Source organism: Ursus maritimus, unplaced genomic scaffold, assembly GCF_017311325.1.
Source record: "Ursus maritimus isolate PB19 unplaced genomic scaffold, ASM1731132v1 scaffold_30, whole genome shotgun sequence".
Classification (NCBI taxonomy): domain Eukaryota; kingdom Metazoa; phylum Chordata; class Mammalia; order Carnivora; family Ursidae; genus Ursus; species Ursus maritimus.
Genome location: NW_024425564.1, coordinates 19424360 through 19568538, shown reverse-complemented (window position 1 = coordinate 19568538; position 144179 = coordinate 19424360). Strand labels below are relative to the sequence as shown.

At 39.0% G+C, this 144179-nt stretch overlaps 2 protein-coding genes and 1 long non-coding RNA gene across 5 annotated transcripts in view; 2 read left to right on the top strand and 1 right to left on the bottom strand.

The window, feature by feature from the left end:
* The window catches only part of LOC121106074, a 41127-nt gene extending 17743 nt beyond the window's left edge, over nucleotides 1-23384 (bottom strand). The window contains exons 1-2 of the long non-coding RNA XR_005838798.1: nucleotides 23277-23384; nucleotides 7748-7845 (exon numbers count right to left, since the gene is read on the bottom strand). This is a non-coding gene — a long non-coding RNA (uncharacterized LOC121106074). The remainder of the gene's footprint in view (nucleotides 1-7747; nucleotides 7846-23276) is intronic.
* EEF1E1 (eukaryotic translation elongation factor 1 epsilon 1) lies at nucleotides 23367-45248 on the top strand. 2 transcript variants are annotated; one of them, XM_008692831.2, is made up of 4 exons: nucleotides 23367-23518; nucleotides 28009-28209; nucleotides 33667-33762; nucleotides 44997-45248. In XM_008692831.2, the coding sequence occupies exons 1-4, from the start codon at nucleotides 23432-23434 to the stop codon at nucleotides 45105-45107; spliced, it is 495 nt and encodes a 164-aa protein (XP_008691053.1). In that variant the 5' UTR covers nucleotides 23367-23431; the 3' UTR covers nucleotides 45108-45248. The 2 variants fall into 2 exon arrangements, with proteins under 2 accessions (XP_008691053.1, XP_008691052.1); XM_008692830.2 differs by lacking the exon at nucleotides 44997-45248 and adding an exon at nucleotides 42745-43022.
* Nucleotides 45249-54400: 9152 nt separating this feature from the next.
* Nucleotides 54401-131814, top strand: BLOC1S5 (biogenesis of lysosomal organelles complex 1 subunit 5). Of its 2 annotated transcripts, XM_008692832.2 has the most exons (5): nucleotides 54401-54570; nucleotides 60625-60707; nucleotides 76545-76674; nucleotides 83554-83612; nucleotides 97138-98669. In XM_008692832.2, exons 1-5 carry the CDS (start codon nucleotides 54456-54458, stop codon nucleotides 97315-97317), a joined length of 567 nt encoding a protein of 188 aa, XP_008691054.1. In that variant the 5' UTR covers nucleotides 54401-54455; the 3' UTR covers nucleotides 97318-98669. The 2 variants fall into 2 exon arrangements, with proteins under 2 accessions (XP_008691054.1, XP_040500968.1); XM_040645034.1 differs by lacking the exons at nucleotides 76545-76674; nucleotides 97138-98669 and adding an exon at nucleotides 131014-131814.
* The last annotated feature ends 12365 nt before the right edge of the window (nucleotides 131815-144179 follow it).

The following is a 144179-nucleotide window of genomic DNA, read 5'->3' as shown; positions in this document are numbered from 1 at the left end:
ATTCCAGCAAAGAAGGGAGAGCTCCTTCATGTGGCACTTTAGCTCAAATCATTCTAGCCAGAACATGGTCTCCCCTGTATGCATGAAAGACTGGGAAATATGGTGTTTATTCTGCACAGTCATGAGTCCAGGTGAGCATCGAAGGTTCCATAACTGAGGGAGAAGAGAACACTGGAAGATACTAAGAGTCTCTGACACAGCCATGGAGGAATTAAAGTGTGTGGCCCATGGAAGGAGCTGGGAGAAATTCAGCATCTTAAAAACATAGCAAGTGAGAAAGTTAAAAAGGCAGTTGGAAGGTAGGTGGGGGCCATTTGATGATAAGTTCTCGGCTGGGCTCAGGAATTTTAGAATGGCTCTGTAAACGCTAGGGAGTCACATGGAGATGTTTAAGCAGGTAAATGACATGATTAGAGCATCACAAGAGTGAGGTGATGGCTCTCAAAGCGAAAAAGAATATAGGTAATATAGTACATATTATCACATGTGGCCAACTAGCATCTCTGAACAACCACCCTACATTCTGGTAATTTCCCTAATTATGAGTTCCACCTTCTCAAGGTAGAAGCCAGAAACTCTCAACCCCAAACTCTCAACCCCAATCCTAGATTCCTAGGATCTAGGAATACCCATGAGGGTATCCTGGGTAGGTTCCTCAGGAAAGGTATAACTTCTGGGATAGGGACCAGTTCTTGAACTAACAGTCCAGTCAAATTTGGATTCAATTTTAGCCTTCTTCCTTTTGTTATAATTCGCTATAGTTGCCTTGACCCTTCAGTAAAATCAGATGGTGTGAAAGAAAACAAAGGAAGAGAGCAGAAACAGTTGTGGAGCATGCCTACCTTCACCCCTCCACAGGCATGTAGAGAGAAAGCAAAATTTATCAAAAAATTGAATCTAGCAGAGAAATGAGTAGCTGTCCATAGGGAAGATGGGAGCAGAACTGAAAAGGACCAGCAGCCAAGAGAACAGCTCAGGAGGACCACAAATCAAAATCTTCTCATTCAATTTATACCAAGACCCTTCAAGACAGAAAAGCTTAAGTTGCCTGTAAAACTGAATCATGGGACTTGAGATATCACCCAATCCAGCAGTTTCTAAATTCACATTCAGTGGCAGCACCTCTCTTCAAAAGAAATATTATCATCATTGAAACTGAGGGATTGATATAGGGATTCATTATGTTATTCTACTTGGTGTATCTTTGAAATTTTCCATAAAAGTATTTTACATAAATATTTAATTGAAACTTAATCTACAAAACAAACTGAATGCATGCAGCTTAAACACTGTCAACTATGCTTCCAAGACTCAGCACACTTGCTAAGAATCAATTCCAAGGTGGTCTACCATTGCCTACACACTCAGAATGACAAGGAGCACATTGATTTTGAGGCACTCAGAGTTGGATAGCTCTGCTTGTCAGAAAATGCTGATATTGATCCAAAGTATGACCTCTTGTAACTTCAAATGAGAACCAGACAGTTCCCCCATCAAGAAATCATATTTATCCTTTTTGCTTCATTCAGTGCATTTTCAAATAATCCCAAATAATGGACAAAGTTTGGTGTTCTGTATCACACTAATACATGCCACAAAGTCTGCTAGAGAGAGGCTGAGGGCCATGTTTCCATCCTCTGGGCTAAAGAGATGTGAGCAAAATATTTAAGTGAAATTAAGATACCTAAGGGCAAAACTTGACAAAGTGTTTTACATGGTGCTACATAACAGATTGAGATTTTTTTTTTAATATCATGGTACTCTCCATCTTCACCCACCTGTCAGCGCCACATCATTTGTTATTAATTTAACACCAGAGAACCTGCAAAGAGCTGCAAGCTAGTGAGGCCACACAAATCAGGAGCAAAGACAGCAAAGCCTCCCTGGTGATTCTTGTTCACAAACTTGAAGGGAATTTGAAAAATGCCTCTCAATTTGGAAAATGCTTGATATGAAATCAAAGAAAGTCTAGCAACACAAGTTTCAGTTGCTTAACTTAAACACAGCAACTGAGAATAAGGTCCAAGCAGCCGGGTCACCCGTGAAATTCCAAGACCACTGTGGGAACACGTATCTGTCCTGGTTTTCTTTAGCATCTCCTTCCTTAATGACATGGACTTATTTCCAGCCCCAGCTGATTCTAAGCCAGGGATATCTATGTGCACCCCAGCAGGATGAGTTGGAGGAAAAAGCGTGTCTAGTTTGCAGACTGATCTTTACAGCAGTGCTCCCTTGCTAAGAATCACAGTTGGCCTTACACTGAAGAATTACATGAAACCTGCTTGTCTCATGTCAGCCGGAGTCCAGTATCAAGTGAGCGGTGTTCATTCCAATACATGTCTAAATGTTATCCTACTCTCAAAAATGTTTTAAAGCAAAATGACACTTTAGTGTCAAGTATATGGAAAAGACCCTCCTCTACTAAACTTCCTAATAGAATCCCATCTACTTAGGCTGGCATGCATATATGCTAAAAGTCGAGGATAAAGTCTAAAGGTTGGCACTGACCATCATGTGATAGAAACTGACCAAATGCTCAGCAAACCTGTTTCTTCTTCTGCTGTCAGGATTCTTGCAGGAAACAGAACCCAATTCTGATGATTCAAGAAACTTTAATGAAAGAACTATTTACAGAGGTGTGGAAATGATTAAGAAAATCAATAAGGGATGCTGAGGGACCCAGAAGGTAGCAAGAAGAGAAAGCCATTACCACTGCTAAGTTGCCAACTGCTCTCAGATAGCATAGTCTGTCTTCCAGTCATCCCATACACACAGGATGGACTCCTCCTCAAGGCTGGCCATCTTGACTGATGACACTTCTTCAACCACCATGAGAGTTGGAAGGAGGTCTACTACTCACACCCAAGTGACTTCAGGGGAGAGAAGGGTAGGTGCAAGGCTGTCTGGAATAGCAAGAGCAAAGAGCAGAAAGTGGCTTTGGCTTTCATCATGCCTAGGGCATCAGAGTAAAGAAAGGCTCCCATACCCAAACTAGGCCTATGAGGTTCAAACTTCCCATTGATGTCAAGAGCTCAAGGAGGTGTGTGGAATTTCCTTATGTAAAGCTCCAGATGTGTGCTGGTAGGGAAGGGTTAGCTGGAAGCCTAAAAGCTGTCAGCCATCAAACATCAAAAATTGAGTCAAACTCTATCAGACAGCAAATAAATGCAAGAAGGGAGCAAGGCATAGAAGCTCCAAACTCTAGCCCTCCAATCTCCTGCCTGTGCCTCCCACACTGAAACTTTCTGGAAGCCAGAGGGTGAGAAATCTTGGGTCATGTCATCCTAGCAGGATGTCAGTCTTCTGGGGCCCAGAGCAGAGCTAAGGAGAGTGGAGAATGGAACCTGGGGGCAAATACAGAAGAACCAGCAGATACACAGACACCATTACTTAGCCTCTCCTCAGTTAAGTGAAGCTTCATGACAAAGTTCTAGGCCAGTGGCATGTGGACAGAAGGGACGTGTGACATTTTCAGTCCTAGCCCATAGCACTTGACATGGCTCTCAGTGTTCTTCCAGTGTTCCCATCTATAGTTCAGACTGAAAGCGTCCAAAGAAGGATTTTGAGGTCTTCAATGATCATGGAGCCACTAGACCAGCTGAGCCTGAGTTTTTAAATGACCACTGATCAGAGACCCACACTCAACAGTGACATGAGTGAGAAATCAATTTGTATGTGTTAAGCTTCTGAGTCCATGGAATTGTTTTGTAGACAAATGTAACCAATACATACATGAATATTATTGGGAAAGAAAAAGTCTAAAACGAGCTGAAGTTTGCAAAAGAGACTAAAAATAACTTTTTAAAAATCCATTCTAAAAATTATTAGCAATAAAGGACCATGAAATAATAGGTTACCTACTTGGAGCCAAAATGATCAAACCTTTGGTTCATTAGTTTTGCCTCTGTACTTTCTGCCACTATTATAGAAGGTGTGCTCTCTTGTATGGAAGGAAAGGAAGGAAAACAGCTTTAGGGTAGGAATCCAATCATATATGCCATAAATGGGGACAAGTGAGGCCCTTCAACAACAGCATGTAGACTGCTAGTCCCTACATGTGTGTACAGTTTGGACCACTGTAAAGCCCATCCTCTTTCTTCAATGCTATTCTGTCTCCCTAAGATTTCATTCCTAAGATTGCTATTTATTTGATCTTCATTTGCTCAATCTAGATACATTTTTGAACAGCAACTCTGTGCCAGCCACCTTCCCAATGACTTAGTATCTACTCGGAAGAGTCCTAGATGTGAAGCGTAGCAAGTGCTTTGTTGGAAGTACTAATAGGGTTCAGTGGGACCCAAAAGGGGGAGTAACCAGCTCTGCCTTGGTCAGGAGCAGGGGTATGGATGGATTAGGAAACTCTTCAGGGAAAAGGTGACCCAGAGCAGGCTGAAAGGTAATAACTATATGGGCACATGTGCTTCCAATAGCCTGTACTCCTCTTATGAGAAAGCAGTAGCCTGTCCCAAGAGATGGGTCAGTGTATGTTGGTCACAGGCTAACTTTTCACTGTAAAGGTAGCACAGAGGACACACTTCGCCTTTGGGCCTTCCTCCAGAGACGTTGGGCAGATACTGTGCTGTTATAAATCCTGTGATTATCTGCCATCATTGCTCCCAGAGCTGAGGTTGAAGCTGTACCAACAGCACTTCCCTAACACATTCTCAGCTCAGCAACAATGTTGGCACAGCAGCAGCTGCTGGCAGGCGGCAAGCCACCACGGCGCAGCAGTGACCCCTGGATGGCTCTCAGGCCAAGCTCTAGCTGAGTTCCAATGAAGTGCTGTCCCCAAGAAGAGCCTAGACCTTCCCTGAGTTGCCACTGAGTCTGAGAGGTATGAGGCTCCAAGGAACTCAGCAGGGGCGGGCCTCAAAACCTGGGGGAAATTGGAGTCTTTCATTCATCTAAGGTACTTCCCTCTCTGAATGCTCTGAAAATGCATTTTCTTACCCTCATGTGAGCCTCGATGTTCTCATCTGTAAAATGGGGTTCATAATAGTATTTGCTTCAAAGGTTGTTATGAGGATCCACAGTTAATATGAGTAAAGAGCTTAGCGTGGTGTCTGGGCCGCAACAGTGAGTGACAAATGTCTGAGAGTTCAATGACGAGGATGACAGTGAGATGGTGCTGATGAGATGATAAATGGCCACTTCCTGAGCTCAAAGAAGGTGGTTCGGGTGGGGTGCCTGGGTGGCTCCGTCATTAAGCGTCTGCCTTCAGCTCAGGTCCTGATCCCAGGGTCCTGGGATCGAGCCCCACATCGGGCTCCCTGCTCAGCAGGAAGCCTGCTTCTCCGTCTCCCACTCCCCCTGCTGGTGTTTCCTCTCTCTCGCTGTCTCTCTCTGTCAAATGAATAAATAAATTTTTTTTTAAAAAAAGGTGGTTCAGGTGATCAGTAAATCAGTGATTGGAGGTCACTGAAGGAAATGATTTTTCCTTGAGGAAACTGTTTGCAAACTTCCAATTTGTAGTTTTCTGAATCATCTTTATTTTCACTGGCCTACTGATCACATACAGATCTCTTGCTTTTGGGTTTTTAACACTTACTTAAAGGCAGAACTCTACCATATCCTCACAATTTACATGTTAATCATTTTGACCCATCGGCCTAGCTTTCCACATCATTCTGTATCTTTGCACCTCCATTTTTTTTTATTCAACAAATGAATTTATCAGAGTCCCCACTTCTGTCCTGAGCCTTGTGTCAGGTGTTGATGACTCAGCAACAAACAGGACAGTCTATGCCCTTGGAAAGTTTCCTGGTGGCAGACAGAGAGACAAGAAAGTGGTTTCAGTGCAGCGGGGTACTTCTTGTGGAGGGAGCATTCCCAAGGCTGCTGTGAGAGCTCAGAGCCCCAGCCCTACATGAGGGCAAAAGTGGAAGGGTGTGAGCATTCCTGGTGGGGACAACCACAGATGCAAAGGCCCAAAGGCAAGAGGGCACAGGGACAGGCAGTGCTGGGGAAGACAACATCAGGCAGCAAGCGTCAAAAGGTGAGTCTGAAGAAGTCAATGGTGGTCAGGACCTTAGTAGCTGGGCCAAGGAGTCTGGACTAAATTCTCCGTCCTTAGCAGGGGGCTGGCAAAATAGACCGGTAGTTTAGATAGATGTCTAGAGCTGTAGGATGGAGGACAGAAGGGAAGAGGACAAAATGGATAATGGGACCCCAGGCAGGAAAAAAGCTCCCCAGGTAGGTAGGAGCTACTCTAGGTAGCTGAAAAATTTCAAATGGCTGATGACGGTGCTCATGATAAAGCATAAGCAAAGACAATGGGGAACAGCAGACGCAAAGAGCAGGATTCATGGCACCAGAGGCAACCTGGGCCCAAACACATATCCAGTGTAGACCCTCTTAACCAGTGTGCCTGTGCTGGGGAGGCAGGAGAAGAAAGATTGTCTTGGGCCTTGAATCCACCCTCTGTTGCCCACATTGGAACAAGAAGGAGAGGTAAGAGTCAGGGATGGCACCTGGACTTCCGACTTGGACAAATGTTTTCATGTCATTTAGTGAGACAGAGATAGGAGAGAAGGGGTAGCCCTGGGGAAAGGGCAGGAAAAGTACAGTGAGTTCAGTTAAGACATGCTGAGTTTGAGGCACCTAAGAGACTTTAGAGTAAAGACTTCTGGGGTGCCTGGGTTGCTCAGTCAATTAAGTGTCTGCCTTCAGCTCAGGTCATGATCCCAGGGTCTTAGGACTGAGTCCCGCATCAGGCTCCTTGCTCAGTAGGGAGCCTGCCTCTCCCTCCCCCTCTGCCTGCCACTCCCCCTGCTTGTGCACTTTCTCTCTGTCAAATAAATAAATAAAATCTTAAAAAAAAAAAGACTTCTGAACGCAGCTTACAAGGCCCTTCTTTTTTTTTAAGATTTTATTTATTTATTTGACAGAGAGATAACAAGAGAGGGAACACAAGCAAGGGGAGTGGAAGAGGGAGAAGCAGGCTTCCTGCTGAGCAGGGAGCCCAATGCAGGGCTCGATCCCAGGACCCTGGGATCATGACCATAGCTGAAGGCAGACGCTTAACGGCTGAGCCACCCAGGTGCCCCAGTTACAAGGCCCTTCTGATCCAGCATCTCTTACCTATCCAGCCTCCCTTCTCAGTACTCATACTGGGCAGTTCCTACAAAGAATCATGTTCTCCTCACATAATACAGCCTTTGCACATGCAATTACTACCACCCAGAACTCCCCCCAAAACCATGCCACTCTACCTCTCTCCCAACCAACCCGTTCATCCTTCAAATCTTGGTTTGGGTACCAGGACCTCCTGGAAACTTCCCTGACCTCCCCCAGTTCCACGTTAAGTGTCCCTCTGTGTGTTCTTGCCATTCTCTCTACATCCCAATCATTATCTACCATAGGGTTGCAATTATCTGTTTTCCAGTCTCTTCCTTCAAGATGACCTAAGCTTGCGGCGGGGGGGGGGGGGCAGGTGCTCACCAATGTGTCCCTAGTGTTTGGTTCAGTGCCTGGAACATAGTAATGGCTTAACAAACACAGGCGACATCTGTAGATGTGAGAGGTCTCTGTGGCAAAGAGAAACCACCACATGTGGAACATAGATCACCTATTTACCTCACAGTTTATGTCACTTAAACATGGGCTCAAAACTCCAACATGTTCTGAAATAGAACATTACGCTCTTCTAAAACTGAAAATTGTCTGATAGGCACTGCTAAGAGCAATCTGATACAGTAACAGTTTCTGGCACATGCAGCTCATTTTAACAGATGCCAATATGACATACCGTAAGTTGTCAGGTCTGCTCCAAAAAGAAAACTCAGCCAGTTCATGTTCCACTTGCCAAATTAATTTCATTTGACGTTCAATTTGTATCCTAAGGTACTGTGGATTTAAAACAGCAGATTAGAGAAGTGTTCCATATGACAAAATCAAATTCTCAAGTTATTTTTATTGTAAGACTGTCCCGACAGTGATATCTCCAATCAAATATGTTAATTATCTAAAATAAATTCATAGATTTTAAATAAAATACTTTTCTCCTCTTTCTTATCCTAGCATTGAGTGAAGAGCATGCATCAGCTCACCATAATCACAGCGAAAGGAGATAGCAGGAAGTTAGAACTCTGTGGGCTTGAGAACAGAAAGGTGAGTTGAGGGCGCCTGGGTTGCTCAGTCGGTTGAATGTCTGTCTTCTGCTCAAGTCATGATTCCAGGGTCCTGGAATCAAGCCCCACTTCAGGCTCCCTGCTTACACAGAGTCTGCTTCTCCCTCTTCCTCTGTCCCTCCACCATGGCAGTTCTAGTTCTCTCTCTCAAATAAATAAATACAATCTTTTAAATAGAAAAAAAAAAAGAAAGCTGAGTTGAAACCTCAGATCCTCTATTAAAGGGAGTCTCAACCCCCGTTGCACATTAAAATCACCTGGACTTAGGGGCACCTGGATGGCTCGGTTGGTTGTGTCTGACTCTTGACTTCGGTTCAGGTCATGATCTCACCGTTGTGGGGTCGAGCCCCGAGTTGGGCTCTGTGCTCAGTGTGGAGTCTGCTTGAGGTTCTCTCTCTCCCTCTCCCTTTGCCCCTCTCCCTGCTCAAGTGCTCTCTCTCACTCTCTCTCTCTCTCTCCATCTCTCAAAATAAATAAATAAAATCTTTTTAAAAAATCACCTGGGGTTTGTTTTTCATTTTGTTTTCTTTCAATACCAATACCTGGTCCCAACCCAGACAGAACAAATCAGAATCTCCTGAAGTATGGCATGACATTTGCATTTTCTTAAACTCTAGGTGATTCATGCATGTGTTTATTAGCTATGTGAATTTGGGCAAGTAATTTAATATCCCTGGTATACAAAATGGACTGTAGTAGACATCCACCACTGTCATGGCTAACCACCCAACTTTTTCTTTTAATTTAACAGTTTTTTGCTAGAATTAGGCTTAAGAAAATATCCATACATTGCAAGTAAGGAGTTAAGATGGCAGAGTAGTAGAGGGACCCTATGTTTTCCTTGTCACTTGAACACAGCTAGATAAATATCAAATCATTCTGAACACTCAGGAAATCAGTCTGGGGACTAAAAGAACAAACTGCATAACAAGAGGGACAAAAGAGGCCACACCGTGGAAGGTAAGATGTGTGAAGAGGTGAATTGGGGGGGGAAAGAATTGCAGGTGCTGTGGTGGGGAGGGAACCCTGATCACAGACAGAAGAGAAAGAGAGAAAGAAAGCAGCATTTGGGGGGATTGCACAAGAAAAACACTCCCCCAAAATCATCGACTGGGAAAATGAGAGGGGCTGATTATCACAAAATTTTACAAGCAACAGAGCTCAAAGTCTGAAGTTTTAGAAATCCATGCTACTGCCAGGGTAGACCCTGGTGGGAGTAGTGGTGCTTCTGTGGAGGAGGGCAGAGGCCTGCGAGTGGACAGCCTGGTCTGAGGATTCCCTGGCTTGAACTGGGAGAGACATTTCCCCTTCTTGGCATGCATTTGGGAGAGGTGGCACTGCCTCTCACCGGACAAAAGACCCAGCAGGCATAACTGAGCTGCTTCATACACCAGCATAGCAGCAGAGGCACCTGCTGAGGAGAGCTAACCTGGAAGGCAGCTTTTGGCTGCACTTTACCATAAACTCTGAGCCCCTCTACGGTCATGTGACTGCTTTTCTGGGACAAACCAGCACCAGCCATAGCATGGTGAGACCCTCCCCCAGAGGATCAACGCAGATCCACCCTGTGCCAGGTCCCTAAAATATGGAGTTTTGAAACCCAGCTACATGTCTGAGATAAAACACAGGAGCACTGTGCCACCAGGTGGGCAGAGGGCTTGGACACACACAGGTTGAAAACAGGAATCTGACGGAAGCCTGGGATACAAGAGGGGAGACTGTTCACTCTTCTGTGAGGGCTTCCTAAACAGCGGCAGGCACAAACTTCCCTCTCCAGGGAAGAGAGCAGGCCCATGCCATTTTCACCCCTCCCATCACCATGGATGGACTTCAACAAGCGGCACAGCACCCACTGGGGAGGCTTGAGCTGCTTGCACCAAGCCCCACCCCCCTACACTCTGGAGGTGATTTTTACTAGAGCAAGTATGATTGAGAGCCAGAGCTGCAGCAGACCCCTCCCCCAAAAGACTAGCACAACCCTCCCACACACACATACACACACCAGGTCTACTGATCAGAGTGCTGCAAAGCTTCAGCTCTAGAGAAAATAGACCAGGCATAGGCTTTCCTAACACACAAGAGCCAGAGACCTAAGCAAAATGCCAAGACAGAGGAATTCATCCAACCCAAAGGAAAGAACAAGAAGAGGTCATGGCCAGGGAGTGAATCAAAACAGATATAAGCAATATGCCTGTACCAGAATTTAAAACAACAATGGTAAGGACAATATCTGGGCTTGAGAAAAGCATTGAAGAAACCAGAAAGACCCTAACTGCAGAGATTAAAGAACTAAAAACGAGTCATGTCAAAATAAAAAAATGCTATAACTGAGATGTAAAACTGACTAGATGCAATGACTACAAGGATGGAAGAAGCAGAGGCACAAATAAGTGATATAGAAAATAAAATTATGGAAAATAATGAAGCTGAAAAGGAGAGGGAAAGAAAAATATTGGTACACGAATATAGACTTAGGGAACTCAGCAACTGCGTAAAGTGTAATGACGTTCATATCATAGGAGTCCCAGAAAAAGAGAGGAAAATGGGGCAGAAGGTTTATTTGAGCAAATTATAGCTGAAAATTTCCCTAATCTGGGGAAAGAAACAGACATCCAAATCCAGGAGGCACAGATCAAAATCAACAAAAGCCAACCAACACCAAGACATATTATCACAATATTTGCATAATACAGAGATAAGGAAAACATCCTGAGAGCAGCAAGGGAAAATAAATCCCTATCTTACAAGGGAAGACCCATAAGACAGCTGCAGACATATCAACAGAAACTGGGCAGGCCAGAAAGAAGTGGCATGATATATTCAATGTGCAGAATGGGGGGGAAATATGAAGCCAAGAACACTTTATCCAACAAGGCTGTCATTCAGAATAGGAGAGATAAAGAGTTTCCTAGACAAACAAAAACCAAAGGAGTTCATGAACACTAAACCAGCCCTGCAAGAATTATTAAAGGGGACCCTTTGAGTGGGAAAAGAAGACCAAAAGCAACAAAGACTAGAAAGGAACACAGAAAATCTCCAGAAACAGTGACTTTACAGGTAATACAATGGCACTAAATTCTTATCTATCAATAATTACTCTGAATGTAAATGAACTAAATGCTCCCATAAAAAGACACAGGATATCAGAATGGATAAAAAACAAGACCAATATATATGCTGCCTACAAGAAACTCATTTTAGACCTAAGACCACCTTCGGATTGAAAGTGAGGGAATGGAGAACCATCTATCATGCCAGTGGATGTCAAAAGAAAGCTGGAGTAGCCAGCTTATATCAGCCAGCTTATATCAGACAAACTAAATTTTAAACCCAAGACTATAACAAGAGATGAAGTAGGGCACTATATTGTAACAAAGGGGTCTATCCAACAAGAAGATCTAATAATTGTAAATATTTATGCCCCCAACTTGGGAGCACCCAAATATATAAAACAATTAATAACAAACATAAGGGAACTCATTGGCAATAATACAATACTAGTAGAGGACTTTAACACCCTCTTACAGCAATGAACAGATCATCTAAGCATAAAGTCAACAAGGAAACAATGGCTTTGAATGACACACAGGACCAAATGGACTTAACAGATATATTCATAACATTTCATCCTAAAGCAAGAAAATATACATTCTTTTTGAGTGCACATGGGACATTCTCCAGAATAGATTACATACTGGGTTACAAATCAGGTCTCAACCAGTATCAAAAGACTGGGATTATTCCTTGCATATTTTCAGACCACACTGCTTTGAAACTTGAAGTCAACCACAAGAAAAAAATTGGAAAGACCACAAATACATGGAGGTAAAAGAATATCCTACAAAAGAAGGAACGGTTCAAACAGGAAATTAAATTAAATTAAAGAAGAAATTAAAAAATACATGGAAACAAATTACAATGAAACCATGATGATCCAAAACCTTTGGGACGCAGAAGGGCAGTCATAAAAGGGAAGTATATAGCAAGACAGGCCTATCTCAAGAAGCAAGAACAATCTCAAATACACAACCTAACCTTATACCTAAAGGAGCTAGAAAAGGAGCTAATATAGCCTAAAGCCTGCATTAGAGGGGAAATAATAAAGATTAGAGCAGAAATAAATGATAGAGAAACAAACAAACAAACAAAAAAGCCCAGAAGAATAGATCAATGAAACTAAGAGCCAGTTCTCTGAAAGAATTAATGAAATTGATTAACCCCTAGCCAGACTTATCAAAAAGAAAAGAGAAATAACCCAGGTAAATAAAATCATGAATGAAAGAGAAGTGATAACAACCAACACCAGAGAAATACGAACAATTATAAGAGAATATTATGAAAAATTATACGCCAATAAATTGGGCAATCTGGAAGAAATGTATAAATTCCTAGAAATATACAAACTACCAAAACTGAAACAGGGAGAAATAGAAAATTTGAATAGACCCATAACCAGCAAAGAAATAGAAACAGTAATCAAAAATCTCCCAATGAACAGAAGTCCAGGGCCAGACGTCTTCCCAGGCAAATCCTACCAGACATTTAAAGAAGACTCAATACCTTTTCTTCTCAAACTGTTTCAAATAATAGAAATGGAAGAGAAACTTCCCAACTCATTCTACAAGGCCATCATGACCTTGATTCCAAAACCAGACAAAGACCCCACTAGAAAGGAGAATTACAAGTCAATATCCCTGATGAACATGGACGCAAAAATCTCAACAAGATACTACCAAATCAAATCCAACAGTACATTAAAAGAATTATTCACCACCATTAAGTGGGATTTATCCCTGGGCTGCAGGGGTGGTTCAATATTTGCAATTCAATCAATGTGATTCACCACATTAATAAAAGAAAGGATAAGAACTGTAATGCAGAAATGCATTCCTTAATAAACGCAGAAAAAGCATTTGACAGAATACAGCATCCATTCTTGATAAAAACCCTCAACAAGGTAGGGATACTCGGAACATACTTCCATACCATAAAGGCCACGTACAAAAGATCCACAGTTCATATCATCCTCAATGGGGAAAAACTGAGAGCTTTTCCTCTAAAGTCAGGAGCACAACAGCAATGTCCACTCTCACCATTGTTATTTAACATAGTCCTAGAAGTCCTAGCCTCAGCAATCAGACAATGAAAAGAAATAAAATGCATTCAAATTGGCAAGGAAAAAGTCATATTTTCATTATTCACAGGCAACATGATACTCCATGTAGAAAACTGGGGCGCCTGGGTGGCTCAGTCGTTAAGCGTCTGCCTTCGGCTCAGGACGTGATCCCAGCGTTATGGGATCAAGTCCCACATCAGGCTCCTCTGCTGGGAGCCTGCTTCTTCCTCTCCCACTCCCCCTGCTTGTGTTCCCTCTCTCGCTGGCTGTCTCTCCCTGTCAAATAAATAAATAAAATCTTTAAAAAAAAAAAAAGAAAGAAAGAAAATACAAAAGACTCCACCAAAAAAGTGCCAGAACTCATACACGAATTCAGCAAAGTCACAGGATATAAAATCAACATTCAGAAATCTGTTGCATTTCTATATACCAATAATGAAGAGGCAGAGAGAGAAATCAAAGAATCTATTTCATTTACAATTGCACTGAAAACCATAAGATACCTAGGAATAAACCCAACCAAAGAGGTAAAAGATCTGTACTCTGAAAACTATAGAATACTTATGAAAGAAATTGAGGATGACACGAAGAAATGGAAAAACATTCCGTGCTCATAGGTTGGAGGAACAAATATTGTTGAAATGTCTATACTACCCAAAGCAATCTGCACTTTGATGCAATCCCTATCAAAATACCACCAGCATTTTTCACAGAGGTAGAACACACAATCCTAAAATTTGTATGGATCCACAAAAGACCCTGAATAGCCAAAACAATCCTGGAAAAGCAAAGCAAAGCTGGAGGCTTCACAATTTCAAACTTCAAGCTATATCACAAAGCTGTAGTCATCAAGACAGTATGGTACTGGCACAAGAACAGACACATAGATCAATGGAACAGAATAGAGAACCCAGAAATGGACCCACAACTCTGTGGTCAACTAACATTCAATAAAGCAGGAAATAATATCCAGTGGAAAAAAGACAGTCTTCTACAAATGGTGCTGGGAAAACTGGACAGCCACATGCAGAAGAATGAAACTGGACCACTTTCTTACATTGTACACAAAAATAAATTCAATAAGGATGAAAGACCTAAATGTGAGACAGAAAACCATCAAAATCCCTAGGGGAACACAGGCAGCAACGTCTTTGACCTCGGCCATAGCAACTTCTTGCTAGACACATTTCCAGAGGCAAGGGAAGGAAAGCAAAAATGAACTACTGGGACTTCATCAAGATAAAAAGCTTCTGCACAGTGAAGGAAACAATCAACGAAACTTAAAAGGCAGCCTACAGAACGGGAGAAGTTATTTGCAAATCACATAACTAGTAAAGGGTTAGTATCCAAAATCTATAAAGAATTTATCAAACTCAACACCCCATAAAACAAATAATCCATTTAAGAAATGAGAAGACATGAATAGACATTTATTCAAAGAAGATATTCAGATGGCTAATAGACATATGAAAAAATGCCCAACATCACTCAGCATCAGGAAAATACAAATCAAAACCATGATGAGATACCATCTCACACCTGTCAGGATGATTAAGATTAACAACACAAGAAATAGCAGGTATTGGCAAGGATACGGAAAAAGAGGAACCCTCTTACACTGTTGGTGGGAATGCAAACTGGCACAGCCACTATGGAAAACAGTATGAAGTTTCCTCAAAAAGTTAAAAATAGAACTACTCTACAATTCAGCAATTGCACTACTAGGTATTTACCCAAAGGATACAAAAATATTTGTTCAAAGGGGCATACAGACCCCAATGTTTATAGCAGCATTTCAACAATAGCTAAATTGTGGAAAGAGCCCATATGCCCATCAACTGATGAATAGCTAAAGAAGATGTGGTATATATGTGTGTACACACACACACACACACATATACACAGAGGAATACTACTCAGCCTTCAAAAAGAATGAACTCTTGCCATTTGCAATGACATGGATAGAGTTAGAGAGTATAATCCTTCATTAGATGAATGGTAGCATGCTATTAACACTTTCTCCACCTTGCTTTTTTCACTTAACCATATATTCTGGAGATCATTCTGTACCATTATATAAAGATGGTCTTTATTCCTTTTGGGAGCTACATAGTACTCTGTACCCTACTTCTTCAACCTATCCCCTATTTAAGGACATTTGGGTGTTTATAATTTTTGTTATCATAAAGAGGATGGCATTCAATAGCCTTATACACACGTATCTTTTTGTTGCCATGTTTTTGTCAGTATCCTATGGAATCAATCCTAGAGGTGGAATTTCTGGGCCAAAGGCTAAACATATTTGTAATTTTGCTAGACACCACCCAATTCCCCACATGGGGATTATATCATCATGCTGTAACCTGAAATGTATGAGTTCCCATTTCTTCATATAGCCTACCATAGAGTGTGTTCTCACCACTTTGGATTATCGCAAATATGGTAGACAAGAAATGGTATCAATGCGGTTATGATTTTCATTCCCCTTATTATAAGTACATTTTTTGTTATTATGAGAACATAGTGTAAGGACAAATTACCCATGTTTTCTTTTGGTACTCATAACCTTTTATTTTATACATTTAAATCTCTAATATATTTGGAATCCATCTGTGTGTGTGTGGTGGGACCTATTGAACATCATTTATTAAAAAGTCCATCTTTCCCCCACTGATTTGAGATGTTGCTTTTATTGCATATTAACAAATATAACTGGGTCTATATCTGGATTTTCCATTGATCTGTCTCTCCAAATGTCAATACCACCTTGTTTTGATTATAAAGGATTTATAATAAAGTTTTAAAGGGCTCTCCCAGCTCCCACCCTCCATTGCTCTTTTTTCACCCACAGAATTTTTATGTTCTTTCTTGCTTGTCTATTCTTCCTAATGAACTCTTTACTTATCCAGTTCCATATTAAAAAAAAAAAAACACACACACAACTACCTGTTATTTTTTATTAGAATTTAGGAATTTATAAATTAATATGGCATGTCTGTCCATTTGTTCAACTGTACTTTTGCAGCTTTGTGTTTTTATATTGCTAGTCATATGACCTTTTATACCTCCATTTTTTAATATTTAATATAAATGGGATCTTCTCTTTAAGTTCTAACTATTGATTTTTATGTTGCTATTCTAATCTGCTGCTTTGATAAATTCTCTTATTATTTGTAGTTTCTCCATTGATTATCTTGAGTTTTCCAGATATAAAATCAAATTCTCTACAGAGTTTGACCTCTCATTTCCATTTGAATGCCTCTAATTCCTTTTTCTTATCTAAGAGCATTGGCTAAAACTCTCTCATACAAGGTTATGAAAAAGTGGAGATGGTGAGGTCTCTTGCTTTTTTCCTGACTTCAACAAGAAAACTTCTAATGTTTTCCCATCAAATAAAAAGTAAACTCTACCCTTGGGATTTTGGCACACACATGTGCATGCACACACACACTCACATACACGTATATATTAATTCCTATTTTATTGAGTGTTCTTAATGTGAATGAGTATTGAATAATGTCAAATGACTTTTCTGGGGGCGCCTGGGTGGCACAGCGGTTAAGCGTCTGCCTTCGGCTCAGGGCGTGATCCCGGCATTCTGGGATCGAGCCCCACATCAGGCTCCTCTGCTAGGAACCTGCTTCTTCCTCTCCCACTCCCCCTGCTTGTGTTCCCTCTCTCGCTGGCTGTCTCTATCTCTGTCGAATAAATAAATAAAATCTTTAAAAAAAAAAAAAGACTTTTCTGAGTCTATAGTGATGAGTATATGATTTTTCTCCTTAGTCATATTAACATGATGCATTATATTAACAGATTTCCTAATGCTGGGCCACTCTGGCATATTTGGAATGAATTCCACATATTTATGATGTATTTTTTATATGTAATTGGATTCTATTTGCTAATATTTTATTTATGATTTTTACATGAATATTTATAACTGAGATTGTTCTGTAGTTTTCCTGTTTAGAGATATCGTTGACAAGTTTAGGGATCAATGCTTTAGTCTCTTCGTAAAATAAATGTCCAAGTTTTTCTTCTTTGCTCTGGCGTAGTTTAACCAGCAATGAGATGATCTGATCTTTAACTTTGGTAGAATCCCACTGTGAACACATCTGGAACTGATACTTTTTTGCAAGGCAGCTCTTTTACTACTTCCTCTACTCCTTCCATAGTAATTACTATGGAATCTTTAGGATATCTTTCTCACTGGTGTCACTTTTATTACATTGCATTTTTCTAGAAAATAATTCAAATAATTTTCTAGGAAACTTCATCTAAGTTTATATTTATTTGCAGAGACTTATACAAAATAAATCTCTTATGATTTTTAAAATTCTCTGTATGGTTACTGCCCTTGTCACTTTTAATGTTGTATATTTATGCTTTCTTCTTTTTATATTTTTCAATACATACTAGCTATTGGTTTGTTAATTTTGTGAATTTTTCAACTTTTGCAATTTCAATTTATTCATAAGTTTTGTTGTTATTGTTGCTTTCTTTTGTTGTTGTTTTCTTTTGTTGTTATTGTTTCTCTTTTGTTGCTATTGTTGTTTCCTTACACATTTCTTTTATATTTATCACTTCTTTCCTGGTGCTTTCTTCTGGCTTATTTTTAAATTATTTATATTTCAATTTTATTTTAATTTATTTTTCATTTTTATTCATGTAAATATTTCATAGTATAAATTTTCCTCCATAACTGCATTCATAGATCCATAGGATTCTGCTATTTCACCCTGTGTTTTCTCATTGACCCAAGAGTTGCTTATTAAAATGTTTTTACATTTCTAAAAGAAGTCTTTTTAAATTTTTTTTATTAGTTTCTGATTCTACTGCATTGTGGTCAAAAAATCATGTTTTCATTACTTTCATTCTTTAGAATTTATTACTTTTCAAATTTATGTATTTTTTGTGATTTAAGATGCAATCAATTTTCATGAATATTCATGTGCACTCAAAATGAAAGTATAGGAGGCTGACGATGACCTCCAGATATATCAGGTTCTATCCCTAGAACCTGGAAATATATTACTCTGTAAAGGAATATGAAAAAGGGTCTTTGCAGATATGATTAAATTAAGGATTTACAGATGGGGAAATTATCCTGGATTATCCCATTGGGCCCTCTAAGAAACAACAAATGTCTTTATGAGAGAGGGACAGAGGGAGACTTGACAAATACAAGGGAGAAGGGTGTGTGAAGATGGAACAGAAAGAAATCCGAAGATGCTGACCTTGATTGGAATGACGCCGCCTGCCAACACCTTGATTTTGGTGCAATGAAACTAATTTTGGACTTCTAGCATCCAGAATGTGACAAAATGAATTTCTGTTGCTTTAATCCACCAAGATGGTAGGAATTTGTCACAGCAGCCATAGGAAAACTAATATATAAGCTGTTTCCTTTATTTATCAGGTTTCAGAGATTTGCACATATGTATATGTTCTATATTACTGCTTATCTTTCTGGATTTTCTATATTCTTTCTGATTTTTTTTTTTCCCACTTGCTCTGTCTCAGATTGAGAGAGATACACTAAAGGCTCCTATTATTCCTGAGTTTCTACTTCTCCCGCCATCTCCTGTCGTATCTGCTTGGGCGAAAACTTTGTCATGTTTTTGGGCATATAACATTAATCACTATTTTATCTTTATCCCATCTTGTAGCCTTTAGCATTATAAAGTGCCCTTTGTGCTGTTCTGGGTGTGCTCTTATAAACAACATAATGTGAATTTTGCTTTGTTAGCAAATTCTAAAATCCTTTTTGGGGCACCTGGGTGGCTCGGTCAGTTACATGTCTGTCTTTGGCTCAGGTTATGATCTCAGGATCCTGGGATAGAGCCCTGTGTCAGGGGTCAGATTCCTCAGCAGGGAATCTGCTTCTTCCTTTCCCTCTGTCTCCCCTCCTTGCTCATGCACACATTCTCTCCTCTAATAAATAAATGAAATCTTAAAAAAAGTAATTTTCTTTTATAGATGAATTAAACCTACATATTTATTAATATAATCCATACACTTGGCCTCAGTTCTGTCATATGGGTACAGGCAGACATACAGTCATCCACATACATGGTCTGGTTTATTTGCTTGCATTCTCTCTTTCTTTTGGTGTTTAGGAAAGTTTATGTTTTTGCTCTAAGGTTACCTTTAGAATAATACCTTTACATAATAACCAAATCCTCCCTTTGGAATACTGCCTATCGCTTACCTATTATAAACAATATTGGAATTTGCTAGAAATCTTTTCTTTCTCCTTCCCTCCTGCTCCTTCAGCACCTAATGTGAAATAACAGCTTTTTTCTTCTAATCAACACCAAGAGGGCAATCAGCAAGCTAGTTTCATTTCCATATGTTCTTCATCTTATTTCCCCACTTTTGATAGTTATACAAATAGTTCTAGTTTTTGATAATTATACATTTTTACAGTTGTATTGTTCCTACAATGCAGAGCGGATAAGCATTGTATAATGACCACCTCCGTTAATTTGATCATTTAGTCATGGTACTAGAGATAAAGATATAATCAATTCCCCTTGAATATGGAAGTCAAAATTCAATTTCCAGGATTAATTTACAGCCTGGACACAAGCAAGTGACTAAGTTCTGCCAATCAGAAATGCTGCTTCTGGGGGAAAAGCCGGTAGCCCAGGCATCCAGCTTCCACAGGTAATGATGAAAGATAAGTTTCCCAATGATTTGAAGGTCACGTTCCTGAGGCAGAAGTGGCATTGGCACTGGTAGCAGTAGTAGCTGCAGTAACATCTAATTTCTGGTGTTTGTACTTTGTAGCCATGACATAAGTGGTAGAAGTTTGCTAACAGGCCAATTTTCCAACTTGGTTTTGGAACCCTAGGTTTGAGATTATTTCTCTAGCCTCCAGCCTAACATTATTGTGAACTTCCTAAAATCCTTTCCTGTATTCCCTGCCTCTTCTTAAATTAATCAGAGTAGATACTGTTGTTTGCATCCAAATGTCCTGACTCGAATCATACCTGGAGGGTCACATATCTCCTATTATTGTTGTAGAGATTAAATGATATAAATTATGCTAACACACTGAACACACACAATAGTGCTCAGCAAGGATTAGTTTCCCTCTGGGTTCCCCGAGGAAGCAAATAAGGAGGGTACACAGGCAGCCATGCTAGATCATGTTGAAGTTTCTGAAACAGATCTGCATTTATTAAAGATATATTCGAGCACTGGATACGGAATGTCCAAACCTCAAATGCTTCTTGGAATCTTCTTAGTCTATTAAACTCAAAAGCAAAGGTAACAAGCTTTACATGCATGACTGACTATATAAGTCATGGGGCCCACTGCAAAATCAAAATGCTGGGTCCTTTAAAAAAAAGAAAAAACTATACTGGGGGGCGCCTGGGTGGCTCAGTTGGTTAAGTATCTGACTCCTGATTTCTGCTCAGGTCATGATCTCAGGGTCATGAGATCAAATCCTGCATGGAGCTTTGGGCTCATCATGAAGCCTGCTTGGGATTCCCTCTCTCCCTCTCCCTCTGCTCCCACCCCCTGCTTACACAGGCATGCGCACGTGCATGCATGCATGCTCTTTCTCTTAAAAAAAAAAAAAGGGTGTTATTCACAGGGGATTTTTATCGTATAAAATAACACTCCTCCTCTGGGAGCCTGCTTCTTCCTCTCCCACTCCCCCTGCCTGTGTTCCTTCTCTCGCTGGCTGTCTCTCTCTGTCAAATAAATAAATAAAATCTTTAAAAAATAAATAAATAAAATAAAACAAGCAAGTCATGGTATTTATATATCACAATTGGCCACAACAAAAGGCTTTCCAGCCAACCATACAAGATTACTTCAGTGGTGCAGTTACATTTCAAAATTACAATTACAAAATTACATTAGTTGTACAAAAACACATATTCACTTTAAGGCAAAAGTATACAAAAATGCATGTTCACTTTAAGGCAAAAAATGAAATATGTGTGCTCATCTTAAACACTGGAAGATATAATGTCAACACCAAAAGGAACCAGATAGAATCCAAGCCCAGTGGGGTTATATTTGGGAAAACTGAGTCTTAAGGGCTAATTGCCTGCCTACAGTGACACAACCAGTTAGTGCTGAATAGAATATAGAAACTCTGTTTCCTGGACTCCAGTTTAAATTTGTCTCTCTCTTTTTTTTTAAGATTTTATTTTATTTATTTGACACAGAGAGAGAGACAGAGAGGGAACACAAGCAAGAGGAGTGGGAGAGGGAGAAGCAGGCGTCCCGCTGAGCAGGGAGTCCAATGTGGGGCTCGATCAGATCCCAGGACCCTGCCTGGGATCATGACCTGAGTGGAAGGCAGACGCTTAACGACTGAGCCACCCAGGAACCCCATAAATTTGCCTCTTTTATGTGGCACCACTTCCCTTCCCTTTCACTTCAGAAGCACTGCAGTGGCTAACCAATTTTCTCCCCCCTCATTTGTGAACATCCACAACAAAAGTAGGAATACCAGAAAATAAAAAGAAATTCAGTATTAAAAAACTTCAGGGCTTGAAGGGAAGAAGCTTCTATCTACATTAAGACAAATTTTCTTTTTAATTACAAAATCTATCTGCAATAATTTAAACTGCATAAGTTAGAAGGTGATATTCTATCCATTTATCCAATCTTACTCCCCCAAACTATCACTTCTATCATTTAGGGGAACGTCCATCCAGTTATTTTTTTTATCCTGGAACTCAAATCACAGTTCAGGTCAAGTCTTATTTTAAATATACCATCCACTGGAATTACAGAACTATGGAATTTTTAAAAATGTTTTATTATAAGCAGAAACTGAACCTAAACACTGAAAATAGATAGGTGAGTTTTCTCAGAGAACTGGCCTTTTTGAAGGCCAATGAAATAGTGATTCAAGTCTCTGTATATGGAAAATAGAATATCAATGTGCAACAATCCACTTACACTGGAATTTCCTTTGTATTTTGTTTATGTTGATTTGGCCAAATTTCCTTTTCCTTACATTTAATTCTGCGCCAGTGTTAACTCATTATTTGGGAGTAAGGAAGGGACAGTATTTCCCTATGAAACTTCCATATTTCTGAATTAGTGGTCAACTACCTTGTAGTACTTCTTTTCCATTTCTCTAAGACTAATACACATTTTGTTTATTTACTTTTTAATGTGGAAAGCATTTTTTCCAGAAATCTTCTAGAAGTAGTCCAGGCTTCAACACACACTACCCATTTTCTACTTTATTTTTTTTTTTTTTAAGATTTTATTTATTTATTCGACAGAGATAGAGACAGCCAGCGAGAGAGGGAACACAAGCAGGGGGAGTGGGAGAGGAAGAAGCAGGCTCATAGCGGAGGAGCCTGATGTGGGGCTCCATCCCATAACGCCGGGATCACGCCCTGAGCCGAAGGCAGACGCTTAACGACTGCGCCACCCAGGCGCCCCCCATTTTCTACTTTAAAGATGTAAGCATGTAACAGCTCAGAGGGAAAATGTTACGTGCATTGCTTATTTAAATGACAAAAACTACATAATTTACATCACTACTTTATCTTTGTGGTATTGCAAATAAAGATCATTAAAACTATTAATGGCCGATTTTCGTGGGGCACAGGAATTGCTTGATGGTATCTAACCTACCCAGTGCTCTATAAATAATTTTTAAATTTTAATGCTACTGCTACTATTGAGCTGCAGATTGAATGTAGAAAAATTTGTTTTTCCAATACGATAAAAAATTCCCATGAATAACACCCTGTTAGAAACTCCTAATAGATTGTGAATTCTTTGCTATTCAATTTGTTCAAATTCACAGATTCCCAAGCCAAGCTAAGGTAAATCTCAATTCCAATTATGCATAAAGTCTCTTAGCATGTCAAATCAGCTAACCAGTTAATTCTGCCAGCCAGGACAACAGCCTGCTGTCTATAAGTTGGCAGACATCAAAGCCCGTTATGGCAATACGCCCTCAGGAGCTCCAAGAACTCACAGAGCCATTTGCCACCACCTCTCCACCAGTGTCACACCCATCTTTCCGCCTCTCCCCTTACCTTGACCCCGCCTCCTGAGCGCAGGCTCGTTTTCCACGCCCCCTTGCGTTCAGCCAATAGCTGGGGACGTTTGTGGGCGTGGGCCTTCCCTCCCAGCCAATGCAGAAGATCCTTGCTGTCCTGGTCCTTCCCCTGCCAGGATCTCCTGCCGGAAGATGGCGGCGACTGCCGAGTTGACTCTGTTGGAGAAATCCCTGGGGTTGAGTAAAGGGAACAAATACAGCGCTCAGGGCGAGCGCCAGGTGAGAAACGGGGTGGCGTGGATGGGAAGAGGTGGACAGGAGCGGGCCCTGCTGAGCCCAGGTAAGACGGACTGGTCGGCAGTGGCGGAGGTTGCGGCTCTTCTCCGCAAGTGTCTGCGCCGCAGGGCGGGCTGGCTGGCGTCTGTCGGTCTCCTCCTGCGGCCCTGGCTCCTGGAGGATGGACGGGAATCTGCCCGGTTCCGGCTTGGCCTGAAATTTTTCTCCTGGGAAATTGTCATCCTGTTTTGGGAAAGCGAGGAGGGCCTTCAGATAGCCCTTAGACCAATCTGGAGGCCCCGTATTTGCGTTCAGTGACAGCACTTACGGTAACACAACCTTTCATTCAGTGTCATGCAGCTATTCCAGAGAGCTAACGGGGTGCCAAGTAGCACTGTGCAGGGACTGGGGAATGCAGCGGTGGTTGAGAAGACGGACACACTCCTTCCTCCTCAGGAAGCTTTAACCTCGGTGGACAAATATTGCTGCTATTTTAATTACAATAAGTGAAAAGTGCTACTTTGAAGCCGAGATGGCTGAGAGAGCACATAAGTGGTCTTGGTCCAATCTGGAATTCAAGGAAGGTTTTTCTGATTGTTCAAGTTCAGAGACGTGCAGACAATGAAGGGGAAGATTAATACAGTATGAAATTGGTAAGGTATAAGGACTCAGATTTATCAGGGCGATGAAGAACATGTGTGTTTCATTCATAAACATCGTTTGACGTGGATGGAATGCATTAGGAAAGGAGAATGATTGTAGGGAGACTACTTTGAATAGATAAAATATTTTGCCCCCTTGAGATTTTTTTCCATGTGACGTTTATTTTTTGTTCTTTCTTTTTCTGTTCTTCATTTGGTTTATGTTAAAACTAGTCCTAGTGTAGTTTTTACACATAAGTTCAACTGAAGCTTAGAAAGGTCTTCGGGCTTGCCTAAGATGAGCCCACTGATTGGAGCCAAAGCCTCCTGCTTTTGCTTTTTCCTCTGGCCTCATGCTGATTCCTTCCCTTCACCCACTGCTCCCTGGTTTGGTTTCTGTTTTTTAGAGAACATTGCCAAGACACAAGTCTTGCCTTCAGGAAGCTTACGTAGTATGAGAAACAGTCGCTGGCAATTAATTTAAGGCAAGACAATATATCCTAAATGGAGGAGATGTTGAGGAATGTGGAGGAGAAAGTTAATTTTGACTGTGCAAATGGATTTGTAAACTTCACAGAAAAGCTGGTGTTAAAACCTATAAGATCAAAATTATGAAAGATTGGGGGAAGTTTGGGGCAAGAAGTAGGCCAATATGAAAAGTGCTGCAATGCAAAGTAAGCCCAAAATTATAGTTTGAGGGCAGTTGTGACGGCTTTGGAGTTCAGAGTGTGGTTTCTTATTTTAATTAAAACTTTCTTTCTTTTTTTTTTGGTCTTAGCAGAGGGCAGCTATTGAAAGTTTCTATTTATATGTTTGGGGAAAGAGATGGGAATATATGAAAAGATTCGGTCTTTTTTTTGGTGGGGCAGGGAGACAACTGACAGCAGTAAGCCAGCAGTGATGTGAAAATGTTAGTGTTCGGGAGCGAATGGTCAAAAAAGAATTCTTGAAGCATCTTTGGTGCAAAAGGGGTGGTTTTATTAAAGCACAGGGACAGGACCCATAGGCAGAAAGAGCTGCACCGGGGGTTGTGAGGAGTGACTGATTATACACGTTCAAGTTGGGAGAGGGTTAAGGATAGCATAAGTCTCTAAGGAATTTGGAAGCAAGGTTTCCAGGACCTTGAATGGCTAGCTATTGTTAGGAAAAGATCATTTATTACTGTATAATAAAGCCTGAGTCATGAGACCCTTTGGGTGTATTATCAGGGAGCCAAATGCTTGGAGGATGAGTGCTAACATATATCTTGGGGGGGGGGGTAGAGATAAAGGCAGTTTCTAAAGGGATTTTTGTACGTTAAAGAAGATTTATAGGATCCTGGGGGTCGGGTTGCTGTTAAGCTAAGGTTGCCTTTTGCCTTTAGCAAAGTATTAACATCGATGGAGGCAGTTGAGTTCCTAGAGGAATGTCACTCTACCTGTCTCGAGGACTTGTCATTGGGCTGTAAGTTGTAAGAAAATTTAATTTTTTTCTTTTGCCTTTGTTCTCCACATCAAGCAATAAGATATTCTCTGCAGCATTACCAATTATACAGAGTCACCCATCTGTGTACCTCCTCCTCATCTATGGTTTTGGTATCTGCGGTTTCAGTTACTCATGTTTAGCCGCGTCCAGAAACAGATGATCCTCCCTCTGACATAGTGTCAGAAGGTCAGGAGTAGCCTAGCACTATGTCACAACGCCTGCATCGTTCACCTCACTTCATCTGATTATATAGGCATTTTGAAATCTTGCATCATCGCAAGAAGGGTGAGTACAGTAGAATAGGATGGTTGGAAAGAGACCGACACATTCACATAACTTTTATTACAGTATATTGGTATAATTTTTCTACTTTATTATTAGTTATTGCTGTTAATCTCATACTACTGTGCCTAATTTATTTCTTCAACTTTATCATAGGTATTTATGTATAGGAAAAGCATAGCATATATAGGGTTTGGTACTATCCATGGTTTCAGACATCCACTGGGGGTATTGGAACATAGTCCCCACAGATAAGGGGAGATTATGTAATTGAAAACAATCCAGGGTCACCTGACTGGTTCAGTCAGTAGGGGATGCGACTCTTGATCTCTTGGGGTCATGAGTTAAAGCCCCGTGTTGGGTGTAGAGATTATTTAAGGAAATTTTTAAAAAATTGAAAACAATGCAGAGATCCAGCTTTCAGAGAATGGTTCGTTAAATTATGGTACATCAGCATATTATAATATTACTTATTAGCCGTCAACGGTGATTACTTAGAAAACCATGGCATCCTAAGATGAATGTGGAAAAAGTATGTGTCCCATAATTGCAACTACATAAGATTTGTGTGCTTTAGGCTGTCTGAAGGGAAAAGAAAGGACTTTCAAGTCAGTCTTGCTTTATCCAAACCCTGATTTTGCCATGACAAAGCGGGTGACCTTGGTTCTTTGTAAGATGATGATGAAATTACCAACTTAGAAGGTGTAATGAGAAGGTAACTGGGAAGTTTTTGAGTTAGCAATGTAGGATTGTAGGTAATTTATTTTTACAAATAATTCTCTTTAGAATTAAATGCCATTTCCCCCCACATGCTCATTGATTGCAAGTTTTTTCTGTTTTTATTTTGTTTTGTTTTTTAAGTATAATACACCTTCAGAAAAGCGAATAAACCTCAGTGAGTTACCACAAAGTGAACACAGGTAGGTAAGCACACAAGGAACCAACTAACAAGGAATAAAACAATAGAATCAGCACCGCCAGAGGGTTCCTTATTGTTTTCTTTCAGTGCATTTTTTTAAAGGATATTATTGGTGATCTTAGAGGTGTGAAGGCAAAAGTGAAAATTTCAAGGAGCTAAGTAGTGAAGGGGAAGTAGATGAGAAGTGGAAAACCGGAGAGTACCTTTTGTTACTTCCTTTGACTTGTGAGGTAACCTTTGAATCTGTACCTGTAAAACGTTAGTCTCTCTGTATACTTCAGAGAGTCCTGTTGACCTAGATGTGAGCATGAAAGTGTCCTGCAAAGTGTAAATCACTTTACAGGTACAAGATACTATTTAGTGACTGCAAAAAGTAGCCCTCTTTCCAAGAAAATACTCTTTTTTGTTTGTTTGGGTAGTTTAGACTGTATATTGTTATTTGTAATTGATCAGTCTCCCCATCATGTGATACCTTCCATTTTCTTTTAAATTTCTCATAGTGCTTTGCTTGGTTGTGCATCAAGAACATTTAATTAATTCTCAATTTCTTACAGCCTGAACCTTTGTATTGCTGTTTTAATAATGGAAACAGAAACAGGATTATTTTTCAAATGATTACCTGAAGCCCGGAGTATTGTCAGTGGCTCCAATTGTATTTTGGAATGTTTTTTAAATATGAAATATTGGCCAACGTGACTTCACTCTAAATGATTTGAAAATTGTATTAGATCACATATCACTAAAACCAGCCCAAATCCCATTTGGTGGTTCTAACTACATCAACATTAAGTCAGTGTTACTGTAACCATATCCTTTTATTATTACAGAAGTCAGCTTTATTTAAGTATGTTCGTCCTGCTAAAATAGGGTATTGGTAAACTTAAAACTAATGCACTATTAGTAGGATTTCCATTTTTTCCTCTTGGGTATGCACAGTTATGAATTATGTAGAAACATGGACTTCGGCAGTGTTACTACCGGTTTCACTTCAAGCATGTGTTCTCAAATTGTAAATAACATCTTTACTATTTTCCTGGTTTTCATTTGAATATAGTTTAGTATAGAATAGAGTAGAATCCTAGGGTGTTTGAAAAAACAGTGAGGGATTTAGTGATTCCTTGGAACTTAAGGTCATGTTGGTATTTGTTTTTAAAATTTATCAGAAAAACTTTTTTTTTCTTTTTAAGATTCCAGTTCTTCAAACAAACAATGGTCCAAGTCTGACAGGACTAACTACTATAGCAGCTCATCTTGTGAAGCAGGCCAACAAAGAGTATTTGCTTGGGAGCACTGCAGAAGAAAAAGCAATCGTTCAGCAGTGGTTGGAATACAGGGTAACTCGAGTAGATGGGCACTCCAATAAAGACGACATCCGCACTCTGTTGAAGGTATCGTGACTTCTCTTTAGAAGCTAAAAACGCATCAGCTATTAGTAGCAGGAAGCTCTCTCCCCTGAGGTTCACTAGCCAAAGCCATTGGCTTTCTTGTTTCCTTCTGCCTCTGGGTAATTTGTATCTGTTATTACCTGTGCTGGGAACAGACTCTGCCCACCCTTCCCCTTCACATCTCAGCTCAGATGCCCCTTCCCCAGAAATGTTCTTGACCACTTCTCTCTAACACATTTAGGTCTTTGTTCTATATGCTTTTTCTTCCTAACACTCATCAGAGTCAACAATTATTTGTATGGGTTTTTTTTAATGTAATATTTTAATACTTAGTTTCTCCACTTAGCAGTAAAGTACTTTCTTGAAAGCAAGAAGGGAATCAGAATCTTTGGGAATTACTGAAAAAAATGGTTACACTGATCCTTGAGACTTACTGCTTTAAGATTTGTATTTTCTTTCCAAAGAAGCAAAATCAAAATAAAAGAATCTGTCAGTACAAGGAATATGCTGAATATGGCTCCAGAGTCACCAGCAGTGAAAAACATTCCAAATGATATTTTTTATTAATTATTTACATAAAAATAAAGCAGATCAAAAAAATTTTTGTAGAAGCTTAGAATTTGAAGGAACCTTAGAGATCATGTAGGCAACCACATGTCACCGCAAGAATACCTTCTGTTTTCTAATTTTATTCCCATTATCATATAAATTGGTAGTATAAGTTGTGCAAGAAGGTTTCAGAACTGAAAACTTTTCGTTGATCACTCTGGGAGAGATGGTTTAAACTATATTTTTGATAGATATCATCAAGAGAACCGGTAAAGAGTAAATTTCAGTCCTTGTTCCTTTATAGGTTTATTCTGATCAACTGTTCATGCTTAATATCCATACTGACCGCTCCCACTGGCCTCTGTCATGCACAGCACCCTTTCCAGAGGGAAGCAAGCATGTCTTTCCTTTAAGTGAATGTGGGATTTCAGGCAAATAAAATATAAATATAACTATGTCTTATAATTTTCCAGAAGAAAATTATAGTAATAAAATACTTCATTCTGAAAGATATGAACAGGATTTCACTGAATTGGGTTTATAAGTTCAAAGTTATATTTAGAGATTGGGTATTAAGAACATGAAAGTAATTCCACCAAAACGTTGTATCTGGGATATGTAAATATTATTTGAAATTCCAATCAAGAGAATCTGACTGGAGATACTACCATTTTTGAAGTGTACAGGGAACAGGTGATTTAGTTGTCATCCTTGCTCTGCCAGTTTCCTTACCTGTACCTGCACTGATGTGCCTGATGCAGTTCTAAGGGCCAGTGGTACAGTGACCCAGTAGACACAGCCCCTGCCTGTACAAAGCTCAGACCAGTGGGGGAGACAGATGTATGTATAATGGACTACAATGTGATTTTTGGCCATATGAGCATAGATGAGAAAGGGTTGTTTTCTGTTTCGCTTTGCTTTTTACTGTTTTTATCTTAAAGGCAGTAAGTAATTATTATATAAATTTAGGAAATACAAGAAAGGGAAAAAATTTCAAGCATTAGTAGTCCCACCAAGAGAGAAGCGCTAATAACACTTAGGTTTGGTCATCAAATATTTATTGAACTCCCTTCGTGTTCTATCCATGCTTTTCTTTTCTGTATAGACATGTGTGTTTTATTTTAAAAGTGGGCAGCTATTGGCCATTGTAACTTGCATTTTTTTTGTTCACTGACTGTGTCTTGAACATCTGTCACGTCCACAAAATACTCATTTATACTGTCTTCTCGATAACCTGCTAGTATTGCCTCATATAGGTGTACTAGGATTTAAATCATTTTAAAAAATTTCCTTGTATGCAATTTTTGCCCATTTTTAATACTGGACTATTTTCTTACTCTCTTAAGTTCCATTTCAGGCTAAAACCACTATTCTAAGTTTAAATGGCTCGTAATTAAGTTAATATACAATTTCAAAATTGCAAGCATTACAAAACATTTGTTGAATCTAGATAGAGAATATATAGCTGTTTATTATACTGCTTTTTCAATGTTAATAGAAAGTTTAATACTAATTAGAAAAAAAACCTCAGGTAGAACTCTGGGGGGGAAATATTTGATAAACTTTGGCAGTGGCATGGGAAAGACTTGTTTAAAACAAAGGAAATGAACACTGAATATTAGTTCTGTGAATATTCTGAATATGTGAAATTCTGTGATATGGCAGGGAAATTTGTGTTATATCGCTAATCAGAAAAATATTAATTATAAGGACATTTTAAAGATGACAACCTGGACAGTCTATAACAAAAACTTACACATGGATTCTGTTTTAAGAATATATACACTGTACAAAGCAGTGTTAAATTATTATTTCAGGGGCGCCTGGGTGGCACAGCAGTTAAGCGTCTGCCTTAGGCTCAGGGCGTGATCCCGGCGTTCTGGGATCGAGCCCCACATCAGGCTCCTCCACTGGGAGCCCGCTTCTTCCTCTCCCACTCCCCCTGCTTGTGTTCCCTCTCTCGCTGGCTGTCTCTATCTCTGTCGAATAAATAAATAAAATCTTTAAAAAAAAAAAAAATTATTATTTCAGACCTTTTTTAAAAATACTTCTTAAAATTAAATTGAAGTTATATTTATTTTATTCTTAAATTTTATCCGAGTTTTTTCATTTGAAGACACTTGGAGAGAAACTATCTCCATTCACAGATCACTCTAGAATTTAAGTGGTAGCTCATATACCAGCTGTTTCACCCTCCGTACTCAAATTTTATTTTGATTCTTCTGCATTTGTCTCATTTTTGTCCATAGTCCTTTAGGCCCTCATCTGTATCACCCCTAGCAGTTCCATGTTTATATAGCATTTTGAAAATTACTGTCTCTAGGTGAAGACATGGGCATACTCAAAGAGATTAAATTCAATTCAGCAAATGTTTACTACATACGGAACTACCATGTGCCAGGCGTTTGGGATGTGATTTGAGAAAACAAAATGTTCTCTACAGTTTAAGGAATTTTTCTGGAATAAATGCTGTTGACCACTGAGCAGTGTTAGTGTTCTGTAACTAGTCCTTAGAGGAGCCTGTGAGACTATATGATAATAATCTATGTAACTGATGTATGAACTTTTGTCTGTGAATCTTTTGTCTCATTTGATTTGAATGTAATGTAAGGAATGCAGCATGAATTCCTGTGCTGTTAAATTACATGTTAATTTTGAGAGGAACCTAAAGTATTCATATGATCTTGTTTTTTAATCTACATTTTTTTTCTTTTCTCAGGGAGGTAATTGNTTCATTCCTGCTGTTCTGTCAGACTTTTACTTTTAGGATTTCTTAAGATTTTTATTTCATTTTTTAACATGTACTTTAATAATTTTTTTCCTTCAAAAGTGCTTATTCGCCATTGAGGGAACTCAGTGCTTACTAGTATTTTGTTGTTATTGTTGTTAAAGATTTAAATGAATTCTTTTGTGTATATATTTTAACTAACATTGCATTTTGAAAATCGGTGATTGTGGTCTGGAGAGCAAATGGCAAAGAACTTTCTGTAGGTTGAAATGGTGATTAAAACTGGAGTCTTTTAGGGGTGGCTCTGTCAGTTAAGTGCTAGACTCTTGGTTTGGCTCAGGTCATGATCTCATCAGTTGTGAGATGGAGCCCTGTGTTGGGCTGCATGTTCAGCATGGCATCTCCTTGAAGATTCTCTCCCTCTGCCCCTCCCCCCACAACCGTGCCTGCATTCTCCCTCTCTCTCTCTAAAATAAATTAATAAATCTTTTTTAAAAAACTGTGGAGTCTTGCAGGTATTAGAAAAACTAGATCTCCAATTGTAGAAGAATGAAGTTGAAGTTGGAATGTTACCTTACATGATATGTAGAAATTAACTCAAAATTGATTGAAGTCCTGAATGTGAGACCTAAAACTATAAAACTCTTAGAAGAAAACCTAGGGAAAAAAATACAATGTTATTTGATTTGGCAGTGATTTCTTGAATATGACACCAAAAGCACAGGCAACAAAAGTAAAAATGGATAAATTGGACTACATCAAAATTTTAAACTTCTGTGCATCACCAGACACAATCAACAGAGTGAAAAGGCAACCCATGGAATGGGAGAAAATACTTGCAAATTATGTAATTAATAGAGTTTATATTCAAAATATATAAAGAACTCCTATAACTCAGCAAAAAAAAAAAAAAAAAACTAAGAACCCAGTTAAAAATGTAAAATGGTGCAGTTGCTATTAAAAACAATATGCTGATTCCTCAAAAGATCAAAATAGAATTACCATATATCCAATAATTCCACTTATGGATATATGCCCAAAATAATTCACAGTGGGCTTTAAAGAGATGTATGTACACCCACGTCCATAGCAATATTACTGATGATAGCCGAGAGAGGCCCATTGGTGGAGACTAGATAAAATGTGGTATATATAAATAATGGAATATTATTTAGCCCCAAAAGGGAAGAAAATTCTGACTCATGCTAACAATATGGCTAAACCTTGAGGGTGTTTTGCTAAGTATAAGCTAGTCACAAAAAGACGAATGCTGTATGGTTTCATTTACGTGTGGTATCTCAAGTAGTCAGTTCATAGCAATGGAAAGAATGGTGGTTGCCAGGGTCTGGGGTGAGGGGGAAATGGGGAGTTGTTTAATAGGATAGAGTTTCAGTTTTGCAAGGTGAAAAAATTCTGAAGACTGGATACACAACAGTGTGAATACTCCTGATATTTACTGAATTATACGCTTAAAGGTGGCTAAGATGGAAATATGATTGTATTACAATTAAAAATTTTTAAATCTGTATATATAAAAATATAGCAAACCAATAAATTATAATCCTCTTAAGAGAAATTGTTGAAGAGCTTTTTATATTGTAATGGAAAAAGTATATCTAACATGAACATAATTTAAAAAATGATCTCTGCCCTCCCCCCCCAAAATTGGTATCTTTGAAATGGTCATAGATGGCATTTTGAATAGCATTTTTTACTGTTTTCTTATTTCTTTAAAATAAAATAAGACTAATAAGGTTTATCCTATTTTTAAAAATGAGGTGATTGGTATATGATCTGTTCCTTTGAATGAATCTGAATCTATTAATGTCAGATTAAATTTATCAAATTAAAAGTCAGTATTTTGTTTTCTAATAGTCTTCTAAATGTTTGAAGTCCAATGATATGGTAGTTAACTTTATTATTACTGTTTTTTTTTTCAAAGATTTTATTTATTTGATAGAGCGCGCACACGAGTGCACGAGTGGGGGGAGGGACAGAGGAAGAGGGAGAATCTCAAGCAGACTCTGCACTGAGTATGGAGCCTGATATGGGGCTCAGTCTCGCAACCCTGAGATCATTACCTGAGCCGAAATCAAGAGTTGGATGCTTAACTGGCTGAGCCACCCAGAGGCCCCAATTATTACTGTTTTTAAATTAAAATTTTATTATTATTTATTTTTTAGGATCTTAATTCCTATCTTGAAGATAAAGTCTACCTTACAGGATATAACTTTACCTTAGCAGATATCCTATTGTACTACGGACTTCATCGCTTTATAGTGAGTATTTGAATAGTTGTTAGCTTTTTTCTCTGTAACATTCAGAATGATTTTTTTATTTATTTTGAATTTAAATCAAATTTGCATTTTCCCCTTCTCAAATAAAAATTATTTTTATAAAAGGTACCTTATGCACATATTCCTTCCACATTTCCATCAAATATAGTAGCTTCCTGTCCCTTGACCTGTTTGCTGCCTGTTGTTGTTTCTGCTCTTATTCGCACCTGCTTCTCTTGCCACCCTTTGAGCTTGATCGTTGTCATCGCCTGGCCCCCATCATCACCATCCCACTGTCCTTTTAACATCTTAATTGCAGTACCCCATATTCTGTGCATCCTCTAACCCTTAGCTCTTAATCTCTATTCACTAATCCTATCATTATCTGAAGCAACTGGTTTCCTTCCATTTTCCAAACCTACATTCTTTTTCTCCATCCAACCTAGATCCCCTTTTATGTAACTTCCAATACTCTTATTAGTATCTGCAGCTTCTTTACTCCACTGTCCATTGACCACCCTTTGCCTGTAAATCCCCACCTCTTGGTCAGTGCTAATAAATGCCTTCAATCCTATGTCTAGGCTGAACTCTGTTGGAGAAATCCCAGAGCTGCAGATTGGTACCACTATAAATTTATATTATCCAGTTTCATCCAGGCTCTCCTACCGATCAGCTCTTTCATTCCTCCCAGACATACTTCCAGACCTTTAGCACTCTCCTTAACCCCATTTTTTCCCTCCCCCTTTATCTTCAGTCATTATCACAGAGCCGTCCTCTCTCTTTCAGCTAGAAATTGGAGACGTTCATTTGAATGGCTTCATCTTCTAACCCACTCCATGCTCATTCTCATCTGCCTTGTCTCCTTTCTCTACTCTCTTACTTGAACTACCCTCCTGCCCCGTTTCTGGATCTTGTCCCAAATTTTATATCCTTTCTTTCCCATTTGTGCAACTTCTCCCTTTATCTGGCCAGATTCTCTTTTTTTTTTTTTTTTAATTTATTTATATATTTGAGAGAGAAGTATGAGTTGGGGGAGGGGCAGAGGCAGAGAGAGCATCCTCAAGCAGACTCCCCACCGAGTGTGGAGCCCAACTCGGGGCTTGATCCTAAGACCCTGAGATCAAGACCTGAGGTGAAATCAAGAGTTGAACACCCAACCGACCGAGCCACCCGTACGCCCTGATTAGTCTCTTTAAATTGTATCCCATCTTAAATTTATTTACAAACAATTATATGGCACTCACTGTGTTCTTCATGCTTCATAAATGTTAACTCATTTAATCCTTATAATAGCTCTGTAAGGTACGCACTATTATTATCATCCCATTTTACAGATGAAGTAAGAGAGGCACAGAGAGGTCAGATATCTTCTTTGAGATCACTCAGTTAGTGGCAAAGACAGCTCTGGAAACCAGGCAGTTGGCTCCAGAGTTTATGCTTCCTTAAGTCTATCTGCACCTAAAACATCTTCCCAACACCCAGCTTCTCCCCTGTGGAAAAAAATAACCCGTACATTTTTCTGTATTCTGCACCTCATGCATCCAATTAATCAGGTTCTTCTGTTTCCACCACCTGGATGCCTCTCTCACGTGTCTTCCTGTGATCCTGGGTGACATTGCCCTAGTTCCAGAATTCATTATCTTCTGTCAGGGCTATTGAAATGGCCTCCTGCCACCAGTCTCATCTCATGCAGTCCATCTTCATTGCCACGGGAACAATTTTTCTCATGAATGTGCCTGTCTTTCTCAAAATAAGTAGCTCCTCGCTGCCTGGGATGGGAGCCGCTTCTTCATGTCGACCCTGCCTGCCTCCCCTGCCAGCTTCATTGCCCTTGTTCTCCACACACACCTCTCTCTCAGCCATAGCATACTCCCTGGTCTCTCACCCTGTGCACCCTCTGCTCAAGGGCCTCACACTGCTCTTCTCTTCGGCTCCCTGGGCCCAGCCCTTATCTTCCTCTTCACATTTTACCAAGTGTCACTCAACCGCAGCACTTATTTCCTCGTGAAGCCCTCACAGGCTCCTGAAGCATCCTGAAGTGCCCTTTCCTCTGTTTCTGTCCGTGCCTCACAGACTCCCTCAGCTCTGGTTTTCACTTTCTACTGTAATTCTTCTTGGAAAATTTCTCTCTTAAATCGTAAACTGCTTAAGCCAGAAACTGCAGCAACTCATATGTGTAACACTATGGTCTGACGTAATTCCTCCCACATGCATATAGTCTGCACTCCCCTCCCTAAACATTGAATAACATAATTAACAGATTCCTCTAGATTTTTCAGTTTTATGGATATTTTCCCCTTGTACCTCATAACTCAAAAGGAGATGGGGCTAGTGGCATTATCTTCCTATTATAGAGAAGGAAACTAGGGCTTGGAACATCGTGTGCTTTGTGCAAAGACACAGCCTGGGTTTTGGAGGGGCCAAGACTAACTTCGTCTTCTGCCACAAGTGTCACAGTGTATGGGGACGCCCTTCATACACCATCAAATACCATAACGTATGATAATTTTTCTTCATCGCCCCTCAAGCTCTAATTCCTCAGTGGCTTTACTCGATTTATTAAGCATTGTTTCTCTCAAATCCCTAAGGGATTGTGCTCAGTTCTATAACATTATAACTGTAACCATCTAGTATGGTCCTTCAGCCACTCAGTCTCTATTACTACAACTATACATACTGAGTCCATCATATGTGTCCATAATACTATCCTTGAGAGACATAAAAGAAATATAAAACCCTATTTTCAAGCAACTGTTGATCTCTTCAAAGAGATAAGACTCTTTCACCTGAAAAAAATTGAATAAGGCAAAGTGCTAATTTCTGGTGAGACTATTATGGAAAAATTAAAGAGGCAAATAGAATAAAGTAAAATATAGAATCATGAAATTGTTAGCAAAGTAAATGCAGGATTTGGATGCCTTTGGCTATTTAAGGGAATTTATGTTGTTTTCTAGAAAGCTTATGAGAAGTTTGAATATAAATCTTGCATATGAATAGGATGACCATCTGATTTCTCATCCAAAACAATACTTTTGACAGTGAAAGGAGGGTTATTAATAATTATTGATACAAGAGGAATAAAGTAGGACACTCCGAACAGATAAGACTCAGTTTTAAGCAAAATAAGGGGACTGAGGAGGATCGTGTCCTGTTTCTCTCTGTACCCCTCCAGGCTCTTAGCACAGTGCATCATACAGCTAGATGCTTATTGACATCAGCAATAGTTAGCAATCTCTTCCTCTTTGTATTTCCTGTTTTAGGTTGTATAGCTTTATAGTGCGGTCTTTAGTTTTATGCTTCAATATGATTAACTCTAAAACCTTATTTGAATGTGAAGAGAGTTTAAGTAGAGCTGAAATAATTTGATCACAGCAGCCTCCTTTTATTCCATTCTAGATTCAAAATATTTTAGTAACTTTTTGAACGTAGAATGGTGACATGGCACAATTTACCTCATTTCAAAATACAAAAGCCTCTAGCTAAAGAGAGTTTGCTGGTATGGTATCTACTGATCTTTATCCCGGTGACAAATCTACAGTCTTTGAATTAGGAGGGTGTCCATAACCTGACTTGAGGGCGAATCCACTATTAAGAACATGGCTACTTTCTAGAAGAGCATAAGAATGACTTATGTCTAACAACAACAGCACCCTTGTAGACATTTTAAAACATTTAAATGTGGCATTACTAAATTTTAAAGCTTAAAATTAGGAGAAATGTCATCTCTAATCCTGTGTGTGATGCTGTCAGCAGGCTAGTGAAGGCCTGGCTTCTTATGGCATCAAGCTCTCATGAAGAAGGACAGCATTTCTCCCATGTAATAAAGTGTAACTCTTGCAAACCAAGTGTGTATTTACGTTTTTCTCTCTTCTGGCTTATGCAGGTCATGCAGTAGGGAAAGGAAATACTCAGGAGGAGGGAGCTTGTCTGGAATTTCTTGGCCAGCAGAGTGAACAAGGTCATAATTCTATAAATTGAAATAGTCATAGCACGAACTGCAAAGTTATTTAATTATGAATCCAGGTGCCCTGGCCTGTGTTTGATTTTCAGGCAGGTTCGAAGTGTGTTGTTCAATGCAGCATGTTAAAGCTTGGGTTACATTAACAATATTTAATGGTATGTGCCCATTTATATTTCCTGTTTTGGAATGTATGTCCTCTTTACATGTAGTGACTAGGATATTATGATGAAGGATACCACGCTTATCTTTTTCAAAACAAAAGTGAGTAGAATGATATGTAAATCATTCAGCTCACCATCCTTTTGGGTGTATGAAATGAGTCCATAACCAAAGCATCTCTCCCACCCTGGTCCGTGTGCAGGCAAAGTACATCAGAGAAATAAACACCTTCTCAAGGAACTCCTCGCAGACTCAAACCTCTACTGTGGTAGAATTGCGCGGTGGTGTTAAATGACATCCCTCTTGAGTTAGGCGTAAATCTATCCAGATGAGAAAAAGGTGATTATTCAGTATTAAATTCAGGCAGAGTCGACGTGAAGCTCAGATTGGCTACCTGCCCATGTTCATCAGTTTCTTGTGCTTTGTTTGCTTTGGCAATATATTTATTTTTGCCCTCATGCATTCTTTCATTTATTTGTTCCCATTATTAAATACTTAATATGTAATCAGCACAGTGTACAAAACAGCAGTCAGGGAACCTTCAAGTCATCAGATAATCCCACAGTATTTTGTTTCATTGTGAGCCCAATTTTAGTTGTGGCTAAGTTACTCTAATTATAAGATCTGGTCTGTCTTAATTCCCTTTGAGGAATATTACGTTGTTCTTCCTTTGTGAAACTGCCAGTTAGCGTGGCTGTTTATTATCATACCAGTGACTCACTGCTTTCTTAAAGTGATTTCACTTGTAGATAGCAGTCCCTCTGAACAGACTGTTACTCAAGATTATTGAAATCCTTTGTAGTGTTCTGTGCTGCTTGACTATGAGATTGTTATCAACTAAAATACATTTGTTTTGAAGTTAGGAACACCAGTGGAGGTATGTCATTCTTTTAGAAAGAAAGGAAAAGTACAAGAAACAGCTGCAGTGCAGTCCAGGAGCACCAGCCGTAAAGAATGTCCCGAAGGTAGCAAACCAGCCTCTCACCCCGATCTGGAATGGGTCACTTCAAGTGGTGCTCACATGTCTCCATGGGAAATTAGTGACTAATATTATCTCTTTGGCTTTGAAGGTTCAGACTAGGTATAGAGAGCCAATATAAATAAAAAGGGATGATTAGGTAAAGCCAAGCATCATCGCTGTAGACACAGTGGCATGTGGGCCAGTAAGAAACAGGAAGTGGTGACTGGAAAGTCACATTGTGTTTCCTGTTGTAAGAAAGGAAAAGAAACTAGCCGACTAGAGAGGGATGCTGGAAGATCAACGATGTACATGAAAGGGCCCAGGGGATCCCATCTAAAAAGTTCTAAAAAATTGTAAGGTTTTTAAAAATGTCTGCCAAAAATGTAGCAGAGATAGCACATTGAGATCAGTCATAATTTTCTCAGATTCATGGGACAAGCTCCAAAGTGTAAACTAAAAGGAGGGTAAGTGGTAACCTGAACCTTTTGGAAAAGTTCTTGTGTAGTTCTGGCAAAATTTTCTGATGGAAAATGAACTGATTTACATTCTCTGAAGTGGATCATCTAGTTAAAAATTATTGGAATAAATAGGAAATGTTAGAAGAAGCTTTGGAAGCTCTTGGAATAAAAATTATTTTGTACCCGGGGTTCCTGGTTGGCTCAGTCAGTTAAGTGTCCAACTCTTGCTTTTGGCTCAGGTCATGATCTCAGGGTCCTGGGAGTGAGCTCTGTATTGGGCTCCGTGCTCAGTGGGGAGTCCGCTGGAGAGTCTCTCTCTTTCCCTCTCTCCCCACTCACTTGCGCTCTCTCCAAAATAAATAAACCTTAAAAAAAAAATTATTTTGTACCCCCCCAAAACAAACAAACAAACAAATAAATTCCTTTGTGCCGTGGGTCTACTCATAATCATTACAATAGAGACTCAGATGTGAAATTTTTAAGTTGGAGAATATCGATTTTGCTCTATGTTGTATCTTGTTCTTGCCTAGGCTGAGCAGCAGCATTAACAAGCCTTCTGCAGTAGCAAATACTGCTCTGAAATGTGAATAGTAAACAGACACTGCCCTTTGTGTTTCAGTCTGAGTGAACAACTTGCGCGTAGATCAAACAAGCATCAGTACTGTATTGTTTGGAAATGCTTTCTTCTCAGTGTATTTTAATTCATTCAGAAAAATAACATCTCACAAAGTGGCTGAGTGGAGACTTTTAAATGGAAGAGTTTTGAAAAGAATAAATTGTAGAAAGTTGTCAGATTTGAATCCTGTATTTGGGCAAGTGACATGAAATCAAGTTGGAGTAAAATTTGTTGTTTGCTTTAACTATCAGGAAAGAGGTTTGGTGAAGTTGATTTGAATGTATGTATGTATGTACATATATATATGTATATGTATGTATGAATGAAGAAAACTCACCCCCCATTTCCTGTTAGATTTGTAGCTGTGTTTACTAGTGATTGAGCTTTTTAAAAATCTTATGTCTTCTTTTGAAGTCAGTGGTGAAGTTCACATATGGAAAAGATTTAGAAAAAAAATGAAGTGTCAGCTCTTCTACAAAATGTGTTTACCTTTTGAAATATAAACTGATACTCAGTTTATTCTGTGTGGTTGTTTATTTGCCTCTGTGTACAGACCAGATAGGAATAAGATAATTCCCCACATGTGAAGCCTTGAATTCTCTTTTTAATAAAAAGTACCTTTTTTATTAAAAAAGACATTCTTGGCCAATTTTCTTGACTAATATGTTAATTTTCTATCTCCATGCCATAGATTAGCGATATTGTAGGTGAAATAGTTATAGTAACATATTCCTGATAACTAGATGCAGACTTACACCTCCTTAAACAAGACGAGTATATTTTTATAATTTGTGTAGCAGCTTATAAGTAAGGACCTAAACCTGAAACTTACATTTTTTTTTAATGTAGCAGAAATAAGAGACTCTCACTGCTAATTAAGTAAACTGAGCCAACAGAGTTGGACATCTGAGGCCTCCAAAGACAATGTTGAAAGATCAGATACTGATACAATAGTATCCTCATATCTAAGGTAAAAAGGAAAGCAGGATGAGTTGTATCAGTTTTTCTTTTTAAATTGCCTTATAGTAAATATGAAAACGAAATGAGTTCAGTGAAACATTTATTGAGAAAATACTACGTGTACCTTTTAATTTTATTAATACTGTTTTGTATTCTGCAATACATTTTGCAAACTGGAGTGATTTTGACCTTCAGTGTTGTTGACTCAGTAACATGGCAGAGTATTTGCCTGTACACATGAGTATATGCTAAATTCTGAACAGCCACAGGACATCTGTCTCACTAGACGTGCCTTCCGACAAGCAGACTGCTAATGGGTTTGAACTACAGGAGGGGTTTTTTTTCCCTTGCGTAAATATTCCAGTCAGTTTTACAGAGATTTGTAGTATCTGTTGAATAAATGTTGCTGTAACAACAGGAAAGGAGCTGGCTACAAACATAGGTCAGAGCTGTTAGTTACTGCTGCGCTGGCTCTCTCTTTACCTGACAACTCTTCATGATTCCAGTCCAAGATTTGTCTCAGAGAAAAGTCTCTGAGTCACCTACTCTGAAATTGGAGCCCAGTGAAATGATGGGCACCAGCTGTTTTTATTGCGTCTTTCTCTAACCAAATCTCTGGACATTCTTGTAGCTTGACAGGAAATTGTGTGACCTACTACGTCCACTGGAGATAGAGTTCAGCTTTGTAGCAAACCGAATTGAGAAGGTCTGTTGTTCATCTGAGGCATATGCCACTGGAAATAGCCTTCCTTCTTGTATTAGGCACTTGCCCAAAGTTTAATAGAAAGGAAGTAATATATATATGGAAGGGAAGTGTGTGTGTGTGTGTGTGTGTGTGTGTGTGTATTCGAGTTCGAAGTGTGTGTGTGTGTGTGTGTGTGTATTTATATTCAAGTTTACATGATATTCCCTTGTTAAGCATATTAGATCCTAATAAACCTTGCTTTTAGATTTGCTAAAGACTATTGTAGAAAGAATCAACTTCTTAGCCTTTTGGAAGCTATTCTCTTCCTTCTCCTATCTTCCTTTCCAAAAAGTAAAAAACAAGCTCTTTCTGTTAGGAGTTAGATGGTCAGAGCCAGGGTCCCCAACCAGAAAATACGGAGTCAGAACAGCTAAGATAAAACAGCACTAACATCCTGTTTTGCATCTTAGACAGGACTGCACTGACATTCTGCTTTGCGGCCTTTGCAGAAATGACTTCTGCAAAACGTCCTGAAATAAGACAACCACAAAAGCATTTGTCAATATCACAGGCAAGAGGCAGTTAAGACCTAAGCCCCTAGATCTCAGCAAAAAAAAGGACCATGAGCACGTGGACATTAACCTAATAGACAGATACGTGACCAAAGCCCCGATTGGCATGACTCAGCACACCTTGATTTCTTAAGAAAGTTCTGCAAAAGAGCTCATAAAAACCCCTAAACATAGAAACTCTGAGGGCAATGCACTTGGGCCCCCGCTTCCTCTCCAGGGACTTTATACTCTTGCTCAATGAACTTTGCTTTGCTGCCCACCATTCTTCGTCCGGTCCACCTCTTCATTCTTCGAAGTGGCGTGACCAATGACAGGGGCCCTAAGGGGACAGAAGTCCTGTAACATTTGGATCTCTGGATGCTGGGTTAATGTAATTTTTGCATTTGTTGAAAATTGGAGACTTCCCTAAAAAGCATATCTGGTGTTAAACTGAACATAAAAGCATGAAACAAATGGCTCTTTTAAGTGGCTGAAACTTTTTACTCCTATCTAAATGTATCGGCTTTTGAGAACTGGAGTTTTTCTCCCCGAGTTTTTTATCTTCTACACAACTGATATTGATAACTGTTCTTATGTAATGTCTGTGTTGTGTGTGTTTTTAATCTCTATTTAGGTTGACCTGACAGTTCAAGAAAAGGAGAAATATCTTAATGTGTCTCGCTGGTTTTGTCACATTCAGCATTATCCAGGGATCAGGCAACATCTGTCCGTTGTTGTCTTCATCAAGAACAGACTATATACTAATTCCCACTAGAAGCTAACCATGACATACAGAAGCGTGATCACAAATATTTTAAATGGAATTGTATTCTGGACCAGAGAACTAACGTAAATGGATACTCAGTCATTCTTTATTTGCTAAAGTTGGAATAAAGTTATGTCTGAATGTTTTATTTGTTCTTTAGTTGGAATTTTGCAACTTTTATGTAAAAATTCAACTGTCAAAACTTGAGATGAAGTAATGAAATTTATTTTAGTAAAACTTGCAAGTCAGTGGCTTAATCTTAAAGAAAAAATAATCCTTTCAGTGTCTGACATATTTAGCTATTTATCGACCTCCCTCTCATAGTTTACAATTCATTTTCCCCTTTTGGATATTTACAGTAATTTGTTTAATAAGCACTATAATTAATTGTGCCAAGGGTACAGAAAGGGAAGACAGATGGATTCTTTTTCAAATATTTATGTGAGCCAGTAAATGTGGTTGACAAAAATCTTTTTTGTTTGTTTCTTTCTTTCCTGTAGTCAGTATTCATTGAGGTGAAACTAACTACTGAACTGCCCTGGAGGGAGCTGGAATAAGATACATTCCGTGGAGTTAATGGTTCTTTTGTTGTTGGGTTTATTGGAATATGCAAGTGACTAAAAACAAGATGGCAGTTCCTGCTATCCCACTAACTTTAGACTTGATAACTACTAGATTTTTCTAAACTGAAAGCCAACTCAAGGCTGCTGCTGAAGCACTGTAAAAAACAGAGAAGTGTTATTAACAAATCTATACCTTTTATAACTTGCTGGCTGAGCAAATAATCCATTATTGCGAGCTAAAGAACTTATATTTCCAAATAATAAGAAAAATAGAGCCTTTGAGGGGCTTCTGGGTGGTTCAGTGTTCAGCATCTGCTTTCAGCTCAGGTCATGGTCCTGGGGTCCTGGGATGGAGCCCTGTGTCCAGCTCCCTGCTCAGTGGGGGGTCTGCTTCTCTCTCTCTCTCCCTTTGCCCCTCCCCCCAGCTCATGCTTGCTGGCTCCCTTGCTCCCTCTCTCTTTCTCCCACACTCTCTCTCTCAAATAAATACATTTTTTTAAAAAAATAGAGCCTTTGAGCACTTTACTCTTTCATACTACCATTTTGATGCTGATGCTGAATCTAAGTATATACTTCAAAGGTCAAATGAAAACAGAGATTTGGGAAGTATACAGCCCTTTGATTCTGCTTTTATCCCTTACTAGCTGTATGACCTTGAGCAAATCAGTTAACCATATTTCCTTAATCTATAAAAATAAAGATAACTCTAAGTTATGAGGATTAAATGAGATAATATATATGGAAAGAAGACAGACGGTCCACAATTGGTACTAGGCATCCAGCTTCCATCTTTCTGCTTCTCCGTACTGAACGAGTGGTTTCCTTTCTCAAGTTCAATTTAAAAGCCAAATCGTCCCCAGATATCAGGTGCAGTGATCAAGACCCAGAGGAGGAGGAAGAGAGGAAGGGCAAAAAGACTTCTCCCAACTGAGTCAACCAAAGGGCCTTTCCTGGAAGCCCTATTCAGCAATATCTTTACATCTCTGGCCATCGGAGCTGGGAGGAAGGCCAGAAACATAGTCCTTCTGCCCACACATTGTCATCCAGAATAAAATCGGTGCTCTGTCAATGATGAAGAAGGAAAAACGGGATACTAGGTAGGCAGCTAGGTATCTCTGTCATAAGAAGTAGTCTTTAAATGGGAAAATACATTCTGAATGCCAAATTATTTGTAAAAAATTTTTATTAGTAAATTGTTGACACCATGGATCATCAATTTGCAAAGAATTAGAGTACAGTAAATATTTTTCACTTTCCACAATTTCCATGATTCAGAAGCTATTTTAGAATTCTGCAATACTCATGAGCTACCAGGAAGATTGATTGTGCTTTTTATAACAATAATAGCTATAATTATTGTTATTTAGTATAGTAATAATAGTATAGTAAATAGTATAATAAATTTACTGTAGTATATAGTAAATAAATATATAGTAAATAAATTTACTATATAAAATATAGTAAATAATATAATTATTTAGTATGTATCAGGCAGCATTCTAAGGACTGTGAGTGAATTCACTCCTTTAATTATTACCCTTTTTTTTTTTTTTGCAGTTTATGAAACTGAGGCACAGATGGGTTAAAGAATTCGTGCAAGATCACACAATCATTATCAAGGAGATGGGATTCAGACAAAAGTTTGACTCAAACTTACTTAACCTGTAAGCTACCCGTGTGCCAGTAAGGTTCTGCTTAAGTCACTTTGAGAAATTAGTTTTTACCAACCTTAGGAAAAAAGCTGCTCTAAGCATTGGATAAAACAAATGAGTGCGTAACTTCAAGAATAAATGAGATACTTACACCCTCTGAGTATGCTAAGACCCACTGACTTGTACAATTTAAATGGCTAAACTGTGATATGAGAATTACAGCTAGGTAAAGCTTTTTTTTTTTTTTAAGAACTGGAATCCTAAATCAGCTTTACCATATATTATACCTTGAAGAAGTCAGTGCACATGAAATCCCTCTTGTGAAATAGAGATAAAAATTTCTGATCTTATTTAATTTGCAATGAGAACGTGTAAAAATTACCCAGTACAATGCCTAGCACACAGAAAGTGATCAGTACAGACAAACTGCCGTGGAAGATCGTAAAATCATGACCTATAATTTTATAAACTCAAATCCTTAAACTAATAGTGAAGTCTTTCCCCTTCTGCTGTCCCGAGGCCCTGTGCAGTGTGAGCCCATCTGAGATAAGACAGTTGGGCAGAGCATCTTATGATTTTGGTAAAACACGAATTTGTCTTATGACTTAAAAATCTCTGGTCCTCACATCTTTCAAGCTGTTCAAAAAAGGGACCATACTATTCTTTGTTTTGTTTTCTAAAAGAACAGTGAGACGACTGTAAAAGAAAGCGGCACGATGTTTGTGCATGCTCTTTCTTCCAAAAAGTGAATATGTCTTTATAACCGTTTTCTTTCTGTGATTCTCAGAAGCCTGCATCACTGATATTCAATAATCCCTCAAATATTTATTTAGTACCTACTATGTATCAGACACTGCTTGTCCCTGAGGATGACAATGACATTATTGCTCCCTTTACAATCCCGTGGTCTGTGACCACGTTTCTGAAACAGCACTGTGAAGTTTCTTTGGGAGGCTGCTGTCACTCAACATTGCTTGAAAGTAAATAAAAACAAGCAGATGCCATTTACTGTATATCAGCTGTGTTGCAGGCTCCATACCAAACACTACACATTCAAATTATCTCACTTTAATGGAGGAGTTAGGATGGGTGCATAGACCAACCCACATGCTAACCAACACCTCAGGCCATGGCCAGAGTGAATGGGAAGTGTACAATTTCAGAGTCGGAGGACATAATCTCTCACCATGTTATACACAGGGGTTGATTTGACTGCCCTGAGTACATTCGTGGCCCTGTCTCACTTCATATGCAACTTTCAAGAACAGATAACAAATTTCTAGTAGCGAAGGAACATTCTTCAGTCCAGAATCCATGAATTTGTCATTCGTTAAAATGAACACTGGTTTTAAAACAAATAGAAAACAAATAGGGCTGGAGGCAATATCAAAAGGTCGTTTGCCTTTAGGCACGGTTATACCCAAAGCATCCAAGATGTCATGAAGTAGTTTCTGAAGTTGTGTGGTTGTAAATCTCAGGTAGCTGCCGTCGCAATATGGTAGAAAAAGTAGCATAGCTTCCCGAGTGACATAATCACCCATCCATGACCTGGCTTTCTGGTTAAAACTCCACTCCCTCCCCATCCAGATTTGGCAATAAGGTTATTGGACTGGGGTTTTTAACAGATATGTGGGCATTCTCCTTTTTACTCCATGCTAAACGCAGGTCCTGCATTGGCTCCACCCAACTAAATCTGAAGCCTAGTTCAATAAGCAGTCAGTGATAATGCACGTGAGGTCTCCTGTAAGGACGAAGGCCGGAAGGTAGGAGCAGCATGAGTGGGAAGATGACCTACTGCCAGTGCATCACATGAGAGCCCTGCTGAAAGTCCTTCCAGAAAAGCCTCAGGATGTGTTGATAAAAATTTAAGCAGATCTTTCGTCGGGAAAGAATAGAACTCTATTATAATCAGGTACAGACAGGTAGATCACACTAAAAGATCAAATACACGACTACTTGACAAGAAGTCAAATTAGAATTATTGTGAGGTATAGCTTTCTCGTTTATATATATTTTTTTCATTTGACTTCATTCCTGAAAAAAAGTCAGATGTTACATGAACTTTAATATTAATCTAGCTTTGGCAGAGATGTGGTGGTTTAATGGATTAAAGCATTTAGCTTTTTACCCCAGAGAGCAATATTTCTTCTTTTCTCTCCATAATTAGATAATCTGCTCCTACCCATTACCAGGGCACTAAATTTCAAATTCTCCATACACCTGAGCAGGCTGCTACATATCTGGCCATCTTAATTTTAGTCTTGATTTATTGAAGCTGAATTACATTCCCAACTTCCTGGAGCTCTGGGTGAATTTTATTGCAAAAGCAATGGGGAGAAAGTTACCATCATATATCTCTCTTGCTGGGCAGAGCTTTTAGATACACGAGGGGCTGTATATCCCACTGCTCCATGCCTAGTATGCTGAATTTATAACACTCTGAAGCCCAGCTCTAGGGTTACATACAGGCATATCAGAGATGAGATGGGGAATTTGATTTTGCAATAATGATTACTTGTTGCTGGAGCCCACATTCCTGCAGGCTCTGCCTTTATTCCCAATACTGCTGGTGAATAAAACTAATTCCGACTGCTACCTAATCTAGCAAAACTCATCTTTCACTTACAAGAGAGGCCCAAAGAAGGTAGACAGGAAGTCAGGAGAATTTGAGATCTTGGCTGTTTTTGCTATTATGTCTCAAGGATTTCTGCTTCCATTACCGTGATTCCTTTAGGAATATTTTAATCTTTTAAACTTTCATTTCTTTTTGGTGGAGGATGAAAGCTTTGCATCTTTCCCAGCCTGGTGAGTTGATGTGATGGCTCGCACGTGCTGTCTCTTCCACTTCAAAGAGACTGGGTCCCTAGGGCTAGCCAATTGTATTATGGATCCTGCAGATTCGGCTTGCCATTCCTGCTGAGTGTCATCTGTCCTAACGGTCTCGCGGTGGATAATTTTCGTCCTCCCTAACATCATCTGCTTGAGAAATTTGTGCCTGGCAGGCCTGTCTGTCCAAGTTAAGCTTGAAATACAGTGGCCACACAATTAATTCGACAAGGCATAGCTCTGAACAACAAGGCCAGAGGCTTTCTTTGACCAAGACCCCAAACTTCCAGCCATCGGATTACCAATGCCAGAGTTTTCTTGGTGCAGTCCATGAACCAGTCTGTTCGTGGAACGTAGCCCATCCTTCCTCTACCGTCTCATTGTTCCTGACCTTCTGCAACACACATACGCCCTTACCTTAAGGTCACTTAGAGATGTTTAACCCTCTGGTTGGCCTCATGAGCTTTGTAGTTTCTGACTGCTTTCAGCATTTGACCTGAGCCCTGTTCACTTGGATGAAAGAACTCTAGAGCTGACTATCATTGTCGGAAGGTTGGGAAACGAGTAACAGACATCACACTAAAGGAGGGGTTCTCAGACTTCAGCGTGTGTGGTTTATCACCTAGCCCTTCTCAAAACACAAGCTGCTGGGCTCTGATTTGAGTTGGTGTGATTCAAGAGGCCTGGTGGGGCAACCGCACCACAAGGACCATTGTATTATACCTGTGCAAAGCTGGGGTGACAGGCATAGAGAAGCTGTAGCACTCAACAGTTGTTCCTTTTGTCACATTTCCTGGGAAGGTGTGACCAGTGGGGGGATGGAGCTGTCTGCGTGCTGACTGGTCAGCCCCATCACAGGAGCACGGATCCTCTTTGTGTGGCTCTGCAGTTGGGCGCCGCACGTTCTCCAAGTGGTGTAGCTACACCAGAAGCATCCGTAGGGGCAACGATCAGGATTGAGGACAGGACTGTCGAGTGGCTGCCACCTGGAAGTTGGCTGATCTCAGAGCACAGCATGCTACTTCTGCCACATGGCCTCTCAAATCTCGTGGGCCCGGTGCATTCCCGGAACTTCATGAGATTAACATGCAGTGATATTTACCATCTTACCCCCAAAGACCCTCTAATCTTTTTATCTCCTTTGCTTTCGTTAGTTTCTTCCATTTTTAACTTTTTTCATCTGCTTCAAAAATAGGTTAGACAAAAGGGGATAAACAGTAATGTCAACAGAAAATGTGCCAGAGGAAATCTCAGGAAGTGGATATGATAAAAAGCAAAATAAATTTAGGAAGTCCCTTCCCCCAGTTATGTTTATCCTTGATAGGCTTATACCAAGGAATGAATTTCAGTTTTGTTCTCGGTATGTATATAATTAAGTGCTCATTTTATTTCTGTTTTCTAATTTTCATTAGCTTCAATATGGATGTAGCAACTATTACCCTGAAGTCAGAACTTTACTCCTACAAAATTAACATTATTTCCATGATTTAGATGTCTTAACTCTCAAAAAGCACAACAATAAGAAAAGTCCTGTTACAATTCCATGGTTTAAAAGCATCTGATATTGAGTCTCTAGAAAATGATCTTGTATGGTGTAATAATGGTGAAAACAGCTATTCTTAAAAACACAGAGGAAGTTAGTGTATGATTCCACACATGTAGGTTGCATGGGTTGGGATGGGGACAGACAAGAAAGTAGTTGTGATTACAAAAGGCACCTGGGGGGAATTGTTATGGCTTTGAAACTATTCAGTATGTTGGCTGTGAGGATGGCTACATGAGCCTAACATGTGATAAACAATGTACAGTGCCAGGGGCGTCAAGGTAGCTCAGTCCATTGAACATCTGACTCTTGGTTTCAGCTCAGATCATGGTCTCAGGGTGGTGAGATTGAGTCCCACATGGGTCTCTGCACTCAGTTGGGAGTCTGCTTGGGATTCTCTCCCTCTCCCTCTGCCCCCCCAATAAATAAATAAATAAATCTTTAAAAAATTGTCTAGAGCCAAACACACACACACACACACACACACACACACACACACAGCATGAATACAAGTAAAATGGGAAAGGCCAATAGGATCTGTGCATTCTATGTATGTCAATATCCTGGTTGTGATATTAATATTTGCAAAATGTTACCATTAGAGGAAAGCAAGGTGAAGTGTACAAAGAATCTGTTATTTCTTGCAACTGTGTGAGGATCCATAATTATCTCAAAGTTTCATTTAAGAATACAGAAAAATTTCATCGACCCAGACAACAAGAGATAACACGAGACCTTCGGCAGGATGACAGAGTCCAAGAATACGCTCACAGCAGCCCTAATTCTCGCTAAAGTGCACAGGCAACAGCACTGCTCACACGGTTCTTCTCTGACTCCTTACTATGGACCTAACCATCCCAGAAAACCACATAACTCAGTGACATGCAGAACAGAACAATCAAACAGCTAGAACATGTGTCTGCAGACTGTCAGCAACAGAACTGCACAAGAGTAATTGTATAGTGATTTAATATTGTTCCCTCTGGCAGACTGTACCCTCATTGAAAGAAGGAAAAGGCCAAGCAGTCTTGCTCACCACTGTATCTCAGCTCCTAGCACTGCTCTTGGCCTAGAAAGTGCTCACTACATGCTTGTTAAATGTGTTTGAATGAAAACTATTTACAGCCCATATAGCCTTTTAGAGGTAGAATGTCTTCTCTCTTCCCTCCTTCCCAATCTCCCTTCCCCACTCTCTCCTCTCCCACCATCTACACATAAACACATACACAGGGACCAAGATTGTTTCTGCCCCATGCATGTTGGAATATCGTTTCACCTCTCTGTGCCTCAGCCCCCTTATCTGTAAAATGAGGATAATAATAACAATAATAGCCGCTTCAAAGGACCAACTTGAGGGTTAAATGAATGAAAATGCGTAGAACACTTATGACATTACCTGGCATATCATGGGTGCCAGGTAGGTGTTTGCTCAATTGCAACACAATTCTGACGCTGATTACAGGAGTTAGCTTAGACCCCACAGGTAACGGACACCATCCTCTGCAAGACTGCCTTCACTTCAGACACCAGGCGTAAGCTCCAGGTTCCTAAGCCACCCACATTTCTGACCAGCTGCCTACAAATTTTGGAGGTTCCCACTCTACCCCCTCAGGTTCAGTAATTCATTAGAATGGTTCATTGAGCCCAGGAAAGTACGGTACTTATGATTATAGTTCTATTGTAAGGGATACAAATCAGGACCAGCCAAAGGAGTACATGCATGGGGTGCGATCTGGGAAGGTCCCAAGCATAAAGCTTATGTATCCTCAGTATGCCCCACCCTGTAGATACATCAGTGGGAGCTTACCAACTGGGAAGCTCACTGGAACTTCTGCCTCCAGGAGGTTTTATTGGGGTTTCATTACTTAGGCATGGATGCTTGAATTGTTGGCCGTGTGACTGAACTCAGTCCCCAGCCCCCCGCCCCCCTTGCTCCCCAGAGGTCAGACTGTTATGTTATTACAGGGCTATAGCCCCAACCCTCTAATCACAGGTTGGTCTTCAAGCACCACCAGCTCCCATCCCGAAATCACCTAAGGGCCCTTGAGAGTCACCTCATTAGCATACTCAGGCCACCATGAATAACAAAGACACTGCTATCACTTGAGATATTCCAAAGGTTTAGAAGTTATCTCCAAGGAACCAGGAACAAAGATCAGCGCAATTCTTTATTATACAACACAAATAAAGCTATTGAATTGAATAGGCAGATGGGGCAAGGAAAGCATTCCAGGAAGGGAGTGCCTAAAGAGAAGCAGCAGAAATATGCCTGGCACAGTCATGGAACAGTGGAAAGCCCCCCTAGCTGATTGGGCTTTGTTACATTGAAATGCACCAGCTTTGTAGCCTAAAGACCGGAGCTCTGACTATGGTTCTGCTATTTCATAGCTACGATGCTGTCTTATGGGAGTATATGGATCATTGTAACTCGCCGTAAATCCTGTCTAGGAGAAGTGGGCATAATTGAAACACACGCCAATTAGTGAATTTATTTATTATTTCTCAAAATTTTACTATTTCTCACCAATGTATTATTTCCCCACACAAAATTTATTATTTCTCACAATACTGTGGTTTCATTGGGCGGTTTTCTGGCTTTGTGTGCTGGTATCAGTTCCGCTGCAGTTCGTGCAACTGCATTCAAAAAGGCTGATGGCTGGGATGAAAAGAGCCAAGAATGGCTCCCTCACACATCAGGGGCCTCACGCTGACTGCTTGGTGGCTCAGTTCTCACTCACACAGCCTCTCTCTACACGTGATGTCTCATCTTCCAGTGCTTCTCCACCTGATGGCCTTCCTACAGCCAGACAGTCTGGACTTCCTGACAAGACAGTAAAAGTCGAAACTACCAGGTGTCTCAAGGCCCAACACCAGCACAACATTTTTTTCACCATGTTCTCTTTTGTCCAAGCAAATCACAAAGCCAGTCCAGTTTCAAGTGGAGGGGAAACAAACTCCATCTCTTGATGGGAAGAGCAGCATGTTGCATGTGTACACAGGGAGGGAAGGAGTCACTGCAGTCATCTTTGGATACTCTACCATGTCCTCTGACCCTCAGCGTACTCATCAAGGTGGGTATTTTAACAGCTACCTCAACTAAATTCATGAGAAGATTAAGAGACATGCATATGATACATGATAGCATTTTATAAATTGTAAAGTGCTAAAAAGAAGTACAAGATGTTTTAGTGGTGGGTGATAAAGGTGGATTGGAAGAATGAGAACAGATTATACAGGGCTTTAAAAGGAGATAGAGGAGGTTACTGTAGTCATAATAACATTCATTGATTATTTGCTATGTGCCAAGCATTGTACTAAGTGCATTATAGGTATTATCTTCTTTAATCATCACAACCTTATAAATGGATATTTTATTGCCATTTTACATCGAAGGAACTGCAGGCAAGTGGCAGAGCCAGAACTTCAACCCAGTTCCGTCCGGTTCCAAAGTCTTAACTATTACTGCACCTAGAATTCTTCTATCATTTATAATCAATCAGCAGTTGGATAATAGGGGGTAGCTGCTACCCCAGAACTAACGAAACAGAATTTTTTAATGTGGAACCCAGAATCAGCATACTTAACAGCCACATTAATGTGGAAGAAGGATTCACCTCACTGTACTATAGTGAGACTTTTAGGATTTTCCAGTATTTCAAAGACACCAAGAAGACAAGCTGAAAGGAAACTTAGGCTTGCAGGTGCAGAAGAAAACTTGAAAAAGAAAAGTACTTAGAAGTGGGGAGAATAATGAAGGGCTTTAAAAATGATTACATTTTCAAGAGGTTGATGCTAACACTAAGGAAATGAAATTGAGACCATAAAGGTTACAAACCAGATTCGGCAACTTGCAATTAACCAAGTGTACATATCATGCATTAAGTCACCTATTTTATGCCTCTCTGCCTTTGGGCTTGTTATTTCCTCTGCTAGAAAACCCCAAATTCCATCTTCTTCTCACCCAACCTGACCAACATCTCTTTCGGTTCTGAGGACAAATATGTGCCTCCTCTGGGAAGTCTTTCCTGCCCACCTCCCACCCCCAGGTGTCCCACGTGTGTACTGTACCTTCCTCCATTCTATCATTTATAGGCTTCATATTGTAAATGTTGGCTTATGTTCCTTCTTCAGCACTAGACTGCAAGACCCTGGAGGGTAAGGGCTGCTCAGAAAGACAGGGACAAGGGAAGGCTAGATGATTCTTAGAAAGAACCACTGGATGAACACACGAAGTGAAGGAGCCACTGGAAAGCTGCACGTCGTCCATACGTTGAACAAACATGAAGACTTGTTGCTATTACAAGATGAACTTTCTGGAGTTTAACAAACAGCAGCAATTAGATACATGCAGCTCCAAAGTTGACACTTCACGACCACAATTCAAAGCAGCCGAGCAAACCGGTCCCTTCCATAATTACATGTATTTTATCTTCGACCACGTAACAACTGGTTGAAATTTTCTACATACAAATACCAAGAACGAATTTGTTTTTTCTTCACATGGGCACGAATAAGCCTAAGTAATTTGGGCAAGTTACTTAACCTGTAACCCCGTTTCTTCATTTGTTAGGAAGAAATGATAAAACTGTTTCCCCGAATTGCTATGATGACCAAAAGTGGCAAAGCACTTCAAAATGCTTTATAAAATTTTGGTGGCAGGTAATAATAGAGATACTATACTTCTATTACTATTAATATTATTCTGCGACTGTATCCCCTCTCTCCCAGCCTCTCTAAAGCACAATAAATTCCAGCAAGTTTAATGAGAAATAACAGAATTTCACGCTTTCAAATTCCAGCAGCATCTGCCCTAACCCAGCATGGCGGCATCTGCTTCTTGACGTTCCCACCTGTGCCTACGCTAACACAACTGCCCGCTGCGTAGACTCAGCTTTCCCCACGCCCTTTGATGACGTCCCGAACCCGCGCCCGGAAGGCGGGCAGCGCAGGTCTGCGCAGGCGCAACGCGGAGGCGGGTGGGCGGAGCAGGTCGCAATGAGTGGCGGAGGGACGGAGACCCCTGTGGGTTGTGAGGCCACCCCGGGCGGCGGCGACAAGAAGAAGGATTCGCTGGGGACCGCGGGCTCGCCAGCGCATTTCATTATCAAGGGTACGGAGTGGTAGGGCTATCGCTGTGGTGGAGCCCGGCGCTACTCCACTTCCCTAGCGGCGCCCTCTGACCCGGGGCCGTTCCCCAGGGCGCCCCCCCAGCTCCCGGGCGACCTCGCGTTCGTGGGAGGTGCGGGAGTCGCGGCCAGAGCCGGCTCGGTTTCCTACGCCAGGTGCCTCCCAGTAACAACCAACCAACCCAATCCTTCTTACTTTTTCAAAAAGGCCGCGGACGTGAGTCGTGGGCCCCGCCCCTTCTCCCCTTTCCCTAGCCGGGGACCTTGGAGCGTGGAGCTGCTTTGGACGCTGCCTCAAGACCGTCCTATAATGCTTACGGAGGAATCGAGCTTGGGAGTCAGGAAGGGCCTACGCCCCCCTACAGATCGCTTAGGAGTTGGGTGACTGGGTGGTCCGCTTTACCTACTCTGCCTCTGTCTGCTCCTGGTCCATGCAAGGAGTAAATGAGATAACATATATGAAAGCATCTTAAAACATTAAAGCGCTATACAAGTGTACGGATGTCCATTTGTCTTGTCTGCTTTGCGCTGGGAGGTTACATACCGGATTCTCACAGAACCTGAATACCTGGTTCCCAAAGCTCACAACAGCCCTGTTTTCCTGTAGCAGGATCTTTGCCAGTTAGATGCTGCACTTTCTGATCCTCATCCTTTTTTTTTTTTTTTAATTTTTTATCCTTATCCTTTCTTAACCCTATGCTGATCCCATCTGTTCCAATATCTTGCAGCGTTGAAGCCCTTGTAGGATGCCAGAGTCCTTCGGTTGCTGGCCTATTTCATTTTACCCTTATTTGTCAAGATTGTAGACAGCTCCAGCACAGCTGGCTGTGGCTATTTTTAGACTTCGGGTTGTCTCTTAAATCTGGTTAGGAGTGTGGGAGTGGTGCCTGAGTGTAAGGACTAAATTATAAATGTTTGTATGTGCTATCGTAAGTGAACTGCTACTTAAAAATGTTTTTAATTGCAGTGAAATAGATGTGACATGGAATTTATCTTCACCATTTTTAAGTGTACAGTTCAGTGGCATTAATACATGCACATTGTTGTGCATCTATTATCGCCACTCATCTCCATAACTTCATCCTCCCATATTGAAACTCATGGTACCAGTGAATCACTAACTCAACATCCCCCCTTCCCTCTTGTCTCTGGCGACCACCATTCTGCTTTCTGTTTCTGTATGTGACTACTCTAGGTAATTCATATACATGAAATCATACAGTATTTGCCCTTTTGTGACTGGCTTATTTCACTATGCATAATGTCCTGAAGGTTTATCCATGTTGTGGCATGTGTCAGAATTTCTTTCCCTTTAAAAGCTAAATAATATTCCACTGTATGTATAAACCACATTTTATGTATCCATTCATCTCTGGATGGACCCTTGGGTTACTTGCACCTTTTGGTTATTGTGAATAATGCTGCTGTGACCACAGGTATGCAGTTATCTGTTTGAGTCCTTGCTTTCAGTTCTTTCCAGCGTATGTATACCCAGAGCTGGAATCTCTGGATCAAATGATAATTCTTTTTTTAATCTTTAATTGTCTTCAGTAATCGCTGCACTGTTTTACAGTCTCACTCACAATGCACAAGGGCTCCAGTTCTCTATATCCTCACCAGCACTTGCTATTTTGTGTCTTTGGCAGTGGCCCTCCTAATGGGTATGAAGTTCTGTCTTGTAGTTTTAATTTGCATTTTCCTAATGATCAGTGATGTTGAGCATCTTTTTATGTGCTTATTGGCCATTTGTATATCTTCTTTGGAGAAATGTCTATTCAAGTCCTTTGCCCGTTTTTCAATCAGGTAGTTTTTTGTGTTGAGTTGTAGGGCTTCTCTATATAGTCTGGATATTAACCCTCTTGCTCATGGCGATTTGCATATATTCTCTCCCATCCCGTGGGTTGCCTTTTCACCCTGTTGATTGTAGCCCTTGATGCATAGTTCTATTTTCATGTATTTTTTTTTTTTGAAAAAGATAATTCAAGGAAGGTTTTTCAAGTTAATTGAAAATTGAGTTTTAATTAAAAATATGTCTAGAATTTCCTTGGCTTTTTTTATGGAACCATTCAGTCTTTTCATTCTGAAAAGCTGTTTTTAATTCATCCTTATTTAGAGACCATCGGCTGTGAACAGATCATTGTTGAATTTTATTGCCAGAGTCTCGTGAAAGGGAAACATAAATAAATGATTTCAGTACTTGTGCCCTGGGTTTTTAAGGGTTTCTGGCCCATGGTTTGGGTGTTAGGAGGTAAGGACTGGGAAACAGGAAGGGCTTCTTGGACACCGGAGTCTCTGATCTGAGTCTTGAAGAATCAGGTGTTAACAGTTAAGAAAAGAGGGCAAGGCTCTTTTGAACTGAGTTTGGAACAGCATGAGCAAAGGTGTGGAGGCCTCAAACAGCATGGCATGTTCGGGAAACTACATACATTGCTACAGTATGACTCTGAGAGAGGTGGAGTTTGGTGAAAATCAGACCATAGAAGACTTCTTACTTTTTCAAGGGGATTAGACTTTTTTTTGAATGGCAGGAAACCATCCAGCAGTAAGTATGAGAATCATGTGGTTTGATGTGTATTTTAAATAAAGCACTCAGGCAGATAACCGTGTTTGTGAATTTGCCTAATTGCTAAAATGAATTTGTAACTCCAAAGTCAATACTGATGGTGCTTTCATGGTCATTCCCACATGCATAGACTAGAGAAAAATTTGAGTCTCCCTACATGCACATTTGTAGTTGAGACTGAACAAGGCAATGCCCTGCTTTTTGTTTTAGCTCTTATACTATAAGTAAGTGTCCTTTTTGCTTTTTATTTAGTGCCATATTTTTCGCATTTTTGTGCTTTTTGATGGTGATTTTGCTTTTTAAAATGATCCCCAAAGTGTATAGTGCCGAGTTTTCCCTCAGCACAAGAAAGCTGTGGTGTGCCTTACAGAGAAAATAACTGTGTTAGAGTTAGAGTGCTGTTTGGTGCGAGGTAAATGTTGATCAGTCAACAATCCAGAAAAAAGAAGGACATTCACCAATTTGTGTGTTAGGCCGTTCTGGAATGTGCCAAAGTAGCATTTATAGTGTGCGATGAAGTGATGGGAAAGCAGCTAACTTTGTGGATTCCTGAGATGATTAAGAGAGTGTAGTGGACAGCATTTTTGTGAGGCTGAAAGCCAAAGAAATTCATGGTCAGCTGGGTAAGGACAGGAAAATGTTAAACCCTTCTGGCCTGGGGCTGGCTGTACTTTCAGAGGTGGTACAGTATGAAAAATGTTCGACCTAACACTCAGGTGAAGTAGGTTATGCGGGTACAAATAACCGGTAAGTGTTACACAGGAGAAATTGTTACACTGGAAGAGCAGATTTTGGAATGCTGAGACTGGCATGTCTTACAAGGATGTTGGTAAACAAACCTGTGCGATACAAATGGCATTTTGATTTGGCAGAAATGTGCCGAGAGGCCTGCAGGAACCTAAGCCTGTATTTCCTCTAGAAGCAGTAGCTCAGTACTTGCTAGTTCAGTGTTCGAGGCAACTTTATAAACATTATTGCAAATGACAAGAACCCTGTGGAGTGGGTGACAGAGAGGAGTGACTGTGTTCGAATAGTGCCAGTGAGACAAGCAGGGATGGAAGAGAGGGAATGGATCTAGAAGTAGTGAGGAAGAGTAACATCTGTTTGGTGATGCAAGGGATGTTATCAGAAGAAATTGCAGTAAATTGTTCCGTATATTACATTAAAAGGCCTGGAAATTCAGGGCCAGAGGAGAAAATTCTTTTATTAGATAATGAGAGATCTACACTTGACCGTCCCTTCTTGTTCCATAGCCACACAGCATATTGATCTTCCGGTTAAAGTGCTTATCTCTGTCTTTTGTGTGAAAGGATATTTGTCCAGCTCCCACATTAGAGTATGAACTGTTGGAGGACAAAAGATTATATCAAACAACAAAAGAATGCTTTGCAGGTAGTAAGGTTAGGGTCGAACTCAAGTGAGTATTTGTAGCTTACATTTACGCTCTCAGACTTGGAGAATTTGTAGTCCTTGGGACTTCTGCATTTTAATGTGCTTGCTTTGTTGTTATAATGTTATAACAAGACTAGTTGCTTAATTTCTGTGGTCATGTGTATTTTCTCCCCAGATCTTTACTCTCTTAAATTTGGGGGCACAGTCAGGGTTTTAGAAGTAATCATTATCCACTTCTAAACAGAACTGAATTCTCTCCCCAAAGGCCTAGTAAGTTCTCATTATATCAGGCTGCAGAAGACCTCCCCAAATAACAAAGCTTAATGGCTTCTCCATCACATAGAGAAATACATGTTCACTCATATGTCTTCTGTGGATTAAATAATTTGGTCTCTGAGATACTCACTGGAAGAGAGATACAGTTTCAGGACAATATAGTTAGTAGTATGCTAGAAGTAATTGCTCCAGGTGCTTTGGGAACAGAAAGTAGGGGCATTCCTTGAAAACTAGGAGGAAGCTGAATAGAAGGAATGAAAATCTCAAGGAAGTGTGATGTCTGAGCAGTTTTGAAGGAAGAGCAGAGGTTGGGGAAGGGTTCCAGAGCATGGACTATGGCAAGGACTCATGAGGAGCATGATGTGTTTGGAAAACTGCAAGTAGTTCAGAATTGCGAATGTGGGGGACAGGAGGCTGGAGGCAGACATGGAGGACCGTATATGGCCACTAGGAGGCTTGAACCTCAGCCTGTCAGCCAGTCGTGTTTCAGACACTGGTGTTTATTGAAATGTGAACAGATACTCTTTGCCACATAGGTTCTCTTATCAAAAAAGGTCCATAAATTTCTGCATACTGTAGCCCTCACTTGGGTGTTAGTAATTCATATAAGTAAACTATAGGCTCCCAGATAAGGTATTTACCCAGATGAGGTAAAGGAACGTGTCTAACTTGATTTTATCTCATGTTTCCCAAACCTAACTAAGCGTAGAACTTTTTTTTTTTTTTAATGAGCTCCTATTATTTTCTTACAGAAGTGTTCTGGGTAATGAATGAATCATTGAAGGACTTAAATAGAAGTAATACTTTTCTTTATATTTTTTTACTTAACATTTCCCAATATGTAGCCTATTAAAACTCCTTAAATAAAGAATTGAAACGTTGCCCCATTGCATGTCCACAAAAATAAAAAATTAGAGGAACAGGTTATGTCAGTAAATGAACATGAATGTTACATGTTCTTATTTGGAGATTTAATTTCCTCCAGGAGTTTTGAGGTTTACTTCTTAAACTATATAGTTGTTACAAAGTAGGATGAATAGGATGGCTTACCAAAAACAGTTTAAAATTCACAACTTTTTCCCTTAATGTTAGCTTTTTCAGACTTAACAAAAAGTACAGAGACCTGTAATGCATACTCACCACCCATCTTAATAAATAAACATTCAAAGCCCACTGGGTACTTTGCTCTAATTGCATTGCTCTCCCTCCTCCCTAAAGGTAACCACTGTCTTGGTTTTGCTGTTTATTGTTCTCATGCATTTCTTTCTAGTTTTGTTGCTGCTGTATGTGTCCCAACAGGAAGTGTCTTTTTGCATATTTTTTAAGTTTATATAAAATGGCTTTATCCTTCTAAAACTTGCTTTTTTGTTGAGCATTATCTTTGTGGGATTTATCCATGCTAGTAAATGTAACCCTTGTGTATTCATTTCTACCTGCTGATTTATAGTATTCCATTGTATGAGTATGTTTAGATTGTTTCCTTTTTTTCTTCTTTTGACATTACACTCTTGCTGTAGTAAACATTTATAAATGTCTTTCATTTGTGTAAGAGTTTTTCTGGAGCAACACATAGGCATGAAATTGCTGGGTATACATGTCTGGAGCTTTTTCAGATATTGCCAAATTGCTCTCAGAAGTACTTATATCAATTTACTGGCCGTGGATGAGATTTCCTCTCAATCCAAGTCTAAACTAGATTTTGACCTACATCTATTCATGGGAATTGGCAAGAGTAAAACAAACTAAAGATACTAGAGACTGTGCCACCCAGCGTGGATTAACTCTGAATTTCATTTTGTCTTTATAGACCTTGGAGAAATTCATTCAAGGCTTTTAGATCACAGACCAGTTGTTCAAGGAGAAACCCGTTATTTTGTGAAAGAATTTGAAGTGAGTATTTAAAACTTGTTTTGTAAAGATACTGCCCTAATTGTTAGTATGTTAATGTGCAGAAGGGGACTTCTCTAGTTTTAAAATCTCTGATTTCCATTCGTGTGTTCATAAAATAGGCAAAGTAAAACTCATTCAGAGGCATTAGCATTCATGGAAGGAGCATAAGACTAGGCAGCAGGAGACTTGCACTCAAGTGCTGGGGCCTACTCTGGAGTATTCACTACCTGTTGGTCTCAGTTTTCCTCATCTGTAAAATGAGATATAGTGAAAAAAAGATTTTAAAGACTGGTGTGTATAGGTCTTCCAGATCCATTTGCTGTATTTTTTTCTCAGTTGGAGCATGAGCACCCACCCAAAGTCCTCAGGTTAAAACATGAGACTCATCCTTGGCTGTTCTTACCCAGTTAGGGCCCACTTTCAGTGACCATTTCTTTTGGCTGTTACTCATAAATCTCCATCCCTTCTGATTTGTGTGCCTGCTTCATCAGTGCAGTCAAATCCAGTCCTTACTGTGCTGCCAGAGTGCTCTTACGTTATTTCACTTTTTAAAACCCTTTAATAATATTGCTGTCTACAGGATGAAGTCCAGGCATCATCCTTCTATAGGCCCCTCTACCTTGCTGGCTTTACTGTCCGCCACTGAGCGTTTCATGCTGTCCTCCAGCAATACTGATGCACCAGCCTGGCATCCTGTTTCATATTACTGGTGTTTTACACATGTATAATTGGTTCATTGTGCATTCAACAGTAACGTCCTGAGCTACTGTCAGATAGATGGTAAATGGTGTTGCACAAGAAAATTTCATGATTCTCTGTAAGTTGGGGTGCTATTTTCAGATAAGACTCCAACCAAACAGGAAGTCTAAACCTGCCAAAAGGAAAGAACCTTTTCATAAATCCTTTAAAACTACAGAAAGCCTGTAGCCCAGGGCACTCAAGATGAGGGACAGAGCTGCAGCATCAGATACATTTCTGAGTTCAACAGACTCTTACTTAAAATCTACGTAATACCTAGTTCACAGCATGAGTGTAAAGATTAAAGGTTACATGTGCACACAATGCATGTGTCTGTATGTGTATATCTTAGAATATTACCTGGTATCTAAGAATAAATGTTAGCTGTCTTCATCATCATTACTGTTTGGTGGGATACAGATAATCTGGGACACACAGAATATTATCCAGAGATGATTCCCTTATCATGCTATGTGAAGATTACCAGTTCCTTAGTGAGAATAAAGTCTGGGGGTGGCATGGTTGGGTTCTGTGCTTAAGAGTCTTTCAAGGCTAAAATCAAGGTGTTGGTCAGACATTGTTCTTATTTGAAACTCAAGAGTCCAGTTCTTTTCCCTGGTACAATGAAGTTCCCATTTCCTTATTTGCTATCAGCCAAGGGCCCCTCTGAACTCCTAGAGGCCACTCACATTCCTTGGCAGGTGGCCCCTGCCGTCTTCAAAGCCATAAATTGTGGGCACCTGGTTGGCTCAGTTGGTAGAGCATGTGACTCTTGATCTCAGGGTTGTAAATTCTACCCCCACAGATGTACTTAAAAGAAACCAGAAAAACAAAAACAAAACTGTAAGTCAGTCTCACTGACGTGGAGTCCCTCCCTCTTACGCTTGCTAGGAAGAGTCTGGACTCTGTAAAGGACTCCCCTGATTAAGTCAGGGCCACTGAAGATCATCTCCCTTTCTTAAAGTTAGCTGATTTGGGACCTTAATAAATCTGTGGAATATATATACAGTAACACCTAGGTTAGGGTTTGACTGAATAACTGAGAGAAGGTGTGTATACACCAGGGGTGGGAGTCTTAAGGGCCATCTTAGATTTTTCCTACCATAAGCTCTTGTAAATACATGATACTTTCTTGTTATTTGTTTATTGCTTGTCTTCATTAGAATAGAGGTGCTGTAAGAGTCAGGACTCCTCATTGTATAAAAATGCCTTATTCTCCATTGTATTAAAAATGCCTAAACCAGGGGTGCCTGGGTGGCTCAGTCAATTAAATGTCTGACTCTTGATTTTGGCTCAGGTCATGATCAGGTTGTGAGATCAAGCCTTGTGTCGTTCTCCGTATTCAGTGGGGAGTCTTCTTGGGATTCTCTCTCTCCCCCTTCACATGCATACACACTCTCATAAATAAACAAATCTTTTTTAAAAATGCCTAAACCAATGTCTGATGCATTACAGGTGCCTAATATGATTCAAAAGAACAAGCAGCAGCGCCTTGACTAAAACTGAGTTTTCTGATGTCTGCTAATGTCATAAGTCATCTTTTTCATAAGAGTGAAAAGTTACACATTGCTAATTAGTGGCTGAGTTATCCCTAGAATATGTGTCATTGTACTTACATCAGTGTTCTTTAAATAATGTAGATGGTTTCTGTGAAAGGGCCATCTATACAAGTGAAGCTGAGTGTTGAGTGGCATATGAAAGAAGTGTTACATTTATGCAGTTGATTATCTTATGTTCAAGAGCTCACTTCCTGTAGAAGTCAACACCTCTTTTAACTGGGATAGAAGATAGTTGCCAAGAGAAGATGGGCTTGTGTCTGAGAGGAAAGGAATTACCTGCATTCCACATCCTGAAGCCTTCCAAGGTCTTTTTGGAAAGGAAGCTATGTTGAGTGGAAAAAAAACATGGGTCTTGGAGCTTGACGTCTCTGAGTTCAAATCCTGCTCCCCCCTTACCAGCTATGATTACCTGCTTTACTAAGGCTTAAGGTGCCTACTTAATAATGGAGCGATAGTATATACTGTGCATTATTTGTGAGGATTGAATGGTATGTTATTTTTAAAAATTCCTGACATATAGGTGTTAGATGAATATTGTTAACTGTTACTATTAATAATGAGAAAGATGGTAGCAAGTATAGTCAAATAAAAATGTTTTCATTCAGAATTTGCAATAATTTGAACGAGATTGGGTTCCATTTTAGGGAAGGTAGAGATTTGCTAAGCAAATGACATGATCATTATATTAGAAAAATGTTTACTAGAGAGTAAAATGATCACACCAGGTGTGATAGAAACAAGCTTATTTTGTAAGTGTCTTGAGCAGTTGTTTTGTGTGAGGCATGATGTCAGGAACCAGTGCTGTACTGGTGAAGAAGACAGGCACAGACCCACCCTTCATGAAGCATTCTCATATTGTCATTAAAGACTGGCCTCTGAAGGACTCAAAAATATCTTGTCAGCTAAGTTGAAGTGGTTATCTTCAACTAAGTGTAACATAACTCCTTTAAATTTTTAAAAAAATTTATTTGAGAGAGAGAACACAAGTGAGCAGGGGGTGGGGGGAGCAACAGAGGGAGGGGGACAAGCAGACTCTGTGCTGAGCACAGTGCCCCATGCGGGGCCTGACCTCAGGACGTGGAGATCATGACCTGAGCTGAAACTAAGAATGGCTTGCACAACTGTCTGAGCCACTCAGGCGGCCCAACTTCTTTTCTTGTCGCATACCTGATCCAGGCTTTTCACATGATAACCTCCTTAGTTGGTCTTCCTGAGGGTTTAGAGTAGCATGGAAACTCTCCTGTATCAGGGTCAACTACCTTGTCTGTGTATTGTGTTCTGACATTTCCCCTCAAATTAGAAGAAAAAAGCTGAAAGCATTTTAGATGCTTTTGATTTGAATATATATCTGCATTATTTACAGCTCTTTTGTATCTTGGTCCAAACAATAACATCCTCTGATTCGTCCCCAGATGGTATGGTTGGGCAGAGAGGAATGGTGAAACAGAGTTAGTAGGACTTTCTAGAACTTTAAATCTCTCTTGCATTTAAATGTAGTTCACTTAAGAAAGCCTGACTAGTATTTCATACTAAAGTTGTTTGTAGTTTCTATATTTCAAAAAGTTAATGCACAGGGGAACAATCATCTTTTTCTTTATAAAATTTTATTTCTAGAAGAGGGGAGTAAATGCCACATGGTGGCAGCATTACTTAAATTATTGAAGTTCTATTATATTTAAGCTCTCTTTTTGTGTTTGTTAGTATTTCTAGACAGTTGACTTTCTTCCGACTTTAGTGTAAATCTTTTATATCATTGATTCCAGTGCACGGAGATCTCAGTGGGGCCCTTTCAGTTGCCACAGAGATGTCATGGCCTCTCCATGTGGAACAGTTAGCATTTCTGGAATGCTTTTGGGGTATATGGTATTGTACAGGTTTCTTCTTTCTTTCTTTCTTTTTTTTTAGTTTCATAAGTCTTTTAATGGAAAAACTTTTGTTATTGAATCCTAGTTGACCCACAATGTTACATTCATTTCAGGTGTACAACATAGTAATTCAGCAAATCTATATACATTATGCTGTGGTCCCACAAGAGTAGCTACCGTCTGTCACCATACATGCTATTACAATATCATTAATTATATTCCCTGGGCTGTACTTTTTATCCCCATGACCTGTTTATTCATTTCGTTAACTGGAAGCTTATGTCTCCCACTGCCCTTCACCCATTTTTCCCATCTCCCCCACCTCTTTCCCTCTCGTTGCTTATTTCATTTTTAGCAAATTTTATTCTTTGAACCCTTTATTGAATAGTCACTGATTACCTAGGTATATCAGTAAGGAATGTGTTTAGTTACTAGTAACAGATACCTGAAAAACAGTGACTTTTTAACAATTATTTATTTTTCTCTCAATACCCAGAGCCTAGGGCTGGAGTCAGCTTTTTCTTCTAACTTTGCCTTTGCCTCCCTGGAATGTTGCTCCTATCCTTATGCTTATAAGGTAGCTTTAGGAGCTCTAACCATGACATCTGCATTTCATGTGACAAAAAAGAAGGCAGATGAGAAACAGCAAGCAGTCTCTGTACAGGCACATTTACTGCTCCAAATAACATTTGGGGATTGATAGGAAGAAAGGAGAATGGATCCAGAACTAATGCAAGGAGATATATAAAAATAAATAAGAAACAATCTACCTCCAGGAGGTTTACAGTCTAGGGGAAAAAAAGACATATAAACAATAAATTTTTACGGTGGAATTTTTAATGATAAAATAAGCACAAAGCACTTGAGATCTCAAGAGGAAACAACTCCAGAAGCAACTCCCAACAGAGCCGGGAGGAAAATTTTCATGGGGGGGGGGGAGTGGTATTTGCACTAAGAAATAAAAATGGATGTCAGCCGTAGGAAAAAAAAAAAGTGGAGAAAATGATTAAAATTAGAGTCCAAAAAAAAAAAAGTATTCAAATAAGTACAGTAATTACAGAGTCGGGAGAGATTGTATCCATGAGTTTGAATGTGGGTTGAATTGATGAAGAGAAAAATCCCTTAAAAGGCAGAACAAAACTAGAATTTTACTTGACATCCTGATCTCTCCTTTTTGGTTAGATTATTAGAGTAACCGTCAGATTATTAAATATCAGGATAAAGTCTGTCCCATATAGCATGTAATAGACACACACACAATATACAGTTTTAAATCTTTTGGGACTGACTGGTGTAGTGATTGAAAGAAAATTTTTAAATTATTGTATTGGTCTTTCATTTCCTTTCTAATGTTGTCAAATTATATCTTAAGTATAAATATTTTAGTAACTGTACTAATAATAATTGGTAGCATTTTGTTTAGAGGGAGGAGTGAGTACAAGTAGGGGGGAAGGGATGGGGGAATCTCAAGCAGGCTCTACGCTCAGTGCAGAGCCCGACAGGGGGCTCAGTCTCAAGACCCTGAGCTGAAATCAAGAGTTGGATGCTTAACCAACTGAGCCACCCGGGTGTCCCCATTGGTAGCATATTTAAGCACATAGTGGCAGGTACTGTTTTAAGTACATTACATGAGCGACTTGTTATTAATTTTAACTTAAAAATTAACTGTATATGTAATTTCATGGGGTGTTACACATCAGAAACCAAACTTCATTAGTGCTAAGAGTTGTTCTGAGAATTTATGCCCCAGAAGCCCCAGAATATATGTGTGTGTGTATATATATATACACACACACACAATTAAATGGAGGGGCTCCTGGGTGGCTCATTTGGTTAAGCAGCCAACTCTTGGTTTCAGCTGAGGTCATGATCTCAGGGTCCTGGAATCAAGTCCGGTGTCGGGCTTCCCACTCAGTGGGGAGTTGTCTTCTCTCCTCCTCCCTCTCCCTCTGTTCCTCCTGCATGCTGTCTCTGTCTCTCAAATAAATAAGTCTTTTAAAAAAATAAATAAATGGATGTTAATTTACAGTCTTCCTTTTGTAATAAGTGTCAACAGTACACCGTGGTCAAAAATATCAGCATAAAAACAAGCATATACCAGAAGGTAAGTTTAAGGGCAGAGACTGTTTCTAACATCCTGTCTTATATAACTCCATCATTGGGCCTATTCGTTGCTTAAATGAATGAAGCTACAAACTCCCTTTCTACAATGTGAGACAACCAGTTTGCCTGCTAGAAGAAATAACCCTCTAAATAAGTGGTTCTTTCTTAATTTTGTTTTATTGAAGTATAATTGACACATGTTACATTAGTTTCAAGTCTACACATAGTAATTCAACAAATCTATATGTTATGCTATGCTCACCACAGGTATAGCTACCATTCGTCACCATGCAGTGCTTTACAATACCATTGACTATATTCCCTGTGCTGTGCTCTTTATCCTTGAGACTTATTCATTCCATAAGTGGAAGCCTGTACTTGTTACCCCCTTCACTCATTTTGCCCATTCCCCCTTCACCCTCCCCTCTGGCAACTCTCTCTTTGTTTTCTGTACTCATGGGTTTATTTCTGCTTTTTGTTTGTTTTGTTTTTTTGTTTTTAGATTCTACATATAAGTGAAATCATATGGTATTTGTCCTTTTTTTTTTTTTTTTTTTGAATGATTGATTTGGTGGCAGGGAGGGACAGAGGGAGAAGAAGAGAATCCTCAACTAGTCTCCCCAGCGAGCATGGAGCCCCATGGGGGGCTCAGTGTCACGACCCTGAGATCATGACCTGAACCAAAATCAAGAGTCTGATGCTAAACCAACTGAGCCACCCAGGTGCCCCCGTTCTTTTCTGTCTGACTTATTTCACTTAGCATAGTACCTGCTAGGCTCATCCATGTTGTTGCAGATGGCAAGATCTCATCCTTTTTTATGGCCGAGTAATATTCCTCTGTGTGTGTGTGTGTGTGTGTGTGTGTGTGTGTGTGTGTGTGTACACACACATCTCATGTCTTCTGTATCCATTCATCTATTAATGGACACTTTGGTTGCTTCCATATCTTAGCTATTGTAAATAATGCTGCAGTAAACATAGGGGTGCGTGTATTTTTTCAAAAACAGTGTTTTCATTTTTTTGGGGGGTAAATACCCAGTAGTGGAATTACTGAATTGTATGTTATTTCTATTTTTAACTTTTTGAAGAACCTCCGTACTGTTTTCCACAGTGGTTGTACCAATTTGCATTCCCACCAACATATAAGCTTTCCTTTTTTCCATGTCCTTGCCAACACTTGGTGTTTCTTGTCTTCTTGATTGTAGCCATTCTGACAGGTGTGAGGTGATACCTCATTGTGGTTTTGATTTGCATTTTCCTGTTGATGAGTGATGTTGAGCATTTTTTCATGTGTCTATTGGCTGTCTGTATGCCTCCAAAAAAAAAAAAAAGGCTATTTGGGCCTTCTGCCCATGTTTTAATTGGATTATTTGTTTTTTGGTGTTGAATTGTGTAAGTTCTTTATATATTTTGGATATTAACGCCTTATCAGGTATATCATTTGCAAATATCTTCTCCCATTCCGTAGGTTATCTTTTCATTTTGTTAATAGTTTCCTTTGCTGTGCAGAAGCTTTTTTTTTTTTTTTAAGATTTTATTTATTTATTCGACAGAGATAGAGACAGCCAGCGAGAGAGGGAACACAAGCAGGGGGAGTGGGAGAGGAAGAAGCAGGCTCATAGTGGAGGAGCCTGATGTGGGGCTCGATCCCATAACGCCGGGATCACGCCCTGAGCTGAAGGCAGACGCCCAACCGCTGTGCCACCCAGGCGCCCCCTGTGCAGAAGCTTTTTACTTTGGTGTAGTCCCATAGCTTATTTTTGCTTTTGTTGCTTTTGCCTAAGGCCAATATTAAAGAGATCACTGCCTGTGTTTTCTGCTAGGTTTTTTAGGTTTCAGGTCTCACATTTAGGTCTTCAATCCATTTTGAGGTTTTTTTTGTGTACAGTGTCAGAAAGTGGTCCAGTTTTATTCTTTTGCACGTGGCTGTCCAGTTTCCCCAGCACCATTTATTGAAGAGACTATCTTTTTGTCATTGCATATTCTTGCCTCCTTTGTGAAAGCTTAATTGAACATATAAGCATGGTTTTATTTCTGGGCTCTCTATTCTGTTCCATTGATCTATGTGTGTATTTTTGTACCAGTACCATACTGTTTTGATTACTACAGCTTTGTAGTATATCTTGAAATCTGCAATTATGATACCTACAGCTTAGTTTTTCTTTCTCAAGACTGTTTTGGCTATTCGGGGTCTTTTGTGGTTCCGTGTAAATTTCAGTATTATTTGTTCTATTTCTGAAAAATGCTATTGGTGTTTTGATAGGGATTCTTAACTTTATATTTTATTTTAACTTTGATAGTGTTTCTTAACTTTAGTAGGTCATCGTCTCCTTGGAGAATTTTTTTCTCCCAGAAAAATATGTAGAGGACATATATATTCAATTTGAGTACAATTTCAGGGGCATTCTGGAATCCCAATGCCCATCCATGGACCCTAGAGTAAGACCTATACTCTGAATAGAACTGCAGAACTCCCCTCTCTGTTCTTAGTTGTCTTTATATTTGAATCGAGAGACCACTTGTTTGCATCTTGATAAAGAAAAAATGTACCATAAGGAATGCAATAATCTCTCTGGTCTTGATTCATTCAGATTCCAGTGCTGTGGGGGGAAGGTGGCAGCAGCTATGACATAGTTGGTTTTTTCGCTTCAGTCTGTTTACAGAGATGGAGCAACTAGGGTAGCAAAACCAAGCAACATCTGTAATAAAACCAGAGGACAAGGTATCCCCCAAATACCAAATGACCAAATGACCAACAGCTAAAAAGCTTCTGCGGAATCAGAAACTAGAGGAAGATGTGGAAGAACGGCCAAGGGTCTTGTGAAGCCTTGAATGCTAGAAAACCTCAAAATTACCATCAGGAATGCTTGAAGGGCCATTCTGAGGGGAAAGCAGAAGAGGGGACTTCACAGGCTCTAATTTCTGAGTGAGCAGTAGCAGACCATAGGAAAGTCTAATGGCCTCCTGTGAGTTTGAAACTCACAAAGCAAAACACCCTTCTAGAACAAGGCCCTGTACCTTAGAGAAACTAAAGGAGATTGAGTACTTTGTTGAACAGCAGAAAAAGTGAGTTCTAGAACTTTGAAGTTAGAAAGGCTGTCCTGACCACACCTCCCTTCTAAAAATAGAGGAAAACTAATTTCACTTAAAAGTAAGCAGGAGTCAAATCCCATAACAATAATGTCCTTTAAGTCAATGAGTGTAAGTGTGACCACAAAAAAAGATAAAAACTGTATGTAACCTAATATTTTAAAATGAGCTTGGGAAACATAAGAAAATTATTAGAAGTGAGGAAAGAATGGTATAAATCAGGATCAGAAAAGCTCAAAATTGATCGGCTAAAACAGAAATGGAAAAAATGGAAGGTGAAAAATTCAGGAAAAGTTTTAAAAATTATTTCAGGAATGAAAACTGAAAGGAACTCAAGAGTGAATAAACACAATGAATAGTCCTTATGTAAAATTTAAAGGACATAGCAAAAGAGATGAAAAGAATTCAAGAGAAAGGAGTAGTTATTGATAGTAAATACAGAAGATGTAATACTATATATGCCTGATAAGCAGCCTCTAGAGAAGAAAGCCAAAGCAATATAATAGAACAAATGTGAAAACTAAAATTTAAGAAAACTTTCTTGAAATAAAATACTAGTGAAATTTTATGGAATGACACACTGCTGTCAGGGAAAATTAGCCCAGAACAGCCTACACTGAGAAATTTTTTAATCTATTGGATTTTATAGGAAAACAAAAATTCTTTGGGCATTTAGCCAAAATGGCTAAGTCTTTTATTAGGGGAAGAAAATCTGATTGTTAACAGATTTATCTGTCTTATGCCAGAAGACAATGGATTTGAACAGCCAGGGATTTTATGTCTAGCCTAACTGACCCCCAGCTATAGGGACCACAAATCCACTGTTGCTGGGTCATGCAGGACTCTGCAGATATTGTTCAAATGAGCCTTTCCTGAGGAACCTATTATGTAGTCAACAGAGTGAGTTTCAGATGACCAAAATAATTGGCAAGACTTCTACCTAACAATAGTTGATAAACATTAAATATATATTTACTTACAGAACTAAGACTGAATGGCAGTTGTAAGGGAGAGAGTGTAACATGCAGCGGCTACTTTCTGACAGTGCAGACTCGGTCTATCAGAAAGTGGAGGCGGTGGGAAGGGTATATGAAAAGTAGAATATCATCTCCTGTTGCCTTATAAATACTAACTGGGAGTAAAAGGATACTGTTTCACATTGGATCCTGAAGGAACCCAGAGAAGGAGATGATCCTAATAGTAATATTGCTTATCATAGGGAACCAGTAGATAGTAACCAAACAGTGGAGACCAAGGGTATTATATAAAGTATTAATATAAACATAACCATGAGAACACAAATGCCAGATTCTTCTCAGTACTGAAAGAGATAGCAAAAGAGAGAGAACAAATAGACCACATGACTACACGGAAAAAGATTATATGCAGTTGTGTGTGTGCATTTATGAGATTCCCTCATAAAGAGAAATAAGAATAGTCTGTATATCATGTTTCCATTTAAGAAGGGAGGAATTGGAGATATACTTACACATACATAAGAATAAATATGATGGGAGAACAAAGGCAAAGAGAAAAAATTAAATTTCCTTACAACCTATAGCCCATTGACAAATCTTTGGGACAGGCAGAGTGACCTTCTCGGAACTCAGCTGCCTCCATGTTAATACTTTGCTCAGGGCAAAAGGTAGCCTTAGCTTTATATTAGCCTGACCTTCAGGATCCTGTAAGTCTCCTTTAACGTATAAAAATTCCTTTGGAAACTTCCTTTTCTCTACCCCTATATCTCTTTATACATTAGCAATCATCCTCCAAGCATGTGGCCCTCTGATAAATGTCTGAAGGGTCTCATGACTAAGGGTTTACGAGACAGTAGTAAGTGACCTTTTCCTCATAACAGCTAGCCCCTGAAGGTCCTGGAAACCTTGCTTCCAAATTCCTTAGAGGAACATGTCTGTGGTCATACCACCCTGAACACACCTGATCTCAAATTCCTTAGGGGCTTACGCTATCCCTAACCTCCTCCCAACTTAAAAGTATATAATCAATCAATCCTTACAACCCCAGTGCAGCTCTTTCTGCCCACGGGTTCTTTTTTTTTTTTTTTAAAGATTTTATTTATTTATTCGACAGAGATAGAGACAGCCAGCGAGAGAGGGAACACAAGCAGGGGGGGTGGGAGAGGAAGAAGCAGGCTCATAGCGGAGGAGCCTGATGCGGGGCTCGATCCCATAACGCCGGGATCACGCCCTGAGCCGAAGGCAGATGCTTAACCGCTGTGCCACCCAGGCGCCCCGACTGCCCACGGGTTCTATCCCCATGATTTAATAAAACCACCTTTTGCACTGAAGACACTTAAACAATTCTTTCTTGACCATTCACTCCGAATCCCAACATTTTTGCATTGAGTACATCCACATACACGTTTATATATGCTTGTGTATATATAGAGATCTATGTATATATGCACACACATGTATGTATGTGGGTGTATATCCTTATACTTAAGACAGCGGTAGGATAAAGTTTTAAAATAATTACCAAAAGAGAGAGTTAGGAAGGAATACAATGCAAAGGACATGGATAGAAGCTAGACTTTTTTACATGTATATATATATTTTATAGATGTAATTTTGGAGACATGTAAATATTTTACATAAAAGAAAATTAAGTTTTAAGGAACAATCCCTAAAAATCAAGTAAAATGTAAAAAAGCAAACCTGTGTTTCTGGATGGTGGCATTGCCATGCAGAAAGAAACTGTTCCAAGTAACTTTAAAACACAGCAGTTTGTACATTTCTGGTGGAATATCCCTTCAGAACAGCAGCAGCAACAGCACACAAACCCTTAAGCTGTTTTCAGCAATCATTTTGTTGAAGCTAGTGTCGTCATTGTCATTTGAGTGAAGTGGAGATAAAGCAGATGAGTAGTTCTGTTGGTGTTTTTTTTATTATTAATTAAATTTAATTAATTAAAATGTATCTTTTAAAAAACACATAACCTATTTTGTAGCCTTGTCCACTGAAAGGCCTAGAAATAATGACTGACCCAGTAGCAGTGAATACCCCTAGTGATCATTCTCTAAATACCATTTCTAAATATTAGTGGTGTTTAGAGACCTGTTGATTCCAAGTCTGAGTCCAGAAATGTATGAGGTGAGCCTGGAGCACGCAGTTCTACCAGAAAGCAAAGCGGCTACTAAAGACATAGAATTTTGTCTGAAGCATTGTAGAGCCAACTTGACTGGGCTCCCACCGGACAAAGATAGGACAGTTTGAACACCAGTAAGGAAAAATGCTGTAATGGCTTGAAAACTTCAAATATGTTAATTCTCTGAGTCATAGGAATGCGTAGAAACAAACAGAAACCTTTAGAGAATACTAGGGAACCAAATCATTATTTTTAAAACTGTTAAATAAGAGGAAATAATCAAGTGTTTTATTTTGCCTTTCACATGTAAGCATTCCTCAGAGTAACCCAGTAGTTGAGGGGAAATTTCTCTTTACAGAGTATTCCTGCTGATAAACAAAGACGGAATGCTACCAACATCCTGCTGAAAGTACAGAGCCCACCTCTGAAATATCCTTGCAAACAAAAAAACAAAACCCTGAATCTGATGAAGCCTCTAGTTCTAACTACTAATTTACAGGAAAGAGAACAGACAAAGGGATATGTTAAATTACACCACGGGGATTTATTCAGCCAAATAACAGTCTGTGGGAAACTACAGAACAGATGACTCACTTTTTTTCAACAAATTGCAAAGAAAAAAGTGATGGAGGGGAAATCTATAGATTAAAAAAGATTTATGAAACATATTAACCATTTTCAGTATATAAGTTTTACTTCAATTTTGGTTTAAACAGGGATTAAAAAGAACATTAATGGGACCTTTGAGGAATGGGAATACTACCTTGATATTTAATAGTGTTAAAAAATTATTGAGTGTGTGTGTGTGTGTGTGTGTGTTGAGAAGGGGACAGAGAGGTGGTCTTACTGTATTTTTTTTTTTTATAAGAGGAGTCTTTGTTTTTTAAAGATGTTGAAATATTTACAGTTGAAATGATGTGTTGTTTGGGATTTGCTTTAAAAGAATCTAGGATTGTGGGCAGGAGAATGTATGCAGTATTACAGAGGGAACAAAATAAGCCAGGAGAGTTCAGAATTGTTGATTGGTGATAAGTACAGGATTCACTTTTGATTCTTTCTCAACCTTTGTATAACTTTTTCATTTTTACTACGGAAAGAATTACAGTAAAAATCTGGCCATAGTGATGTAGGAAAGACATTAGGGTTCGAAGCCAACGGCGAAGAAAGAATTCTTGAGATGTCTTTGGTGCAAAAAGGTGATTTTATTGAAAGCACAGGGACAGGACCTGTGGGCAGAAAGAGCTGCACCGGGGTCATGAGGAGTGGCCCATTATATACTTTCAAGTTGGGAGGGGGTTAAGAACAGCGTAAGTCTCTAAGGAATTTTGGAAGCAAAATTTCCAGGACCCTGAGAGGGCTAGCTATTGTTAGGAAAAAGTCATTTATTACCATCTAATAAAACCTTAGTCATGAGACCCTTCAGATGTATATTGGTGGGCCATGTGGTTGGGGGATGATTGCCAACATCTATCTTGGGGTTTTAGAGATAAAGGAAATTTCTGAAGGAATTTTTATGCTTTAAAGTAGACTTACAGGATCCTGGTGGGGTTGGGGGAGTGTCAGGCTAGGATTGCCTTTTGCCCTTAGCAAAGTATTCACATTGAGGCAGTTGAGTCCCTAGAGGAATGTCACTCTGCCTGTTTCAAGGACTTGTCCGTGGGCTCTAGTTAGTAAGGAAATTTAATAATTTTTATTCTGCCTTTGTTTCCCACATCAATAGCTGCTCCATAAGAATGTCTCAGAACAAAATAAAAACCTCAGTAATACAGCTAACTTATTATTACCCTACAACCAAGTTTATCACCCTTCTTTTTTAAATAAACTTTTTATTTTGTATCAATTTCAGACTGATAGTAAAGTTGTTAAGGTAGTATAAATAGTTCTCGTGTACCCCTCACTCAATTTCTCTCCCTATTAATGTCTTATATAATGGGTAAAAACTAAGAAACTAACATTGATACGTTACTATTGATGAATACCAGACTTTATTTGGGTTTCACCAGTTTTTCCATTGTAGTCCTCTTTTTGTTCTGGGACCTAATCCAGGGTACCACACTGCATTTACTTGACTGTCTTTCTGGTCGTCTTTGGCATGTGACAGTTCTCTTTCTTTGTTTTTCATGACCTTCACGGTCTTGAATACTGGCCAGTAGCCTGTAGAATGTCCCCCAATCTGGGTTTGTCTGATGTTTTTCTTAAGATTAGACTGGGGTTATGGGTTTTGGGGAAGTGCCCTTGTCACATTACATCAGAGGGTACATGTTATCACCATGACATCACTGATGATGTCAACCTTCATTGTCTTCACTGTGAAGTCAATGTTTTTTGCTTTCCCTACTCTGTTCTTTGGAAGCAAGTCACTAAATCTGGCCTACCCTCAAGTAGTGTGTGGGGGCGGGGTAGTGTTAAAGTCTGCTTTCTGAAGGGGGAGTGTGTGTCAGGGGTCCTCAAGACCACATCCAGGGTCAGTGATTGACTAATAGATATTAGCATATGGTCATACTGATTGGTAGGCTTTATTACAGCAGAAGGATACGGAGCAAAATCAGCAAAGGGAACAGGTGCACGACGAAGATTTTGGAGGAAACCAGGCCGAAGCTTCCAAGAATCTTTAGTGGAGTCACACAGGATGTACAACATTTCCCTAGCAATGAGCTGTTAAAACACAGGTGAAATGCCTGCTGGAGAAGCTCACTTGAGTCTAGGAGTTCAGGGATTTTATTGGCAGTTGGTCAGGTAGGCAGTCTGTGCCTGGTGTGTATCAAAATTCCAGACTCCCAGAAGAAAAGATGTGTCTTATCATTTATAGAAAGTTTTATACCAGTGTAGGGAACTATTTACTGGGCAAGTTCCCAGCCCCTGGCCAAAGGCCAACCTTGCAAGCAGGCCTTTCTCAGGAGAGTAGTCAGTGTAAACTCTTGTCTGTATAGGGAAGTATCTACATGTTGTTACCTTTACTGCACATTTTTGAGAAAATGGAATTAGATTTAAAAACAGCATAATAATGGGAGTTACTATTATGTGTTTGATGTAACAACAACAAAATTAAAATTAGATCAAGGGTGTCTAATTTCCTTGCTGTCCAGAATGAAATATGTGGCAATCTAGGCCTCTTTTTGTTCGTTTAGTGTTTCTCATGCACACTTAAACATTGCTATAAAAATATTACTCATATTGCAACTTTTGAAGCATTTCATAATAAAAAAAATGCCTCCAGGTTGTGACCTCATTTATTGCCAAATAATTGGAAGAAAGCTGTGTAAATTTCATTAATAAGTAATAACATAACAACCGAAACCTGGCTGGAAATCCCAGAAAGTAATTACTGAGATTTAAGACACAGTATGTATTAGTAATTCACTTTCTTTTAATAGGAAAAACGTGGTCTTCGAGAAATGCGAGTTCTTGAAAATTTGAAGAATATGATCCACGAAACAAATGAACATACTCTTCCCAAATGTAGAGAAATCGTGCAGGACAACTTAAACCAAGTTCTCCAGAGATGTAAGCCAGCGTTGGTTTTTATATATACGTATCTGTATATATATATATATATATATAGTTTTATTTCAGACGAGATCAGGCGCGTTCAGGGTGGTATGGCCATAGACTTGTTTTATTTCAAATGAATGCTATTCCAAAATGTATTTCCTTTGGTATTTTGCTAGTAGGTGGAGAGAGAATTCTTAACTGAAACATATAAATTGGAAGCCCCGCTACAGAGAACATTGACTGTTTCGTGATTAATGTACATCGCCGTTGATGGTGAGAGCATTAATCTCCAAAGTGAGCTGTGTGCATCTGGGGAGCACAAGACAATCAGTCCTTTTAGGATGTGAGAAAATTGCAGCAGTTTTTACCTTTTTTGTTTTTTTAATTATCCATAAGAAGAAGTTTGTTAACTAGGAGTTAGGATACGAAATGAAGCTTCTTTTTCAAACAGGATACTAGAGTTTTTAAGTGTTTTAAAAAATAATCCTGTCATAAATGTTTGTATCTTATAACTTTTTTCATTAAGCAAAATATTGTAATGTGGAGAGATAGTCAAAAAGAATCCTTATTAAACATATCAAATAATAATATAAAATAAAAGGAGTTTTATTAATAACTGGTTTTACTCAAGGCTTTTCCTTAGATCTATATTGACAGTTTTCAGCTTATCCAAAGATAGATAATGCTGGTAACTGAAAAAATATCTTTCGGGGGAAAAAAAAGAAAACAAAACTAGCCGGTAATATAATGATCTGTGAAGGAAAGCAGCCTGGAGATTTGGTTAATAACTGAATTAAGCAAGTCTTTGTATTCAAGTCCAAGTTAGTCTTGTGTCCTCTAATACCTTTAGGAGCTTGGAGAGAATGCATGCCCCAAGATTATGTTTGTTTCTTTGAGTGGAATAGTTTTAGAAAGTCTAAAATTGACTGTAGGCTTTTGCATTTTAGTACAGATGTCCCTTGTTTGTTTGTACCATCACTTCCTTAACCCTGACAAACATTCTAGATGTCATACGAAAAGTGAAACTTGAATTATTATTAATGAGAATACTTATGAATGCATTTGAGATGTACCTATAACTTTCCTTTTCTACACTTTGAGTATATAAAAATAAATTGGTAAAACTTGGTTATTTTGACTGACTTCATTCTTGGGCTAATGTTACTTCTCATTTGAGGACTGGCCTCTTAAAAGTGGAGTCTTCACAATGAAATAGAAAAGTATTACTGCTAAAATGGGATTCAGACTATACATGTATCCTGAAAGGAAGAATGGAAACACAGAAAAATACAAAATTGATAGTTAAGGTTTAAGATGTCTGGACTGCCCTGCATGTAATTAGCTCCATGAACCTAAGAAACAGCTTTTGGAAGTGTTTTCCTGCCAGAAGCAGGAAAGGCTTCTTCAGTAGGCTTCTGCCCAGGTATTTTCTGCTAAGTATTATGAGCATGGGTAGAATGGAGATGATTATCTGCTTTAGTTTTAAAGATTTGCCTGGGCCCAACTGTCGTTCCTGGGGAATTTCACATTTAAAAATCTGCCATTTTAAGTCAGAGTGCTGGCTTGTTTATTTTCAATGCTAATTGATCAGGAAGTTGTACAAAATCATGCAAGCAAGTTTATAGGGAAGATACTGGAATATATTCTGACCCAAGCATTTTACAAGCCTAGGGATGAGTTGGGTTTTGTTTTGTGCCTCTTAGCACCATGGCCACATTTATCTCTTCCTGTGCACGGTGGAGAGCTGTGTGCTCAGAACTCTGCAGGTGTGGCCTTAAGCTGGTGGTCCCACATGTTGCACAGAACTAAGTAACTGTGGAGCAGTAAGGTGCAGACATCTTGAATTACTGGAATGTAGAACTATGACGGAATCCTCAGCTTGGAACTATTTCCTCTTTGGGCTGGGTAGCCACCCACCTTGCAGAGTGTCTCCGGATTTGGTGACCAGAAGCTTTAGAACAAAATCTGACCGGGGGCTTCTTAAAAATCTCAAAAGTAAATGAGAGCTCTAGGAGGATATGGAAAAAACAGCCCATAAACTCATCAAGATTCAGCCTTTATTTACTTTCATCCTGAAAACAATAATAGTGTCTGTGCCCTGCTTATGAATTATTTCACAGACTCATGGGCTTCACCAACTTTGTTGTCTGGAGATCTTGCTGTAATATTGAGGACCACGACCTTGATTTGCGAGTAAGAGGGGCAGAGCCTCTCTGGGTTATTCCTTACTTGCATTAACTAGCATGTTCATAGGAAAATAGTTTTTTCTCCTTTCCTGCCTCACTCACTTTTTTTGAGAACATAACTTTTTTTTTTTTTAATTACTTAAACAGAAGGATATATGTTTAAGTAATAAGAAAGAAAAGAAAGCAATACATCACCTTAGTAACCACCTGAAGATAACCATTGCTTTTTAACTTCGGGGAACATCATTTCAGACATCTCTGTGTATCTCCAAATAGAAGAATGGACAGAGAAATGATGGCTGAATGAATAACTGGGAAGGTATGAGGGGGACAGAGAGTGTTTGATAAGAATGGGGTCATACACTTTTTAAGCTTAGGTATTGCTTTTAAATTTTATTTGAATTTAACAGAACAAACACTTAAAACTGAAGGGAATACCTTAAAATAAATGCTTCTTTACTATAAAAGATAATAGGAACTGAAAGATCATTCAAAGAAAAATAGAAAAACAAAACAAATTATAAAAATTCAGAAGTTGAAGTCATGTTGTTATCATTTCTGCATTAATTAATACCTTCAGAGTTGGATGCAACTCTCCCCTCCTGCATCTCTTCCCCAACCTCTCACTTGAAAATTTTACTTTATCAAGGTTTGCAGTATTTGCTTTCTGTCCTGCAGTTCTAATGCTGCCAATTGTTTATTTAGTCTTAGACTATTCAGTTCCGTCTGATTTATTTATTAGATCTATAATGATATTGTCATAGTTCTCAGTTTGTTTCCTTAGTGCTGCAGTTTCATTTTTCATTTCATGCAATGTGTTTGCTCTCTTTTAATAAGTTCATATTGTTATTTTGTATGACAAAATACCTATGGAAAATTGTATTAGGTTTTCTTTCAGAATAGGCGCTTTGTCTGTCTTATCTGTCTCTCACATGTTATGTGCTTTCTCCACCCCCCAAATCTGTTTCTGTACAAATTTAAACATATTAGAGTTCTAAGAATTTTGTCAACTCGTTTTCTTTTTCTAACTTTTGGGGGATGAAATAATTACAGTGGGGTTAGGAGTCTCGGTTCTTGGCTACCAGATTTCAACGTTCATAATACACAACTGTAATTCGTCCTTGTTCAGTAAATAATGGAATTTATTACCTTTTGTTTTTCTTAACTTTTTATTTTGTGAGTTATTAGGGGACTAAGTTTACCTGGTTTTGCTTCCCTCTGTCTCTAGAAATCTTTAGGAATTCAACAATTTAAAATACTAACCAACTTTTTATGGCACTTTACAGTTAGAATTTTCACCAGTATTTTCTTCTTCACTACTGCCTCTTCCTCTCCCCCCTCCTCCCTTTTCCATGCTCCCCCTGCTCCTTCCCTCACATGGATCTTATTAACAGATTTTCTTGACTCCACTTTGAGACTGTGACCAGAGTCTGACCACCTTCACCACGCCCCTAACTGCCACCACCCTGGTCTAAGCCACAATGACCTCTCACCTAAATTGTTCTAGTAGCCCTAACATAACTCATATCTTTCCTCCCTGTAGTTTGTTCTCCACAAAGAAGCCTGAATGAGCTTTTTTGAAATGTGACTTGGCTCTTGTCATTACCATATTGGGATCTCCTCGTCTTGCTTAGAGAAAAGCCAAAATCCTCACAGTGGCCTGGACATTCCTACATGATGGCCCCCACTCTGACTTTTATTTTCTTTTCCCGCATTTCATTCTAGCTACTCTGTCCTTCTTATTCTTATTCTAGTATGTGCCAAACGTGCACTTCAGGGTTCCCTCTGGAACACTCTTTTGTCAGGTTTTTGTACATTCTCATTTCCTATAGATCTCTGCTCAAGTGTCCACAGGGAGACCCTCTCCTAGCTACTCTGTAATAATCACCGCCCCTCACTCTGGCATTCTCTGGCCTCTTTACCTTGCTTTGTTTTTTTCCGGAATATCTACCACCATCTGACATGCTCAGTATTTATCTATATGCTGTCTGTCTCCCCAGCTAAAACATTAAGTTCCATGAGCTCGGGGACTCTGATTGTTCTCTGCAGTACCCCTGACACCTAAAACAGTGAAACCTCGTAGTCACAAAGTAATTATGCGTTCGTTGAAATGAATGAATGAGAATTCAGCCAACGTCTTCTGCTACCGAACCAATATTATTTGCTTATGTGTGTATTTGAGGTTTACATATACACACCATGATAGAATGTATTGCTTCTCGTTTGTGAAGACAGTCAGGATGTTGTCAGCTGTTGTCTGTGGCACAATTTCTGTATGTGGTGCTAATTTCAAAAAATGAGAAAATATTTTGACAGATTCTTGATGCTTTAAAATCAGTGCAGTCTCCTAAAACACTGAGACAACAGGGGAATTGGCTTCGTACTAAATTAGGTGTAACCAGTGTAAGTGATGTGGAAGTGGTGGGAAGGTTTGCATAATGGGCCTTTTCCCCTTGGGGTCTCTAATCATGAAGAAGGAATGTTTGGTATAGTCACATGATTTTCCTTGTATTTTAGAAAAGCAGATTTCATGAAATTTAGAAAGTAAGCCTTTATTCTTGTGTGGCTAAAGAATTAAAAAATCGGTTACTTCTAAGGGACTGAAATTTCTAAAAATGGTCATTCTGTCTGAGCACAAAGACAGTCCCTACAAGGAACAAAAGTTTGCCCCTGTCAGATGTGTTCTAATTAAAATTTTAAAGGACATAACAAATGACAAAATAATGTCATAGTCTATAACTCTTCTTTTAGATTAAGCCCAGAATGATTTGAAAATGAAGAAGCACCCAAAGACCACAAAATGGATTTTTTAAAAGTTAGGTTTGGAGTCAGGGGGAAAAAATCCAATCAGGAAATGATAGAACCACTGCTTGGGAAAAATGATGTAATATTAATATGCCACAGAAAGAAGGCAGATCTAATCAGCTCCCATTTTGTTTTGTTTTCATCTTTTCTGTTAGAACAAACAATGATTGGGAACATAATTTTCAGTCCTAAAATATTATCTTTGATACAACTAAAATAAATGGTTACTGATAAAAACATTACTTTTGAAAAGCAGAATCCTACTCTTTTACCATATTCTCACAGGGAGGGACCTAACATTTTTCTGAAAGGGAAATCACAGTCCCTGCCCTGTTATGGAACTTGTGAGCTATTTGGGGCTGGGTTTGGGTAGGATAGGAAAGCAGAACTGTGAAACACTAGGCAAACCTCTGTTTAAGCAGTTGCAAGATAAAGTGGTGAGATACACACCTACCTGATAAAGGAATTTTAAATAAGAGAAAATCCTTATAGAGAAAGGATTAATCTGGGAGGGCTTCATTATGAAGGCAGTCAACCTTGAACTGTTCTTCGAAGACAAGTAAAACATTTTCATTAGAAGAAAGGAAATAAGGAAAGCACTTTCAGTAGGGATAGTACAGTAAGAAGAATAATAGTAATAATAACACTCCTTGACTGCTTACACTGTGTGAAGAATTGTTCTCAGTGGCATTAATATTGCATTTATTTGTAAGCGTAGTAGCTACTGTCGTATCTTATTTGATGTCAATTCTGAAGTCCTCTTATTAGTTGTTCAGGTCATTTTACAGGTGGGGAACTAAGGTGCTAAGGCATTAGGAACAGCAGCAGCACAGTGCCTGGCACCTAGTAAATGCTCATTCAGTATTAGACAAGTGAATGAATGAGTAAGCAAACATGCCAAGTTACGCAACTAAGTGCTCAACTCTGGACTTGACTATGGCTCACTGTTAACCTTCATGCGAAACAACGAAATAAATGAAAACATTTGTGTACAGAAATACAATGGATCCAGTAAATGAAGAGCTCTGGAACACTGAAGGATGAAGACCAGTTTCATTGATGAGATCAGAAGAGGAGTCAAGTGTTGAGGGTGTGAGCCAAGTCCTTGGAGGCAGGGGTCTGATTTTAAATCCTGCTTTCTGTACTTACTAGTCGTATTATCTCCTCTTTGTATCCCAGTTTTTTATAGATGCCAAAAATCTATAAAATGGGACAGTGATCCTCTAATAGGAAAGTGGGATTAAGAGGAATAATACATGGGAAGTACTTTGCACGGGTCTGGGCACATAGTAATAATAAATAACTCTAGTAATTATTACTAGTAGTTGTGGTTCATTAGAAAGGGAAATCACTCAATGAAAAACAGTCCAGAGAAATTTGAATCTGGCAGTGGCAGCCAGGATGAATTAGCAGATAAGAGAGAAGAAGCAAGAATAGAAAGTTGTGGAAGCATTGTAGGTATCAAGTACTGCCTGCAAGAGAGAAGTTCGTATGAATGAGAAAAGGAGGGGAGGAGGGGCGAACGAATCAAAGAGGCGCTGTAAAGACATAATCAGAATGTAATGATAAATTTATCAGGCATTTTATATCTTTTTAGGAATTCTGAAGTAATTGTTGACAACTTGTCCTTGGAATTAGTACTTACAATGCCCTTGGCTTGTACCTCAAGGCTCAAGAATGATGGTGGTTCTCATTACGGCATCCTGAGTATACTGGCAAAACTTCTTTTTTCCCTTCTAGCCACCTCACCATGACCAAAATAGTAACAGTTCTTTTGCATAGTTTCTTGAGATCTAAAACAATCCACATTTTGATTTTTTTGTTTTGTTTTGTTCGTTTTTTTTCAGGTAAGTCTTGAACAAGGGCTGAGGACTGAAACCCATTGTCTGTTTTCTTTCAGTGCAAGCAGCTTCTGACTCAGTCTGTAGACTCCAGCAGAGGGAGCAGGAACGAAAGAAGGTAAAAAGATCATTTGGCTAATGGGGCCTATAACTCTTATTATTATCATCATATTGTTAGCAGTTGCTTTTGATTAAAAAAAAATCTCTGAACTTGTTTTCTTTATGCAGTGATTTAAAAAGATTTAAAAATGGCTGATTCATTGACGATATGTTAAGGAAGTATGAGCACATGATTACCCCATCTGTATTTTTATAATTCAAATTGCAGACCTTTTTTTTTTCTTTTTCAACATTTCCATCTTTTCCCTGAAAGTGGTATTTGTCTGATTCAGAACAGAGAATAAGACTTTTACAGGCAACAAAAAATACCCACCACATTGGAAATATAAATCTTTTCTTTGAGCTTGAAGCATTGATGAGTATGTTATGTATATTTCTTCTAGAAAAGGAAGCATTTATTCCTGTGGGTGAGTTATTTAATGAATAGCCCTACGAGTATGTGAATCACTTGCTGGATAGTGGTTTGCTTATTGAAAGTATATCTTAAGTAAATTCAGAGGTGGAAAAAAAGCATAAGAATTTAAGTTCCTGTGATAATTTGTGGTTTTCACTTATAATTTCCATAATGTATTTTTATAACTTAATCGTTGTTCTAAACTAATAAAGGTACACTTTTTAAGAAATGTTGAAAATACTAAGTCACTCTGAATATAATGGCTTTTAGGTGTCAACAAGTGTTACTATCTGTGTTTCTCTGGAATGTGTTGTGGTTAATCCACAGTGATAGTTCAGATCTGCACCGTATAAAAATATAGTGGGATAAACCTTGCCAGGGTTTAAGTTTCTACACCCTCTGTTCAACTCTAAATACTGATACAAAGTTTAAAAATTCAGTAATTTGGTGAATTGGGCCTTAGTGAAAGGACTTGACGTTTCAGGTAGAAGTAGGGTCCTAGCAGGCTGGGTCAGGAAGCAGGGCCCCTGCGCGTGTTGATAAGATGGCAAAACAAAGCCATGGCTGGGAAGTCTGTCAGGCTGTAGTGCTTGCACAGTGTCCAGAAAGCTTTGTAAATAGTCAGGCACAGGAGCTCACATGGGCCACGCCAGGCTGGACAGCAGATATTTTTTAGTTCTCTACTTAGCAGGGTGCCACTGGGGATGAGATTTTAGTTTAAGTTTAAGACATTTCATACACTCAAGAACTAACAGTCCAGTAGAGGAGTCCCAAACCATTAACACTGATATCATGTAGGATAAAGAGCTGTGGTCAAGTTATAAAGACCTTTGTAGGATCTTGGCAAAAGGAGTAATGTGTTAGGAAGATGGTGGCATTCAAGCCCAGCCTTGATCAGTGAGTAGGGATGGTAAGAGATATTGTAGGGTGAGGGATAGGGTGTAAGCAAAGACAAAAGACGTGAGAAGTCAGTAGTCTCATGCAGCTGCTACGTAGAGTATCTGAAAGGCTATTTCTGGAGATGATTGTGGAGAATCTTGAATGCTATATTAAACAATTTGTGGTTGGGGGCACCAGGAGCATTTCTGGGTTTGAGAAACAGAAACGCTATTTGATAGAACACTGGCTGTACTGGCTGTTACTGTAAATAAGCAATTCTCTTGGTTTTCAGAATAAAAATTAAAAAAGTGTTCTGTGTAGCATGTTACTATGTGATTTAAGCAGATTCACATGAATATGCACTCACACGTGATTGGTCTTTCTTCCTAAGACATTGTCAGAACAGTTAGGGTTGTGATAAAATGTCAATTCTTGTCACTCTTGGAGCAGAACTAACAACCTAAAATTAAATTGTAATTGGAATGGTTCCTCTTGTCACTTAGAACTTTTTCACATTTGGTGTATTAACTGCATATAAGTAGGAAAATGACCGGCTTAGGTGAAAAAATACCTGGAGCCTTCTACTTCTGGTAGTTCCCTTTGTTGGCTTGCTGTACGCCTTACACGAGCCCTTGAGCGTCAAGCTCCTCATCTGCAAAATAAATACCAGTTATACTTAGCTGGTAGATTGATTTTTCTACTTACCAGGTAAATTGTATTCTATCATCTATGTGAAACAGCTTTGCAAATTGTATCCCACTCCAAGTGGAAAGCCCCATTTTCCCCTGCCAGCTTGATTATTGTTTAAGCTGCAGGCAGTCACTGTGTGGGGTAAGAGCCATGCTGTGGTCTCCTAGAGTTGCTGAAGCACTTGAGAATCCCACCCATTCACGATTTCCTAAATTAAAAGATACTAAGATACTCTACCATGGTTTGAATAAAAGTGGCCTCAAGAAATAATAAAGTCCTTGGATTATGTTAGTCTTAAATATATTTCTTATAGGTATTATGTCAGAGAATGTTACTGAACTATTTTTTAATGTGGAACACACATAAAATTAGTATTTTAGAATGTACTGAAATGTGTTTCACTAAGAATTAGTATGGCATTTTTGAAGCCTACATGTATAGGAATCCACTCTGATTATTTTCTTTTCTCAAGATAGTTTAATAAAATTCACCAGCTGAATGTTATACAAAGATACATTTCTCAGACAGTACTCAGAAAAAAGTAAAAATTCTTTATATTCTGCAGGTCAATAAACCGTTAGCCTTTGTTTCTTTTTTAGTGCTTGTCTAGTTAACAGAACATTTGAAATATGCATCTTTAAGGGCCTTTTTTATACTGCTGTATCAGGTTTTTGCCGAAACTGACATGGCAGAGGTTCCAGATTACATATATATAAAAGGTATAGACATAAAGTTTAGATTTTCATCTAGCAAATGTGTATAAAGCAAAATCGACCTCTCGCTGGGTTTTATAGTCTCATGTTAATTGTTCCCCTTGGCTATACTGTTGGCTACATTTTATAATTTGAATGGCTCTCAGAACAAAGAAAGATGGGAGTAGTAAATGGAGTAAAATAGACTATTGCCATTAATCTTTAATTCTTTTATGTCAAGACAATATGTGGAATTCTGTGGGAAGTAAATTATGATAAACGTCATTCATCTAAATTACACTTCCCACAATTGATACCTAAAAGTACATTCAGAAGAACAATAAATGCACATTCCCCAGTTATTTGACATATGTCTTGAAAACTACCCTCTAGTACAAAGTGGCAGTTTTGGAAGCTAGCATTAAGTGAAATGAAAATACAACTAGTTTAGAAAATTCACTGACTTAAAAATATACCATCAAGGGAAACGAGCTCTTAATACCTGTCAGTAGTTTAAACTTAGGCTCATGTACACGTATCAGCTTTTGAAGCCATATTCTGGCCAGCTAGAGATAATAATCAATACGAATCCTTTGATTCATGTTGTCTGCAGATATTTACTAGATTTAGTTACACCCCTGCGTGATTTTTTTCATGAAAGCAGTGAAATAGCATATACATTGTTATAGAGTTTGAAAATACAAAGGAAGAGATCAGTGTAGTAGTCTGTTTAAGATCATTACTGATGGCTGTTATTCTGACACTTGCTACTGAAGTAAATTCTTTTTTATTTTTTGATATAAGGCCCAGGTAAAATTAATGACAGTGTATTACTGACAGATGTTTGATGTTTAGGCCTTAGTTGGCTTATTCAGAGTTTTCCCGGAGGCCAGGGTGTCTCAGCCTCTGCGCTGTGGACATTTTGGAACAGATAATTCTTTGTCATGGCAGCTTGGCCTGTGCTTGTAGGATGTTTATTTTTTAATTTTTTTTTAAAGATTTTTTAAATTTATTTATTCGACAGAGATAGAGACAGCCAGTGAGAGGGGGAACACAAGCAGGGGGAGTGGGAGAGGAAGAAGCAGGCTCATAGCGGAGGAGCCTGATATGGGGCTCGATCCCATAACGCCGGGATCACGCCCTGAGCCGAAGGCAGACGCTCAACCGCTATGCCACCCAGGCGCCCCTTGTAGGATGTTTAGAAGCATCTTTGGCTTTTACCCACTAGATGCCAGTACCTCTTCCCCCAACCTGTGATAACCACAAATTTGAGCGGCAAGAGGGTGTTAAAATCCACCCCCCCCTAGTTAAGAATCACTGGCTTAGACTGCAATATATGCAAAATTTTGGTTTTATAATGTATCCCAGAGTTCATTTATAGCCCTGTTCCTAGACATAGTTTGACCTCAGGATTGGCTTCTCTTTAAGTTTATCTCTAATGAGATATATGTAAGCCAGTGTTTTATTACTATTTCTCTCTTGTAGAAAGAGACAAAGTCATCACAGCTAAATACTGTGCGCACAGTTGTAGTTCATTTATAAACTTTCTCTTCATTTTCTTTTAAAGTTGGCATTTTCTAATTTTATCTTAAGAAAAACAAATTTATCCACTCATTTAAGAATGCCACTGATTTCATTTAGAAAGAACCCTCTGAAACCTGATGTGAGAATTTTTTTGCTGTGATAAAATACGTATAACATAAAACTTACCATTCTAGCTCTTTTTAAGTGTGCAGTTCTGTGGCATTAAGCACATTCATGTTGCTCTACAACCATCACTACCATCCATTTCCAGAACTTTTCGTCTTCCCCAGCTGACACTCTGTACCTGTTAAACACTAACTCCCCACTCCCCCTTCCTTTATTCCTGGCAACCACCACTCCACTTTCTGTCTCTAGAATTTGACTAGTCTAGGTACCTGTGCTAAGTGGAACCATACAACATTTCTCTTTCTGTCACTGGCTTATTTCTTTAATATAGTGTTCATCTTTGTTGTAGCCAGTATCAGAATTTCATTCCTTTTTAAGGATGACTGGTATTCCATTATATGTATATTCTGTATTTTGTGTATTCATTCGTCTGTGGATACTTGGGTTGCTTCCACATTTTCACTGTTGTGAATAATACTGCTATTAACGAGCGTACACCTGTTTGTTCAAAACTCTGCCTTCAGTTCTTTTGGGTATATACTCAGAAGTGGAATTACTGGATGAAATGGCAATTAATTTTTAATTTTCTGAGGAACCACCATCCTGTTTTCCGCAGTCGCACCATTCTGTAGTCCCATCCACAGTGCATAAGTGTTCCATTTTCTCTACATCCTTGTCAACACTTGTTATTTTCTGTTTCTTTGGTAGCAGCAGCTCTAATGGGTGTGAGATGGTATCTTATTGTGGTTTTGATTTGCATTTCTTTAATGATTAGTGATGGTGAGTATCTTTTCCTTTGCTTATTGGCTATTTGTATATCTTTGTAGAAATGTTCATTCAAGCCCTTTGCCCATTTTTTAATCAGGTTATTTGGTTTTGTTGTTGTTGAGTTACAGGAGTTCTTTTTGTGTTTTGGATATTAATCCCTTATCATATATATGATTTGGAAATACTTTCTCCTATTCTGTGGATTGACTCTCACTCTGTTGATAGTGTCCTTTGATGCATAAAAGTTTTTAATTTTGATGAAGTTCAGTTTATCTACTTTTACTTTTGTTGCCTATGCTTTTGGTGTGATAGCCAAGAAATTATTGCCAAATCCAATGTCATAAAGCTTTCCCCCTGTTGTCTTGTAAGAATTTTATAGTTTTAGATCTTACATTTAGATCTTTGACCTATTTTGAGTTAATTTTTGTATGATGCAAGGTGTAAAGGCCCATTTTCATTTTATATTTGCATGTGAATATCCAGTTTCCCAGCACCATTTGTTGAAAGGATTGCCCTTTCCCTATTGAATGATTTTGACCCCCTTATCAAAAATCCCTTGACCATATATGCAAGGGTTTATTTCTGAGTTCTTCTGTTGCGGTGGTCTCTGTGTTCTTCTGTATGCCAGTACCGCACTGTTTTGACATCAACCCAGCAGCTTTGTGGTAGGTTTTGAAATCAAGAAATGTATTTTATCAAATGTAGGTTTTATTATTAGATATGGTAAGACCAATAAGGGGATACCTGCCATGGAAAGATTGTCTGTTAGTCATAGTTCTCAGGAGGAGGATGCATGCTGTGCCACACAGGACCACATGAGGACACACCAAGGTTAGTCAGGAGGCAGAGAGAGGGGGGAAAACAGGTTATTATGGTTTCAGCAGGAAGGAATGTGTGAGACAGTGTTAGCAGATTTAGGATTGGCTAATTTCAGCAGGCTCTGAGGGATAGGGGCTGTCCCTAGCTGTCTGGCCTTGTGTGATTAGGGCAGGTCGGTAGTGGCCCAGAGTGAGAGCCCAGTAAAGGTAGTTGGGGTGTGGGCTTTCGTTTGGTTGGCTTGCATATAAAAGGTACACTCACAGGGGAGTCATGAGTCCTATCTCTAGGAATAGGCTAGCCCTGGAAGGGACAGTCTTTCCAGGGTTAGTAAGGTCCCAGTTGTCAAAGCCTTATGAACACATGGTTAATACGGTGCTAGACCCCCAATTTCATTTTTTTTTTCAAGGATTGTTTTGGCTACTTGGTGTCACTTAAGATTTCATATGACTTTTAGGATGTATTCTTCTGTTTCTGTGAAAAACATCATTGGGATTTTGATACGGATTCCATTGACCCTGCAGATCACTTTGGGTAGTACTGACATCTTAACTATACTAAGTCTTCCAATCCATGAACAGGAGGTGACTTTCCATTGACTTATGTCTTTAATTTCTTTTTTAGGAATGTTTTCTAGTTATTGGTGTACAAGTCTTTTTCCTTCTTGGTTAAATTCATTCCCAAATATTCTTCTCAATGCTATTGTAAATGGAATTTTCTTAATATCCTTTTTGGATTGTTCAATGTTAGTATGTAGAAAACCAACTGATTTTTTTTTTTTAAGATTTTATTTATTTATTCAACAGAGATAGAGACAACCAGTGAGAGAGGAAACACAAGCAGGGGAGAGGAAGAAGCAGGCTCATAGCGGAAGAGCCCGATGAGGGGCTCGATCCCACAACGCCGGGATCACGCCCTGAGCTGAAGGCAGACGCCCACCTGCTATGCCACCCAGGCGCCTCGAAAACCAACTGATTTTTGAGTTTTGCTTATGTATCTGGCAAATTGGCTGAGTTTATTCATTCTAGTAGGTTTTTTTTGTGGAACGTTACGGTTTTCTACATGTAAGACCATGGGTCTTATCTGTAGGGACAGATACTTCTACTTCTTTTCCAATTTGGATACCTTCTTTTTTTCTCTCCTAACTAACTGCCTTGGCTAGGACTTCTAATACTGTGTTGAGTAGAAGTGGCAAAAGGAAAATTTCTGATATTAGAGGGAGAGCTTTCAGTTTTTTGCTGTCGAATACGATGCTAGCTGCAAGTTTTTCACATACTGGCCTTTATTGTGTTGAGATAGTTTCCTTCTATTACTAGCTTGTGGTTTTTTTTACCATATAAGGGTCTTGAACTTTGACAAATACATTTTCTGCATTAGATTAAGATGATCGATGTGGTTTTTTCCCCTTCATTCTGTTGATGTATATTTTATTCATTGATTCTCATGTGTTTCGAACCATCCTTACATTCCAAGAACAAAGTAGCGTATGACCCTTTTAATATGCTGTTGAACTCAGTTGCTAGTAATTTATTGAGGATTTTATATCAGTATTCATCAAGAATATTAATCTGCACTTCTTTTTTCTTATAGTATCTTCATCTGGCTTTGGTGTTGGGACATTGCTGGCCTCATAGAATGAGTTGGGAAGTCTTCCCTCCTCTTCAAATTTTTTGAAGAGTTTGAGGAGGATTAGTATTAATTCTTCTTTAAATGTTTAGCAGAATTCACCAGTAAACTCATCTGGTTCTGGTGTGCCTTGATTTTTAATATCACCTGCTCTCATAAACTCTTGCTAGAAAAAGAAAAACTATTTCAAAGTTAGTTGCACTTTTGTTTTGAAAATTAGCAGGAGCCCCACATGTAAATCCCTGAGTGGTTCACAGTGTGTGCCTATAGATTTTTTCCTGCCCTTTCAGTCATATTCAGTCAGTTTTATTTAAAGCTCTTAATTACTTTTGAAATTGGAATGTGAAATACTTGTTAGTTTCTGTCATTTTTTAAAACATTGCCAATCCTGAGACTAGTAGTTTAATATATTTGGTTTAAACAACATTATATAGCAAAAAGAGTAGAAAACTGGATTTTTTACTCTTGATTCTACCTTGTTCTCAGTGTGTGGCCTTGAAAATATGTCTACGTAGGAGCAGCATACATACCATATTTGACCCCTAGAATAGACCGTTTTTTAACACTCCTCCCAACAAAATTATGTTTAATAATAAACCTGATGTTAAAGAATAATGTCAAGAACAAAAATGCAGGTGGTATTGTTTTTAACTTCATGTATGTAGTCATACCAGTAAAAAAATAAAAAACTTAAAAAGTAATGTAACACCAAAGAAAAAAATTAAGAGATTAATAAATTTAAGTACATTAATTTTTTTTTGGGGAAACAAGAAAAAAACTGTTACCTACATATTGGTCTGTTATGGTAATGAATAATAATATTATAGTAAGCAGATTTGTTAATAACCTCATTGAATTTGATCTTTGACTATTCAAATTAAATAGTATAGACAGATTTATTAATCTATTTGGATTCACAATTGATTAAAAATGCTTTTTTACTATAATTTTGAAAAATTTCTTTCACATGAAGCAATAGATATATAGTTCAGAAAAGTTTTAAACATAAAAGTAAGTCTGGAAGAGCTTCATAAAAGTCACATGCATGTCACAGTAAATTCTAGAAATTGCAATACTGTCCTTTTTCTTTGGCAATCATTCTAATGGCTCCCAATGTCCCCACAGTATAAAAATTTTAGATATAAATGAAAACATACACAAATTTAAGTACAAAAAAATGGTAATATAGAATAATGGATTTGAACTGATTCAGATTTTATCTGCATTTGCTCTACTCTCATTGTTTAAGTGGAATAATATTTAATTACCCAGGGGTTGGAGGGTCTAAGTGTCTAAAGAAAGCTGAAGTGATTCTGGACTATTTGGAATTCACTTTGGAAATAAACATGTATAGCCGACTTCATCTTTGTCTGGGACTGGTTATGTAACTGGAAGTCCTCTGAATTAACTTCAGTGTAAAATGCAAAATTTATTAAAGGATAAACAATAAAAATCTGTTAATTTGAAACATATTATTAAAATTCAACAATAACCTCAGTAATTGTTTAGAGCTTTAGACCAAAAAAAGATTTTTGGTTTAAGAGTATTATCACTGACATTTTTCAGTATTGTCAGTGCCTGGTGATGATGAAAAGCAGTCTTTCATTTGTTTGTGTCATTGATGTAAATTCTCTCCAGACAATACACCGTCTTATTGCTTGCACCCAGGGCAGAGCCCTCCCACCCTCCTGCTGTTGCTGTGCCCCGGTACATATTATATCATTACTGAAAAGGGAAAGCTGCAGACCATCATATGTAATGTGACTTCATTTTGTTGTTACTAAAGAAATATGTTTGTACGAACATCAGGAAATAATCTTTAGTATTCATTGTACTATTAATAATACTGGGAAAAAGGATACTAGAGAAAAGATCTAGTATGTATGTAGGGGAACTATCATTTCCTATCAGACTTGTATGAAGCTGTTTGACTGTAACTACAGTGAGATAGGATCATTGTTTTTCAAATGTGTTTTAATTAAAGGAACACTTATTTCAGACTAAATCTCAGTAGAACCCCATTTCTTGAACATAAAAGCAGAATTGGCTGTTTCTGAAAGTGATGTGCAGGGGTGATGATGGTCTGCAGTTTTAGCTTATTAGTGTTTATAAAAGATTTTTCCTTATTTCTGAACGTTCTTTGTAGTTGTGAACAGATTCGTTGGCAGGTCGGGCTAAGTCCTTGGCTTCTGTAACTTCCTCATGTATGAACTGGGGCGCGCGCTGACGTTAGAACGGCTTCAGTGGAGTTGAGGAAGTATTGTGGCGGTTGTCGGACGGGGCTTATGTGCTGCTTTCGATTAAGCAGCTGGCCAGCTTGCATTTCCTTACATTTTGAATAGCTATACCCTAGGACAGCCTTCACTCTTGTTGTAGAATACTTTTTAACTTTTTGCCCAAGTGATATATGTAAGATACAGTTAATTAGGAATTTTGCTGCTGTTACATACAATAAAACTTTATCTAAGAATCTTAGAAAATGAAACATTCCATCTAACCAAGTTTACCACAAAGCAGAGGTTTCATCTCCTTAAGCGCACACTTTTATAACTTTATTTTTGGGAGAAATCTTTGAAAATATATTTCATACTTTTGTGGTTTTCATTAAAAATTATTACATGTTATGGGCCAAATTTCTTTATGAATTAGGAATTATTAAGAATAGGCAGTTTTACATTATGGTGCTTGTGGGGGTGTCCTCAGGGAATTAAGGAGAGTTCCTCTATACCAAATGCCCTCAAATATTGTGTGTTCTAAGTTTCTGTATCTCTGTTTTCCTTCCCCATAAGGCTGATGCCTATCATTTCTTCCTATCTTATTTACCAGCATTTTTTCCCTAATTTGTGACCTTTAATATGGTGTACTTTTGGAAGCCAGTTAATTAACATGGCTAGAATTGTGTATAAAGTAAGGTATGTTGATTCAGAATCAAAAGAGCTTTTTATGAATACCGCAGTATTTGTAATTGGACTTTTTGGTATCTTTTTTTGGGTATCTTTTTTTTCTTTGGTGGATTAAAAGTTTTACCATATTGTTCTCAACTAAATTTCAGATAGATGTTATTTCCAGGTAGTCAAATTTTATTTATGTATGTAAAGAATATGGTATTGTCAGGACATGAATGTATGAACTGCCCTTTCCTTTTCTTTACTGATTGTTAAGAAGAATGCAAGATTACATAGCACTTACTTTTCGTAAAAGTGGGAGGCCAAAATAAAATAAGAGTGATTTCAAGAACTTCTTGATAAGAAAGCAAGACTAGATTTTCAACTGGATTAGAGAGTAGTCAGCATTCAGCTTCTTTTCACCCTGAACTGTGAGGCCAAGAAGTGACCTATCTTATGTGAAAAAGCTAATTGGATATTTTTAGTCATAATATTCTGAAATTACAAAATAGACATACTGATATTTAGTGACATCTTAGAGTCTTTTCTTAGAGCCAGATGGTAAATAGTAGAATCCTCAAGGAGGAATGGGAAGGGGAAACGCACTTTTATTTGAGTTGCCTGCATTGTTCAAATTATTATAAGAATCTATTGCTGAAATTAAATTATTAAAACTGGGAGTGCCTGGGTAGCTCAGTCGGTTAAGCAGACGGCTCAGGTCATCTCAGGGTCCTGAGATCTAGCCCTGGGTTGGGCTCCCGGCCCAGTGGGGAGCCTGCTTCTCCCTCTCCCTCTACCCCTCCCCCCACTCACGCACACATGCGTGCGTGTGCTCGCTCTCAAATAAAGTCTTAAAAAAATAAATTATTAAAATTAAAGGACAAAAAATGGGGAGGATAAAAAGTGATTTGATCTTCTAGATGTTTTGCTTATAATTTGTATAATAGTGATATTTAATTTTCATTAAGTTCCACAGGCACTGAGCTAGGAACTTCACATGTATTACCTCTGGTCTTCATAAATATTTATTTATGAGTGTAAAGTATTATTTTCCTCATTTTAAAGTTAAAGAAACTTTAACTTGCTCAGGGTCATGCAGCTGGTAGCAAGTGAACCAGAATTTGAAGTGAGGTTTATATGCTCCCAAATCATCATTTTTCCATTGAGTTGCACTGGAAAAAGTGCTCTCTGATGGGAAGTGGAATCAAGGCTGTTGCCTTGTGGTCCAAATCACAGGGTCAGCTGAACCAATTATGGTGCATATCTTAAAAGAATAAAAAGAAAAATCTGTTAAACATCTGAGTGTACATGTTTAGTATTTTCTTTATTTATTAAAAAATAATTTACAGCTAAAGCAGGATCCCATTTTGAGAACGTTTATTTGCATTTTCTTCTCTCTTTAGTCTGACTGTGGCTTTTCTCTTAGAATGTAATAGTTTTTGCCAAAGTTCCATGAAAAGAGTTTAATGACCTCTTCATGTTTTATTCATCTTTTGGAGAATTACGATCCATGAGGCTGAAAAGTTAAAAAGTAAAGTTTTGAATTTTGTTTAACCTGTTTCCCAAATTTATTGCATCAGCAAACCCCTCCCTAACCCTCTCTCCCCACCATTGTAGTGCCCGTGCAGATCCCAGGAGTCCATGGCACGTATTTTGGGGGAATGTTTGACTTTTACACAAACTTCAGACACCTCCAAACTCTTTTCAGTTGAAAAGCCTCCTTGCAAAGGAAAGTCAGATTGGTAGGGAAAAGCTCTTATAATAGTTGTTTTTGTCTTGTAAAAGAGACTCTTCCACTACCTGTGTAAACCTTCCTCTGAAAAGGTCCAATTCACACTTTGGATAAAAAAGGGTGTCACAAAGATCTAAGTTTGAATCTACAGCTTAATAGCTGAGTGACCATGGAGAAATACATTTACTGTCCTTAAACTTTAATTTCTTCATCTGTAAAGTGAAAATAATGTAATTTTATAAGAACAGTTTTTAGGAATAGATAAGATATGCAAAACAGGTAGCAAAAACATGTGTTTCATAGATACTTAGAGAGTGATGGGTTATCCACCTTTTCATCCTGCTTATCATCATCTCAGAAGAGAGAGAATGGAGCAGCAAGGACATGATGACAGCATGAAAACACAGTTCCCATCTTTTTCCTCTTAGCTATCTTTTTGGTGTGACCAAGCATCTGGGCACCAGTATCCAAGTATACCAGGTGTCCTGTTTTCATTAGAGTGCTGGGATTTATCATGACTTTAGGGGCTTTATAAGTTTTTATGGTTTGTGTCTGTCGCAGTTTTTGTTTGTTACTTAGTCTGTATCCAAACTTCTGAAGACATGTATGTAGAACATTTAAGACAGGAATATAAAGGTATTTTTCATATTCTCTTTTCCTGTTTAGCTTTTCTTTGTTGTGCATATTCAGAGATAATTGAAATTGTACTAAAGTTATGCCTTTATCACTTATACATTGGTTTAACTTTATTGTTTTGGTAGTCAAAATTTTTTCATCTTCATGTAGAAATATTAAGGAACATCTCAAGAAGAACTTAAGATATTTGCACAGATGCTTTTGGTGTTTATTTACTTTAAGGAATGGAACTGAACCAGAAGAGATGTCTTGAGTTCTCTTCCAGTGATTAATAACCTATGTATCCAAATTTTCTTTAGATTTAAAAGCTTTTTTAAATTTAAAATCTTTTTTAATGCGTCTAAAGTATTTTATGTAAGATATGCACCTTGATTTCTCATAATGATTCTTTTGGCATATATTCTTTACAGTTGATTTAAAAATTATATACAGTTAAGTGGAATTTGAGAAGAAATAGAGGCATGAAAATTTACTTGGATTGTATTTGATTTCGTCATTTAAAGATACTAGATATTATTGAAATTTCAGAAATATGATTACCCGTCCATGTTCAGTCATAGTAGAGAAGCCTTAGATGTTTCTGATTTGTCATGTTCTTGTTGGATATTAAAACTGTAATGCAATTTTAGCATTGTGACTTTCAAGCCGATTGCAGTAGTAGCCAAATGTCAAGAGGTAAAGTTATGTTTGTCTCTACTGCATAGAAGAATAATTGTCTGGAAAATGTCATGTGACTTTCAAATTTCTTTTCTCAGATTCTTAATGACCATTTAATAGCTAGTGAAAAACAGCATATAACCCAGTGGGAAGATTTCATGAAAGAACAACACAGCAGACAGGCTGAAGTGGATGAAGAGCACAGAAAAGCCATGGAAAGGCTTAAAGAACAATATGCCGAGATGGAGAAGGACCTAGCAAAATTTTCAACCTTTTAAGAACTTTAACCACAACCGTGACAATTTAATAAGAGAACATTGACTTCCCCCCAAAAAACTGTTCCCACTAAACCATTTAGCCTCTGCTTCAAGCTTAGCAATATACTCAATGGCACTCATATCAGAAGAAAGAAAGTTCTACTGGAGTCTTAATTAAGTGTTTAATAGAAGAAGAGTGCTACATCTTTCCAGTTTTAAGTGCCTATATATGATTATTTGAATGGGGAGGATAGGAGGAAAAATGGGATAAGTTTGCTTTTTGTTAATCAGAATTAGGTGTCTTTTCCATTGATTATCTCAGAGAACTGTAAGTATAGACTTCTTAGAAAAATTTAATTCATTCTCATACAGGGTGAATATTAGTTATTGTGGCTTAGAAGGCAGATAGAATAGCTATCTCATAACGTCCTTGGCTATTGGAAGAATGTATACAGTATTATTCCATGAGGAATGTGGACAAAACAACTGTCTTTGGAGCGGAGATCATATTTAAGAGAGGTGAGAGGCAAAACCTTTTCTCTCCTGAGGCAAAGATGGCCACGTTGGTCTTTGAACCGCCCACTGGGAAAGGTTACAGATTTTGCAGTACGGCATAATGCCATGTGTTTCACTGAATGACAAAACACACTTGTTAAGTGTTGTGGCCTCCCAGCACTTAATATTTTCAGCTTTTAAAACATACTTAGAAGGAAAAGCTTACCAAAAATACATTTGACGTTTAGCCTTTCCAAGAACCATAATCTTGTCCATAGTATTTACCTCATTTTTGTGTCTCTTTTGCTGTGGGTAAGCTTTGTAAGATAAATAATGTCTATACATGTTTCAACTGTTTAATGAGTAATCAGCAAAATCTGCCAAGGAGTCCCTCTGGAACCATATAAAGATTCTGGCTCTGAGTAAACCAGAAGTGTTTGCCCACATGGCAAATGATCCATGTTAAATGTAAATCCTTTTTTAGTGTTTAACGTCTGTTCTCATAAGCAGGTGTATTATGATGAAACATGTACCAATTCTGTCATCACTGTGATCTTTTAAAAATCTGCATTTAACAGTCTAATTGAGAAACTCTGTTGATTTTTTTATTTGCCATAAACCAAGCAAAATTAAATGCAATAATTTCTTAGATTTATGGCAAATGAATTCGAGGTATGGATAAATCTTTCGAATATTTTTTATTGCTCTTCAGTAAAGAAAGGCACAAGAAAGAAAATACCCAACTCTCTTGTGTTATCTCAGTGTTGCTACTGCAGAAAAGTGACAATGCTTGCTTGTGTAAATTTATGGCTTACTGTCAAAGCTTCATTCTTGGCTGCATGTTGAAAATGTGATTAAAGTTAATAGAGGAGATGAAATAAGTATTTGAGATTTCTTTCAATAACACTGAACTTCTGCCAACTTTCTCTGTCCGCTACTGTAGGCTTGACAGGTTCATCAATCATTCTCTGGTACCTGGACTAAAAAGAGCACTTGCTGACACTAAGGCATGTTGGAATTTTCTTAATTCTCTTTCAGTGGATGGAAAAAAATAAAACCATACTTCCAAAAATAGCCCACACATGAAAAGGGAGGGGAACCTTAAATGAAAATTCCCTTTGTACTGTAGGCAGTTTTCGGAATGCTATTAATTGCCAGTGCACCATTTGAACAGATGCTGTGACCAAGAAGTCAGGACTGTGTGAGAGCAAATGTGCTCTTAACTGTGGTTACACCACTTGTGGAGCAAAGGTTTCTGATAGTGTTTGTTCCTCTCATATGAATAATAAATACTGTCTAAGTTTGTATATTTTATGTAAGGATCTAAAGGACTTCTTAAACCAAAATGAATTGGTAAGCTTTTTGAACTGTAAACATTAAGATAGTAAATTCTTTCTTTGTAACTTTGTTAGCGAATCAACATACTGTGTAAAAGAGACAGTTGGTTTGCCTTCCCCTTAATATTTTCACTTACAGTTCCCATTTTCCAAATCACTTTTGATAGATATTTTATTTACATGTAAACATTAACTTCAGTAATTGCATAGTTTACAACATTGCTGTTTATGCTGTTGAGCGGAGATAATATGGGTTCTGTGTAGCTTACAGGATTATTTTGTAGTGATCAGGTGAAGTAACGTTCTACCTTTTTAAAGTATCATAAAAATATTTGTTTTTAAGGTCTAAGTGTTTTCTAGTTTTCATTACGATTTCTTTTTTTGATTTACATATTTGTTGGATGTTTTTTTCATTTTTTAACCTGTAGATTTTTAAATTGTTCTTGTTATTGATTTATGCTTTAGTTGGATTGTGGTTAGAGCATAGTTTGGTATAAGACTGACATGTTGAAATTTGTTATTTGCCTTATGACCTAAAATATTGTTAGTTTTTGGGTTTCATTAGCACTTGAACATATGCTGTTTTCCAGTTGTTGGATATCCATTAGACCAACCATACTGTGTTGTTCAGGTTATCTGTTTTACTGTTGTTTTCTCTCTCCGTAATCCCTCAGATTCTGGATGTGTTCACATTTCGTACTTTAGTGAGTTTTCTAATTCTTCCTATAATGCTATCAATTTTTGTTGTCTATAATTTGAAGCTTTGTTGTTAGGTACATACAACTTCAGAATTTTTTATCTTCCAAGCTTAGAATTGAATCTTGTTGTCATAGCCTCTATTTCTAGTAGTGTTTTTATTTCATTTTTTATTGCTTTTAAGTCTGTTTTTTTTTTTGGTTTTAATTTATATAGGCTACACACATCAGCTGGTTAGTATTTGTAACTTAAAAATTATAACTGGATTTTTTTTCCCTATCTAATCTATTTAAATTTGTTGAAATTATTAATGTATCAGGATTTATTTTTTGTTTTATTTTTTATTTTTATTTTTTAATAATAATTTTTATTATGTTATGTTAGTCACCATACAGTACATCATTAGTTTTTGACGTAGTGTTCCATGATTCATTACTTGCGTATAACACCCAGTGCACCAAGCAATACGTGCCCTCCTTAATACCCATCACTGGCCTATCCCAATCCCCCACCACCCTCCCCTCTGAAGCCCTCAGTTTGTTTCCCAGAGTCCATAGTCTCTCATGGTTCATTCCCCCTCTGTTTACCCCTGTTTCATTCTTCCCTTTCTTCTCCTACCGATCTTCCTACTTCTTATGTTCCATAAATGAGTGAAACCATATGATAATTGTCTTTCTCTGCTTGACTTATTTCACTTAGCATAATCTCCTCCAGTCCCGTCCATGTTGCTGCATCTTTTGTGCCTTTGTCCTACCTTTTTGGTTTCCTCACTGCCCGTTGTTTTGTTTTTTTTTTTTTTTTTTTTCTTTCTTATAATTTTCATTTTGTTTCCTCGTTTGTTCTCCCTCTACTAGTTTAGAAGGTAAAACTCATTTTTTAACTTTCAGTGCTTACCAAGAAATTTAATCTGCATAGTTAACAAAATCCAAAGTTAGTCTTTACTGTCTTCCTAAACAACAGAGACTTTTGAACAAAGTTTGATTCCTTATTTAGTATCTAGAATTTTAATTTATATCAGTTTAACTCCAAAAATAGCTATTTATTTTATAAGCCAGTATTTATTTAGACCTACCCACAGTTTATCATTTTACTGTCCTTGAAAGGTAGCTGGCTCTACAATTCTAGATTGATGGATTGATGGTTATTTTCTCTCAGTATTTAGTGATATTCTTTCATTGTCTTCTTCCTTCCACTGTTAAGTCTGAAATCATAGTTGTAGACTGATCAGTATTCCTTTGAAGCTACCTGTCTCTTCTCTCACATTGTTTACAGTTTCTATCTTCGGTGTTCTATAATTAAAGTCATTGTAATACAATGTGTCTAGCTGTGGGTTTCTTTTTTTAAAATTTTAATTCCAGTATTTTTTATTTTTTAAATTTATTATCCTGTACACATTCATTGAGCTTCCTAAACCTGAAAATTAGTGCTTTTCATAAATTCTGAAAATTTTTCAACCGTTATCTCTTTTAAGTATTGCATATTGCTCATTCTCTCTGTTCTCTCCTTTAGGAAATCATCACACTCTGTTCTTTGTATCTCTTTTATATCTCTTTCATATTTTCCGTCTCTTTTTCTTCAGTGTGTTGAATTCTGGATAAGTCTGTTTTCCGTTTCCCTAATACTTGTATTCTCACCATCTCTAACGTATTTATTATAACCTGTTGAGTTTTTAATTACCGTTGTTTTTTTCAATTCCAAAGTATTGTTTCTTTCTCAAACATTCCTGGTCATTCGGGATAGTTCCATTATTTCCTCTTTTTCTTTTCTTAAAACATATTATATGTACTTATGCTCTATATATGATAATTTCATATTTTTCTCCTTTTCTATGGCTCTAAAGCTACAATTTGTTTTATGTTGTTTTGTCTGAAACAACTATGGTGATTTGTTTTCTAATAAGATCAGTGATTCTGGTTGAGTTGGTATTCTTCTAAACTTTATTTTGGGGAATTTCTATTTAAAATATGTTCCCATAGAGAAGATACTGTTTTTCTTTTTCTTGAACTACCATTTATTTCTTGGGGCATGACCAACCCTGGATCACTTCGGTTTTCATCTTGGGCTTCCTCCCTCTGTCTCCCCTGTCTTTCAGTGTGTACACACACACATGCACACACACTTACTCACAAGTAGTTTGAACTCCATCCTCAAACATATGTGAGTGTTCACATTCCTAGAGGAGACTTTTTTCCCCTTCACAGATCTACTTGGAGTAAAGATGGGCACAGTGAGGTATATTCTAGTCTTCTCATTGTGAGTGATACCCTTTGGGGGTTCATCAGTCCTACTGTTCATCCAGCTCAGTCCCTGTTATGAACTGAATTGTGTCCCACCAAATTAATATGTTGAAGCCCAAACCCCCAATGTGATTGCATTTGGAGATAGCACCTTTAAGGAGGTAATTAAGATTAAATGCAGTGGGGCCCTAATTCCATGACACCATATCCTTATAAAAAGAGGAGACAACAGCACTCTCTCTCCACTTGCACACAGAGAAAAGTTCATATGAGGACATAGCAAGAATTCGCCATCTGCAAGCCTCACCAGAAATTGAATTTTCTGGAATTATGACTGTGGACTCACTGCCTCCAGAACTCTGAGATAACAGATCTCTTTTGTTGAAGCTACACCATCTGTAGTATTTTGTTACGGCAGTCAGAGGAGACTAATACAGTCCCAAACCTTGTAATTCCTGTAGACATAGCTCCTTAAAACTGGGACCCTTGTAGGCTTTCAGGGATGGGGAAATGTCTTTAGGACAGTTACCAATTCCCAGTCTAAATTTTGGTGTGGAATTTCACTATTTGCCTTCAGCTGTTTCCATTTATTTACCATTACTCAGCTATGAATTAAAAAAATAGTTAATTTTTTTCCCAGTGTTTTTGATATTCAGTAACTAATGAGATTTCTCTGTATAGAAATAGCATGTTAGACAATTATGTGTTGATTTTATTATATTAAAATTTACCTCCAAAAGAAATGTCCATATTCTGGTATAAAAAGTGATACCTTTCCTTTTCATTATTGTGCCAAATATTGTCCAGTTGATTATTTATTACCTCTGAACTAATTTGATTATTTCTATTACTTCCATTGGATTCTTTCTTTTTACTGCTTGTGAGCTACTGAAGACAAAAAGAATATAGTAGTCTTATTCTGAACCTGTATCACTTTTATCTGAATACTTCATTTTGAATTCTTTTCTTTTTAGGACCTTAACTGTGGTGTTTGAATATGTAAATAAATATTATGGATATGTAGATAGGGGTACTAGATCTGTGGTATTAAACCAGAAGTGCCATAAAAACCTGGAGGAGTCACAAATGCCTCCCAGATACAGTGTAGATTCTCTTCTTTGCTCCTGGAGCACATAGGCTTTCCATCTGAACACTTCCATTCACTTTCTGAACTGTTTCTTTATGTGTATTTTGATGTATTAGGTTCTGGTTGCCATTGCAAATTAAAAGTAGAGGGTTTTGGGGCGCCTGGGTGGCACAGCGGTTAAGCGTCTGCCTTCGGCTCAGGGCGTGATCCTGGCGTTATGGGATCGAGCCCCACGTCAGGCTCCTCCGCTATGAGCCTGCTTCTTCCTCTCCCACTCCCCCTGCTTGTGTTCCCTCTCTCGCTGGCTGTCTCTATCTCTGTCAAATAAATAAATAAAAATCTTTTAAAAAATAAAATAAAAGTAGAGGGTTTTATTGCTTTGGAATTTAGCATAATGACTGCCTCTCCTGAAACTCTACCCTAGAGACTCTTTTTTTGCCATTTGGTGCTGTAAGTGTATCTCAGGATGAAAAATACCAGAAAAATATTTTAAACATTCATTCAGTTAAAATATTTGAAGCTACCATTATAAAAAATGTATTTTCTAATAGTTTATTCTTAGTCCTTCAGAAGAGTTTTATAATCATTTCATTAATTTTCAACTCCAATAAATACAGATATTAGTATTTTATTGACTTAATGTGCAACTCAAGGTCACAGAATGAATGGAGGGTCAAAATCGATCCTGTCACTACCTGCTCTTCCTTCTTCTCATTTTTAAAATTTAACTGCTAAAAACAGTGCTTTCTTGTGATTGATCTGGCAAAATGAACACAGCAGTATTTCCTCCGATATTTTCATATTTATGTTCCATAAAAAGAAAAGAAACTGACATTTTCACATGTGACGCACTGCACAGAGCAATAAATTAATAAGTACACTAAGATCTGATCCTCACAAAAATTCAAGATTCAAATGATCTCTGCAGAAATAATCAAAATTTATTTAAGGTAAGTAGCCAATTCATTTGTATAACACAGCTTATAGCTTACAGTTTACATTGTACTTTTAAGTGCCTTATATGTAATTTAATCTTACTTCATCCTTGTAATCAAGACTTAACGCTTCGTTCTTTGGAAAAAAGTAAAGTGGTAGACATACAGGGAATATAGTGTTTTGCTCAACTAACATTGAGCCAGCAGCATTAGCTACATAAATAATTCTTTTATGTTTTTTTTTAAAGTCCATAAATAATATCATGAAAATCCACAGTATAGATGTGTCCCTCAATTTTTCTTTATTGTTGCATAGTTTTTTTTAAAGAATGCTTCATGTACTAGAAAGATTAATAAGTCAACATGTGAAATTTCAGTGTTCTAAAATACTCTGAATTACTAAAGGTATTTACTACTGTTTCAGACTGTACCGCAGGATAGAAAATAATATGAGTGTGGCCAAGGTTAAAAGGCAGATAAGTGGCACTAGGGAACAGACCCTGTATGATTTGAGGTCACTGAGAACCGGCAACACACACACCAGGCCCAAGTGGTCCAGCCTTTACTTAAAGGAGAAAGAGAACACAAGAACCTTTGCAATGCATTTAGCCCTCCTGGCCAGCAAATCTACTCCACAGTCAACATGGGCAGTATTATACATTTTAAAAATGGAAGCAAATACAGAATATGTGGTTCCCATTATTCCTTTGGAATAATTGTTTTCCTCCCTTAAATGTAAAAAAAGAAAATCAAGTTTGATTGAGGCAGGCCTGAAGAAGTCTAGCCATCATAGCAAATAATTTATCCACCATGTATGGGTGAAAAATTTGACTATAAAAGAAGTCAGTGTCATCTGCAAATACATAGTTCAATTTCTTTCATGAGAAAATCCCTGAAGACTTCACCAAAAAACTGTTAGAACTAATCAACAAATTCAGTAAAGTTACAGGATACAAAATCACAAAAATCAGTTGTGTTTCTAGACATTAACAAATAAGAGAAATAAAGTGAAATTAAAACAATCCCATTTAAAACTGTGTCAAAAAAGAATAAAATACCTAGGAATAAATTTAACCAGATGTAAAAGATTTGTACACTGAAAACTACCAGACATTGATGGAAGAAATTGAAGAAGACATAAATAAATGGAAAGATAATCTGTGCTGAAGGATTGGAAGACTTACACAATTTATAAAAATGTCTGTACTACCCAAATTCGATACAATTACTACAGATTCAATGTAGTCCCTAACAAAATTCCAATGCATTTTTTCACAGAAATTGAATAATCCCAAAATTAATAAGGAACCACAAAAGACCCTGAGTAGCTAAAGCAATCTTGAGAAAGAAGAACAAGGCTGGAAGCATCACACTTCATTATTTCAAAGTATGTTACAAAGCTGTAGTAATCAAAACAGTATGGTATTGGCATAAAAACAGACACATCAGTGGAACAGAATTGAGCCCAGACATAAACCTGTATGTATATGGTCATTTACTTTATGACCAAAGAATCAGAAATATACAATGGGGGAAGGATAGTCTCTTAAGTAAATGGTGTTGGGAAAACTGGACAGCCACATGCAAAAAAGAATGAAACTGAATCAGCATTTTATACTATACACAAAAATTAAAATGGATTAAAGACTTGAATGTATGACCTGTTGCCATAAAGCCCCTGGAAGATGGCACAGGAGTAAGCTCTTTGACATTGGATGATTTTTTGTATTTGATACTAAAAGCAAAGAGTGAGACTACCTTAAAAAGCTTCTGTATATCAATAAAATGAAAATTATGGAATGGGAGAAAATATAAATCATATCCGGCAAGAGGTTGATATTCAAAATATATGAAGAACTATAAACTCAATAGCATAAAAGCAAAAATTCAATAAAAAATGGTCAAAGGAACTGAATAGACAACTTTCAAAAAAAGTCATACAGATGGCCCACAGGTGCATAAAGAGGTGTTCAACATCGCTAATTATCAGTGAAATGCAAATCAAAACCACAGTGAGACATTACCTCACACCTGTCAGAGTGGCTACTATCAAAAAGCCAAGAAATAGTAAGTTTGGCAAAGATAGGAAGAAAAGCGAACCCTCATGCACTCTTGGTGGGAATGTACATTGGTGCAGCCACTATGGAAAACAGTATGGAGGTTCCTCCAAAAATTAAAACTTGAACTACCAGAGGATCTAGCAGGTCCGCATCTGGGTATATATTTAAAGGAAACCTTATCACTGTCTGGAAGAGATATCTGCACCCCTATGTTCATTTCAGTATTTACAACAAGCAAGATGTGGAAACGACCTAAATCCATCAGTGGTTGACTAGAAAAAGAGAATGTGACTATGTATACACAATGGAATATTAAGCAGCCATAGAGAAGAAGGTAATCTTGTCATTTGTGAAAACGTGGACGGGCCCTAAGAGCCTTATAAGTAAAATAAGTTAGAGAAAGACAAATACTGTATGATCACACCTATATATAGTGTCTAACAAAAATCAGACTCACAGAAACTGAACAGATTGGTGGTCGCCAGAGGTGGGAGTGGGGAGCGAGTGAAATGGACAGAGGGTCAAAAGGTACAAACCTTCCGTGGAGAAATAAATTAGGTCATGAGATGTACAGCATGGTGACTATAATAAACAGTACTATTTGAAAGTTGCTAAGAGGATAGATCTTAAGAGATCTCATCACAAGAAAAGAATTTTATAACCAAAGTGGTGGATGGTAACTTATTGTGGTGGCCATTTTGCAATATATACACATATCACATCACATTTGTACACCTGAAACTAATGTAATATGTCAGTTATATCTCAATAAAGCTGAGAAAAAAAAGTCAATGTATGAGGTTAGCTAGATTGTGTTTGAAAGTTTCCCTGTGGCATAGATGTCATTCTCAACTTTTATGAAATGGCTTATGTTGCAAAAATTACAATTCTACAAAGAAAATATCTTGTAAAAGTTAAGGTTTAATATAATGCATTCCCTTAAAACGTATCTGTAGAGAATTTGAAAAGAAAGCCACAAGTCAAATCGCTTTTTAAAAAACTTCATGTACTCTAAAAGACTTAAACAGCGTTTTTAAGAAAGACTTAAAGAAAATAGTTTATAAAGTTACACTGAGATCATTGTCACAAAATTTTTAAAAATGTCATTTGTATATTAAATTGGTTTTAAAAATTAATTATACATCAAATAAGTAATTTATTAAGATGGAAAACAATGTTTAATTATACTAAGCAAAATTTTGATGATGAGTATCTGTCCTTCACTTGGAATCTAAAATTTATAACTAAAACCAGCAGGTGTCACTGTGATAACAGATTTCCCCCCTTCCATCTAAGCAGCTCTGTTGGATGGGTGCATAGGATTTATGGACAAAGATGTGTAAGAGATAATTTAAGTTACATCACCGAACAAAAATATTAGAATGTGGGAAAGTATGTACAGGATTTCAGGAGGGTTAGGAGTACTTTTGAGAATTGTATTTTTTTCCTTTCTTCATGTCTCAAACATACAGATTTTTTCATTATATTATTGATGTGAGGGTTTTATTAGCAGTAAAAGTATATAGTAAAAAACCCCAGGTGATGTTTTGGACTTTCTACTGAAGTATAGACTAGTGCACAGATGATTAGGTCACAGCTGTGTAACCAAAACCAAATCAAGAAACCGCATTCCCAGGAATGTTTTCAAATGAATTTTGAAAAGCCCTTGGTCCTTCCTCCAAAGTAAGGTAGAGTTATAATTTCTAAATGAATGTTTAAAGACCAAAATATGTAATTGGTGGAAAATAATAGGAATTGAAGAGCTGGTTGTCAGAGCATTTTTCCCCCCACCTGGTATGGAAGCCAAAATAGAATTTAATGAGCATTTATTCACTGGAGCATTGTACAGTGTCTGGATTTTATTCCAAGAGAAATACAGTCAACATAGTACTCAATCTTAAAGGAATTTATAATCAAGTTGTGCATATGTAATAATAAAATAGAAAAATAAAGACAATAATATATCAAGGACCATAATATTAATATATTGAAGACCATTTATATATATATACATATATATATCTGTATATATGTATACACACACACACACCCCATATATACAAGCAAGTAGTTTATGACAAAAATAAGTGAATTCCAGGTAGAAACTGTCTTTGTGAATTGTAATCAGAGAGTTGTTTTATTATTATTACAGTTAAAACTTGATTAGGATTTAGAGAATGAAAAGAATGGCAAAATATTTCTGATTCAGTTTAGTTCAGTAAACATTTATGGAACACCTATGTTCCTGCCACTCTATTCCTCAATAGATATCAGGGATAAAGAAGTGAATGAAGCTTGGTTTCTACCCTTGTTTACCAAAAATATAGATGGAAATACTCCTGGCAAATTCAAATGATAATTTATAGACTCTTCAATGTTGAAGGCAGTGATAGGGAAGACTAGGAATTGGAAAGCACACTGGTTTGAGAGCCAAAAGACTTAGGTTTTAGTCATGCTTCCATCACTAAATTTATACAGGGACTTAAACACATCACTTAGAAAGTTTTCATGTCATTTCCAACTTGAGTATTTTGTGTTTATCCTGTAGGTAATGAGACATTAGAGTAAGTGGCACTATGAAAGTTACAGGAAGGTTACTCTGTAGACTCAGATGTATGACTGATTGATAGAGGAAATTACTAACCTGCTCATGGATTTTGAGGACGCAGCTGAGCACAGCAATGCCTAGTCTAGACAGGGCAGGGATAGAGATGAAGATCTTGGTTTGGAATTTAAGGTAGTGGGGATTCTTAACATCCATATATATGTTTATGTGCTATTTATATTACGCCAATTACTGGCACAGTTTTGGATTTAGATATTTCCTTTTCATATACATTCTTAATTGTTATCCCAAGTGACCGAGGTTTATTTTTGAGAATATCATCATTATACATTAGGAAAGTAAAAAAGATATTGAAGGGTCTTCTCTTCACCTTTTAGATATTTTGCTTTTATATAATTAGTGAGAAAATATGATGGGATTTTATTAAGCAGCTACCCCCCTCTTTAAGGATTTCCTGTTTCCTTTCCCAGAAGACTAAATTGTTCAAGGACAAAGAATGTTTTATATCCCATGCTGAGAACATGTGCTGACTGTGTATTAAACAAGGGAAACTCCATATTACAGAGCTAGTTATGGGTTTGGTTAAGGAAGATTTGAATTATCCTCGCTGTTTACATTTGTGATTTACCAGTGATTGAATATGAAGAAATATATAGGCTAGATTGACATGTTCCCTTATTTTTACTCTACACCATCAGGTTTCTGGTCATTTGTCACCTAATTTATAATATTTGCTATTTCTCTTAGGAAAGCTTTCAAGGTGAACTATAAACTGCAAAAGTAGAAACTTGAAATCTTATGTTTTGAAACACACCCACATAATTACTCCCAATCAACCCGTATGTATATTTTTCTAAAATGTAGGTCATCTGTTTGGATCTTGGGATGAATCTCTAGATGGAAACAATGATGTACATAGTGATTAGGCTCTTAGCCCACAAAAACTATTATGTCTCAAAATATCATGGTACCAGTAGTAGTACCAGTAGTATGTAATGCTATAAGCCACTGTATTTAATTTTTTTTTTTTTTTTTGAGAAATATATCCAGAGTTTCAACTTGAGAGACCTGGAATGAACTCTTCTTGCTGTAGCTCTGAAAATCATGTTCCCTGGTAGGACCAGAGGAAGGAGGAGTCCCTTAGTTCCTGAAGAGAGACTAACACAGTTTAGGCCAAATCCTCCTTTATCCCCAGGCCTGGCTCCCACCCGTCTGCTTGCCTTTCCATTGTTATACTTATGTCTCAAAACAGAATGTTATCCATCTCATTTCCAAATGAAGTCATAGTTTCTCTCTTATCTGGTCCTAAGGAGATTTTAGAATTTTAATAGGATTTGTTGAGAATAAGAAGCAGACAACAGAAGAGAAGCACCCTTCCCTACCTCCACCATGTGCACTCAACATACATCCGTAAATGTACTCAGGTGACAATGATAGTGTTTTAAACCCACCGCTGGATAAAGGTATCTTCATTTGCAGATTCAGTGAGCTTCATACATTTTGTCTGAGATTCTCCAAGTGTGGGACGTTCTGTGAGATGACTGAGTTGGCTGTGAGGTTGCTGCCTACGGGCTTGCATTGGGGCTTGAGAAATGACACATGGCTGTAGAGAGCAACCCCCAAGGGTTTATTTTCATTTCTTTTCCCTTCTTTCTTGTGCAGACTGGCCTTGCCGTCAGAGACCTGGGTTACCATGAAGTGAGTTCCAGGTCCCAGTGGTCAGTGGTGTCTACAGTTATAAGATGATAACCAAACCCCTTTCTGTACCTGATATATGTGTATCTCTTGTGTCGATCTTGGATTTATTGTCTTATAATCTCATGTAGGTCTCTTCGTAAGGACACAGAGTGAGACTGTACTTGAGTCCTGGAATGTGTGGACATTACTGTCAATCACCTGAGAAAGTGGTGACTCTTAGGACCAGGTGGGTTGAGAACCTCTCCTTCTCCTCTCCCCCTCTTCTGGACTTTCAGAAATCTAGGCACACTTGATAGCATTCCTGGTGGGTTGGGGTTACAGATAACCCCTGCCACATGGAGCTATTCAGGGAGTCATCTTGATAGAACTGTTTGAGCCAAAGATGAGTGAGTTATGTTTTTATAAACCAGATTAGTTATAATTTATGACCGTTTCCATTTTGTAGCCCCCAAATCCTCGGTGAAACCTTTTTTTGAATGTTCCACTATGATCTCAGTTGTGTGAAGGAAATTAGGGAAGGAGTTGTCCCTTGGCATAAAGTATGTGGTGGTGGTAGTGGGGAGAGATCTCCAAGGAGAAGGTGGGCATTGTACCCATGAGGCCTGGATACTGCTCTCCAGTGGAGATTTCATCTCCGATGCCCACCTAGGAGCATCTAGATTTGATTTTAGCAAAGAAAAAGGCAAGTTCCTTTTTTAAGTGTTAGGGAAAGGAGAACAATGATACTAACTGAAAAGTAAGAGGCAATACTCATAGTTGCTGTGGCCGACGGACTGGCTGACCCACGTCTAGTTGCCCATTTGTATGCCACCTTGTATCTCAAACAAGCAACAAAACAAAACCTTGATTAAATGTGCAGGAAAAAAATGCATGTTTCAAACATTAGTTATAATAAATTAATTTCTTTCATTTCTGTTTTTTTCAGATGAAAAGATAAAAATTTAGAGATCATGCAAAATCATTCATTTAACATATTACAAATGTGTTATAACTACCGTCTAGACCCAAGATGCCCTCCAGAGGCTCCACATTTACCCTTAGCTACCACTCCGTTTATCTGCTCCCATTTATAGTAAAATGCTGAAAATTTGCTGCTGTCTCCGCTTACCTTACCTCGTATTCTCCTTGAGACATTTCCAGCCTGCTTTTCAGTACCATTCCTCCACTGAAACCCCTCTTGTCAAAGTCACCAGCAATCTCTATCAAGCCAAATCCAATCACTGGCCCTGAGTTCAAAGTATTCTCCCTCAGCAGTTAATTACTCCCTCCTAGAAACACTGTCTTCACTTGGCCCTCTGATCGCCATATATTCCCAGTGTGCCTTCCACCTCTCTGGGTATTCCTCTTCTTTCCAGCCTCTAATTTTATATGTGCCTCAGGGTCAGACCTTCAACCTGTTCTCTTCCCAACAGCCATGACTTTAGCCCCAATTTCTATCTCTGACCGTTCCCCTCACACATTCAAAAATCTGGCCGATTAGCATCTCTACTTAGATAGCTAACAGGTATCAAACTTTAGTGTCTAAACAGAACTCTTGATGCCCCTTCCTCCCAAACTGTTCCTCCCCCAGTCTTCTAAATCTGAGTATGAGGCCCCACTGTTTATCCAGTTGCTTGGATGGAAATCTAGTCATTGTGCTTCATTCTTGTGTCACACACCGTATCTGTCGCACACCACATCTGGTATATCAGTTAGCCAGGTTGGCTCTGATTTCATAATACATCCCAAATCTAACCACCAGTTTTTACCAACTCACTGCTGCAATTCTAGTCTAAGCCCCTATCAGGGTTTTCACATAGACTCCTGCTTCTTTTTTTTTTTTTTTTTTTAAGATTTTATTTATTTATTTGACAGAGATAGACAGCCAGCGAGAGAGGGAACACAAGCAGGGGGAGTGGGAGAGGAAGAAGCAGGCTCCCAGTGGAGGAGCTTGACGTGGGGCTCGATCCCAGAACGCAGGGATCACACCCTGAGCCAAAGGCAGATGCTTAATGACTGAGCCACCCAGGTGCCCCACACGTAGACTCCTGCTTCTTAACCAGTCTCCTTGCGTGTGCTCTTGCTCCCCACCTATTCATTTCCCTCACTGCAGCCATGTGTCTTTTAGAAAGCATGGACCAGATCATTGTCATTTACCTGCTTACAACTATTGACAGCCTCTCCCACTCAACAAAATCCGTACTCCTTGGCATGGCCTGTGAGGTCCTGTCTGTGTCACATTCATCTCCTGCCCTTGTGCACATTGCTTAGTCTCATCTAGTTACTCTGGCTTTCTTGCTGATCTTCAAACATACCCAAGCTCATTTCTACCTAGGAGGCTCTGTCTGACATGCTTTTTCCCATATCCAATCAAGACTCCCTCCCTCATTTTCTTTAGCTCTCTGTTCAAACATCACCCCCTCAGAGAGGCTTTCCCTGACCACTCAACCTAAAATAGCACCCTCATATTTGTATTTAATATCCCCTGACTAAAATATAAGCTCCATGAGGACAGGACCCTTGTCTGTCTTACCCATTATATATTCTCAGTGCCTGGCCTATGGGAACTTATTGAATGGGTGAAGGGATGGACATACAGACGGATGGACGGATGGATGGCTGCGTCGGTGGATGGATGGATGGATGGATGGATGGATAGATAGATAGATGGGTGGGTGGATGGATGGATGGATGGATGGATGGATGGATGGATGGATGGGTGGATGGATGGATGGATGGATGGATGGATGGATGGATGGATGGATGGATAGATGGGTGGGTGGATGGATAGATGGGTGGATGGATGGATGGATGGATGGATGGATGGATGGATGGATGGATAGATGGGTGGGTGGGTGGATGGATAGATGGGTGGGTGGATGGATGGATGGATGGATGGATGGATAGATGGGTGCATAGATGGATGGATGGGAGGATATGCTGTGGTCTAACATCCACCTAGATTTCTTCATACCTGATTTTTTAAAAAGTATAATATGAAAGAACTGAGAGATTTCTTCATAGCTTAATTCTACATTTGGTAATGGATTTTTCAAACACCTTTAAACACCTTAAACTTTTGAATGACAATGCCAGGCATAAATACTTCACAGAAATGGCTTTCTCTGTATTGACATATCCTATACTATTCAAGGGGAAAATGAATTTTGCACAGCAACTATTGGAAACTAATGTTGAATCATAATAGAGACTCTAACTAGAAAATTTTCGGTACTACTCATTTCATTAACAAACCATCCAAATAATAACCTCTATTAAGAGGAGATACAACCATCGTAACAGAGGTAACTGACTGAGACAGAAGTGTCTGAGAACCACGGGAGACGGGATAGCTGAGGCAGTGAGAGTATTCACTGTGAGTTCTGTTCCACACCCGCTACTTATTAATTAGGTGACCGTGGGCAATTACTTAGTTGCTCTGTGCCTCAGTTTCCTCATCTGTAAAATAGGGGTGGTGAAAGTACCAAAACTTACCTCATAAGTTTGTTCTGAGGATTCAGTGAGCTAACTTATGTAATATATTTGTAACATAGCCTGACGTATAAGTACCATATTTAATGTTTTTTTTTTAACATCATCATCATCATCATCATCATCATCACCGATTCTAGATGTCCATTTGGGAATTTATTCTCTGCAACCCATCCATAAAAAGGTTGATAGGTCCTGACTGTAAATAGTTTAAGTTTTTTAAAGTGAAGTCCATAGCAGTTCCCCTTGGAGCACTTAGCTGGATTAGACTGCTTTCTATGATCTTAAAATACATATTAAAGCCAAAGAAATACTAGTTTTGTAAATCCTTAGATGGCACACCCATACAGCTGGTACCACAAATGATGTCACATTTCAGGAAGATCGGCTAATATATTCCATGGAATCAAAGGTACTTCTCAGGATGAAATGTTTTACTTCTAGTTCCCAGGCTGGTCTTTGATTCAGACCCAAATTAGAAAAAAAACTAGCCTTTCAAACAGGTCTTTGCTGAACTAATTCTGACAGCACTTAATTGACCAGAGTTATTTATTACCACATTTAGTAATTTTGGTGAAATTTCTCATTTCTCAAAACAAGTTTTGCTTACACCCTTTCAAAAGAATGTTTTTGGTATGTGGGTAGGTTGTCTGGGGCCAGCCTCTTATCTGGAGCCCAGATTCAAAAAGTCTGAGTTCAGCGAAGTGACTTAGACTGCATGCTTTTGTTTTGTTTTGTTTAATAAGCAGTATGGGTCTTGCTAAAACACAGTGCTACCCCCATCCAAGAACAATGCCGCACACATCATTTCCTGAAATAATTGAGTTGGAAGGCAATTATCTACTCACAAAACAGGCTGAAACAACAGTTCCTGATATTCTTCTCAAATACTTTAACTTCCCAAGGAATCCGGAAAAAATAATTCCATGAGCCGGTGTTGTGAATGAAGGTATGACATTTCAGTTTCCTCCACTGGAATCCAGTGACCAGCAGTAATGAATTACTACCCACTTGGCGTTACTAAGAGGGTCCCTGGCCGGGTAAGTTGTTTGTCTTTGCTTTGGGAACACTGCTCATTGCCTTATAGCCTCTTGTGTGATGGTGGCCTTGGGTCCTTTTTTGTCCATTTCTGGGAACCATACCAGAGATTACCTGCAGCTTCTGGAACTATACTTATTTATGGCATTGTTTTTCTTTTACTCCTGAAGAGAATCTGGGGCTTCTGTTTCAGGCTTTCTGATAAGAAACGTACACTTTCTGGAGAGCGTGAATATCCATTTCAGGAAAACATGTTTTCAAGTAGAGTGAGAGCTTTTTTTGAACCCTGTGGATCCATTATCTTCAGTGCGGCTTGGTAGATATGCATAATAAGAGCTGTCTTCTCTGTGATCCTTAACAACCTGGACATCACCGAGGTAGCCTAATCATTCATGGCAAGCAAGAGAAATGAAGACTTCTAAAATTTAGACATTGCCTTCTGGAATTCTCATCTGGAGGGAAACTGGCACAATAAATGATTTCATCATGGGTTTTCTTCTTTGTGTCCTGAGAAAAAATTGGGGACAGTCATGGACTTTGAGCCTATATAGTTTGGACTATGCCAACTATATATCTTTGGAAACTTCCAGAAGATTGCCTGTTTGAAATTTCATCTGATTATTGGACTTTGTGTTGACATATCCTCCCTACGAAATAAGAGGTATAACCTATCGTGTGTAAGTGTCGCAGGGAGTGACATTTAGCAGCGCGAAGAGACACTCGAGACACTGTCACATTACTTAGGGAGGTTGCACAAGCTGTCTCCGGAAGTTTTTCACAGTAGGGTAGACTATTTTCAGTCTGGCTTGTGTGGGTATTCATAAATCTTCTCCCCGTCTAGAAGTGTGGGTATTGATTTAGTGTCTTTTCATTATGATACATCAGAATCAAATTGTTGGTCATGTTCTGTAGTGAAATATATAACTTTTAGAAGTGTAGTGTGAAATTTTGCATTTAAAATTATTTATTTCTGATTGTATTAGATATTGACCAGTTCTTTGGAAATAGTGGAAATAGCTATATTGAGGTTTTCTTCCTTTAAGTTATCATTCCATTTAGCCTGGCCCTTACTTGGCCAGCCAGTGTAGCTGGCAGCCTTCATCTCGCTCCTCCTGATGGCCATATGTCCACATTAGAGAATTCCTTACCACTTGACATTGTCTTTCGACTCCCACTGACCCTTTTCAAGCCAAGAGACTCAAATTGAGAAACTGTATATGGAAATCATCATTTTTTTTTAAATTAAAAAGGTAATAGATGAAATTAACACCATCCAAAGAAGGGTCCATGACAACAGCACAAAGCAAAAGTAGGGCCTGTGCCATCACATAGGACTGGATGGAAAGCAGCCCATGTGTGGTTCTGGGATTGTGGTTAAAGTAGTCTTTCTGGGTGGAAGAGGGCCAGGCGTGAGGTCTTGGCACTTTGTTCCTTCTGTGGAGTGTGCCGGGGCCAGCTTTTGGTGGTCTTCGGTCTAATTTAAGAACTTAGAATGAACTGTGTCTGGATCCTTAAATCAGTTGTCTTCGTTGTTTTGGCTGTGGTATGTATCAGTGGAATCATTTTTGGCTTCTTATCTTGGCTCACTCCCAGGATTGGCTTAACACAATAGCTAGCCAGTTCTGCAAATTCCAGTTACTTTAATAGTCTTTATAATGACTTCAGAGGGAAATCACCAGCTATGAATAATTAACACGTCTGTGAAGCACTTAAATCCTAATTGCTGCATACATATTTAAGGATGGGTGCTATCAATGTTTCCTAGCACCAACATTGTGTCCTCGGTAATACAGCGATTCAGTAAGATAGAGTACAGCTTTTCAGATACCAAGAGTTGCTTAGCCTTTAACAACCAGGTACAGAACAGGCTGTAAGCAAAGAAGGAAAGTTAAATTAGAGTTTGTTCCTCATTTTCAACTCATTGTTATCCAGGCTGGATAAATGATAAATTATGAATCTGTGTTTACCGTAATACCCTTTTATAAGCATTTGCTAAGATAAAATGCAGTTGTCCTAAACTGTATCCTGGGGGCTGCATTGCTAATCCGGCCAACATTTATCTGGTTCTTATGGTGTATTTTGCAAAGTACAGGGGATGTAAATGAAGGTTAATATGTAGCTACTGCCTATATAATATTTTAGGTGGAGAAGCGAAGGCTAACCTAAATGAAATAGTTGAAACACAATTTAAAACTAAATTTTAGAACTCTTGGATTGTACAGGAGGAAGAAATCACTGTACGCTGAAATAGTTCATTCTTTCTTCCAAGGAAGCTTCATGGAAGAGGCAGACTGTGAAAGATGAGTGGAATAGAATTGGACAGAAATGAAAAGGGACAGAAACATTTTGTGGCCTCTTGAATGTCAGGCTCTCTGTCAGGCTTCATATACATAATCTCATTAATCCAGCGGGGTAGACATTTCTCTCCCTGTTTGTAGGGAGAGTATTAAGGATCGGGCAGGTTAAGGAACCTGCTCGGGGTTGTAGAGCTAGTGAAGACCAGGGGCTCTGAGTTCCAGGCACTTTGGGATTTGAATCCCAGGTCCTCTCCTAACTGGCTGTGCTTAATTTCTTTGTGCTTCAGTTTTTTCACCTATAAGCCGGGGGGGGGGGGGCAATAAGAATAGTTGCCTCATAGGTTTAATGTGATGAATAAACTATTTAACGAGACAAAGAATTTACCCATTTCTGAGGGAGAGTTTGAGAGTCTCACCTCCATCTTGTCTGATTCCGACGTCTACCCTCATATCACCTTGCAGACGAAGCAGGTAGAAAATGCCACACAGAATAAGAGCAAGCATTTTATCTGCTAGAGAAAAGTGAAGTTCCCTTCATACCTGAAGCAGGGTTGGGGCATTGAAGGAATGAAAAAGTGATTGGATAAATCATATGGAAGTGAATTAGATGCCATAGGGACCAGAAGAGCCAGCTTGTTTACGGAGGGAGAGCGGCATGGTGAAAGTGTTGCTTTAAACAGTGTATGGTGTGTGGGGGGCAGTGCTGGAAGTCTGCTTGGGAAGCTGCCAAGTAAAGTATGAGGTAATGTGGTCCTGCTTGGGGGGAAAGGATACCTATGGGAGCTGCTGGTCCTGGTGACACCACCTGGCTCAGGTGACAGCAGGACTGCTGGGCTCTCAGTGCGGTCCTTGCTGCTTGTTGGCCCCGCCCATTACTCATGCTACCCTGCCAGGGTTTCCCGGCTCTAGACTTTAAACTACCAAAGCTGCGGTCAACTTTAACCAAAGATGATCCTGTCTTGAGCAAAAGAGAAAAATCAATGATGTTTTATTCTAGATAAATCACAAAATAAAATGAATGAGAGGCGCCCCTAGGTGGCTTAGTTGGTTAAGCATCTGACTCCTGATTTTGTCTCAGGTCACGATCTCAGGGTCCTGGGATGGAGCCCCATGTGGGGCTCTGAGCTTGTCTACTTGGTATTCTCTCTCTCCCTCTGCCCCTCCTCCAGCTCGTGCTCGCACTCTAAATAAATAAGTAAATAAAACGAGAAAAACACTTTACTACAGAGTTTCTTAATGGTTCTTTGGCTTCAGCAAGCCTCACATACTATTTTAATGCCTACCTATCATTTACTAAAGATTCAATAAATGGAATCCAACTTCTCAAGCTGACTTCACAGTTTGAATTTCATATCCCGTACTCCCTGTTTTTTAATTCCTATCCAGGGACATATGTCCAATGTAATAATGCCCAATCTTCTTTCTCAGCAGTATAGGCCGGTGGTTACACTGGCTCGGTCTTACAGCTAGCTATGAAGGTTGATATCTGAAGATTAAAATAAGAGGGACGTGTATTAGCTGAATGGTTCCCTGAGCCAGTCCTTTGTCGTGAAACTAAAAGCTGTCATCTGTAGCTGTTGCAGACTCACCAGAGGAGCCTGAGTCTGGCAAACGATTAATAATTAGCGGTATTCAGCCAGAAGCTGGAATTAAAACCTACAAGAATTGTAATAATAATAATAAGAAGAAGGATATGATTAGTTAGAAGAGAGTGTGTAGTAATGATTAAGAATATGGAATTAGAACCAGGCAGCCCGGGGGTCAAGTCCTGACCTTACTCCTCACCAGCTGAATAAACCTCACACGTTACTTTTTCCTCTCAGCCTCGGCTTCCCTCATCTGGTGCCTACGAGGGCTAGATGGGGTAATATTCGTACAAAACAATATCTGGCCCATCAGGGGCGCCTGGGCAGCTCAGTTGGTTAATTAGCGTCTGACTCTTGGTTTCAGCTCAGGTCATGATCTCAGGGTCGTGGGATCAAGCCCTGCATCACGCTCTGTGCTGAGCACAGAGTCTGCTTGAGATCCTCTCCCCCTGCCTGTCCCCCCCCCAAATAAATAATAAAATAAATCTTAAAAAACAAAAACCAATATCTGGCACTTTAACAATACTCGGTAAATGTTTCTTTGTTTTTTTGTTTATTTTGTTTTGTTTTGTTTTTGCTCAGTAAATGTTGGTACTTAAAGTGGATCCCACATTATACTTTACAGAAGAAACCTTGCTCACCTATTTATTTTATTTGAACCTGTCAGTCCTGTGCAGTGGCTGGCAAGGTGTTGCTATTCTCATGGGATGTCAGGAACTGAAATTCAAAGAGAGGTGAAGTAACTAAAGTTCATTCACGGCAAACCCGGGACTCGGATTTTGGTGCTCACTCCTCTGGGTTTTCAGCTGTGCAAGGAGCCCTGGCCTTCACGGATTTAAGAGCCAGTCCCTGATAGCAGCAGTTTCCAAGTGCCAGTCCAAGGACAGTGAGAACACGTGACAGAGTTTTCCTGTCCGCACCATTCAGATTCCTGGGCCAGATGATTGAAATGAGAAAATGAGGGTCAATGGAGGGAGTTTTTTTTTTTTTTAATGATTTTTTGTTATATTATGTTAGTCACCATACAGTACATCCCCGGTTTCCGATGTAAAGTTCGATGATTCATTACTTGCGTATAACACCCAGTGCACCATGCAATACGTGCCCTCCTTACTACCCATGGGAATGGTCTATCCCATTCCCCCACCCCCCTCCCCTCTGAGGCCCTCAGTTTGTTTCTCATAGTCCATAGTCTCTCATGCTTCATTCCCCCTTCTGATTACCCCCCTTTCTTTATCCCTTTCTTCCCCTACCGATCATCCTAGTTCTTATGTTCCATAGATGAGAGAAACCATATGATAATTGTCTTTCTCTGCTTGACTTATTTCACTTAGCATTATCTCCTCCAGTGCCGTCCATGTTGCAGCAAATGTTGAGAACTCGTTCTTTCTGATAACTGAGTAATATTCCATTGTATATATGGACCACAACTTCTTAATGGAGGGAGTTTTAAATAGAGTCAACTGTATTCAACTTAAAGGCCTCTGCCTTTTACTCTAAGGCTACATCTTTCCTGCTTTTTGATGTTAAAATATTCTTACAAAATGATGGCAGAATGTGAGTTAATTTTTTTGTTAACCTCTCTGCCTGATGTCACAGAATTTAGACAAAACCACCTTGGGCCACAAATTTTGTTTTTGAAATGTTTTCTAGTATGTGGAATTTAAGAAACAAAACAGATGAACATAGGAGAAGGGAAGGAAAAATAAAATAAAAACAGAGAGGGAGACAAACTGTGAGAGACTCTTAGTTCTAGGAAACACTGAGGGCTGCTGGGGGGGAAGTGGGTGAGGAGGTGGGGTAACTGGTGATGGGCATTAAGGAGGGCACGTGATGGAATGAGCACTGGGTGTTAATATATGCAACCAATGAATCACTGAATTCTACACCTGAAACCAATAATACACTATATGTTAACTAAATCGAATTTAAATAAAAATTTAAAAAAACTAATCCAAAATTTGAGAAGTGATTCTAACTCTAATGTGATTTCATTATTTTATATCTTAATAGTTTTAAGTGTACAGTGTTAATTCGTATATCCACATTAGGCCGTGAAATCAGGCCCTTGGATTTCTATGCCGTTTTACTTCTATATAGGTCTTTCTCTTTTTTTTAGTGTCTAGGTAACTGATTGTTAGCCTTTTCGGCAGAAGTTGGGCATTTTGGGAATCTATTGAAAATTATGGATTCCTCTCTCCACCTCCACCCCTAAAAAGCACATACACAATTACTGGTACAAATTGAGCAGTTGACGAACTTGGTGGTACTGAAGCCCAGGAACCTCTAGGTGGCTCTAGTTGTTTGTTCATACAACCCATTTTGTTTGTTGGTTTCATCTTCTTTCCTTTTCTCTGTCAGGTATTAGGGCTTGCGCGGGTGGGACTGGTTTTACAAGGGTAGAAGGTTCAGTGTGAGGACTTAGTGTTTATTTGGAGGCTTACACTGTGTGTGGTTCTTCAGGTAGAGCTAGCATTTGATGGAAGATTGTGGGAAACAAGGACTCTTACGTAGGGTTGGTAAGAATAGAAATTAAAATTACATCTTTGGAGGACAGTCTGGGAATATCTATCAACATTTAAAATACAGATACTTGTCTTTGTATGTTAAGGCATGTCTACAGAGATCTTTGTTGGGGCTTTTCATATATGAGCACATTATTGGAAACATAAATATCCATCAATTTGGAACTAGTTAAAGAAATTATGGTGTAGTCATATTAGTGTACTATGCAGCCATGAAAAACGATGAAGTGGCACTATGACAAAATGGAATGCTCCCCAAGAAATGTGAAAATGCATTTTTAAAAAAAGGAAAAGCACACGTCTGTGAGTTTGGGTATCTCTGGAGTATACTGTAGCAGCTGGTGATAATACTGCCTTGGAAGTGGGGACTGGGAAGCCAAGGGTCTGCATTGGGAGAGATACTTGCTTTTTTCATTTATTGCAGTGCCTAAATGATTTTATTGTTTATTTTTTATTTTTTTTATTTTTCTCTGCCTAAATGATTTTAATTATGTCCTTGTATTACTCGTTTTTTTTAAAGGTAGCTTAAAAAATTAATTCCTTCTTTTAAGGTACCTTTAAAAATTTGAATTAATTTTTAAAATTACTAAGCAGTATGAGAAAAACAGGTTAGAGTATATTTAGGTTAAATTGCCTAAATGAAAAGGGTTGAGGGGTGCCTGGGTGGCTCAGTTGGGTAAGCGTCCAACTCTTGGTTTTGGCTCGGGTCACGATCTCATCCCAGGGTGGTGACATTGAGCCCCACGTTGCATCATTGCGTCATGCTCCACGCTAGCAGGGAGTCTGCTGGAGAGTCTCTCCCTCTGCCCCTCCCCCCACCCATGTGTTCTCCCTCTCAAATACAGATGTCAATCTTAAAAAAAAAAGAAAAGAAAGAAAAAGAAAAGGGATGATGCAAAATAAACAGACTTTTCTTTTGGTCACATCCTCTAATGTGGGAACAGGGGGCACCTGATAGCATTAAGAACTGGTCAATGAATAAATCAAAGAAATAGCTGTTCACACAGCGTGTGGCCGGGCTAAGGAATTCACCCCCACAGGCAGTCATGGAGTCAAATATTGTGGCTGGAGCTTTTTTTTTTTTTTTTTTTTTTTTGGAAGTCTGGTCACTTCTGGCCAGTCATAACATTTGTAGTTATGCAAGAAAAGATAAGGATAATCAAATCTGATGGTGCAGGATGTAAGCTGATCGTTGGAAAGGAAGGAATTTCTCCCCATCCTCCCTTCTTTTTTGGCTTCTCCCAATGCCTCAGAATAACATTACACAATTAGCTAGGTTCACTTTGAAGAATTGACAGTACTTCCTCTGAATCACTAGGTATTATCCATGGCCAAGGGAAGGATTCCAGACCTGTCAGAGCAGCAAAGCTCATAACTCTTTTTTTTTTTGCACCCAGAGTGATGGCCCCTTAAGTTCAGAGGTAAGTAAGCATTTTGGCAGGGCAGCCCCCCCCGCCCCCTGCTGTGCTGCTCCTGCCATTCCCAGGAAAGAGCATGTTCAAAGGGAAAGAAGGGGTTTGGGTTCTTCTCCGGTGGAGCTAGCAATCTCCTATAAACAAAAACACTAGATTACTGAGGGAGGGACTGAATAGATACTCAGGAAAGAATTCATGCTTTTTTTCTCTTTCTCTTTCCTTCTTCGGCTACAACTTGTAATGAATCCCTCCACCAGGGGGTAGACAGAAGACATAAACTAGCGTTTTCCAATCTCCTTTCGCCCCAGCTCCAGGTCTGACATTGTTACTGCTCATGTTTATCCACGTGACTCAACAGACACTGCACCCTTCCGTGTACTTCTGTCTGACGTTTTAAGATGAAGAGTAGAATGGATCCAATGGACTTGGTTTTGAGCAAGTAAATGGAGCGTAGAAACGCATAGTATGTCAGTGGGAGCAAGAGAAGTTACACTTAACAAGATCCATTGCAGAATGACTCCATTCTGTCCCTCTCATGTGAGCAGGTCAAGGGCAAACCTTTAAGTGTCTAATCACATGAATAAGAGGACCCGCTTATTAAATGGGATTTCGCTCCTATTATGGAACCCAGTACTCGGCAGACAGGGTGTTTGTTAAATGTTCAGGACGAATGTGCATCCTTATTTCAGTGCTTTGCTTTGACAGGACTTTTCCATGAACCAGCAGCTGGTTGAGCTGGAGACAACAGAGTTAGTGACCCCTGGCCCACCTGGTAGCTGGACCCACGGGCGCAGTGTCTTGAATATCCCAGACAAGCTTCGAACAGTGGGTCATCCAAACATCCAAAGCCAGGAGAAAGTGTGTCTCCGTCATTATTGTGTGATTTAATTACACACTAGAAAGTTCTAACTGAACTTTAAAAGAAAATAAAACCTCTCATTACATATAATTATAATTCTTTTTTTTTTTTTTTGCTATCCAGATCCATTTGCAACCTTTTCAGGAGACCCATTGCATTTACTTTCCGAGGTGATGGAAACGTGCTATTATCTCTGCTATCCAGTGGGGTGGCCATTAGCTACACAGGACTCTTGAGCACTTAGGATGTGGCTAGTGGGACCAAGGAACTGAATGTTTAATACAATTCGACTTTAATTAACTTGTGAACAATAACGCCATCTGAATGTTAGCACTCCTTACGTCCCCCTCCCATTTTGACATTAGTGTCCCAGCAAGTGACATAGCATTTTCTTCCTTCCTGGGTAAAGCGTTGGCTCCCTTTTCTGTCATTAGGATTTAAAAGCAATACTAAGTTGTCATTTTGCTGTTTTCACACAGTTTTAGCCAAAGCGATACGGTCTGGTCACTGTGGGAAGGCTCCAGGACTCAGAGTCCGTCATGAGGCCTGCCCTTATGCCTAATGGCGATCTCAGTGAACAACCTCAGTGGGGCCTCTTTTTCTAAATGGAATAACCATGAGTGAAAAATCTAGGAATCTAATGTTTGCATAACCAAGAGCAACATGGGGTACTAGGAAATTCCATCAGTAAGCCAAGCAACTTCTTGGCAGCAGGGACTGTGTCTTTTATCTGTTTCCTTAGTTCCTAGCATAAATTTTAATAAGTGTTTCTCACATGAGTGAAGTAGTGTATGAAGGGATAAATCAATGTGGCTCAGAAGCGATGCTGGTAACAGGACATTGAAGACGGTATCTGTATTAGCAGATGGGTTATGGAAACACCCAGGACTACTAATAATCTGGACTTAGGGAAAAACTAATGTAAAGACACTGCAAACGCATCTATGACTAGTGTGAGTTCTGTACAGAATAAATGGTATACTACATTTATAAAATCTGTGAATCCAGAAAAAAATTTCCAGTTTCCACAGCATTTTTACTTCTGTACGGATTTAGTTTGTACGATGGCCTTTATCCCCTCCTGGCCATTTCTTTCCATCTTGACTTGCTTTCCATCCTTGCACTGACAGACGCAGCCCAGTCAGCTGCCTCCCCTCCCTGACTCCTGCCCCATTTTACCACCATCACCATCCAGTGTGTGAAAATACTTTGTAAACTAAAGCACTAAAGAGAGCAAGAGCCTCACTTTTCTACTTTAAGATGCTTTCATAGGATAACCTCAACTTTTCCTAGTCCCCTGTCTGCTCTCTTCATTGTTCTCATGAAGACAACCCATCAGTTTCTTTTTAAAAAAATTTTTTTAAATTAAAAAAAAAATTTTTTTTAAGATTTTATTTATTTATTTGTCAGAGAGACAGCTACAGAGAGAGAAAACACAAGTAGGGGGAGTGGGGGAGGAAGAAGCAGACTCCCAGCAGAGCAGGGAGCCCTATGTGGGGCTCGATCGCAGGACTCCAGGATCACGCCCTGAGCTGAAGGCAGGCACTTAACGACTGAGCCACCCAGGTGCCCCAATCCATCAGTTTCTTTCTTTGATAATTCATTCCTGCTGTTAAGGCTTTTTTTTTTTTTTTTAAGTTGTATCTGGTGACTTGTATGTCCTACCGTCTCAATAGCTCTAGCCTCATCTTCTTTGTATCAACCTCAGCTCCTGAGGCCTCTGGGTGGCTCAGCTGGTTAAGTGTCTGCCTTCGGCTTGGGTCATGATCCCAGAGTCCTAAGATGGGGCAGGGGTCTACTTCTCTCCCTCTGTCTCCTACCCTGCCCCCTGATTGTGCTCTCTCTTTCTCTCTCTCAAATAAATAAATAAAATCTTTTAAAAAAAAGGAACCACAATTTATATATAGAAGTTTTCTCAAACAGCAAAACTGGTGTGTTATGGAAGAAAGAGCCCAGAGCTCTAAGAAGTGTGAATAACTGATTTAAGAATTTACTTGCGTCACTAGCTAGTTGTATGATCAACTATACTTTAATTTTTTAAAAAAGTAAAAACAAATAAAATAAAATAAAATAAAATACCAACTGATGTTAAAAGAAATATAGAGGGGCACCTGGCTGGCTCAGTTAAGCATCTGCCCTTGGCTCAGGTCATGATCTCAGAGTCCTAGGAGGGAGCCTCGCAGTGGGCTCCCTACTCAGCAGGGAGTCTGCTTATCTCTCTACCTCTGCCTCTGCTTGTGTTCTCTGTCTCTGTCTCTCTCTCTCTCTCTCTCAAATGAATAAATAAAATATTTGAAAAAATTTTAAAAAAAATACAGAAAGATTTTTTTTTTAGACTCTCAGCAACAATCAGGAGGGGTATAAATGAAATTATTCCAAAGTCCCTTGCATTTAGAAGTAAAAATGTTAACGATATTAGCTTTTCTTTTTAAGATTTTATTTATTTATTTATTTATTTATTTATTTATTTATTTATTTATTTATTAATGTAAACTCTTCTCCCAGTGTGGGGCTCAAACTCACAACTCTGAGGTTAAGAGTCTCATGCTCTGTCAATGAGCCAGTCAGGCACTGTAATACTAGCTTTGGACATTCAATAATACGTGTTTGGTAGTCTTTCCTACTAAAATAGTAAATGATTGAAAACTGCCAAGTTAAGGGAAGAAAATTATCTTAAAATATTGAGTCAATTCTAAAGAAGGCAAAAAAAGAAGAGGGGAAAAAAAATGACCTAGAATAGGCAAGATGAGCATAAAGCTGATAGGAAGACTGTAGATTTCAAAACAAATATATCTTAAGAAATACATTAAATGTATATAGTGACAAAAGGCTTTTCTTAAAATGTAAACATTGATAGCTGAGTTTATTTTTTTAAAATGGTGCTTTTACAAGAGACAAATTATGAGAACACAGAAAAGATTGAAGGCAAACAAATATGTAGAGATATAGATAGAAAAAGACAAGAAAAGGTATATTGTGGAAACACTAACCAAAAGAAAACTAGTAACTATAGTAATATCAGAGAAAGGATACTGAGCAAAATACAGTCCAAGAGATAAGGGAGAAATACTTTGGAATGATAAAATATTTAATTCACCAACAAAGTATAAAAATTCTAAATTTGCAGCAAATAATGTAACTGTCTTAATGATTGAGCAAAAGGCACTGAAAAATCAGTAAAACAGTAGAAAAGTTGAACAGGACAATTAACAAGCTTGATCAAATTGGCATCCATAGAACAGGGTACCTATTGCCGCACAATATGCAGAATATATATTATTCTTAAGTACACAGGAGCATCTATGAAAAGTGGCCCCCTGCTGGGCCATAAAACAAGTTTCAACAGATTTCAGAATACGAAGATCATACACACTGTGTTCTGACAACTTAGAATTAAGCTACAAATTAATAATGAAAATATTACTAGAAATAAATATTATGTCTAAATAAGCCCTGGGTCAAAGGGGAAATCACAGTGGAAGTCAGAAAATATTGTAAAGTGAGGGGCATCTGGGTGGCTCAGTCGGTTAAGCATCTGCCTTCGGCTCAGGGCATGATCTCAGGGTCCTGGGATGGAGCCCCACATCAGGCTCCCTGCTCAGCGGGGAGCCTGCTTCTTTCTCTCCCTCTGCTGCTCCCCCTGCCAGTGCTCTCCTGCTCTCTCTCTGTCAAATAAATAAATAAATAAATAAATAAATAAATAAATAAAATCTTTTAATATATTATAAACTGAAAGAGAATTTGTGACATTGAAGGTTTGGGGATGCAACTGAAGCCACGCTTAAAGGAAAAGTCATAGTTTAAAAAAAAATTTTTTTTAAGATTTTTATTTATTTATTTGACAGAAAGAGAGACAGCCAGCGAGAGAGGGAACACAAGCAGGGGGAGTGGGAGAGGAAGAAGCAGGCTCTCAGCGGAGGAGCCTGATGTGGGGCTCGATCCCAGAACGCTGGGATCACGCCCTGAGCCGAAGGCAGATGCTTAACAACTGAGCCACCCAGGTGCCCCAATATAGTTTAAAATTTTTAAACTGTGAATTAAAATTTACAAAAAAATTACAAAATATTAGATTTACAAAAAATTTAAATTTACAGAAAAATAATATATGGGAAGGAAATATTAATCAGTTTTCTAATCACTTATCTCTAGAACTTTGAGAAAAACAGCAAATTAAACCTAAAGAAAGTAGAAATAAGGGGGGAGTGCCTAGGTGGCTCAGCCGGTTAGGTGGCCGGCTCTAGATTTTGGCCCAGGTCATGATCTCAGGGTCCTGGGGTGAGTCCTGGATCAGGCTCCCTGCTCAGTGGGGAGTCTGCTTGTCTCCCTCTCCCTCTGCCTCTATTTGGCTCTTTCTCATTCTCGCTCTCAAAAAAGAAAAATAAATCTTTAAAAAAAAGTAGAAATAAGGAATAAGTAGATGAGAAGAATTAATAAAATGGAAAATAGGAATAGAGAAGACCTGCAGAACTAAAAGTTGTGTATTTGACAAGACTAAAGAAATGATGCAAACCCAGTTATAAGAGCTTGATTTGTAAGAGTCCCAAGTTGCAAAGAACCCAAATATCTATCGGCAGCAGAATGGATAAATAAAGTGTGGTATGTTCATACAATGCAATACTCTACAGATGCCTGAAATGAACTAATCCAGCTACAGACCGTATTATGCATGAATCTCACGAATGTAATGTTGAGTGAAATCAGCCAGATGCAAAGTTATATATACTATATGATTCCATGTATATAATATTCAAAATAGTACAACCAGTATCTGGTTATCCTTGGAGAGGTGGGAGAATGTAGTGATTGGGAGGGGGCTCAAGGAGGGACTTCTTGGTGCTGGTAACTTTCTCCTTCTTGACCTAGGTGACAGTCCCCCAGGAATATTCTCTGGATGATTCCTTCAGTTGTACACTCTTTTTTAAAGATACAAACCTATGATGATGTTTATTCAAAATAGGATATATTATTTAACTGAACCCGGGGCTAAATACCAGAATTGGAAAGGTGAATCAGAGGTAATGTCTGGCTTCCAGGAATTCAGTATCACTGTGGACAATGACTTAGAGACAAATTGCTGTGACATAATAATGTCCTAAATACCATCAAGAATCAATATACAGAATAAGACCAGTCTTGCCTCATGGAATCAGGATTGGTTTCCTAAGGAGTCAACATGTGAATTGGGTCTTAAAGTATGATTGGCCTCAGAACAAATGAAGAAGTGGCTAGGGATGTTCAGTAGAAAATTCATGAACACAGACGAAGTTTAAAAGTGCAGCCATGTTCACTGAGCCACTAGAAAAAAAAGTGATTAGAAAAACCAGTACTTATTAAATTTTGCATTAGTGCTGAAGGCTGATAATAAAAGAGAGAATGGTCTGCTGCCAGGAGGCCTGAGTAAAAATAGAATCGAAGGAGAATTCTTCTTTGTTAGTGTAAAACTCCATGCATGGATCTTAGCTTCTGTAGAGCAGATTTATTTTACATATTTGGTGGTAGCCAAGCATTGATAGGAGTAAATATTGAAGTTAAAAATTTTGCGTGTCTTTAGGGAAAATGTGAGTGCTTTTGTGCTCCTGTTTGCACTCTGCTCTCCAGATGCTGACAGTGCTTCCAGAAGCACAGCAAGAACATGTCTGCTCCATGGGCTTCTGGTTTTCTGTCTGCTCACACTGCTCATGCCACCACTGCCATCCCCACTTGCAAGCCAGTACGTACCCTAGATACTTTTCTTTTTTTTTTTTTTAAAGATTTTATTTATTTATTCGACAGAGATAGAGACAGCCAGCGAGAGAGGGAACACAAGCAGGGGGAGTGGGAGAGGAAGAAGCAGGCTCATAGCGGAGGAGCCTGATGTGGGGCTCGATCCCGTAACGCCGGGATCACGCCCTGAGCCGAAGGCAGACGCTTAACCGCTGTGCCACGCAGGCGCCCCTCTAGATACTTTTCTAAGTGGGCAGGCAGCTCTTCGCTAAATGGACATTTCAAAGACACTCTGCCGTCCTATTTTGTATGTGCATCTGCTGTGCATTTAACACAGGGCCCTGTAGTCATCTACCCATGAGTCTGTCTCTCGTATGCATGCTGTTGTCCCCTTTGCCTACCACAGTGGCTGGGGTGCTGAGCAAATGTTTGCTGAAACCACGTTAAATAAAAGCCCAGGTGGTGAGTGCCACTCATAGTGCAGCTGTGGCATGGGGAGTGCTTATCTTAGCCCCATGAGGGTGTGGACTGACAAGGGGACCTGTTATCATGCCAATGAAGACACTTTTGAGTGTGAAAAAAGTGAGGTGCTGGTCATTTTCTACTTCTTGTAGAAAGCTGGTAACTTTCTACTTCACCTTGAAAAGGGGTGTTATTAATACATGTGCCAGGGGAGGGACGCCTGGTGGCTCCGTCGGTTAAGGGTCTGCCTTCAGCTCAGGTCGTGATCTCAGGGTCCTGGGATCGAGCCCCACATCAGGCTCCCTGCTCAGCGGGGACTCTGCTTCTCCCTCTGCCTCTGCTGCTCCCCTCTCCTGGCTTGTGTTCTCTCTCTCTCAAATAAATAAACAAATAATTTCAATTTAAAAACAATATATATGCCAGGGTAAACCCAGGATCTCTGGAGGAAATCAAGAGATACGGTCACCCTTCTTAGGACTCTCTTACCACAGGATTATTGCAAGGTGTGCCTGTGTCACCCCAGGGACTCCCATCTCACCTGTGGTCCCAACCCCAGGGGACCTTAGAGAGTCTGGTACAGAAAGCACCACTCTTGTCCGTTCTAGATCTCTGAGAGGAAGGTGGTCCTGGGGACTGGAGCAGCCCTGCTCTGCCCATGTGTCCTCAACAGTCCCAGTGGGAACACACCACACTTTTAAGGTTTCCTTCCTGTCTCCTGTGGGCCCTCTGGGTTCCTGCTGAATCACCGAAGCCTGGTGTTTGGCCCACACATGATGCAGGCAGACACTGAGGGGGGTACTTGGGCCCCGTGGCCCGCGCTGAGTTGCCGGCATCAGGCCCTGTTTGCTGGGCAAGCCTGGGGTGAGAGCTGTTCCCCGCTCTTCCTCTGCCCTGCACTACTGCCGCAGAGACAGAGCCTCCCCGGAGCAGGGTTGCAGCGCTGGGGAGAAAGCTCGCCATTCTCCTCCCCCTGCAGGCACCTGCAAGGCCACCCACCATCTGGACGGTATCCCTGGTGGCCGGGGAGTACGTTCAGGAGACAACACCAGTCTCGGGAGCCTTGGGATTTCCTAGAATACGGAGTCTGACGGAAGGGGAGATGAATGACAACGATATAAGTTTGCAATCAAGGAAAACAGTACCCCACTCCCCCCAGCACCAAAAATACTTTCCAGGCTATGTAAGGAGTCCGTAAACATTACAGCCGATGAACATTTGATAAACTACTAACTTCCCCGTTTCTTTGATAGGAAGGCTGCGAAGGGAGATAAAGCAGGGGCGCGCTACGAGGACAAACAGCTCAGCATCCAACAAACCTCAAAATGTTTCTTTTTTTGTTTTCAAGACTGGTTGCTATTTCCTCCGCGACGCTTGTTTATTGACGCGCTGACTCATCTCGAGGCCAGCGCCCCGCTTCCCCGGCCCAGAGATGGGCTCGCACACCTGCCAAGTGCTGTCGGGGCGGGAGATAACAGCCAGCGACAACAATAGTCTTCCTCAGTGCGCCGGCCAAGAGCACTTTTGGCACCGGGGGCTGAGAATAACTTATCATCAGTGCCCCGAAAGCTCTGAAGTTCTGGAAGCCCGGCGTGGTTGTTTGCCAGACAGAGATAACAGGCAGGATGCGACGGAGAGCCAGAGGCACTTGGGAAGTCAGGGCTACACCTGGCAGCCGCTGAAAAGGAAAAGCAGCCAGTGAGCACATGGTTTCCTGGTTGCCTGGTCCTGGCTGTCAACACCAGCCAACGGTCTCAGGTTAGCCCAAAGGACTGACTTGATTGCTGAGCCGGGCTAAAAAAAAAAAAAAAAAATTTAATGGGTTATGTTGCAAGGAGGAATTTCCAGAGATGTGATTAAAAAAATAATAATAATGCAAGCAATTCATCTTGGAGAGAGAATCTGTTCATTGGCAGCTGCTCTGGTTAAAAAACACATGATTGTGTGGCAAGGTGAGGGTTCGGTTGTCTTATAAATCGCCCTCTCAATGAGTGACCCATCCTTCATTCTTTTTATTTATTTAAATTCAATTAGCCAACACCTAGTACAGCGTTAGTTTCAGATGTAGTGTTCAGTGATTCCTCAGTTACTTATAGCACCCAGTGCTCATCCCATCATGTGCCCTCTTTAATGCCTATCACCCAGTGACCCCATCCCCCCACTCCCCTCCCCTCCAGCAACCCTCAGTTTGTTTCCCATAGTTAAGAGTCTCTCATGGTTTGTCTCCCTCTCTGATTTCTTCCCATTCAGTTTTCCCTCCCTTCCCTTATGATCCTTTGCACTGTTTCTTATATTCCACATATGAGTGAAACCACATGATAATTGTCTTTCCCTGATTGAGTTATTTTTCTCAGCATAATACTCTCCAGTTACATTCAGGTCAATGTAAATGGTAACTATTCATCCTTTCTGATGGCTGAGTAATATTCCATTGTGTGTGTGTGTGTGTGTGTGTGTGTGTGTGTGTGTTTCACATCTTCTTTATCCATTCATATGTCGACGGACATCTGGGCTCTTTCCATAGTTTGCCTATTGTGGACATTGCTGCTATAAACATTGGGGTGCAGGTGCCCCTTCGGATCACTACACCTGTGTCTTTGGGGTAAATACCCAGTAGTACAATTGCTGGGTTGTAGGGTAGCTCTATTTTCAACTTGTTAAGGAACCTCCATACTGTTTCCCAGAGTGGCTGCACCAGCTTGCACCAACAGACACATCCTTCATTCTTAAGGCACAGTTCTGATAACCTAGAGAGGCAGTTGAAGATAGCTCAGAGCTTGGACCTGCTTGTTCTGAGCTGTCCCAAGAGCATCTGAAACTAGTATTAACTGCTCCACTCACCAAACATGCCTTCATACACAGGGACGATGTGTAATGCTCTGCAGGCTTCGGCTCAAGTCATTAAATGCCCCAGGTAGGCATCGCCCTTCACAGTTTCTGCTGGCAATTTGTGATGGAAATTTCCTTCATTGTCTCACAGAACCTTTTAGGGTAATAACAAAAAACAAAAACAGCAATAAAGGAATGATAGTTCAGTGCTCTAGTACAATCAAGCTACAAAGGGCTACCCAAGTCCCGGGCAGTGTGTCAGTACTAATAACCATTATTAATTTGAGGGCAGTGGAGAGCACGGAGTCTGAGGTTCTGTTTCATCAGTATTCAAAGCCACAGAACTTGTTCTTCAACAGTGACTCAAAGCAAATGTCAGAGCCTGCTGAGTTATTGGAATTTTGATGCATAATTGATATTTACATAGTGATTTAAGATTCCGGCATGAAAGCTCCCATGTCAATGCTAAGTAACTTAATTACATTGTGTATAAATACAGTATATTCTTTCCCCTGGCCTCCCACTGCCTAGCACCAACTCCTCTTAGTCCAGTTATTATAAACTAATCAGCACCATCTTCAGGAGTATTTAACAGGCATCTAACGTGGTATTGTGCTAGATTACCTAAAAAAAAAATCCCTCCAGATTTTATAGCACTCCTTTCTTTTAGTATATGGATAGGTTTGTTTTTATATGTTGGTTATTTAAATCCTTTGAAGAGAGGAAGCTCATCAGTGTGAGTCTTACCTCAATAAAAGCCATCTTTTTTATTGGCTGTCATACAACATATTTTCAGTAAGATTTTGGCAGGTGAAGGCTAGATTTAGCTATAGATAGCTGAGGGGAGGATAAGGACCACACAGTGTTGGCAGCATTTTATCCTTAGTCTCTTGGTCTGATTAAGATTGTGATTAGCCATCTGATCTCAGTAGTAGCTAGTTTCTTACACTGGGTGGTTCATTAATTTAATATAGATAACTCAGATTTCAAGGTCAAGAAGGCATAAAATTGACTTACTTGTTATGAAGGGATTTTAAGGCACAGACCCTAAAAATAGAATTCTGGATTTTGTGTTATCTGCCTCCCTTGGGCTGGCCATCTGGAGGGCAGGTGGGAAATGATATAGCGATCCAGAAGCCCTAGGGTTGACTTCTGAATCATCTTCTCCATATAGAAAAGCAGGACCTAGATGGGGAGAATACCTGCCCGCTCCATGGAAGGCCTGCAATTGGTACGTATGTATGAGACCAAGCTCGTTTCCGTCAGTGTACAATGTATTATGTGAGTAGTGAAGAATTATTTTCCAAAATTCAGTTAATATGGAAAATAATTTTTTTATTTTCAGAATGCTTATCATGGAAAGCAGTAGACCCCTGTCTTAGCCACATCACCCCCAATCTAGACATTTTATTAAAACAATTATGCTTTGAGACAGTAATATTTTAGAATAGAAAATTGATTACGGATAAAGCGATTACATTGAACACGTACAGGGCAGATCATCTGATAGTTAAAGAGAAGCAAAGGAGATCTTGATGATATCATATTTTCTCAAATCTAAGATGTACTTTATTATTTTTACATGTTACTAATCCTGCAGTGGATAATATCTTACAGTGGATATCCATACTTAATGTGGTAGTTTTACTTTCCTTCCCCTTCTCCCCTCAAAATCTGTCATCAACTCATCCTCTTAAAAATCAGTGGCATCTTAGAGTTCTTTAAAAAATAAAGAAGCCAAGAATTAAGCAGAGATAAATTTTCCTACATTTCTGCAGAGGCTGTAATTTTACATATTAAAGTTTAAAGATGAAGTATTTTCCTATTTGATTAAGTGGGTGTCCTTAAAGGAGGGTCCCAAATGAGGGTGATCCATCTACGCTGTATTTCTTTGATAAAAATCATCACCCATCATAGCACTTAGAATTCTTTAATTATTGGCAGTTAGCAACTAAGACTAGTGAGAAATAAAATATTACATTCCTTCAAAATGTTTCCACTTGGAGCTAGCCCTCTAAAAATCCCTGTGTACCTCAGCAATTGTTGTATGACACACGTGTGCACACTACAGGCATTGAGACATGTAAATGCTGTTTCCACCGCGAGTGGGTGTCCTACAACACAGTTCCCACTTCAGCTACCCGGTTAGCATCACACTGCACAGGCTTAGGGTTTCTGTCCTACAAGAATGCCCTCACTTCAGACTCCCAGCTGACAGTCTCAGGGCCACTCATGCTTCTGACTGACCAGCTATAAATGTAAGAGGTTCCCATGATCCCATCAGGTTCAGTAACTCACTGGGATAACATAGAACTCAGAAAGCACTACACGTATGATTATAGTTTTATCTCCATGGACACAAATCATGATGAGCCAAATGCAGACATGCCCATGCAAGGTCTGGGAGGGTCCCAAGCGTCCCTGCCTCTCCTTGTGGAATCTGAGTGCACCACCCTCCTGGCACATCAATGGGTTCACCAACCAGGAAGCTCCACTCAACCTGCGTCCAGAGTCTTTACTGGGGTTTCATTACGTAGGCAGGGTTAATTAAATCATTGGCTACATGATTGAACTTAATCTCAAGTCCCTCTTCCTGGGGGCTGGGCTGGTCCAAATTCCAACTCTCCAGTGACATGGTTGGTCTTTCATGGGGACCAGCTTGTTCCAGATTCCCCATAATGGTTAATACAAACCACTTTCCCCCTGGATTTTAAATCTCCAGATTTCAGATTCATCCTTGACTCTCTCCTGTTATTAAGATTTCCTGCAAATCTTCTCTGATCACATTATCTGGATCACTTCCAACCTTTTTGAACCTTGGCCCCCTGATAGTAAGTGTTAAAAATCCAAAGGCAAACAATGCATTATTAAATTCCACACTCTCCACTGCGTCCTTTATCCCAGAGATTCTGGCACGTCCACTCTGGTTGAGAGTTTCCGGGCTGGATGAAAGTTGCATCACAAATAGACTTTCGTCATTTTCAGCCCTTCCAAATCAAATATCATCAGGAACGTTTCAAGGGAACGTGGCTCCCTGCACCCTTGAACACACTGCCACTAGATATCAACTGATAGTAGTACAATAATAGTAGGGGACTTTAACATTGCACTGCTCAATAGATAGGTCATCCAGGCAGAAAAATCAGTAAGGAGACAATGTCTTTGAATGCCCGTCGGGCGAGATGGACAGAACAGACATAAACAGTACATGCCATCATACAGAGCACTTTTTTGGGTTTAAATAAGGGTAGGGCTGGGTAGCTTGAGAGTGGCTGGATGAGTGGCAGACAGTGGGTGGTTGCAGATTGCAAAGAAACTAATCTCATTTTTCATTTTCTTTCCTCTTCCTGTTATTCTAGGTTATACATCCCACAAATCAAAATTTCCTGACCCACTTTTTTGGTGCATCCATTCACCCATTTGATCCTTCATTTATTCATTCATTTGATATCTCTTGAGCACCTCCAGGCCGGGCACTGTTCTAGTATCAGGGTAGAGCAGTGTTTAACAACCCCCAGCCCCCGGCCTCCGGGAGATCTCAGTCTCCTGGCAAGGGAGAACAGGGGGGTAGACAGATATACAGAATAACTTCAGAATGTAATAAGTGCTATGAGAACAATATTAAAATAGGCTAGGATGATAGAGATTGATGGGGGGTTGGTGTGTAACTTATGCTGGGTATTCAGAGAAGGCTTTTCGGAGGGAGCAGCATCTGAGCCAAAACCTGAATGACCTAGATCTTGTCTCTTGGCCCCTGTTTCCCAGAGGCAGCCCTATGTAAAGGGGAGGGGAAGGAGCATTCTAGGATCCTGCTGCATGGGAACCAGGGTCTGTGGTGGTTGAGAACGTGGATTTTGGAGACCAACAGACCTGCCTTAGGATCACAACGGGCTTTTTGATCTTAACTCAGAAATTAGAGAAATTGGGCCCAAATTTGTTTAGCTTGAGTTTGGTCTTAGTTCACGTCTGGGAAACTCTGTGCTCTGAGAGAGCCCCAGCATTCTTTCCTGGAAGCTCCGTGTGATAAAGCCACAAGATCAAGCTGCTGCGTCCTCCTACACTGCTTCCCTTAGTGTCCCCAAAAGAGCCTCGAGGGGTGCATATGGGTTTCCTACTGAAGCCAGAGCTCAGGAATGCTGCGCTCTGCTTCTGCTCTTTTAGATTCCCTGGCTCTCCCTCTCCCACTCCCCGCTCCTCTCTCCATAAATAAACCTTCCTTCTGTTTATTTAGGGTGGTGAGCGAGTCTCTAAGTCCATGGCACACAAGGTCACAGTCAGCCTCAGGGCCCTCCTTGAGGTATGCTGCATTCAGGAATCTTGGGGGGGCACACCTCTGGGGATTAATAGGAACAGGCAGGGCAGTGACAGTGAAATGTGAAGAATGTTTGGGGGGTGGGGAGCACTCTGCAGGTATATGGGGCTTTTTCAGAGGCCGGCAGCCCTGAGGTGACTGAATGCCTTATTATTAAGTCATGCAGAGGGGGGAAGAAAGTCACTTTTGGACTGAAACCAATATGGGAACTTTCAACACCAAAGGCAACTTTCTCCAAATATTTTATAAGGACCTCTGTTTCATGCTTCAAGTCAATATAAGATGGGGCTAAAAGATAATGCTTTTTTCACAGTCCTGAATTGTAACTCATTTGAAATACAGGCACATCGATTTGCATCTGCTTGAATGCATCCAGAAACACTATGTGTAATCAAATGTACGTAACAGATTATAAAATACTTTTTGTACATGCGTGTGGCTCGAAGGTCTGGAAATTCATTCTGGCTTCCTATTCCTTTCCCTCTACCCAGCTCATGCTGACTCCACTTCCACACCACAGTGGACCATCACCCTCTATGGCCTGGTGGGAATCCCTCTCCCTTTCTCCCTATCTCATTCTCTTCTTGGAGAAACAAATGGAAAGAAACAAATTCAAAGAGCTTTCTCACTGGTGTTTCCTAGGGATAAGCTGGATCTCTTTTCAGGGGTCTTCCCTGCTCTACTTCCTGCTAGATGATGCTTGCACCCAGTGTGAATCCACAGAGAAAGAGAAAGTCAAGAGAGGAATCAAATCCAAAGTAGAACACCAGCCCTAGCTATACTGCAGCTGATTGTGTAAAGACTACATTAAATGTCAGGCATAGGCGGCTCATGGAGAATTGCATTAAAAGTTGCCCATAGAGAGCAGATTACATTTAAGAGAATAAGTCGTGGCAATGCTAGAAGGAGAAGCAAGACCTCTCCATCCACACTGCCTCAAGCCCCGGAGAACCTGGGGGCCTCTGGGGTTCATTAGCTCCTGACGCTCTGTTCCAGTATTGGCCAGCTCTGACTATTAGACTATTATTGAGCTGAAATTTCTCTCTACTCCCTGGAAATAGCTCTGTGTCTGTTTGGGGGGTGGGGGGCGGGGGGCGGCATACAGAATAGGGCCAGTTTTTCTTTTGGTTGAGAACGCCGTCTTGTCTTTATCTCTAGGTTAAACACATTTGATTTAAGTGAATAATTTTCATATGATGTTTTTTCTTTTTTTTTTTTAAGATTTTATTTATTTATTCGACAGAGATAGAGACTGCCAGTGAGAGAGGGAACACAAGCAGGGGGAGTGGGAGAGGAAGAAGCAGGCTCCCAGCAGAGGAGCCTGATGTGGGGCTCGATCCCATAACGCCGGGATCACGCCCTGAGCCGAAGGCAGACGCTTAATGACTGAGCCACCCAGGTGCCCCCATATGATGTTTTTTCAAGTCCCCTCAACAGGCTGCTTTTTCTCCCGAATTCTTTCTAATTAGTCTCTCTCCCTCTTAGACTGTCGTGTTGTAAGCCTCTTCTTTCAGTGACCTCTCACTTCACCTTTTTGGCCTCCTTTTCCTCTGATGAAACACGGGGATGGTATCCGCTGCCGCTACCCCCACCTTTGACGTTTGTTTTTATGGCTCTACCCCTTTTATAAAAACAACCACTTAAAAACTTAGATGATGTGTGCGAATAGGGATATATATTCTTAGTGGGATGGGTAGTTCAGATGTATTTCTCTCTGTGTTTGTTAGGCCTGGGAGAGGCAGACTATAGGAGAATCTGTCTTTCCAGATAGAACTCATCCGAATGGCCTAGGATACTGAAAATAGCACTTTCATTTGTATTGCAGGCTGTTTGATAACAACCACTGTTCTGAGAGCTTTCCATTGGTATTCTCATATAATTTAATTCTCACAAAATCATAAGGTAGACGAAGGTAAGGCTTAGAAGGGTTTCGTGGCTTGCACGTGGCTCTGCAGCTAATGTGGTGGGGTCAGGATTATAACCCGTCTTCACAACCAGTGTGATATCCTGCAGCCACGTCTGTGGTCTTTGTCAGAGTGTCTCCTATAAATACTTGTTGATTTACTCATGATCGAGTGGATCAAAACCTAACCTTGTCTTCCAATTTTGCCCATCTGGAGTGTTCATCTGAATAGTTTTAAGAAACACTCAGAATATATTTTTTTAAGATTTTATTTATTTGTCCGAGAGAGAGAGAGAGAGAGAGAGAGAGCACAAGCAGGAGAAGCAACAGAGGCAGAGGGAGAATCAGGCTCCCCACTGAGCAGGGAGCTGGGTGCGGTACTCTATCCCAGGATCCTGGGATCCTGACCTGAGCCAAAGTCAGATGCTTAACCAACTGAGCCACCCGGGCGTCACAAAAAATACAGTATTTTTGAAGTCCATTCCCTGGATAATGATGGGAAGATTGGGCTCTTTTAGGACATGGGTTTATTTCCTCATGTTTGTTCTCTTAAGAAGGTTTCCAGCACAATCCTATCACAAACGCATCGAAATGATGTCTTTCCTATTAGGTCAACTGTAACCAAACGACTGCTTTTTTGTGTTTTTATTGAGGTGTACTTACATACAATAAAATGTGTACGCTTAACAGTTCGATGAGTATTGACAAATACATAAATCCACGTGATACCACCCAAATCAAGGTACAGAACGTTTCCGTTAATCCAGAAAGTTGCCCTGTGCAATTGGTCTTCCCTCCACCCACCAAAAGGCAACCAGTCATCTCATCTCATCACTAGGTCTGATTTCTGTCACTGCACCATCACAAAGTACAATCATGCATACCTAGAAGGGATCTGTTATTTCTGGCCTCTTTCACTCTGAAGTTTTGAGAACCGCTTTGTTGTTCTACGTGTGATAGTTCGTTCCTTTGTATTGGTGAGTGGCTTTGTGCATTCTATGGACACCCCGCTGTGTTCATCCATTTGCTCATTTGAATTGTTTCTACTTTGTGGCTGAGATGAATAAAGCCGCTACAAACGTCGACAGCTCTCATGTGGGCATATAATTTCATTACGCTTTTGTAAAAACCTAGGTTGTAAGTGACATGTATGCTTAACTCCAGAATGGTTGTATCATTTTACATTCTCACCGGCAGGGTACGAGAGTTTCAGTTGTTCCCCGTGGTTGCCAACTCTTGGTGTTGGTAGAGGTTTTTTTTATTTTTAGCCTTTGGAGGGGGTAAGTAGTGGTATGTCTCTGTGGTTTAAGTTGCATTTCCCAGATGACTAAATAAGATGAGTTATCTTTTCATGTTATTTTTGACCATCTGGTTATTTTTGGTCATTTTTGGTTATTTTTGTACATCTTTTTTGGGAAGTACCTGTTCCTTTAGTTTTAGCTTGTTTTTTGGGTGGAGTTTATCTTATTAGTGAGTAATAAGAGATCTTTACATATCCTAGATACAAGTCCTTTGTCAGATTCATTTATTACAATTATTTTCTCTTAGTTTGTGGCTTGCCTTTTTTTGCTCATTTCAAATTTTTATTCAAATTCTAGATAATTATCATATAATGTAATATTAGTTTCAGGAGTAGAATTTAGCAATTCATCACTTACATATAACACCCAGTGCTCAACATGACAAGTACCTGGCTTGCTTTTTTATCTTCTCAACAGCATGTTTTATTTTTAATTTAATTTTTGCATTAACATATTTTTATTTGAATTGAAAAACAAAGTCAGACTTTTATTTTTTTAATAATATTTTTTATTATATTATGTTAGTCACCATACAGTACATCCCTAGTTTTTGATGTAAAATTCCATGATTCATTACTTGCGTATAACACCCAGTGCACCATGCAATATGTGCTCTCCTTAATACCCATCACCGGCCTATCCCATTCCCCCACCCCGCTCCCCTCTGAAGCCCTCAGTTTGTTTCCCAGAGTCCATAGTCTCTCATGGTTCATCCCCCCTTCTGTTTACCCTCCCCTTTCTTCTTCCCTTTCTTCTCCTACCGATCTTCCTACTCCTTATGTTCCATAAATGAGTGAAACCATACGATAGTTGTCTTTCTCTGCTTGACTTATTTTGCTTAGCATTATCTCCTCCAGTACCATCCATGTTGCAGCAAATGTTGAGAAATTGTTCTTTTTGACGGCTGAGTAATATTCCATTGTATATATGGACCACATCTTCTTAATTCAGTCATCTGTTGAAGGGCATCTCGGCTCCTTCCACAATTTAGCTATTGTGGGCAAAAATTGACAAGACAGGAAACAACAAATGTTGGAGAGGATGTGGAGAAAGGGGATCCCTCCTACATCATTGGTGGGAATCCAAGTTGGTACAGCCACTTTGGAAAACAATGTGGAAGTCCCTTAAAAAGTTAAAAACTGAGCTACCCTATGATCCAGCCATTGCACTACTGGGTATTTACCCCAAAGATACAGACATAGTGAAGAGAAGGGCCGTATGCACCCAATGTTCATACCAGCATTGTCCACAATAGCAAAGTCAGACTTTTAAAAACAAAGTAAGCCTCATTGGCAATCCTTTTTTTTTTTTTTTTAAATAAATAGAACTGATTCTGTTGATTGGATTATATAGTGGGCATTTTCCATAAATTCAATGAACTTAAATCAGCAGCTTAAGAGGGTTTTTTTTTTTCCAGCTTTAGGATATAATTAACACATAATATATATAAGTTTAAGGTGGACAGCGTGCTGATTTGGTACATTTATAAATTGTAAAATGATTATCACTATAGTATTATTCTGTCCTGTCACATAATAATTAACCATTTTTGGAGGGCAATGAGAACATTTAAGATTTTCTGTCTTAGCAACAGTATTTGTCTTTTTCTGTCTGACTTACTTCACTTAGCATGATGTCCCCAAGTTCTATCCAAGTTGTTGCAAACTGCAGGATTCTATAGTATATCTTCATTATCCAGCCATGTGTTGATAGGCACTTAGGTTGTTTCCATATCTTGGCTATTGTGAGTAATGTTACAATAAACATGGGAGTGCAGGAATCTCTATGAGATCATGATTTCACTTCCTTTGAATATATACCAAAGAGTGGGACTGCTGGACCATATGGTAGTTTTATTTTTAATTGTTTTTGAGGGACCCCCATGCTGTTTTCCATAGTGGCTGCACCAATTTACATTTACCAACGTGCGTGAACAGTGCATTTCTCTACATCTTTGCCATCACTTGTTATCTCTTGGGTTTTTTTGTTTGTTTGTTTTTTTGTTTTTTGGGTTTTGTTTTTGTTTTTTTGGTCATAGCCATTCTGACAGGTGTGAGATGATATCTCATTGTGGTTTTGATTTGCATTTTCCTGATGACTGGTGATGTTGAACATCTTTTCATGTGCCTGATGGTCTTCTGTATCTTCTTTGTGAAACTCTATTCAGTTCCTCTGCCCACTTTTAAAAAGAATTGTTAGGGGCCCCTGGGTGGCTCAGTCAGTTAAACCTCTGACTCTTGGTTTTAGCTCAGGTCATGATCTCATGACTCATGGGATCAAGCCCCACTGTGTCTGGCTCTTTGCTCAGGGAGGGGGGGTCTGCTTGAGATTCTCTCCCTCTGCCTCTCCCTCTACTCATGCTCACTCGCTTGTGCACTCTCTCTCTCTTAAATAAATATTTTTAGAAATTAAAAGAATAAAAAGAATCATTAGCTTGTTTGCTACTGAGTTGTATGAATTCTTTTTCTTTTTTGGATATTAATCCCCTACCAGATATATGATTTGCAAATATTATAAAGTTATACAGTTTCAGGTCCTAAACTTAAGACTTTAATCCATTTTGAGTTCATTTTTATGAGTGATATAAGATAGGGATTGGAGTATAATTGATGTTAAATAAACCATATATGTTTAAACTGTACAATTTGATGAGTTTTGACATATATACATCATTGAAACCATCATCACAATCAAAATAGTGAATATTTCCATCAGCCTCTAAAAGCACAGTTTCTTTTGAAGAACAAAAAATTTAATTTTGTACTTCAGTTTATCAAATATTTCTTTTATAGTGACTTTTATTTTTATGTTTAAATTTTATTTTAGGAAATCTGCGAAAATTTTAGCCTAAGAGAAAAGAAGTTCTATCCCATGGTTTCTTCTAGAAATTTGTATTTTTAGCCCATACACTTAGGTCAAAGAACCACCTTAAATTAATTTTTGTTAATAGAGAAGTAGGACCCAAGGTTCATTTTTCCCTGTGTGGATATCTAATGGTTCAAATACACCCATTTGTTGAAAATGCTATCTTTTCCCCCATTGGACTATCTTTGTGACTTTGTCAAAGTTGACCATATATGTGTGGATATATTTCTGGACTCTCTATTTTATTCCATTGATCTACACGTCTACTCTTATAACAATACCACACTGTCCTAACTATGGTAGCTTTATAGTAAGTCTTGAGATCAGATAGTGTCAATTCTCCAACTTTTTCAAAATTATTTTAGCTCTTCGTTCTTTCATTTCTACATAAATTTTAGAATTAGCCCATCAATTTTGCAAAAAAAAACAGTCTGCCAGAATTTCGTTTGGTATTATCTTGACTCTATAGATAAATATGGGAAAGATCGACATCTTAACAACAACTTATGAGCACGGTAGATTTACTTAAACTTTCTCATTTATTTATTTAAATCTTTTATTTCTCTTAGTAGTGTTTTTTGGATTTCAGAGGCCTTGCATACCTTTTGTTAAATTTATTCCTAACTATTTTTGTGGTTTTCATGCAATTTTAAATGGTAGTTTAAAAAGTCAGTTTCTAATTATTTTTTGCTAGTGTGTAGAAAGATAATTCATGTTTATATATTGACCTTGTATCCTGTGACCTTGCTAAATTTACTTATTAATTCTATTTTTTTAGATTTGTTAGGATTTTAAAAATTTTATCTTCTGCAAATACAGATAGTTTTACTTATTCCTGTCCAATCTGTATGCTTCCTATTTATTTATTTATTTAGCTTTCTACTGGATAGGACCTCCTACACAATATTGAGAAGAAGTGGTGATATTAGGCATCCTTGCTGAGTAACTGATATTTGGAGAAATTTATTCAATATTTCACCATTAAATATGATGCTTGCTATAGGTTTCTCCCCAATACCCTTTATAAAAATGAGGAAGTTTTCTCAATTCATTGTTTGCTTAGAGTTTGTGTGTGTTGTTTTAATGATTAATGGATGTTGACTTTTGTAAATAACTTTTCTGTGTATCTTGAGATCATATGATTTTTCCCCTTTATTTTATAATATGTTGAATTTCATTGACTGATTTTTTGGATGTAAATTTTTGCAT

Excerpts from the sequence above, each read along its gene's own strand:
- BLOC1S5 (XM_008692832.2), top strand. The coding sequence starts at position 54,456 with ATGAGTGGCGGAGGGACGGAGACCCCTGTGGGTTGTGAGGCCACCCCG. Across the intron at positions 76,675-83,553 it reads AAACCAAGTTCTCCAGAGAT|TGCAAGCAGCTTCTGACTCA; the intron begins GTAAGCCAGCGT and ends GTTTTCTTTCAG. Across the intron at positions 83,613-97,137 it reads GGGAGCAGGAACGAAAGAAG|ATTCTTAATGACCATTTAAT; the intron begins GTAAAAAGATCA and ends TTCTTTTCTCAG.
- EEF1E1 (XM_008692830.2), top strand. The coding sequence starts at position 23,432 with ATGGCGGCGACTGCCGAGTTGACTCTGTTGGAGAAATCCCTGGGGTTG. Across the intron at positions 23,519-28,008 it reads GCGCTCAGGGCGAGCGCCAG|ATTCCAGTTCTTCAAACAAA; the intron begins GTGAGAAACGGG and ends TTTCTTTTTAAG. Across the intron at positions 33,763-42,744 it reads ACGGACTTCATCGCTTTATA|GTTGACCTGACAGTTCAAGA; the intron begins GTGAGTATTTGA and ends ATCTCTATTTAG.